The sequence below is a fragment of the Gavia stellata genome, chromosome 7, assembly GCF_030936135.1.
Source record: "Gavia stellata isolate bGavSte3 chromosome 7, bGavSte3.hap2, whole genome shotgun sequence".
Classification (NCBI taxonomy): Eukaryota; Metazoa; Chordata; class Aves; order Gaviiformes; family Gaviidae; genus Gavia; species Gavia stellata.
The window spans coordinates 27207025-27346523 of record NC_082600.1 but is presented as its reverse complement, the minus strand read 5'-3'; the positions used below and the strand labels follow the sequence as shown (position 1 = coordinate 27346523).

The 139499-nt window shown below is 53.6% G+C and overlaps 4 protein-coding genes across 4 annotated transcripts; 1 reads left to right on the top strand and 3 right to left on the bottom strand.

Annotated features, from left to right (window-relative positions):
* Positions 1–3396: 3396 nt before the first annotated feature.
* On the bottom strand, positions 3397–7020 carry SYNDIG1L (synapse differentiation inducing 1 like). The gene is made up of 3 exons (XM_009818395.2): positions 6592–7020; positions 5195–5332; positions 3397–3555 (listed from the first exon to the last, which is right to left on the bottom strand). Exons 1-3 carry the CDS (start codon positions 7018–7020, stop codon positions 3397–3399), a joined length of 726 nt encoding a protein of 241 aa, XP_009816697.1.
* Positions 7021–55286: 48266 nt separating this feature from the next.
* Positions 55287–56731, bottom strand: ISCA2 (iron-sulfur cluster assembly 2). The gene is made up of 4 exons (XM_059819864.1): positions 56673–56731; positions 56298–56466; positions 56040–56155; positions 55287–55850 (listed from the first exon to the last, which is right to left on the bottom strand). Exons 1-4 carry the CDS (start codon positions 56729–56731, stop codon positions 55676–55678), a joined length of 519 nt encoding a protein of 172 aa, XP_059675847.1. The 3' UTR covers positions 55287–55675.
* Positions 56732–61308: 4577 nt separating this feature from the next.
* Positions 61309–63437, top strand: NPC2 (NPC intracellular cholesterol transporter 2). The gene is made up of 4 exons (XM_059819816.1): positions 61309–61393; positions 61474–61581; positions 61835–62007; positions 62652–63437. Exons 1-4 carry the CDS (start codon positions 61309–61311, stop codon positions 62736–62738), a joined length of 453 nt encoding a protein of 150 aa, XP_059675799.1. The 3' UTR covers positions 62739–63437.
* Positions 63438–64141: 704 nt separating this feature from the next.
* Positions 64142–137408, bottom strand: LTBP2 (latent transforming growth factor beta binding protein 2). Its single transcript, XM_059819375.1, has 35 exons — positions 136951–137408; positions 128700–128770; positions 122646–122889; positions 103839–104020; positions 102357–102527; positions 100533–100733; positions 99891–100159; positions 98191–98293; positions 89158–89232; positions 85003–85125; positions 84346–84510; positions 83281–83511; positions 82688–82710; positions 81239–81278; positions 80729–80824; positions 79553–79678; positions 79230–79358; positions 78708–78827; positions 77641–77760; positions 77313–77435; positions 76989–77114; positions 75082–75204; positions 74643–74768; positions 74423–74545; positions 74062–74193; positions 72762–72887; positions 71835–71978; positions 71369–71560; positions 71166–71246; positions 70409–70537; positions 70047–70187; positions 69638–69805; positions 68818–69093; positions 68439–68588; positions 64142–65056 (listed from the first exon to the last, which is right to left on the bottom strand). The coding sequence occupies exons 1-35, from the start codon at positions 137403–137405 to the stop codon at positions 64890–64892; spliced, it is 5271 nt and encodes a 1756-aa protein (XP_059675358.1). The 5' UTR covers positions 137406–137408; the 3' UTR covers positions 64142–64889.
* Between the last annotated feature and the right edge of the window lie 2091 nt (positions 137409–139499).

Here is a 139499-nt window from a genome sequence, read left to right as displayed (position 1 = left end):
ATGGAGAAGCGGGGGCTTGTTCTGATGTATTATGGGACTCTTCAGCACTCTTGTGATTCTTTTTTAGAAAGCTCTGGGGTGTGGGGAAGAACAGCAGGTCACGGTGTACACTTTTGTAGGACATCACTATTTAACCAACACCCCTCCACCCCCAGCTCAGAGAACCCTAAATTCTCCCTCGCCAGCCACCAGGAATCCCACTCCACCACCACCCCTCTGCACGGGCACAGACTGTCTCTGCACTCCCTGCCCTTTGCATCACCTCCCACAGCTGCGACCTGCCGGGCTCCCCACGCTCCCTTCTTTTTGGGCTCAAAATGTTGCCAGATCAGAAGTCGAGGCTATTCCTCCTTCATCCCAAATTTCTGAGTATTCCCTGTGGGATCAGGACCATTACAGAGCTCTGCCGTGGGGCTGGGGGTCCCGGGTGGGAGAGGGACTCCTTCCCTGGGAGGACAGGAGGGAGTGTGCAAAAAGGCACCTCTTCCACACCCACTGGTAGAGGTTAGTTTAACATTTTTTTTTTCTTTTAAGCTCAATCAAATTTCCGGAGCTTGTGTCTTCCCCGACTGCTGTGCCTTGTTGCCTTTTTGCTTCCTTCCCTTCTGCTCCAGTGGCTGCAGCAGATGCTGTGGGTCTGTAATAAGTTATTCAGCAGCAGTCTCCATGCTGGTCCTCAGATTTCAATTTCCACATGTTTCCCTTCAGGCTGTTTCCAACTAATTTCTCCATTTGCATAATGCCCCCCCTTAGGGATGCTCTGGCACAGCCCCTTCCCGCCACCTTTGACAAGATCATCAGAGATTCAGGCTATTAGCGGAAAACACTTTAATTCTGTTGGCCTTTTAGCCCAGTCCTTCCCTGTGCATCTCCAATTAAAAAAAGACAAAGATGTGGGTTGGGGTGCAGGGGGTTGGGGTACCTACAGGGAATGGGCTGGGGGCCGCTGGCCCCCCACCCATGGCAGCCCCTGGAGGGAACCAGCCAGCAGAATTACAAATTCAGAGGCAAACGCAGTTTCTCATTGCTGATTCTGGTCCAACAGCCCGGACGGTTTTGTCTAGACCAGAACTGACAGGGAGACCCCCACCCCTGCCCCAGCAGCCAGCCGCCCCCCGGCTGGGGGTGCTCGAGGGGGAGAGGCGGGGAGGGCTTTAGCTGGGATGGCAGTGAGCTGGGGTGACGGTGGGTCTGGTTGCCCCTGCTGCATGGGCAGCCACGGATGTCCCCTCTCCTGAAACAGTGCTCCTGTCCTGCTTGGTTATTTGGAGGGACAGATGCCGAGGAAGGCTGAGCACGTGGAGAAGAGAGGAATGAAAATCATCCCTTGGCTGCTGGACGAGAGTGAATATCATCTCTCCTCTATAAGCCACCTCATCTCTTCTGGACACCCCAGTCCTTCCCTAGGAAGGAGAAGGAGAAATTCAATCTCTCTTCTGTCTACCATCAGAAGCAAGACCTGCTTATTCCTGCCTGATGTTCGTATTCTTCTGCCCCTCTTCAAGCACATTTTATTTTACGCTTCTACTACACACAGAGCAGCGTGAACACACACGATGCTCCAGTCTCTCTCTCTCTCTAATTTTTGTCCATCCACACATGGAAAAAAGCCCACATCACCATCCCGCTCCCAGTGCTAGCTGCTCACTGTGATCTACATGGCAGTACATCTCCCTCCGAGTTGCCTAAACACCAGCTGGATTGTAGCTTCCTTCGGGAACTGCATAAACACCTCCAGGTTTAAGTGAGCTCAGCACTCCTGCAAAGCTCACCTCTTCCCTAGCCAGCTCCATGTCCTTATAAACAGAGTCTTTTTCCTGCTTTTTTTTATTAGCTCTTCCATGTTATAAAACGTAATGGGAACTTTCAGACCAGCTTCTGAACAGGTCTCTGATGTGCTTCTCTCTTTTATGGCTCAAGTACAACAGCAATCGCAGACATTAACATGCTTCTTTAGGATGAAATGTACATTTGAATGGCACCCAGCTGGAGGAACATGCTGTGCCTCTTGCAGAGCTGGCTGCAGCCTGCCCAGAAACCCGGGGAAGAGGGTGATGTGTGCCCAGAGTCTGCCTGCAGCCCCCTGCACATGGGGGAAGGAGGCGGCAGGGGAGCCATGGCCAGGGCGAGGGAGGGTCAAGGTGGGTGCTGGGGAGGGGGGCGAGGCAGGGCCTTTAAACGTCAGCCTTTTGGAGCAGTCGTTGCCTTCACACCCACCTCTGAAGCACTTGATGTGTTGCTGACAATGTATGAATTAGTGAAAGAAAGATGTAAGCGGGGATGCGTGGGATTTCCTTGTCAGCAGAGCCTTTGGATGGACAGCGATACCCCTCTCCAAGGCATGGGAAGAAGTTTGCTGGGGTCACCCCTGTGTCTCAGGCTCCTTCCAAGTCTTCCCCCCTCTGGATCTCGTCCCCTTGCAAACAGCACTTCCACCCTGGGCTCTGTGTGTCATGTCGGCCTTTTCTTTCCACCCCTCTTTGTGTGCAAGGCCCTGATCTAGTGCCAGGAGTGGAGTCCTTCAGGCCCCCACTCCTCCCAGGTCGCTTCTTGGGTAGAAATTGCCATTACAAGCCTTTTCAGGCCCCAGCACTGTGGGACACCAACATTATGGGGGCTCCAACTTACAATTATCATGACAGTCATTACTAACGTGCAGAAAACCTTGCTGTCATTGCCAGCTTGCTCCAGCGATGGGAGTGATGGTGTGCAACCACCAGCCTGCCTTCCTCCTTGTTTCTTTCCTGGGATAAGTCAGTGACTGGGATGTCCCCTGGATCAGGGGTCTGCCTGCAGAGGGATGTGGAGAGCATGCCCTTCGGTCATGTCCATGCTGTGTCCTCCTACTTCGCTGCAGCTGAGGGGCCAGGTGCTACCCCGTGGCACTGAAATGAGAATGTTGTCCCCATCACACGAGTCTGGAGATCCCACCAGGACCCCAGCTTCCCAGAAGAAAGACTGGTCATTCCCCAGCGCTGTATCCCCTCTCCTCCCTGCCTGCCCCCGTCATGGGCCAAGCCTGGGCACGAGCGGTGGATGTCCCAACTGCAGGACTGGGAGGGGAAGCCATGGCCCCAGAGCAGGGGTGGTGGCACCAGCCCAGCAGCAGCATGCACTGTCTCTCCTGCATGTCTTCCGTGAGGCAAATGTGCTGCTCCTGGTCCCAGCAGCCAGGCCGGTGCCCAATTCCCTGCTGTTGGATGGTGGCATCCCGCAGCCTTGGGGAGAATGTGGGTCTACTGTTTGTCTGAAAGGGGAAAGAGCCTGTGCAGGGCATCCACGCTGGGGTCCTGCCGTGCAAGCAGCCCTTGCAGGCACTGGCGCCCTGTGCTCCACAGGAAACCTTGGTCCCAGGAGGGCCGACAGCTAGGGACGGCGCTGATGTGCGTGTGGCAGCTATACGTGGCCCCCTTTGGAGAGATAAGCGATCAGCGCTACCACCACTCCGACGTACACTCCTGTGCCGATGGTTATGGAGAGCGCAGCGAGGAAGAGAGCTCGACGGGAAGCTGAACTGGCCAGATGGAAATCTCCTTTGGAGACAGCCTTGCTGGTCTGGAAGGAGAAGAAATGCTCATTGCTCACAGCTGTACTAACCTGGCCTCTTAGCCTGCGTGCAGTCGTTTCACTACTGAATCAGCCTCCCTTCCCTGGCCACTGCATCCCACGAAGGCTGGGGACGGACAGCAAGGCGTCCGTCCGTCCAGGAGGGCTCAGCACAGCAGTGCCACCTACACACATTTCCCTGCATATTTTTCCTCCAAGGAAAGCGTGGGCTTTGGCTGCTTGTCTGAAAGCCCCAGCCATCTGGGTGCTCAGCCAAAGCTGTGAGCAGGCAGCTGGACCCTCGTAAGCCCAGGCAAACGGTCGGTGCGTGGGGTGATGGCTGTGTGGTACCGACCAGATACCAATATACCCTATACAGACATATAACGAGTGCTGCCTAGTCTCAGGGAGCTGACTCCAGACAGCATGGCCTTTTGGTCTGGCTGTGCTGCCACTTGATTTTGCCTGCATGGGGCTTTCAGTTGAAGCCTGTTTACCGTAGAAGGGCTGATGGAGCCAGTGATGGAGGCAAATGTGGGTGTTGGGTCTCTGGGCTAGCAACTTCTAGCCTCCCTGAGTGGTCAGGGCACATTCAGAGCTGCTCTTGGTATTACCTACTATTTGTGTTTGAGTTGCCATCTGGAAATCAGGGCATCCACTGTGCACAGACACCGAATAAAGAGATGGTCCTTGCCTCAGTGAGTGAATGAAAGTGGTAGTTATAGCAAATGGAGCTAAATTTAAAGTACATCATCACGTGCAGAGTGCACTGTGCTACCCTGCACCACATGGAAAAATGTGAAATCAGCCACTCCTCCGGGTCCTAATCAGTTAAAGCTTCCTCTGCCTCTCACCACCTCTGTGCCAGGTACTCATGTTATATACTTTTGCATTTCTGTTTCTGTCCTCTTGATTTAACTTCTTAATGCCTCCCCCCCATCTATTCTTGGTACAGCAGCATCCGTTCAAACGTAGAGTAAATCCTCTGGCTCTGCATGAATTATTCTGGGTCAACAGTGATGTAAGTGAGCCCAGGCTCTGGGCTAAGCCCTCAAGAAGGCAGGAGCTCCTGTGAGCTGCTGCAGCCCAAGGGCCACCACCCTCTCCAGCCTCTGCCAGCCTGCTGTTGGCTCACAGAGCTTAAGCAATGCGTGTCAGAAACAAGTGCAATGGAGGAGCTCTAGTGTAAAATGGAGACCAGGCTCCCCTTTGCATCCAGTCTCCAGAGCAGCCTGACTCCCGGGCTATGAGCTACCTCGGATTGGGTCATGGTGTAGGAGCTCCGCACTACTGGAGAATGGAAGGGCAGGTGGGAAAATGCCATTTTCCTGAGCCTGGCTGGATGGTGAGAGCCTGCGCAAGGGGCCAAGGGGAGCCCCAGTTCCCTAAATAACACACGAAAGACTCAAAGGAAAAGCCTGACTTCCAGTAACCCACACAAGAGCTGGAGGGCCTGCAACCCCACAGCAGTGGTGGAGACATCCAGGAGCCAGGAGCGCCCCTTGCCTTAGCTCTCAGGGGTCTGGGAATGGCACAGAGATGAGCCTCAGAGCCAGAAAGGTGCCTGGTCCCCTCCAAGGGCTGCTGTGCCTTGCATGGCCCTTGCTCCAGCACTCAGTGCACACAGGCAAGCAAAGGGATCTCTTACCCCTTGGGAGAAGTAGAAAGCAGCAATCCCCAGGGGCCAGAAGCAGCACAGCATGGAGAAAAGGGCCAAGCCCAGGTGGTCCCGGGGGGGAAGCATCAGGAAATGATCCTCACTTTCGCTGTCACTGGAGGAGTCGCTCTGCAAAACCAGATGGATTCAGCACATGCCCACCTCCCCGCGCCACCCTGCAGTCTGTGTCTCAGCCCCGCTCCTCCCAGCTCCCGCTCTCTCCTGGCCCCATCACATATTCTCACACGTTTCCCACCTACAAATTCAAGGAGTGAGTTTCAAAAATATTTTAGCCTCCTCAGCCCAGTTTGATGAGAAGAAATGTACCTCAGCAAATTCAGGAGCGGAGTGGATTCTTGTCTCCCTGCCAGAGCAAATGAGGAACTCGCTTGCTGGGGGTCTGGGATTTCCCTGGGAGATAGATAGTCTTAAACTGAAATATCTTGAGCTTTGGCAGAGCTGGCTGTTTGTCAGCTTAAACAAACTTAAACAAAGTGCCTTATCCCCATTAGGGACTAGGAGATCGATATCCTGCTAAACTAATTTAGTAAGTGAGGGAAAGCGGTTGAATTGGAGCCTCCATCACAGGGGCATTGTGTCCTGTCCCCTTAGCGAGCACATTGCTCAGAGTGGCTGCGGTCAGCCCTCCTGCCTTTGGGCACTGCTCGGCCAGCCGCAGACCGGCCTGGAAGTGATGTGTCTTGGTGGGGAAGGCATGCGGACATATGGACACCCCTGCTGCCCTCTGAAAAGGTCCCACCACCAGCACCGAAAGCAGCAGAGCTGTGCTGGGTCATCAGGCATCAGCTCCAGCAGGCTCCGGGGACCCACTCCCACCTCTCAAGGTCCTGGATGATGTTCCCAACCTCTGCACCACCACTCAAGCTGTGGTGGGGCACAGAGCGCAGCATGAGGCTGCTTTGCCAGCTCTCATTCTTCCTTTGCAAGATTCATCCTGTCTTTATATATTAAGCTTTCTCTTGGCTGCTGCCGTCAGGCATGTGAATTTTGCTGTTATGCAAGGATTGCTATTTCCCATTAGCTTGGGTGCCACAGCACCAGCACGCTGCCCTTGTCAAAGGGTCCCCGTATCCTAAGGGTCCTGCAGAGACGACCCCACCTCCCCTTCGCTCCCAGCGGGCATGCAGCCAGGCTGCCCTCAGGGAAGCTGATCTCCTTCTGGGGTCTGCGGAGAGGAAAAGGGAGCAGGAATTATAAGGAGGAAGAAGAAATACTGGGTGCCCAGGGAGAAGCTGGTGAGGCAGGACATGGCAGGGTCTGGGGGGAGGCTCTGAGGAAAGAAGGGAGAATAAATGACCAAGAATTTGGGCCGATGGTCAGAGTTACTAGAGGAAGAGTTTGGTGCCACCCCACCTGGCAAAGCTCACCTCGTATTCCTGGAGCTCCTCTTCCTCCACCTCGTAGGACACAGTTTGGATGCGGATGTCACTCTCTACCAGGCAGGACCCTTGCGCTTCGTGCCCGTTGGGACCTTCAGATTGACCCTCTTTGCTTTCCGTAAAAGTGGTCTCGCAGCTTTCCATCTTGCTGTCCTTGGCCTTGAGAGCGGTCTCATCCTTCACAAGGATGAAATTCGGGCCGTACAAGGCTTCAACGGCCAGCTGCAGGGAACTGGCATCCAGCAGCTGGTGAGTCCTGGCACTGCCAGTGTTTTGGAAGATGTAGGAATACAGTTTCCCTTGGCAGCGATGAGTGGGGTAGTCCTGGCTGTGATGCTGGTGGTAAGAATAGCTGCCTCGAAGGTGCCCGCTGGCCTTGGCCAAGAGCGGGTTTTGGAGCTCACGCATGCTCTCCATGCTGCCGGCGCTGAGGGAGAAGCGATCCTGCAGGAGCAGAGAGAGTGGGAGGGAGGAGGCTGTTATTTCAGCAAGGCAAGGGAGCAGAAAAGCCTCTTGCCGATGTGGAACCGATGTCAAGACGAGGCTCGTAGGAACAGAAAGATTTGGCAATGCTGTAGAAAACAAAAGCCCTCCCCGCCTCTCCATGGCTTGAATGCTATCTCGGCAAACTGAGCATCTCTTCATCCCTCCCCAGCTGGTAGTAAGATAAGGATGCAGCCCTGCAACAAGATGATCTGATTCAGGCTGGATTAAGATGAGGATTTGCTGTATGTATAATGCATCTTGAGATGGCCACGTGTAGCCTGACAGGAAAGGACCTACCGCATCTTTTCTGCTGGTTCATAATGTGTGCTGCGACAAAGCCTAACAGACAGCACAGAAGTAGATAAGATGCTGACAGCCACTTGAGAGACCTCCCTGTCTTCCCAAAGCGGAGGGATGCATGGTGAATTACAGCCCCCCGAGCATTACACATGCACCTAACTGGCTTCCAGGTACCCAGAAGTTTTTCTAGAGCTCTTTCAAGGCTGAGCTGGGGCTGGGGCGAGAGTAGCTAGGCATCGAGGGAAGCCAGGAGGCTGCTGTGAGGACACGGAGGTGGTGTTTAGGCTGGGGTGGAGAGTGTCGGATGCTCAGCCAGCTGTGCAGAGGAATGGAGGGATGCAGAGGTTAAAGGGGAGACACCACGGGGCTTGGTCCGCATTGAAATTACAACAATTTAAGTAAATGACCGGTCACATCAGACCTCTGTTTAAACCAGCTCCACCCCTGGGTACAGCTGGCAGCCAAGCAGCCCTGGCTCTGGGCCACCGGCTTCAGAAAATGCCGAGTCCAAACGGGATCCTCAGATTCAAATGTCAACGTGAGTTTATTCCTCAGGAAAATTCACCCCCCTCCCCCTTCCTCCATTTCAGAGTGCTGAAACCTTGTGCTACTTTTTTTTTTGCATTAAAATTTCTGAGATGAAATATTTCAACCCCTTTTCTTCGGAGGAGCATTTGCTATTTTGGCTTTCCAACCCACCTTGGCACAAAGATAACGTGTAGTGAAATATCAGCGTTCCCCAGGAGAGAGAAACAATTACTTTGCACCCTTCAGTACCCGAGCCCCATGTTTTACAGCTGCACATTGCCAGCTCCTAGACCGTGCCACCTTATTGCCTTGCAATCCCAAATGTTCCTGTCCTCCTTAGAGACCTCTGTCACTGCCTCCTCTGCACGGTGCTGTGTAACAGAGACACGCTTCCACCTGCTATAGGGCTCCCCAAGGTGCACTAGGCTTTCTGATAGAAAGCACATCACCTTGACTTTAGATCTGTCCTCAAGAAGAAAATATAAATAAAGAAGTTGGAGTTGAAGACTCCAGAGAGTGAAAAGCCCAAGTGGTCCCATCCCCTTGGCCAAACTCTGCCATACCGCACAGGTTTGAGTGCCATATCCAGTTTTAAATGGCCCTGTCGATGGGCTTTGTTCTGGCAGCGGTCGTCACATTTTGGAAAGCCGCTCAGGAAAATGGAGCCATTCAAAAGCACTCCCGCGCTGCTAAAACTCTGAATGTTTTGGTGAATGCCCTCTACTTCTCCCTCCCCAAAACCATTCTCTGCTTTCTGCAGTCTCCCACCTTACTAATAAAGCCTGTAATGGCTCGTGCAGCAGATGGCTGTTAAGTATTTTCAAAATATTTAAGGGAGATGCATATTTGTAGCACAGACGGTTTTATTTCCCATACAGACCCAGAGAAGCAAAAAGCTTCATTCCGGTAAGGAATTCAGGCAAGGAAAGCACGAACCTCTTCTTTGCTCACCTCAACATGCAAATTAGATTTCCAGTAAAATATCTTGCTTTTTCATGAAACATTAAGGAGAGACGAGTCACTGAGTGTCATTTGGGAGCAGCAGCCCAAGCGGGAGCAGAAGCCCAGCTCTAGCAAGAGGAAGTTGACAGTTTCGGTAGGGCATCCATGCCTCATCTCAAGAAGTGTTTCTGGCAGCAAGCTAGGGTAGGGAGGGATGGAATCTTGCTGGGAGCTGCCGGAGGGAGCCGGCTCCAAATGTGCTGAGAAACGGGGTGAGGTCAGGCTGCCGGCCGCCGGGCAGGGAGTGCTGCCTGCATGGAGGTTGCTGCTCTGCTCACTTCAGGTCTTCAGCAGTGGGTTAGAGGAGGGGGAGAGCTGTGTGGCAAAGCCGTATGTTCACAGCAGTGAGCACTGGGAAAGACTCAGAGCATGGCGGAGGGAAAGAAGGGAAAGGAGCCAGGAGAAACTGTAAACCTAAAAGGCAGCTTGGGAGGCGGCAGGTATCACAGACCAGGGTGGGAAGAGTGCGTCTATGCAGCTGGACTGCTGCTGGATGCAGATTCTGCTGACTTTGGGCATCCCGAAGGATGCTAAAGCATCTGGCTGGTGGGAGATGGCTGGCTGGCCTGGACTGGGGGGAAGAGGCAGGGAGAGCTTGCAGGTAGCAAATATCCCAGGGTGAACACACCTTGGAAGAGTAACAGTGTGGGTAGCAAAAGAAACAGCAGGCAAATACTGCTGAAGCATGGGGAAATCTATGTGCATGTGGGCTGGGCAGAGCTGAAGGCTTCGCACTGGGGGAGCAGGGAGAGCCCAAACCTCTCTCATCCCTCAAACTGCCCTGGAGCTGTCCCTAGAGCAGGGCCAGGACCTCGGAGGCTGCTGCACTGCACAAAGCATGAAGAGGGCAAGGCTACAGCTGGAAGATTTTAGTCCATGCTAGTCTTGTACACTGTGGGACTATAAAAGATTTACCTGTACTAAACTCTCTTTACCTTGCTGCCTTCTACTCTCGGGAGTTGGGGACGATGCTCTCCCTAGGAGCAGGATGGGGCAATAACAGGGCTGCAGGGACAAGGGGAAAGTTGCAGAAGGAGATCTCACTGTGCTTCTCATAAATAGGCAAAGGGACCACAAAGTGAAGGCCTAGCACCCAGTCCTGGCATTTGTCGGCAGTGGGGAGGGGACGTTGAAGGCCAGCATCACAGCGTGCCTACGGCAGTGTGCTCATCCCTGCTGGAAAGCAGCCAGGCTGAGACCTCCTCTCTGTGAGCTGATGTGAAGAGTCCCACTGCTGGAGGGGTTAGAGATGCTTCCCACTCCTTAGTCACGAAGATCATCGCATCGCATAGAGACCGTGCCTGTGCACGCAAGCACGCGTGCTTGTGTGCACCAAACGGTCTGGGTTTGCAGGTGGAGACGAGGGCCATCAAACCGCTGGAGATGGGATTAGAGAAGGAATGGCAGGGAGAGTGAGGACCAGCCCCGCATGCACATGCGCAGGGAAGGACAGAGCCAAACCAGCCCTGCTGTCATCCCCAAACCCCATTTGGATTATCTGGAGCCACACAGGGGCTTAATAAAGTAAGCCTAGTAATAAAGTAAGCTTGGTATAAACCAGGCTTGGGGGAAGAGGAATGAAGCCAGCAGATGAAAGCAAGGAAGCTGTAAAAGACAAAATTGGTGAAGAGTGACCATTCTCCATCCTCATTACCAGCGTGACTGGATAGCGTGCATGTTCATCAGCCCCATGGGGCTAGTCTGGGCACTACCGGCAGCAGGTAACGGTGGTGAGACGCTATTAGGTGCACAGGGAGGACGCACACATACAAGCATACATGCACAGTGTGAGCCCAGGGGTAGGACACACCTGGGAGAAGGCAGACTCCAGTGCCGATTGAGCTGGAGTATTGCTGCAGCCCTACTGCCGAGACTAACAGCTGCTGGCTCCCTAATGAACTGCGGCCCCCGCTGCACAGCTGCTCCCCTAACCACCCAGCGGGGCAGGGCCCCCCCCACTCCCCAGGCCAGTTGCAGTGGTTCCCAGCAGAGTGGGAAATACACAACTGCGTTGTGTACTCTCAGCTTCTCAAGGTGGATAAAAGGAGCCAAAATAAGGCATGAAAATAAAGAGGTAGCAAATTTAGCTTTGTGCTTCACGGATCTCACCTCCACACCACATCCCCTGGCGCAGCCCAGGTCCCCTCAGGAGCATCCTGAGTGTTTTCCCTCCACGAGAGGTGCTCTGGTCACTGGCCGCCTCCGCCAGCAGCAGCGCAGCCCTCAGAGGGACCCTCAGCACAGACGCCAGCTATGATAAGCCCAGTAATGATGAATTAAGTAGCTGCTCCAGGAATCGATCATAATTTAATTGCCTGTCAAGCCAACACTGTGCCTTGCTTCCCGGGCTCCTTAGCAGGTTGCGACTGCGTTGCATGTTCCCAGACTCCCAAGTGAGAAGGTTAGCCCATCCTGGCCAAAGGCCTTCCCCTTCAGGACAGCACCCAGGGAGGCAGGTGCACTTGGGGAGCGGAGCCCCGCTGCGCTGCCATGCCCTGGCCGGTCCAAGAGCAGGAGACGATGCGAACGCCTGTTCCTGACCCAGCTGATGGAAAGCAGCATCACAGCCAGGTACAGCTGCCATAGCCCCAGGACAGAGGTGGGCCCACTCCTGATGGAGCAGGAAAGTGCAGGAGATGTGACTAGCACTCTTCCCAGAGCCCAGGCCTTCCTGGAAGCTCTCAGGAGATGCTTTGGGGCTTCTAGGCAGAGGCCCGAGTCCTGCCAGGACACAGTACCTCTGCCTCTGGGCATCCAAGCTTGCAATTCTGCCCAAGAGAAAACCAGCTGTCAAAGGCTGCTGGGAAGCTAAGGCAGGGCATCACAGGGAGGGAAGTTGGCATTTTGGAGGGGTAATACGGGGATGTGAGGGCTCGTGGACAATGTGTTTGGCAGGGGCAGACCAAGCCCTCTCTCAGCCCTAGGAGCCCACACAGCAGTGTGGATACCTGCCACGTCCCAGCCCTGAGCCCCACAGGGTGAAGTGCAGCTCAAGGGGAGAAGGAAGTGCTTTCATCAGCCCCACGGACACGGCTGCAGAAAGCGGTTGTGCTCCGGCCGACACGCAAGCCCTCCTGCAAGTGCTCGTCTCCACACCGCTGCTCCTGCCTTGGGCGCAGCACCAGTGTGCAGAGTGGGGGGCTGTTCATCCCTGGGGTGTAACAAAGCCTTCACTGGTCCTGGGAAAGGTTGCTGTGGCAGGAGGATCAGGTGAGGAGGTGGCCGGGGGGTGGAAGGGGCGGGGGGGGGGATGTGGGGGAGGCAGCTCTCGGCATGTGGCAGGAGGGGAGGGTGGTGGGGCATGACAGCCCCCATGGGGCTGGCACAGGTGGTACCCAGAGAAGCAAAGGGGCACAGCAGGGGCAGCAGTGGGAAGGGAAATGGTGGGCAAGAGGCACGGGGCAGGGGAAGCAAAGTGACATCTGAGCTAGGCAGAGAGCTGGGCCCTGGCCACTGGGATGGAGAAGAAAGGGACTGTGGAGCTGCTGGAGGGGAAAGAGTTGGTGAGGACCGGGAGGGAAGGAAGAAGGTGACACAGAGCCCGTGGACATGGATTAGAGGGAGGATAGCTGAGGCGTTCGTGATGTAGAGCATCTAATTCACAACTTTGATGTAGCTGGTTTGATAGAGCTGGGAAGGAGTGAATAAAGCGCTCGTTCTGATCTCCTGACAGGTAGAGAGTCAGTGCCTTGGCAATGGGCTCCCAGCTCCAACAGAGACTAAATTGCTCTGAGAATTGGGATGCGATGGGCTGGTTTTCAAGGTTCGCAAGTCAAATTGGGCAATTTCCAGGTGGAAATCGAGTCTTTATTCTCCCTGAGAAAAATGTTTTTCTGCAGCAGTGTTTTGACCCAGCTGTGCTCAGAGCTAAGGCGTTGCTCCTAATGGTAAGAAACAGTAAATCCATTCCAGGGGCTGACAGGGAAGAGCCGGGCTGCTTCTGGAGGAGCCGTGCCAGGGGCTCTGCAGGGCTGTGGGCTCCCCCACCGCCCCGTCCCCAGCCTCCGTGCCGGCAAGCCAGACGCGCTGCCCGTGAGCATCAGCAGGGGAGCGGCGTGAGCTCCATCGCCTCCAAACACTGGAAAGACATGCTCGGAACGCTCGACCTCAAACCGGGAGTGCCTGCGAACAGCCTGCGCCCTGCCGCTGTGGCACCGGGGCCCGCGGGGCTGGCAGGGCGCTTGTGGCCCGCTGCCACCGTGTTCCCCCTCCCCGGCCGGGCACCCCCAGCCCGGCACCCAGCCCCGGCGGGGGCCGGCACCCGGAGAGGTGGCCGCTAGATGTCCCAGGCACTCCGCGCAGCGCAGCGCAGCGCAGCCCGCCGCACCGCCCCGGGGCCGCGCAGCGCGGGGGGCCCCGGCCGCCCCCCCCGGCCCCCGCCTGCCTCTCCCGGCCGAGCGTCCCACAGCGCCGCGGGGCCGCGACTGCGCCTGCATGCACAGCCTGGGCCCAGCGCCTGACTGTCCAACTCGTGGGGCGCGGCTGCGCCGCCTCAGCACCCCGCGGCTGGCCTTGGCCCGGCTGGTGCGAGCCCAGCGCCTCCCCGGAGCGGAGCTCGCTGGCACGGATGCGGCCACGGGACGTGCCCCGCTGGGATGCACCCCTCCGTGTGCCCCTCGTGCAAGGAACGGGCTCACCGAGCTAGCAAGGGGGAAGGAGGACGCATGGAGGATGATGGTAATAAAACACATGGTTGTGTGGGTGGCTAGGTGTATAATTAGCAGGTTTGGACTTTCGTAGCATCCTTTTTTTATCTGGAGGTGCAAACAAGTAAAAAAGGTGGCTGTCGGGATTTTCCGCAGGCTGTCCTGGGCGTGGGTCTCCTGGGCGCGTGGGATGAGGGAGGAGAGGGGGCAACAGAGCAGGCCATGGGGCTGCCAGCTGAGGCGGAGCAGAGCGGTTTGCCTGGCTGACATCATTGTGCCGAGGAAGTGGGCCAGGACAGGGTTAGGGATGGACAAGTTCTGGAGGTGCCAACAGCCATGCTGGGGCAGTCCTCTCAGCCTCGGGGTGCTCCTGCTGGGTTTGCACCCAAACAACCTTCAGCCCTGCAGCACCCTCAACAGCAAGTCCCAGTGAAGGGCTTTAAAGAGGCATGTAATGCCAACCAAAGCTGACTGATAGCTCCCACTGGAGGCTTCTTCACATTCCTGTTTGGTGACCCAGCAAGGTTGCTCGGAGGCAGTGGAGGTCAAGGTGATGACTCCCATGTGGGGAGGCTGCTGGGGCTGTTGTTCAGTGTCTCCAGCCCTTCGAGGCATCAGTCAGGGAGGACAGCTTGGGAGGCTGTTGGGCTCTGACTGCTCATCTCAGCCACAAAATGCCAGCCCAGGGTCAGGGGAGGGTGAATTCTCCTGCCTGCTGCAGCATCCGAATCACTGGCCTGAAGAAACGTGAGCTCAGACTGGGTCCAGGCTTAAATCGCCTCTTCCTCAGCTCAGGATGACCTTAAGGCTGCTGTCTGGAGAGAGGGGCATTGGCACCCTACCTTCAGTGTAGAAAGCCTACTAGAAACATCCATGCCTGTAAAGCTACTGGGAGCCAAACTCACTGACCCCTGGGCTCCGGGAAGCATGAATGCTTCCAGCACGGAGGCAGCCCCGTCCCTTGCCGAGACCAGGCTTCCTGCTCAGGGTGCCCGAAGGGACACCAGGCATCCCACAGGAGAGTTCACAGAGGTCCCCCAAGATATGTTTATTACCAGGATGTTCTCACTGTTGCTGGAAGATGCACAGAAGCTCGTGCTTGCGAATTGCCATTTTGCTCATGGCTGATTTTCCTATGCTAATGGTTACAGTCCTCAATTTCACATCAGGTTTTCTCTGTCGCTATTTATACCCGGTATTGAACTGAACACGGTGGGTATCCTAGACGGCTCCACAGCCTTCTCCCAGCTTGCCCTATTTCACCCATAACCTTTGCTCCAGTCCCATCATCTCCACTTCAAGGCTCTTCTCCTGCCCGTGAAGTCCCACAGGCCATTGCCCCTTCATGGCTGCTGCTGCCCCAGGACCCTGCATCCCACCCTCCCCACAGACCACTCTGGGCTGCCTGATCCTGTGGCACAGGGTGAGCATCATCCTCAGGGAGCAGCAATACCCTGTGCTAGAGCAGACCTGTGCCTTGTGTCCCCGTCCAGGACCAGCCCTGCTCCCCTCAGCCCTCCAGCCCAGCCTGCCCCAGGGCCGTGCCCAGGGTCCGCACCCCGGGGATGCTCTCCCTCCCACGGCCTGTCACCCAGCACGGAAGTGATCTGGCAGGACCTGGCTTTCTTCCAGGTGAGAGACCCACACTGGCCGAGACCAAGATGGGGACGGGGACATAGAACGCAGCTGGCAGCAGGTGTCGAGGGGGCAGAGAGTTGTCCTCCCCTTCGCAGCTGCGGTTTGCTGATAGAGCAGCTTAGCTGCAGCACCTAACTCCATCCTCGCATCTCTCTGCAAATCCCCTTCCTGTCAGTTGAAGCTGCAATGTAAAACGGCTGTTCAGGACTGCTCATTTGTCTCTGTTTAAAACATATCAGTACTCAAATGATTCATAACTACCCTGAAGGCTAGCGCATGCCAGCACCCTCTTTTTCCCACCGTCCTGTTTATTTTATCCAGTCTGCCTGCCTTCAGCTCAGGGCTATTTCCACTTTGCTTACCGTGGCCTGATTCTCCTGGGGATTCACAAGGCTCCTCTACAGTTCAGATGTTTAATTCATTTGCCAATGATCTGCTGTCTCTTTAAAAATGAACTTATGCTGTGGAGCTGACACCTTTCTAGCTTACTTTTCCAAACCCTAAGTTTCCAAACACAGCCTGCATTTATCAGCAGTAAGCTGATCTGGTCCAGCGAATAACTGGATCGCTCTCTTCCCTCTCTGGCCAACGTCTGCAGACTCAGACAAACTTCAAGGTGTTAAATTATTACCCAGGTCAATAGGTGCAATCCAAACCAAATGTTGAGCCTCTCTTTCCTATTTGTTATTGCCAAAGAAAGTGAATCCTTGGGAGGAGAATTCAACCTCCGCCCAGCTCAGGAGCAGCACCAGTGTGGCTGCTGTATGTGGCATCGCATCTCCGAGCTGGTGCACACACGCCCCGGGTCAATTTTTCATGCCAACAGTTGAGTTTCCAGACACAGAGCTTGGGGACAAATCCTGTGAGCGGCTCTGGTTTTCAAAAGATACCTGAAGTGCTTCACTCCAAAAGGGAGCTGGTTTAAGTGATGCACCCAAAAAATGCTAGGGATCAGTGGAGCCTTCCCTTCCAGACTGGGCAAAGCATTTGGGCTGCTTTGCTGCTTTCTTCACTTGACAGAGAAGCAGCAACAGAAAGACAATTTGGAGGAGATCTATAATGGGCTATTTTTTCCCCTCTCTAATGATGTGGCTTGGCCCTTCAGCCAGAAAAGTCAAGCATTTGCCCATCTCTAATTCTACAGATAAAGAAATACTGGCTGAAGACCTTGCCTGAAATTACCCCCTGAAAGCACCAGTAGAGCGGTGTCCTGCAAGCAGTGCCTGGCATTCCCAGGCTCGGGTACAGGGCTTTAGAAAATAGGCAGAAAAGAGGCAAAATCTGACTGATTCAGAGACCATGCTTGGAAGGGAGCTAGAAAACAATTCCAAGCATGGATATTAAATGGGAGGGAGGGTGATGAAGGGGTAAGAAACTTGGGGAAGGGGCACAGCATACCAGTGTCTGGGGTCTAATGCTGATGGGGACTGGGTGGCACCAGGGGCACCCAGTGGGGAGAGCGGGGGGCAGGAAGGGCAGAGCTTCAGGCTGCCCGTTGAGGTCGAGGATGCTCCTGGGAAGCTGCGACCACATCTCATCCCACGCAGAGAGGCTGTGAAGGGGGCAGCTGAGCCACGAGGACCTGAAGTGCCCACGCCCATGCTGGGGGACCATTCCCTAGAGCCCACAGGCTGCTCTGCCGCAGGCTGCCAGGCAGGGCAGGACTGGCCCCTTTGGGGCTTGCTCCGCTGAGCTTGGAGGTGGCAGAGGGGGATTTTAATGGGCAAGTTTTGGCCGAGTGCTTGGTGACCTCTCCGCAAGCGATGGAGACGTCTGCAGGCTCTGATGAGGGTAGGGAGGGGTTGGGTACCACTCAAAAGGAGGGATCTGCTGTACAAATTCACCGTGCCGGAGCTGCAGCAAATTACTCATTCTTTAATAATGGTGTTTATTATCTGCCTCTGATGGTGGTTCAGGGAGCCGAAGTGAAGTGGATTCAGCTCCCCAAAGCTTTAATCTCTGCCAGCCATTTTCATGACACAAGAAACTTTTGCCGGAGAAATGCAGTCACTACATTTTGGCTTGGGTAATTCCTTCTCCTGACAGCCTACAAAGTAGTCCGCTATTACCCCCCCGAGACCAAGGCTTTTTTTTCTTTGTGCGTTGCAGGCAGGCTCATACCCTGCTCCTCTGGTTATCCCTGGTATTTACATAGCACTGCCTTCCTCCTGGGAAAAAGGTTTCTACTGGTGGCAGATCCCAAGCTCATGAAAAGGGAATTTATTTTTTTCAGAAGCAAAGCAGGCAGCCCAGTAAAGTGGGTTTGGGGAGAGCAGCACAGCTTTTGTGAAACCCGCAGCAGCTTCAGAGAAGGAATTATAAACAGGTGCTGGGCAGAGACAGAAAGCGCTTCCCTTCGAAACTCCTGAATGTGTGGCTATTCCCCCAGACACAAGCGGGAAGGCGTCCGCAGGGCTCCAGGGAGATGGTGGCGTTCAGCAGAGTCGTTTCCTTGGCACAATTCATGGCACTGGCAATAACCCTCCTGAGTGAGGTCCCCGGACCGTTCCTCTGCCCAGTTGCATCCCAGGGATGTGCATCCCAGGGATGTGCACCCGGGGTGGCTGGCGGCGGGGTGACTCCCGCCGGCTGCTGAAGCTCCTCAGCAGAAGGAAAACAACCCCCAAACTTCAGCCGGTGGCTGAACTGCCTCCCGGGGAGGGACCCCCGATGTCTGTCTGGGTCCAAGGTGCCACTGCAGTTGCTCTGACATATCTGGCCTCCAAAACTTTTGCCGAAATCCTTACATTGCACTCACCCCAGAGCCTCTGATGATGTAATTTTGTCCTGGTTTCTCCAGGTTGCAGCCTTTCATCTTTACAGCCCCCAACACATCTTCCGACCCCGCCGGGGCCAACCTGAGCTTGGCGCCAGGCTGCCTTTCCCTGGGGACCCACTGCCACCCCACGGGAACGGCCAGGGGATGCTGGGGACAAGTGCGCAGACCCCCCCGGGAAAGCCACCCGCCCGCCTGCGAGCGGGGATGCGCCCATCCGGGAGCGCTGCGCGGGTCCTTACCTGCGTGTCGAGGACGGGCTCACCCGCCAAGTTGGAGCGTTGGCAGCAGAAGTGCAGCGACGGCGGCAGGCATGACCGCGGCCGGCAGCGGCTCGGCGGCGGGGACGCCGCGGCCTGTCGCCCGGGGGGGCGCCCGGCGGCCCTGCGGCAGGCCCGGCCGTGGGCTGGCGGGGAGCGGCGGGGAGCGGCGGGGAGCGGCGGGGAGCGGCGCGGCGGAGCCCCAGCCGGTGGTGGGGTGTGCGGCAGGGCAGCGCGCACCGCGCGGGGCTGTGCGGCCGCAGCAGCGAAGCCCTCTAGCTGCAGCAAACCCGTACTTCACCTGCGTGTCCAGGGACCCCGCGCTCGCTTGCTGACTTGCTCGCTCTCGCACGTTGGCTGTGGTATCACCTAAGGCTCGCGAATGAGAGCTGTGCATCGCCACCACTCCTCTTCTCCCGACGTGATTTCTTCTCCTGCTGCTTTAGGTAACAAGGCAGAAACTCTCTCCTTTCTCTTCTGCTCGTCGCGTTTTCCAGCGCACAGCCTTTCCCACCCCCCTAGCAAGGGAAAGACCCAGTGCCAGCAGGCAGAGTTTAAAGGAAAAGGATACATGAGATTTCTCACTGCCGGAGTCGGTGCTGAGGGGTCAGGCAGCCTGGCCTGGGGGCTGCGTACCAGGGGCAGGCAGCTCGTTTGCTGGCTCAGCCAGGTATTTTTCTGCCCTGCTCTGCAAAGACCCGGGTGGCAGGTTGATTTGCCTCACACACACCTGGGCATCACTCCAGTTAGTGGAGTTAATCCAGATTTACACCAGCACAGCTGGAGTCGACATTGCAGCCCCCACAGCCCATCCTTCCTGCACACACACCCCCCCCCAGCCCAGGAAATGCCCTGGGGAGCCCGTGCTGCACTCCCATGCTCCAACAGCTCCCCGAGCCCTGCACTGTCCCTCCACTTGCTCCTAACCTCCCCGAGTGCCCTCCCAGTGGCTCCCGCCAGCTCAGGAGCACCCAGCCCTGGGACGACTGCTAGCAGATACACATGCAGCTGAAGCCTGGTCCAGCTGGGCAGACCTGCTTGAGCGTGGGCAGAGACCTGCCTGCCCTCACCCATCCCCAGTGCTGCTCTGCCAGGAGCAGACCGTGCCATGCAGACCCAGGTGTGACCCACAGCCACCCATGCCCACCACCCACACTACTTGTCGGTCACCCCTTGCAGCCCACACCAGGGCCCCCTCAGGACCACACTGGCTTCTCAGCAAAGCGTGCCTTTCTGGAGGTCCAGGCTTGTCTCTAACACCTCCCAACTTCTTCCAGCTACCGAACTGATGGGCAGGCGGGTCCCAAGGTCCCATTCTCAGAGGGGCTGGGGCTCTGGCTAGGGAAGGAGATGGCTGGGCAGCCTCCCCTCTGCTCCGGCTACCAGAGAGGTGCCCGTCTTTCCAGCAGCAGCAGCATCAAGATCCTTTTGCAAAACCAAAGGGGCTGGATTACATGGGCTAACGCCAGGACCAAAGTGCCTGTGTTCCCCAAAGAACCAGTGATGGGCAGCCAGCTTTCCCTTCCTGGGGGCAATCTGTGTGTCCTGCTGTCAGCATCCCCCAGCAGGTCTGGGAAGGATGCATGCCAGTCCCAGGCTGGGGGCCTCAGCCAGGAGGCTGTCTTCCAGGATGTCAGCCGGAACGCAGAGCTGCTGCTATGAACAGAGCGATCCCCAGGGAAAAGGTGTCCCTGTTGGCCAGACCTAGGCAGCATAGCTTGAGAGGAGTCTGAGAAGGGAAGAGTCCATCCCCATGCCCCTAGGGAGTGGGACAGACAGGAAAGGGCTTGGGATGCATCAAAGGAGGTTTGGCATCTCCATTATCCGAGATCTGTCAGTCCAGGTTAGACGCATCCATTGGAAATGGCCTCAGCACATGACACTCTGCCTTGGGACAGAGGGACAGGGCAGATGACTTGTAGTGGCCCCTCCAGCTCCGGCAACTCCAACTCAGCCAAACTCCCGGTGGGTGTAAAGCAAAGTCCTGGCCTTGCACGCTCCAGGACGTTGGGGTATTTGCAAGCAGAGCCCAGGTTTCCAGTCCTGCATGGGTGCGGGGTGAGCTGCAGCCCTGTGAGGAAGCAGGGGAGGCAGTGGAACTTGCCATTGCATGGCTGGGAACAAGGAGTTTTGGTAGCAATCTCCTTCCCCGGGTGAAAGTCCCCGTAAGGGTCCTGCTCGTGTCCATGGGGATGTGGTCGGCTGGAGCGCAGCCTGCCACTGGCTGTCCGCTTTCCTGGTCCTGTTGCTTTCCTCAGTTATCAGACCCCATGCAGCCCTGTCCAGCCAGTGTGCGCTAATTAAAGGCAAACAGAGAGGGTCTCATCACACTTGACCAGCCTTTTGGCAAGGCTGGAGGGGCTGTGGAGGTGAAGGGAAGCGAGACGTGGGCTCAAAACCCCTCCTCTCCATGCCATGGGGGAGCCTGAAAGAAAAACTCGGTCGCTAGATGAAGCATCTTCACCCATGGCTTGCCAAGGCCTGGAGAGCTGCCTTGGCTTTACGCCATGCCAAGGTGCCAAGGCACCCAGCAGAAGGTGAGCGGGCAAGTGGGGAGGATGGCTGATGGAGGCATCACTGCCACCGCAGTGTGCATGGTCAGCTCTGCCACAGCTGCCCCTGCATAGTCCCCGCCAGCTGCTTTCATTAGCATGGGGCGTTCACTCTGTCCTTCACCGGGGCCACGCACATCACTGGATTAACACGCAGGGGCTGCGATTGCCTGGTGGAGTGGGGGATTAGCCCTCGCCAACTTTTACAGATACACTTCTTAGTGGCAGAGCTGCAGCACTGTTTCTCCTGCTTTAATGATGATAAGGCGACATTAGCATCCCAAATCAGTCTCTCTGACCTCGTGTGGCTTTGAGAGAAATGTATGCATGCACCGATATTATATGTACATGCTAGTGCTTATGGAGGTATGGCGAAAACAAGCCTAAGCGATGTGGTTTGGGGCTTCGCTTTTATAATCACAGCCATTCAGTCCATATTAGAGAGGGGCAGTGTCCCTGGGAGGTGACACGAGGCAAAAGGGCTGTGTGACCTAGAAGAGTTGGTCAGAGACGAACCACCTCCAGGGCACTGCCAGTCAGAAACTTTCCTTCCCAGAGAAGGAAAAGGGTCAGACTCTGAAGAGAATGCAGCAAAATGCAGAGAGCCTCCCGCTCCGCTGAAACTTCTTGTCGTATTTATGCATCCGCCAGGATGAATGAAAGCAAAGTAGATATTGAAATGGCCCTTTGCTCTCAGCTGCAAGGGAGACCTCTGGCAAGAGCCCATCCAGCAGAAGGAAATGAGATCTCATTACATTAAATATTAGCTGACGTGCTATCACATTGGACTTGTTATACCAGCTAAATGATGCCCCTCTTCAAAAAATAATTAGAAAAAATGTTGCCATAGACATAAAATACATGAGGAAAAGGCTGCGCTTGTGTTTCAGGGCTGCCTGCACGGGAAGGTGGGGTTTTGTTTTTGATTATATTCTCTCAAACATTGAAAACCTCCCTGCCAATATGTCCTGAGCTTCACATGCTTCATCTAACTACAGACATAGCAACAGATAAATATGCCATGGCAAATTTGGTAACATTACTTTATTGACAGCCAAAAAAAACCCAGATCACTCAAGACTGAAAGCCTGAACTCCTGCCAAACAGTCACAAGCAGAGAGCTGAGATGAAAGATTTTGCACTAGAAAGGGACAGAAACTACTAAAATCCCCAATAACTGGAAGGCCTCCGTGAAGGTGGGGACTCAGCTGCAGAGTTGTCCTCAAAGCAGGAGAAACAGAGAGCGGAGACACAATGAAAGGGAAACAAATCACGCTCAAGATGACTGGATGTTGCTGCTCGGGCAGGTGCATTGGCAGGACCAGAGGACATCAGGCAGGACCCACTCGTCAGAGGCACTCGGCACCCCTTGCGCCAGCAGAATAAGTGGGGGCATCTGAAGTACCTAGTTATGATTATTGGGGGGAGCACTGAACAGATTAAAGTTATATTTACAGCTATTAAAAATGGTAGGTTAGTGGAATCTAGAGATGAGAGAGGAGCTTCAGAGGGATCAGCCAAAGCTAATTAATTGGGCAGCATGATGGGAGAAGAAATTAAGCGTGGACAAGGAGAAGGTAAAGCATATTGGAAGGAACAACTTCAACTCTTCATAATCACTAGTGATTTCTAAATTAACTGGAAGCATGAAGGGAAAAAAAAGATGTGGGAGTATCTGTGGACAATAGAGTGAAAACCATCTGGTTAATGTACAGTGGTGAGGAAAAAAACCCCAACATGCTGTCAGATTGCTTTCATAGAGGGATACAGAAAATAATAAAAATATTACAGTACCATGTTGGTAGTGACTCAGCTGTTACGGATAAGTTGAGGTTTTTCAATTAGAAGACAGATTCAGATAATTTATTGTGAAAAATAGAGTTAAAAAAAATGAAGTCTTCTGTAAAAGTGAAGCACTGAGCCCTAAACTGCAGAATGAAGTGTCTGAGCATTTACGAGGAAATCTGGCTGTTTAGGAGGCAGCAGTAAGCAAGGCGTAAGCTGCAGGTCCCTTATGAAACATAGCACTCAGCATCAGATTTTGTCACGCCTCTGATACGATTAGCACCTGATAACACAGATGTCTCCAACTTCCCGTGTAGTTAAAGCTCCCGAGAAGCCCATGTCTGCGATATATTTGAATAGGATCCTTCTGGGATTAGTATAATTTTCCTCCTTTTCAGTAAGCATCGGCGTCTGAGGAGGCTGAAGACTAAAATGCTTCAGCAAAGAGAAATCCATGGGGAAGTCCCCCAGGGCTCAGTTTTGGGGCCGGTCTTGTTTACTATATTTATCGACGATCTGGATGAGGGGATCAAGTGTCCTGGTGCTGCAGCGTGTCCAGAGAAGGGCAATGAAGCTGGTGAGGGGTCTGGAGCACAAGTCTTATGAGGAGCGGCTGAGGGAACTGGGGTTGTTCAGTCTGGAGAAGAGGAGGCTGAGGGGAGACCTCATCACTCTCTACAATTACCTGAAAGGGGGTTGCAGAGAGGTGGGTGTTGGTCTCTTCTCCCAAGTGACGAGTGACAGGACAAGAGGAAATGGCCTCAAGTTGCACTGGGGGGGGTTAGACTGGATATTAGGAAAAAATTCTTTACTGAGAGAGTGGTGAAGCACTGGACCAGGCTGCCCAGGGAAGTGGTGGAGTCACCCTCACTGGAGGTGTTCAAGGAACATGTGGACGTGGCATTGCGGGACATGGTTTAGTGGGCATGGTGGTGTTGGGTTGATGGTTGGACTTGATGATCTTACAGGTCTTTTGCAACCTTAATGATTCTGTGATTCTTACCTCCTCTTTGTCCCCCATTGCCCGCAGCCCCGACAGTGTCTCATGGAGCCATTTCAGAGCGGGACTTTCTTCTTCCTACCCCTTGTCAGCGGTGCTGGCGCAGTATTTAGGCTGCCTAGTGCTGGGCATTTTTCTTCGGCAGATGATGGATGGGGGAAAGCAAGTACCTTTGGAAAGCTATTCAGAGTACCTGAATTCTGCAGTAATTAAGCTCTCAATTAACATGCTGTGAATAGCCATTCAGTGGTACCTTTTCCTCAGCTCACCTAGGGAGCCTTGTTGAATGCTTAATGTGTGTGGCAGCATCTCTAGCTCCTCATGGTGTGGGAAACTCCCATCCTCCTGGAGAGTCGCTTGGACGCCCATCCCACTTGGGACAACAGGACACAGAGGTCATTATGGAAAAGGGCAAGTCCTCATGAGGGCAAGAGACCTCCATGAATTCCAAACATCCTCTTCACAGCTGGTGCTCCTGGACCACAACCAGCTGAGGTGTAGGCTGGGAGAGCAGGGGAACAGTGCGGAATGTACAAGGTTGTGAAGGGGGGCGAGGAGGGTGGAAGGAGGTGGGGTGTGTGTAAGGGTGCATGCACATCATGTAGGCGATGTGTTCAGGCAAATAGTGGACATCTGGAGGATAAGCGGGATAGGGAAGGGAACCCTGTGTGCTGTCTAGCTGCTTTGCATTGCTCTGGCAAAGCAAAGCAGCTATAAGCCCAGAATAGCTGGTCCATATGCTTTGGCTGCTTTCGCCCACAGCCAAAGCCTTGTGGTATATCTGGCCATGAAATATAACAGTCTCATAAAAAAACAAAAGCTGAGCTGGGGCTACCTGCCTGCCATGGGTGACCTCGGTAATGTCCTTCGAGCATGATGCGCTGTGATTCTGCAACCATGTGGTGTTTGAATGGTGTCACTGAATGGCACAGCTGAGATTGCTGTGAAGGTGAAACTCAGAGTTATGAAGCAAATTAAGGGGAAAAACCCACACAACCCCAAGCCTGTAGTCCCATGTAGCTTGTACCAAAAAAGCTCAGTGGCCTTCAGCTGTAAAAACTGTAGATGTTTGGGCCAGGGCAGAGTTAAGGCTATTTGAGACCTGTCTGTGCACTTATACATCTTATTAAGTTGAATTTAGGGCACAAACTGAAGACTTCACTTTGACATAATTCTTCCCAAGAATAGAAACCCGTGACACATGCTTCCCTGGCAAACATTGTCCAGCTCAGATCAGGATGGAAGTGAGGTCAATGGCTGACAGTCATGACATGATTCAGCCTTCCTGCTACCAGGGCTGGTTCTGCTGCTGGTACAGACTGCTGCCGCTAGTCCCCAGGGGCTTGGAGAGCAAGAAGAAAATAGCAGGATTGAGCTGTGTTTTGAGAGGAGAAGACAGAGATCAAACTCCCCATGTCCCACAGCTGGCTTTGAGCCAACAGGGTTAAATCCTGTAATCCCACAAGGTCCTGATCTGTGATGCTTCATTTCCTCAAAGGTTCATCTACTTTTTTTCTGTTCCTTCTCATTTTTCAGAGTTGTCCTACTCTGCCTAAAAAGGTCGTGTTGAGCGAGGACAGGTCCCAACCTGTGCATGTGGGGCACGGGCAGCCACAGCGGCTGGGGGCTCTCACGCTGCCTCTGTGCTGCAGTACGACTGACGAGGGTTTAAGTCCAACCCCAGCAAAGACAGTGACTACCTGCGGTGACAGTCACCTGCTTGAAAGCAGGTCCCCACTGACTGATTGGTGAATAAAGCATCTTTAGAGACTGGCAGACTGAGCCCTGGGGAGCTCCTCACTCAGCTATTGGCAGGAGGCACGAAGCTGTACAACACTGCCGAAGCCCGAGATGAAAGGCAGGCAGCAGGGTGAGGGAGAAGATATCAAGGAGCAGCTGTGTAAGCACCACAGGGACCTTCCCCATTTGTGCTCAGTCCCTTGCTGGCTCAGAAGAGGGGAAGCGGTGGGCTGCATCCCTGTCTGCAGGATCCCGCAGCCTCCTGCAGATCCTCCAGCAAGGGCTCTTGCAAGGGCTTGTGCTCGGCTCACGGGCAGCTGGCTGCATGGGGCAACCTCCACTTCATGGCTGGGGTGGGGAGCAGACTTTGTGCCAGGAGAGCTTCCCATTGCAAACCTCTGTGCACGCAGACCTGCCGATCTTGGGGCTTCTCCTTTTTTCCTCTTTCCTGGTATCAAGCCTCTGGGGAAACCGGCTGTGAGCATTTTAAGGAAATTCAGCTCGGCAAACAGGAACAGAAGGGCTTTGCCCCCCAAAACACTTAAAAAATATTGAAATTCACTTGAATAAGCAAAAAAATGGCTGAACTGTCACGCATGAGGCACATGAATCATCTTTGGGGAGGAAAGCAATCCTGGCGATGTCTGGGCTTGAAGTAACAGTAGTTAACATTATAATGACTCATACCACATATGCGTCACATCTTTTTTCATTAAGAGCAGCATTCCGGTGTCCTGTGCCTAACTGGAAGCTGCAGTCGTGGTCCTAAAGTCTGGGGCCAGGGATTTGTCTGGCCTGTATGCTCTGGCTGAGTGCCAAAGGTATTATCAGCTGTCAAATATTAAATAATAATCATAATAATAATAATTCTCAGATCAAACACTTAACTCCTATGACAAAATGAGATGGGCTTTGGAGCTGCTGTCCCCAGGGAGTGCCATGGTTTTAATAGGGAGAAAACGGATAAACTGAGGGCAGGCACCTCCAGAGAGGCCCTTCTTCTGCTCTCAGCCCATTAATGTCAAACGCGGCTCTTCAGCCCATTTCTGATCTTCAGACAAGGTCAAAATTTCCATTTTTGTCTCTCCACAGAAAGACCTTGGATTCCTTTTCAATAACGCTATGGCCCCCTCAGCACCCTCCCAACAAATCTTTTGATCCGTATAAATCCCCGCTAGCAAGCCACGGACGCCAGCTCCTGCAGCCCAGGCCACTCAACGAGCCTCACCCAGATCAGCCGGTGCCCCACCAAGCCTCTTGGTTTGCCCGTACTTGCCATGGACCGAAGGTAGCACTGACCCTGCACCCTGCAAAACGGGGGCCTGGAGGCTGGAGGAGATTGGGGTGACAAGAGGTCGAGGGGAAACGGCGGCAAGAGATGCAATAGAAAGATGGACGAGTCAGGGAGGGAGAAAGGCGGGGGGAGTCAGGGAATGAATTAGTGGCAACTAATTAAGGACAACCTCAATTTTTTGAGGGCAGCAGCTGCAGCTCTTGTGGGCTCAGACCATTGCTCCTGGTCAGCCTTCTCCAGCATCTAAGCTTTGCTGCTGCCTCGTGAGCTGGGTCAGGCTACTTTGGGGTTTGCTTTCAGTCTGCTGGGGGTGGGGCTGGAGGGCAGCAAGCCCACCCAAGGCTGTGCTCATGGGCTATTGCCTCTGCTCCCATGGCAAAATGCTTAGATTATATGGAAAATTGATGAGCAGCAGGAGGAAATCACCAGGACACAGGAGGTGAAGGTGAGGACACCCCCAGGAACAACCTGTCATAAGGACAAATGTGAGAGATGCAGCTCTGGGATATGAGCCAAGATGCGCTGAGCTGCCAGGGGGATGGTTTCAGGCTTCTGCGCCACAGCTGTGGTTTGTGGTAGTGTAACTCCACCTCCCAAAGGACCACCATGGCCTTTGACGTGCAACCGATGTCACTTGTTGGCCATGGTTGCCTTATTTCAGTGCAGGTAAAGCTACTTCACCCATTCAGGACTGGAGCCCTTCCTGGGGAATTGCAGTGAGCAGTCCCTAAAGCGGGTGGTAGGTGGGATGGCTTGCTACAGATAGTGCTGGAGCCTGCAGAAGGTCACAGGCTGGGTACCGCAAGAGGTTGTGCAAACATCTCTGTGTGGCTGGGAAACACCCCTCCTGTTCAGACCTGCCTCGTGATAAGGCTCTGGAGGGCTCGGCCCATGAGATGGGTGGGAAGCCCTGGTGCAGAGCAGCAGCACATACACTTATAGCAAGAGTGACTTCCTATGGGCATCCAAGGAGTCTCATGTTCTCAGGGCAACGGCTTCTCCAGGCTCTGGGCTCTGCTAAAGCTTGTGCCATCAGGTTAAAACCGCTCTTCGTAACCAAATTGTCCTCCAGCATAATGACAGTGTTGGACCTGGGTGCGAGCAGAGCAGCTGAGGGATATGCTGGAGTTACCGTATCAAACTGCAGGAAGAGAAAAAACACAACTTGGAAGATACCCATAGTGCTAAAACCACTTTACCCCCCACCTTTCTGAATAACACAGACCAGTCAAATAGACTTTTATCAAACTTTACAAAATATACCACCTATGGGCTGAAGGAAGCAAGAGAAAATGCATCTCAGAGGGTACTATTTGTATGGGAAGTGATGAACTATCAAAAATAAGTGCTTATAATTGAAGCTCCCTCTCAGTTATTGCAGCAGGCAAGGACAGTGCTCTCCCTGCTGAAGAGCAAGCACTATCAAGGGTAGCACTGATGCATCATCTGAAATCCATAGCAGGCCAATAATCATTCACACCAGCTGCTGAAATACCTTGTAGGGGCTAGACTAACAGGAAGAAGAGTCTAACAAACCTTGGGAGGTGAGATTGCCTGGAGGTAGAGACAAAAATACAGTAGCAATGGGGTTCAGAGGAAAACAGTGTTCGTATAAATTGCCCATTCAACTTTGCCTCTTCAACCCCAGAACAATCCCCTAGCTGGACCTGTGACAAGGACAGCATCTGCAACCATTTTGGTACCACGCTGACTCAGACTAGCTCTGAGGTACTTTCACAGGCAGGCAGGCCAGCCGTGGTGGGGAGCTTTAATCTAAGGAGAAGTAGCCGATATAGTTGTTTTCTTGTGGATACTTGGCTGTAACAGCCAAATGTGCATGAAGTCTGTGCAGCTGCTTGTTTTTCATTTGAGTCCCTTCTCAGGGTTGTAGATTTAGCTGTACCAATAACTGCCTCAACCCCAGACTAGAGATCATTTATAAACAGGAAAGTATTTCAGTTGTTGAGTGTGCCAGGCTATGACATAAACGGTAATAGTTTGGAGGGACTCTGCCATAATCAATTGACTTGAGATACTGTTATCTGAGAGACATTTAAAGATGCAAACTCAAAAGCTCATTTCTAAAAGGTGAGAATACAAAATAAAAACGTTTTACAAGCCCCTCTGGCTCTTCGAAAGCCATCGATGCGTTTCTAACGCCGCATGCCAAACCCATCAGCACAAAGAGCATCACGGCTGTCCTGAAGGGGCCTGCCTGACTGCTTGCCCTTTTCCTCCACCAACCGGGAAGGATCCATGTGCCCAGCCCTGTCTGCAGGGCAGACGGGAGGTTTTGGGATGTGGAGGAGGCAGGTTTCATGTGCTGGCTGTGGAGACTTCCAGAGCAGGGCAGAGAGGGACAACAGAGGGAAGTGCCTAGGTCTCCCCACGGTTTAGGGTGCAGGAGGTAACACCTGGTCCATGATGTACCATCACTGAGCATGCTGTCCTCATCCACAACCCGTGAGACCACAGAAACTCAGCTCTGGGCCTGAGCAGGTAAGGTCTGAAGACCAAAATAACTACATAGCTTCTGGATTGAGCTGTCCCTGCCAGGGTCACCTCACAGCAGCACGTCCAGGACATGTGGCCAGACATCGTTCCCAACCTTAGCATCTCACAGCTGTCTGAAGGTCCTGTATTTTTAAAAGCAACCCCCTGCTCCAGACCGAGATGCCAACGTTGCAAAGTTGCTCCGATCAGGCTCTTCACAGCTTGGTATCGCTCCCCTGCTCTGCATGCCACACCAGTATGCTTTTGAAGCATGGGGTCCTGCAGCAGCTCTGCCGGCCCTGGAAACCGTGGAGGTGGGGTACCAAAGAGTATTCTGTTTTTTTCCCCCCAGTTGCACAATTTCACAGGCTTTACCCTGATTTACTGCATCCCCTGATGACCTTGCAAGAGCAGTAAACACCCACATGGCCATTTGGTTCAATTATTGTAATTCCCTCTCCACAGGACTTCTCCATCGTGCCTTGCAGGTTGTTCTGGAAGCAGCAGCACGCTGGCTTGCTGGCTGGAGCTGCATTGATCATATCATCTTCGCTTCTGCTGCCTTTAAAGCAGTGGATTGACTGACTTGGCTTTACCAGTCCTTAAAGCTTTTGCCAATGTTTATTGTGGATGCCCTAAAGTCCTGTTCTCCATCTGCACAGGAACTGCCAGCCAAATCTTCTTGTCAAACCTCTGTCCTCACCTTAGTCTACTCTGTTCCTTCAGCAGTGCTACTATAGAGCAAGAAGGTCTGGGCCTGGAAGATGCTGCACAGTTGGTATTATTCTTGTGTCTCACCTGGCCTCATTGTGGACTTCAGTAAATACCATTTTCAAACACATAGAGGTGCCAGTGACAGGCAATATGGTGGTAGCAGGTACTGCATAGACACAAAAGAGGGAAATGTGGGGTGCATATCTGGGATGCTGCACATAATGGCACAAAGCCAGCTGCAGAAGAAGTGCCTTCAGGAATGCTCAGAGCTAAAGCAGTCAGGAGATCAGGAAGGGCAATCAGAAGCTAAACAGAAAAGAGAGGAAGGATAAAGTTGGGGAGGTGAGGATGAGAAGTTTAAACCTGATTCAAGAAGAAGGCAATGGAGAGAGAGTTATCGATGCCATGTCGTGGTGACAGAAGAGGTGCCATTGGGCATGGGCTGCAGGAAGCAGAGATAAAGGAGCATGGCTAGGGGCTGTAGAGCAGGGGCTGTCAAGACATGACTTTGACCAGTACCCAGGTTAGAGCTAGGGTTGTCCATGCAGTGGAGCAAGCCAGACCCTAGGGAAGCCAGGCACAACAGATTGGTAACTCTTGGACATGGGCTGGGTGTGCAGGGCAAGCGATGGAGGCTGGATGAAGGTGCTCACACTGGCTTCAAGCTTGGGATGCAGGGAGAGGAGCATCATAGGACCCACTGGTACAGTAGGTTTTTAGCATTCTCTTTGCCATCCCATTTTTCCCTCCCGCTCTGCACCAACCTCCTTTAATTTGGTCATTAAAGGGAGCTGGGTTATTACAACAAATTGTGGCATTTTCTCTTTAAACCTGTGAAAAAGCTAGACCCCTGAAATTGCCCGGAATGCTAATGGGTACAAACCTGGCTCGAGCAAGTTATTGGCAAGCTTCTCACTGACTCCTGCGGAGCCAAGATTTCACCTCAGACACAGGCTATCTTTCAATTAAAGGTATTACTCTTAATACTCATTAAAATTCTGTTTAATCCAGGCTCTACAAGGGACAAAACCTGAAATTCATTAACAGTTGTATAAAAAGCCAGCGGGAAGGACCACAGTCAGGAAAAGTGCCTCGTTGCAGAGGCTGAGGAACGCCACCAATTTAAGGCCAGGTCCGAGAGTGGGACAACCTGGTGCTGGAGCCCACCAGGAACATGAGCTCCCAGGGTGTGAGGGGCTGTGGAGCTGGTGGGGCCCCCTCCAGCTCCCCATGGCTTCACTCCTTTGTCCTTTCCAAGGGTCCCAGTGCTGAGGCAGAGGAGGGCAGGCGAGGGAGGCAGCATGGAGCTACAGCTGCTGCGAAGTGCCCAGCTAATGCCCTTGCTTCACCCTCTCTCCTTCCTTCAGCCTCCTTCACGTACCCATTCAGACACGGGCTTGCTCCTGTCTGCAGGTGCTTCTCCCGTCTGCCATCCCCAGCAGCTCAGCCCACAGCCGTGCCACGGTTGCAGGGCAGTCTTGTCCCGATGTCCCCACAGGGCTCGTCCCTGCCATTGCAGCCTGTTTCATGTCCATCTGCCATCCCCTGAAGCCTCTCCCCAGGAAAGCCTCAGAGCAGCACAGCCATGAGTGGACAGCTGCTGCCTGTCCTGCACAGGGGGAGAAGCCAACAGCTCCTCTCAGCCAAAGGTCCAGTGGTGGTCATCTGCCCTTCCCTGCTTTTGGAGGCTGGGGGTGAAAAGGAGAAAGCACCATGTGCATGTGAACGAGCTACTCCAGCTCCTTACCAGGTGTGGGGGCTGTCACAGGTGACCCTCCCGAGGACCTCAGCTGCATCCCTGACACCAGGATATTGCAGCATCTGCCTGGGGAGCAGGGCTGGTACTTGGGTTCCCAAGACCCCTCTGGGCTGGAGGCATCCTGGAGACTGGATCCAGCCCACAGCTGCTGGCAGACCTTGCTGCCTGCAAGATAGGAGGATAAGGGCAGCAGGTGAATGTGGGAGCCATCCTGGGCAGCTGCTGCCCACCCTCCTCCAGCACGCTGTCTGACTTCGGACCAGAATGCTAAGTAGCCATGTGCAACTCCATCCACTTCACAGCACTTTGGCCTCTGCTCGTGTGGCAGGAGGGCACCCAAGATGCCACGAGTCACCCAGCAGCCACCCTATTCCTGAAGAAAGCCAGCCCCGGTTCTGCACTTCACCCAGCGAGACCCACTGTCCCCGCCACAGCCTGCACTTCGTTGCACACTTGTGCAAAGCCCTATGGGCTGCTTGTGACTTACCGCTGGCATCTGATGGCACTTTGGGCTTCAAAATTCACTGAGCCATTGAAAGAACACCCTGAGAAGTTGCCCAAGGGGTTGCAGTTACCTGCCTGGAGACGCAGCCCCTTCTGGCAGCGAGCAGGCAGCTGGCAGGGAGAGCCAGTGCTCGCAGCACTGATGTTAGCGGCTGGTATAAAAAGCCTGCGGGTTGTTGAAAGTAGAAAATGGCTCGAAGGCTGGAAGACAGAGAAATGAAATGGAAGAAGCTGGCCAGGTGAACTCTGCGATGACCACACCATACCGCAGCGGGAGAGCAGGCCAAGGGCTGGGATCAAGTCACAGGATTAGATACACTTGGCCAAAAAGCTAACAAATCGCCTCAGTCAGGGCGCTGAACCCCAGATACCATAGTGTTTTCTGACCCCCTAAATGTGAACCAAAGTGCCTTGGGTCTGTCTTTTAGGTCACTTTAATTTCAGTGTGGGCATCTTAAATTCTCTGCCTGTATTTGCGGATGCTGTGATTTTGTATGCATTTTCATGAGGCTTATATAAATAAAAAATACTTCTTCATCAAATAAGCATCAGTGCATTTTTCACAGGCTGAAGCTTTAGGTGGTTGCTCGACCTCTGTGAGAAGCCCTGCTCTGCACATGTTAGACAAACGATTTTTCTCTGTCCCTTGTGCTTCTCTGCATCTGTTAATTCCTTTATTTTTATTTCTAAAAGCCATCCCATCAGGCTGGATGACTCCTAAACCCCTGTCCTCTCTGCCTGCATTCTGCAACCCAGATTTAACCCTACGAGCACTGCTGCCACCTGAAGCCAGAAGGCAGGCTGCCAACTGTCCCCACTCCCTCTCCTCCCAAACATCATCTGTCTTTCCCAGCTGTGAAATATTGCTGGATGAAATACATTAGGTTCCCTCAATCAATAATCCATCACTACTCCTGAGTGCCAGGGAAGCAGCCAGCTTCCGTCTCTTCCAGCTAATTATTGGACAACTGTTCTCTCTCCCCCATGCCCTCCCAGATCCTGTCTCTCCATCCCTCCCTTTCCCCTCTGTTGTTTCCGAAGTCTGGCACTGTTCTTCCTTGTGCTTGTTGTTTTAGTTCCCTAAACCGCACCCATATTTCTCTTACTTCTTGCTCTCTACCGCTTCTCGCTTTCTTCTTCCAGCCTCTCCCCTCTGCTTCCTCCTTAATTCTATCGCTCGGTAAATTGTATACTGTCTTTTACAACTGTAATGATGATGAAAGACCCGAGATGTGGAAATAGCAGGCACTGGTTCCCTCCCTGCCCCTTCCCTCCTCCCCTCACACCCCAGGCATATTTCATTTTTCCTGCTCTCCTGCAGTCAGAGCAGCAGAGCTCCAGCGTGCCTGGGGAGCATCAGCGTCATGCCAGCAGATGCAGAAGTGATGAAGGATGGCAGAAAGGGCCAGCTCCCCCAGCTAAGCTCCTTCAGGGAGCTGATGATACAGCTGGAGCAAGGTGAGGGCTGGTTCTTGAGTGCTTTCCACTCAGCCATCGCCAAGTGGTCTGCAGTGATAGGCAAATCGCTTTATCTCTGTGACACAGATGGAGAAGCTGAAACAAATCATGGGGCTCTGTAATGAGTGAGAGGGACACAAGCAGAGTGCCCCCCACCTTATGATTTGCAGAAAAATATCATGGAAGGGGACTGCCCCCAGGGACCAACCATAGTTGAGCTTGACTCTCCCGGTGGGAGCAGTAACAAACCTTTTCACTGCAGATCCGGAGTCTGCGATGTAAAATTCAGCCCAAAGTTTGACATTCCTCTACCTCCAGTCTGCTGTTGAGGTGGCAGGGGACTGACTCGCTGGAAGCGTACACAGAAACTGGACCTCGGCTGCAGCACACAGTGGGGGAAGTCCAAGGGGAACAGCCCTTTAACGGGGAAGCCACCGGAGCGTAGCTGCAAATGCGCTCAGAAGAACACGGTGATGGATACGACCGTGGCATGGCAAAGGCTATGAAAGACAGACATAGCTCACATAGCCCTGCACAGGAACTCCCACCTTCACCTTCACCCACACCCCAGAGAGCAGGTACGTTTATTGGAAGTTGATCCAAGCAGCCTCTGGGCAAACCCAGCCCAGCATCTCACCTTGGCCATGGCTACAGGCCAGGCCCCACAGAGCCACCAGCTCTGCTCCTGCTCATTCTTTTTGTCCTCGCTTTAAAGGAGTGGTTTTTACTTGCTTCTCCTCTTGAAATGGTTTTTACCTGTCTCGCCTCTTGAAATACCTGTGCCTGTTCCTATATCGCATGTGACATTCTTGATGATCTCAGTAAATCAAAAGAGGTAGCCAACTGTTGGCTGAACATTAGCCGTTCAGGAGATGCTTTTCCAGTGGTATAAGCTGTTTCGATAAGATAATGAGAAATTAGTCAAGCGTTCACGAACAGATGCTCTTCCTTCTGAAGAACACAGGGCTCGCTTCATTGTTTGAACAAATTTTTCTGCTAAGCTGCTGCTAGCTGCTAAGGTGTTGATTTGATGTGACATGTACCATTCGTCTTCATAACAGTTTCTAAGTTGGGTGCTACAAACTGAGGTCTGCTGTCACCCATGGGCTGTTTTGGCCGAGTCAGACGCACCTCCCAGAGTGTGCCTTCAGTGGATGGAAAGGAAACTTCTTCAGCTGGTCCAGGAGGCCACCGCACCGTCCTCGTTTCAATGCCTCCCCACCACTCCTCCTGCAATGCCACTGGGCATCTGGCCACTGTGCGTAAGTCCCACAAAGCCAGTGGTTGCTGTCGCGTTGGCTCTGAGGAGTACGTAGGACAGTCCACTGTTTTCTTTCCTCTCTGGAAAGCACGCGCAGCTCTCTGCAAGGATGCAGTGTGACATGCATACGGCAGGTCATCTTCAGGGCAGGTAATCTTCATGGCAGTGGCCCAAGGGTGTGGAGACCCTATCAAGGACAGACACATAGAACCAACATCTCCGTCCATCTCCAGTAATGCAGTATAGTTTCGGCGAGCCTTGTCATGATCTTCATAGGGAGGAATGGAGTAGCGGAAAACTTCCAAGACTTTTTTTTGTATTTCAGGAATCCCTGTGAAAAAAGAGCGTATTCCAAAATTACTTGCATTTCTGGAATGAGAGCAAACACTGGATTTTGGAGGCTCAGTGGCTTCATTCATATGGATCAAATTCTCTATAAAAAGTTGATAAATTGATACTTGTCCTTGCAAATATGAAAGCTATAGCTTTTTACATGGGGTCTGGCTGCACCCAGGCTCTCAGGATCCTTATTTTATATATAACAGGCTCTAGTGGTTTATTAACACATTTACTCTTGCCCAGCCTCTTGCTCAAAGCTTTATACATGAAGAACACCACCACCACCACAGCACAGACCCATGCTGCTGGCTCCCTGGGCTCTTGTTCCTAGGCTTAGCACAGCTCTGTGCTGCTGAAATCCTGGCCGCTTGCAGAGAAGTAGAGAGCACCAATATATAAAAAAAGAGGTTATTCTCCTGGATTTACAGTCTCTCCAAAATATGTACAGCTCTTACACCATCTCATTTTTTTTTTGGTACAAGCATGCAGAATAAGCACTGCTCATTCACTGTATGAAGCTATAACCCAACCCATTCTTCTTCAAGGTTGCACACCCAAAGCTCTAGTTATTTAGCCCCATTTCTCTTCCTGGGATGCTGTATTTATTCCTGGTTGTCTTCTGACTATCAAAACAAATTCGGATGTGAACTCAGTGATGGACATCATGGGGCACAGGAAACAATTATAAGGAGCAGAAATAGCCTATGTACACAGCGGGAACAGCTCTCTGATTCAGAGCCCTTATTATAGATCAGAGCCCATGAGATTCAAAGTCCATATAGACCATCAGAGACTGTGTAGTCTCTGGATTTCTTCTGAAACATGCTTTGGCAAGTAGAAAAGGACATGTCTGTCATATGAACCAATTTATTTAACCCTTGCCAGTCTGGGGTGGACCAGTGTAGTAGAAAGAGGGGTGTCTAAAGCTAGGGCCAGGTTAAAGCAGGGCACAGGGATTTTTACATCGGGATTCTGCAGTGGAAACAGATGACTTGATTAGGATTGGTAGTGGAGCTCCGGGTCTGGTTGGACTAATTAGTCTTGGCCCTGAAAATGCACCCTCAGCTATTTCCAGAAAATGAGTTGTCCAGTTCTCTGTCCAAGGGAATTCTCTGATTTCCCTTCTACACTGGTGAAATAGCCTTAATAGGCAAAGGGGTTCATCACAACATACTCTGAAAGTTGTTTCTGATCAAAGTTGTTGCCCTTCCAAAAGCAGAATTACCCTGAATCCTTGGGAAGCCTCTGATGGCCTGAAAATGTATATGACCAGGTTGCTTTTTGCTGTACTGATTCCTCCCTGGCTTTGCGGTGCAGGAGGCAGGGGGGTGATTTCTTCACCTACTTTCCTGATTCTGCCTCTATCCCCAGTGCAGGAGCCATCCTTTCCCGAGAACACTTTCTTGGCACATGCAGGTGCATTACCTGAATCTGCTTTCCAATACATGGTTTGCACTAAACCCAGAGTTTCTCAACCAGCCGTCATGGTAACTGAAGAGACAGTCCCTCCTCTGCACACCCGTTAGAGGACGTTGATGTTTGTTGTTTCCTCTCTGCTTTTTGCCGTCAGAGATTTGCACACCTCACTGCCCCAGCCCAGCAACTCATCAATGCCATGGTACGTTTGTGAGGCCCATCAAAGCCGTGGGATTAGAGCCTTCACAAGCCACCAGCTTTCTGCTGAATGCGCCCCCGACTTCGCCGACAAATCTGCAGCAGCAACGACCCAATTTCGTCTCTCTCCGCCACTCAACCTTAGACAAAAGCGTTGGATTTATTATGCTGGGACATGTGCTCCTAAGCGTGAGGACGTTGCTGTTATCAGCAGTTGACAGGCCATCAAGAAAACTTTGCTGTCAAAGTGACAAGCCAGTGGTTAGCATTCCCCCGAACCCCTCTTTGTCTGCGAACAGCAGGAGGAGTGCAGCTCCCGCTCACAGAAATGGGCTCTCCAGGGCGTGGGGGGAATCACTGTCCCCCTGCCCAGGACAGGGTGTGGGTGCCAGCCCCGCAGCATCGCTGCCGGAGGATGAGCAGCTTCTGAGATGGCTGCTGTGCCCTGCCGCAGGCGGGATGCAGCCCCGGCCATCTTGCCAAAGACTTTTTTGGCTGGTGAGGGGCAAAGATAGTCAGTGTGGTGTGACTGTCCACCATGTCTGGACCCTCTTTTTGGAAGAATGTGTATTAGACTTGAATAACTTCTAAGCACGGCAGGAGAGGACTCAGCATGGAGCATTATGCCCATGGGCTCCCTGCTCTGGGTGTTACCTGGGAGTGGCTCCTAGCCAGAGGTCACATCCTTTTTTATTATTATTAAAGGAAATTCTTTCTCATTAAACCTTTTTCAAAATTTAGCACCACAGTTCTTGGCACGCTGTTTTCCTCAACAATGCAGACGCTCTTACACCGTGGCCCCGATTCCTTCAGATGAGGATGCCCCTGCCAGCAACAGCCAAGGGGCCATCACACACGCGGCGCTGCCAGGCTGACAAACGGGAGGTCACCGCAGTTATTTTGCGAAGCAACCCACATGCATTTTTTAGAGCGAAGCCCAGACTGACGCCTCCCTTGTGTGCTCTTGAGCCTGGCTGGTCTAAAATGCAATTGTTTGAAATGTCAAGTCAGGAGGACCTTTACCAGCAAGTCCTGTGTGCAAAAAAGAGATGTTTTAGCAACACATGTGTGTTTCAGCTCTTTTTAGGGGCTGGTCTCTCAGGGGAATAGACTGTCTCCCTCCCTTTGTGTCTGTTTTCCGCTGGCCAAGCCTGTTCATACCTGTTCAGTTACTTTTGATAATGTATATGGGGTTTCTGTCTGAAATGAAACCAGTACATGGGATATTTCCCTTAGCATTTAAAGTGGTCTTCCACCAAAGGACTGGCCTAAGGTTTCAAAGCGTTGAATTGTTCCCTTTCGTTCACAGGTATTTTTGCTCTAATAACGTGTCACAAAGTAACAAAAAAAAAAAAGAGGGGGGGGAAAAATGCTTAAGTCCATCTTGTGACTCAGATGTTAAAGACAGGTTTTAGCACCTCATTCCTTCCTCCCAGAACATCCTTCCTCCCTGCGAGGTGCTTTGGTAAAGTGCCCAGAGGTATTAAAGGTCAAGGGATGCTGCATAACCCTGGGTCCAAATGAGCCCCCCAGGCTGGAATTTGATCACAGAAAATCAGGAGCTGCCTATTCCTGAAAATCAGATTTTCTGTAGCCCGTTGTTTCCATCCAGGCAGTGTCGGCAGCATTAGGCAGGACACGGCGTAAGCTCGGCTCAGCCACAGGCAGGCTGGGGATGAGCAGAAGCCTGCCTCTTTAACGGGGAAGAAAACCCAATTAATCCCGTTCAGACTCAAAGACTACCGTCAGAGAAAGGCTGAGAGGTCAGCGGAGAACTCTTCTACATAGCTACATTTTTATTGCATTAATTTCCCCACTGCTCAGTCAGACGACTCAAGAGCAAATCCATTTTTCAGCTAACGTTTAAATAGAGAAAACCTTTTAGAAAATGTTGGGAACAACCTCGAAGAAAGTTTGCATCACCCAGCTTTGCTTTACCCAGGAGCAAGGCTGCCTTTCCAGAGTGGTCTGCTGGTGCTCACGCGCCTGGTCCCTGAGTCTGACAGGTATTTAATTGAGGTTTTCCTGCTGGGGCCAGCTCAGGGTAAGTGCTGAGCATCCCACCAGAGCTGCCTGTCTGGGGCAGAGTTCCTACCCTCCTGCCTTATGTCAGAGAGCAAAGATACTGGGTTTTCCCCAAAAACCTTTCACACAAACTCAGTCAGAAAGGAAAGACTCCATATTTCACTCAAAGCTGGGAATTCATAAGATTGGAGAAAAAAACTGTCAATCGCTATTTCTATCAATTAGATCAAGATCAACTTTTTCTGCCCTAAATGAATAGGCTTCTCTTTCTTCCCCTGCTAACGCAGAAGCTTGCAAACCCCTCCCTGAAAACGGTTTCCCAATTAACTGGTGACTGTATGCACGTTAACCGCTGAAGTGCATTGAATTATTTTGCACTTTTTATTGGCATTATTAAAAGGTTGGAGGAAAAAAAAATATAGCTGTCATCTCATGAAGCTGAGGCTTGGCTTCTACGTTCCCAGTGTTTTGGCTATTCTCAGGCAAACTGCAGGGTCCCTGTGAAGGCGGCACAGAGCCCAATGGCTCGGGGAGGGCATCAGGGCTAGCAGGGGCTGTTTCCCGCACTCCACCTGAAGATCCTATTTTTGCCGCTGGTGTGTCGGCCTGTGAAGATGCTTGTTGTAGGAGCTGCTGTCGCAGGGGAGGTCCCTGGTTTCCAGCCCGCTGCAGCCTCCACCATCACCTCCTTGGAAACGCAGAGTTTAGCAGTAAAATCCGTAACTGGTGCCTGCTCCCCCTGCCAAGAGCGGGGCTTCAGTTCCCATTTGAACTGTTTGGGCCCAGCGAGGTGCTGGGAAGGATCCAGGAGACTGCAGGGAGGACTGGCACCCTTCACCTGCTGCCTGGGATGCACGGGGCACTGCACAGCATGCCGTCCCTGCAGGGTGACCCCGCAAGGGCTAGAGAAGCTGGGGACTGGCACCCAGGAGCAGCTTTGTCAGAGCCACTGGGATGGGGGAGCCCTGGCTGGGGGAGCAGGGGAGAGATGCAGGGGATTTGTGGGAACAGGGGGGTGCTGGGGGAACACGGCAGTGAGTGAAAAGCGAGGTGTGAGGGGAGGAGAAGCAAAATCTGATCAGGGCCGCTCTGAGCACCTAAGGAGCACCCAAGTCCCTGGTGGCTGATGGCACTGTCCCCAACTCTGTCTTTAGCCCCGCCACTGCGGGAGCCCAAGCTGCAAGCACCCCTCCTGGGGATCTTGCTCAGCCGGCAGAGCTGTGCCAAAGCAAGGGGGCCTTACCCCCTCCTGGCCAGTGCCCTGGGGTGTAGGGATGGCTACAGGGGTAATAGTGGGGGGCTGCAGCCATTGCAGCACCTGGTAAATCGACGTCAGGGCTTCTCCCCAGCGTGACTGCGAGCAGGATGATGCAGGGAGAACACTTCTGGGATGAGTTCATTTGTCTCATTTTTCTATCTCCTTTGCTACCTTGCCCTGTCACTTCTCCTTCAAGAGCTCTTCCTCTGGCTCATGTCCCTTTTCCCCTTCCTGCAGGACTCCTGTGTCCTTTCTCCCACCTTCTGGTCCCATCTTTATTCCTCCTCCTCTGGCAGCTCCCTTGCATCTATGCCCCCATCCCCATCTAGAACTTCCAGATGCCCACACATCAACGCCGCATGCAGCCAGGCCAGCTTCTCTGATCCTCCCTTACACTTAGCCACGCCATCGCTGACTTCCAAGTAGCAAGGAAGAGAGGATGTGGGTTGCTGTCTTGCTGGGAATGGAGAAAGGCTGGAGCTTGGTGATCCAGTTATCGGATGCTGTGGGACAGGGCTCAATTCTGACCAGGGACAGGAAAGCCGCTTCATAGCCATCAGCTTTTTCTGCCTCTGTTGGGTTAGATCCTGTGGTCTCAACTGAGCGCTCACTAGAGATGGTCCCCAGGCTCTGGGGCTGAGCACAGACCCCCCTCTTGGAGGTGAATGGGTCTCCTCTGGTGACAGCTGTGCTGGCTTTGAAGACAAACTGGTGTTTGATGGTGAACCTGTTATCTCTGCTCTGCGAGTACGGAGCAGAGCGCCTGCAGCACAGGGTGCCCCCAGTCTGGGCTAAAGTGAGGGACAGGTCTGTGGCCATGCTGGGGGGATTTCTGGACGTGTCCTTGGTAGGCAACAAGCTGCAAAGGTCCTGCCTGTCAGCCTGACACCCTTAGCTCCCCACCCCAGACCCCTTTCTGGGTCGTGCTAGCCAGGAGAGCACGTGCTTTGATGTGTTTCTGGCTGGTCCTGTGTGGGGCACTGGGTTGAGATGCCCGCCGGGGCAGGGCCACCCTGCCACCAGCACACTGCTGACTGTATGAGTTCCCGAGGCTGGCCCCGCCAGCCCCCTCACTCATGCTTATTGGAAAAAATAATTGGATGGATTGAAGTGCAGCACCGTTTTACTTAACAGATAAGAAATTTCATATCTGCCCTGATTAGGGGCCAAGAGATACGAGCTCGCTCCAGAGCCAGCAGCAGAGGCAATTTCATTTCACTTCTGCTGACGGGGGAAGAAGTTTGAGGGGTTGAGCACCGCTGCGGTTCCCTGCATTAATGTCCTGCCTCTTGCTGCAGGGGGGACCTGCCTGCTCCTGGCAGGCATGGAGATGCTCTGAGGAGCTCAGCAAGGGAGGCATCAATGCTGCCAAAGAGCCCCATGCAGTGCCCAAGCACAGCTGGCTGGCATCTGGTGGCGAGCATAGCATGGGGGCTCAGGGCAGGTGCAAGATGGTCATCCTCCTGCTCAGCACCTGGAGGATAGGGGGGTCCCGAGCCCTTGCTGCCTGCGTCGGGAGTGCCTGGCACTCCACCACTTCTGCTCCTTCATCAAGAGTGCAAAACACCCAGACTGGTAAAGAAATCAGGGTCAAGCTGAAGCCATCATGGCACATGGGTCTGTTTAAGCTGGCAACAGCTTGGCTGTCACCCTGTGTCAGGTGTAACACTGCTGTGATGTCTTTGGTGCCTCATCTTGGCGCAACGAAAGGTCTTCACTAGAGGTATTGCCTAAATGCCCCAGGACCGAGGTCCCCACCAGTCCCCCTACTTTCTGACTGTCTTGCTGCCACGGGGCCATGCGAAACAGGCTGTGTCACAGCACAGCCAGCTCTCGCAGACAGGCCAGGCCACGAACCCATGTCACAGCAGGGACACGTGCGCTTGAGCATCTCTGTCGGAGGTACCGAATAAGCCATTGTACTTACCAAGGGAGGTTTGTGGTAGGCTGGATGCCCCTCGTCTCCCAAAGAATCTGGCTGGTGAGTAAAGTGGAGGTCCCAGCAGTCCTGGCAGCCGATGGGGCAAAGCTCAAATGGGGAAAATTTGGGCAGCTCTCCAACTCTGCAACCAAAGCTGGAGCAGGTTAGTGTGCAGGTATGAAGAGGAGGCATGAAGAGGAGGGCCTTTGTGCTTAGACTGAAACCAGTAAAGTTATTAATTGCCATCAGCACGATGAGCCAGAGCGGGATGCTACACTGTGCTGGGGGGAAATGGCATCTGAGGTCAAGGCAGCAAAGTCAGGAGGAGGTATAAATGATGGTGGGTGTGAAGTTGCTCCTTGAACACAGGGTCCTCAGTGTGTAAAAAGCCAGGGAGCAGGGAGGAGGAGACCCGTGGGGCACTGAGGACCGGGCCACTGGTTCCCTGATGGCACAAACACTTGGCACGCAGACAATGCAGTCAGCCCTTACGACTTCATTACAAAAAATGGAACAGATTGAAAATCTTCTGCATACTGGGAGGCTTTTGGGGGGTAGGGCTGAGATGAACTGGGGATGGAGGGCGGTGCAGTGATAAACATCCTCCTGCCATCAGCCAGGACCAGGTGCTCATGTTCACGGGAGGAAGCCGGGGAGATTTCACCTCTCTTGCAAAACTGATGTTCAGTTTTTAAATCAATAGCTTCACCTTCTAAAATGTTCCAGAAGAGCCTGTAATGATTTTTAATCTATTCTAAATGTCAGAACAGACAGCGTTTTCTTCTGAAAGGCTTTGCAGACAGGGGCGCTGGGAGCCAGGCGGGCAGTGAGAGCAGCTGTTCTGCCTCTCCACCCCTCTGCTCCGGGTTACACAGCTGCCACAGCGGCCACCGTGCACCCAGCCGTGGTCCTTGGCTGCTGCGAGGAGCCTTGGCCCAGGCTGCGGGCAGGAGCCAGATTTATTTCTTGAGCTATTTTCTATTAAAGCAGGAATAACTACAGAGAGAAGACCTCTGCCCTGGGGTGAAGCTTTATCACTATCTCTTGCTGTTACATATGGCTTAGTTTGGAGCAGCCAGGCCCTGGGGATGTTTCAGCCCCCCAGAAGGGAAGTATGTTTACCCTGAAGCCTGCTTTGACTTAAGGAAAAGGTCGCTGGCAGCTGTCAGGGCTGAGAGGTCCTCAGGGCACGCGTCGTGCTCCCACTGCCTTCCAGCAGCCACTGGTTTGGGAGTGCTGGTGTCAAGCCTGTTGCAGCGAGACAAGGCATTCCCGGGAGCGAGCTGCTTCAGAGGAGGCGCTTTCAGCAGTCCTCTGGTCCCTCTGGGGATTTGCAGACAGCTCGAGTCACATCTGCTGCTTGCTTTTTTCTCTCTTACCTTTGCAGATGCATTTTCCTCACACTTCCTCAGCCAAGCCCCTCCTTCCCTCCTCTGGGCTGCGGGAGCAGAAGTGGTGAAGATGGGAAAATGCCGAATTCATGGAAATAGGTCAGAGACTCTCAGGTCTCCCAGTGTGCCAGAACAGGCTATTGAGATGGGTGAGCATTAAGCTCTTTAAACCATGAAATGATGCAGAGTCCTGCCTGGCACTGGCTTTGGTCACCCTCCCACCTCAAAGGCATACCTTGTAAAGATCTGCTTTATCAAGCTGAAAACAAGCCCAGACAGCCCAGCCCTGCCTGGTGCAGGCAATTGTGAAATCCCCCCCGACACATGCCCTAAGCTTCTCTAAGGTACCAGGGGCCTGAGGTGGGAATGGGGGAGAGGGGTGTCGGTGGCCAAAGCCTTACTGCAGCTGGTGCCCAGAGCAGAGGTGCCACCTGAGACCAGAGGTCTCAGTGTACACTGGTACCCTGCCATTGTAAATGGCAATTTCCCCTTGACATCTAATAGCACTACTGAAAAACATGTACACTTGTCAATAGGTCAGGCAGGGATACAGTATTTTGTGCCAGTGCCTGCTCCTATATCTCCCATCAGGAAATCAGGCACGCGGGTTCTCCAAGAGTCCCCTTTCAAGAATGTGATTATGCCAGAAACCTCCGTGTTTCTCTTCCCCACACTGCACGAGCCATTGAAGGATGGCTCTGGCTTATTTATAGTTCCTTTCCCCACCATCATCTGCTAAAAATGATCAGGGACCCAGTTTTCACCTCTGCAGCAGAGCTGTGGCTTGAGCCAAAGGCAGGAGCAGGCACATTGACCCATGGGTACCTGAGCCATCCTTCCCACTGCAGGCACAGAGGTGCTGGCAGGAGCCAGGTCAGGGTGAAACCCTAAGGCAGCCAGGTGGAACTGCCCTGGGCACAGCCGGGACCTGCCCAGCCTGTGCCGAGCATCCCTGGGCAGCTCTGCTCCCCAGGCAGCTCTCAGGGCTCTGCCCGGCACCGCCGTGCTTCAGATACCTGGGTTGTGCCCAGGAGTGTATGAAATAGGTTTGGCACGTGCCAGGCTTGCCTCAAAATGCAGTTTTCAGGATGCCAAACTTTTCAGTCACATTTGTTAGCAAGTTTTGCCTGAAAATGTACGGGATAATTTTTTCCTGAAAATGTCAAAACATTTTGTTTAGACATTTTCTAAATGAAGTAGCTTGGCTTTCTTTCAACATGACAGTTCCATCTCAAAGCTGACCTATCTTTTAAATTTCTCTTTTTTTAGATGCTAAATAATATGAAACATTTGGGGTTTGAACTGACATTTTTATTTTATTTTCTGAAAGTCCCCCCCAGGTTTTCCATTTGGTTCGAATGGGCAGGTCTCCCCTTTCCTCCTGTCTGTGTGGGGAGGGGTGGGCATGGTTAGCAGATGATGAAATCCACTCTCCCCGTGGTGCCAAGGGTACAGGGAGCTCTCCCAGGACACTCCTTCCCTTCTTGCCGGCGTGCTGCCTTGGATACCCATACTCCCCTCCATCAACTGACCCCTCTTCCCTCCGTGGGGTTTTACTCCAGTGGCCCATTCCCCCATCCTGGGAATAAAAATGCTGCTTTCAAGGCTGCCTGTGCCTCTCCGGCTCCCACACCATGTTTTCCATTAAAGCCAAAGATTAATTTCTGACTTCATTGACTGACAATGTGCCAAGGGGGGAAAAATGGACCAGGCTGTGGGGGAAAGAGATGCAGGCTGCAGGAGAAGGGGACACAAAATCAGGGGTGGTATCTGTTCGGTATCAGTAGCCCCCAGAGGGTGCCCTGGCAGGGCAGGGAGTGTGTGAGGCTGGCTCTGGGGTGCATGCAGTCCCCCAAAACCTGCCCTGCAGAGCCCCTGGGGGCTACACACTCACATCGCACCCTCGTGCCCTGGCCTGGCTGGGGGTGAGCTAGGGCAGCACAGGTGCTGCTACCCCCACTGGGAGCATCAAGATGCTTCTCTTCTCCTCCCACCCCACTGCTGGCCCAGGATGGGGAGAAACCTTCGTCTCCCTCCATCAGCTTCCCCATGCAGCTGACACCACCAATTGCTATGGAAACCCAGGGGATGCGGAGCAGGAGGACTCTGCCCAGCTGGGAGGCTCCCACCACCCCCAGGAAGGGGTCTCCCATGAGGAGGGGTGATGTGGTGAGGCTGGGTGCCTCTGCTGGGGTGAGCCCAGGGCCAAGCCCCTGTGCGGAGGCAAAAGACAAGTGCCAGCTCGCCCTCCCCATCCCACTGAAACCCCAGTCGGTTTGAGGTGCTAGTTATTGCCTACAGAGGATCCTGTGCTTTTCCTCTCTCTGTCTCTGCATCAATCGTGACAAGACCTTGCGGCAGAAAAGCACCTCCCTCACCAGCTGGGGACTGTTGCCAGATTTTGGCTCCACCAGCCTTTCTTCCCCCAGCAATATACAGAGGTTTGTTCTTATACATGCAGCTCAAAGGCTCTTCTGTTTCACTTTCTTGTAAGGACTATCAAAGCCCTCACAGATTTTTCTTTTTTCTTTTTTTTTTAATGTTTAGCAGCTTTTAAGAGGGGTCCCAGCACAGGGGAGAGGCTCTCATCAGGCACCAGTTCTGCCTCCCCCTCTGAGCAGCAGAAAGGCTGCAGAGAGAGAAAGTCCCTTAATTAGTGAGCCGGTGCCCCGCTTGCTTTCTCTCCCTGCCCAGACCCCAGCGAAAGGCCAGGAGCATCCATCTGGGGCACCAAAATCAGCTTCTGATGACAGTACCTCCCTTGGCTAGGCACACACATCTCCTGGCAGCCCTGTGAAACTTTGAGAAAAACATACAACTTTCTTCTGCAAAGAGACCAAATCATCTTTATCTACCCTAGGTATGTTCATAGCCCTCTTTCCTCTTAGTATCGCTTAGTTGTTAATGCGGACAGCCTCCTGCTGTGGCAAGCACTCTTATCTCGATATTATAGGTCATGAAGTGACATGAGCAAAGGTTGTGAGCAAGCCAGTGATGTTAAGACGAGGTTATCTGTGTAGGCAGTCTCTGAAACAGGGCAATAGCACGGCCTGTACTGGGATCATCAGCCAGAAACATATTGGAGAGGCACACGCATAGGGAGTATTAGGCTTTTAAGGTTGTCCAGGTTATGTTTCCTCCCTCTCTTCCCCCACTCTCTTTCCTCTGGGGTAAATTCATACAAAGAAAACACTTTCCAGTGCTGCTGGTTCTGCCTGTGATGCACACGTGAGGCTGCTTGTAACTGAAATACCCAGCTCTGCGGTGACTCTGCTAATAAAACAGACCCCTGGGGAACCTGCCATCCCGAGGTCCTGGCCGGGCTGCACAGACCTGAGCCGGGGAGAGGAGGCTGGTGCTCAGATCAGACCAGAGAGGCTTTAGTAAGGCAGCAGCTGATTCACCATGCTGCCTGAGGCAGGGAAGAGGCAAGAGCAAGCCCAAGGGACAGAAAAGTGCTGTCTGCAGCCCTCACCGGGGAGAGGTGCAGTGCCCCTCATCCAGTCTGGGAGAGGAGGGAGCCAGAAAGGGACCTGCTCCCTGGCTCTCGGCATCCCATTTTTATTCAAAAAGGTGGGTGTCGTTTCCACTCATCCCTGAATCCTGTCTTTGATGTGACAACCTGTGCAGGGAGGTACAAAAGAAAGGAGGGAGATGTAGAAAATGCTTCTTCCCTGCGCCGGGGTTTAGTTAGACTCCTATAATTAACGACTGCGGCTCTCCTAAGAAAGATCCCAGCTGCTTTGCTCTGCAGCCTGCTCTATCAATTTTTCTCTCACGCAACCGACACGCACCAAAACTCATTCCTGTGGGGAAGGGAATGAGTATGTATAAATCAAATGCATCTGGCAAACATGAGCAGGAGGGGAGGGGGCAAAGGGAGCACAGACTCCAAAGCAAGCGACACAAAACAGCATCCCTGGAGGGTGTGATCAGGTTCCCCTGCACCACAAGAAGCTTGCAGGGACAAGGGTAGCAAGCCCCTCACACCTAAGCATTAGGTGAGGAGCTCAGGCAGTGAGTGAGACCTCTCTGTGCCCAGCATAGTGTATGCTGTGCAAGGTGTGCCTTCATTTTGTCTTGGGAGAAACAACTCTCTCAATAAGCTGTCCTTCTGCTGAACTACTTTGTGTTTGGACCAGCCTCAGGGGAGCTAGGACCCCTCTTTTCACCCCCAAGCCCCAGTCTTTAGGAAGCCCTCCCAACCTGACACTTCTAGTGGTCTCATCTGCCCTGTAAAATTATCACATCCAGCACGGATCGAGATGACATCAACCGGCAATGCCCAGCACATTGTAGAACAGGGCATCCTCAAGCAGCAGAAGTCTGTTCCTCAACTCCTTACAACAGGAGCCTTTACTTGTTTGGAGAACTAGCACATGCTCCTAAGCATGTAACACATTTGTGCACCCTTGCTTTTCAGATCTGCTGCCTTTTCTCCAGGCCAACGGGGCCCACTCCTTGAAAAGCAGGTAATTTTCCAGTCCTTTGGCAGGTCTGGTTTTCATCTCTGAAACTTTCTGTTTGCTGAGAGTCCTTCCCCACAGGCTGTCGCCATCCAAAGTTCAACCAGCGCAAAGCAGAGCAGGTCAGTGGCTTCATGGATCTGGCACCCCCAAGGCTGTATCTTGGGGGGATGGCTACCCAGCAGGCACGGCCACAGGCATGTACTCTGCTCAGCCCCTGAACCCCCTTGGTCTGGCTGCCCATTCCCTGTTCCTCCATCCTCTTCACTTTTCTCTACATGACCTACACCCCATCCCTTCACCAATTCTTGTCTTCTCAGTGGCTCCCAGGTCTCACCAGGTTCTTTTGCCTCTTACAATACCTGGACAGCTGTAAGTGCCCTCCCACCTTCTGAGAGCCGCATCCATCCACAAACGTGTGCTTCTGCAGCAGAGCTGGGGGAGGCTCAGCAGATACCTCCTGTTGCCTTCCACCTCTGAGCATCTCTCTGGGATATTCCCCCTTCTCCCATACCAGCCCATTTTGTCTTCGCTCTCTCACAGTGCTGGAGCTCCATTTGATTTGCAGACACAATTTTTTTCCATGTAATTCAGCTCTCCCTTGTGAATTGGCTCTTCACTGATACGTTTTCGCTTAGCTCGAAGAGGATTAAGGAACTTATTTCACCACGGCAGTCCTATTTCTGGCCTGTGCCTGTTATCTGGGAACATAGGATAGCAGCAGCAGGGGGAAGTGTTTTATTAAGAGGCCGAGGGATCTGCCATGCAGTCCCACGGCTTCCCTGCTCCCCACTAAGCTCTTGCAGGCACTGGTAGATAAAGTTCTGCTAACAATAGCATTGCCCCGTTATTTCTGCCTTTGTCACCAAAGGCAGCTACTGAATTCTCTTTTCCAAATGCTATTAGCTCTTCCCCGAAAAGTTTCTATATTTAACATGAATCTTGCAGGTCTGAAGTTTGTGACAAGCATGCATGGGTAGGCAGGGAGTCGAGGGGAAGCGTGCCACGCAGCCCGCTGGACACACCGGCCAGAGCACGGCCACCCTTGCCTACAGGCAGCACAGGATGCCGGCAAGGAGAATTGACCCTTTGTGCCAAGGACAGGTTGAACGAGGGGCTGTGTCGCTCCCTCGGTCAACACCTGCTCAGCCGCTATGGACATGAGGGGAAGAGCCTAAAGCCACCCCGGCTGTCCAACTCTGTGAGCCACAGCAGCAGGGCTACAACTGAGACTGCAGGCAACCCTCCTTATGGTTCTAGCCCGCGGCACAAGCCCGCCAGCCTGCAGTGGTCCTCAGCAGGAGGAGCCCAGGCTGTCCCTGCTCTCAGGCTGCTGTGCAGCAGGTCAATGGGGCACGCTGCTCCCCACAGCAGCCGAAGGGCTGCCACCGCTTCACACATGGAGCACATACAGCAAACCTTCCTCTGTACTCTCCGCCATGGCACCTCACAGAGCCAAGCCAGCACAGTCTGGCACCAGGAGCACATCCTCCCGCAACCTTCTGCCCACGCAAACCATGCAGAGTTTGTCCCAGTGCTCAGCACTTCAGCTCAGGAACAAGGGCCCCACATCTCAGAGACCACTCTCAGTGTGTCTTCCAAGTGATAGCTCCCAACCAAACCCTGGCAGTGTGTCCAGGCAGTAATTCTTCCAGAGCAAAATCATGAAAGTTCAGCAATGTACAGTGCTCTCTGGTCTTTGTACTCCCCTTGATGAGACAACAGACACCCAGGCTGACTGTGACAGCTGTCATGTACAAGCAGCGCTGTGGTAGACCGCAGCAAGGAAAAGAGTTGTACCTGAGCAGCACCTGCCTCACCTGTTCTGAAGACTACATCTGCCTCCATGCTAACTCCTGAGCAGACAGAGCTTTATTTTCTTCTGCTTCACCACCTGTGAAAGGCTAGTGGGGCAGATGTGGAAGGAGAGCTCTACCACATCCTGTCCACGGATGACTCTATTGCATCAGGCTAGAACAGTGCAAGACACAAGCTTCTTCCCCTCAGTAACCAAGATTAGACCGTGAATAAAAGGAATTTGCTAAAGGTCAAGCCAGCTAGAGCAAAAATAATGAACATGAGCTTAAGGAACAGCTGTGTGCAATTGCTCAAAGTACAGCAGATTCTGTCCTTTTTTTGACTCAGTGGCTGGGGGAGGCAGAGATATTAGCAGTGGCCAAGAGCACTTCTGGCTGGGGGGCTGCAAGACCCATCATACAGCAAACACCTAGTTTCTCTGCCCTGCATCCCCTCAGTTGCACATTAAATGGATAAGCATCACCTTTGATCCCTAACTCTCTGATGGACAAGACCTCCTGGAGCAGTCCATGCTGTCCCCCTTGCAAGAAGGTCCCTTGCTCCTGAGGTTAACGTGACTTGCCCTGGTGCCTCCAGTCCCAGCGGACAAAGGCTTCTCCTCAGAGTCTTAGACCCCGTAATTAACCCTTGGCCCTTCGGACCAAAAGGAACTGGGACATGTTGACCTTTGGAACCCATTTGAAAGTTCAATTAACTTCAAGGGCTTTTTCTGGGAGCGTTAGTTGAGGAAACAAAGAGCTCAGAGAAGTGCTGGAACACTGTCATCAAATTGTTCTGAATGTCTCTATTTTTAGAAGGGTGAAGGAGAGAAGGGGCTGAAGACAATACCTCGGAGCCCCAGAGCATGGGGTAGGTGGAACTAGTCACGGGCCTCTCTTGACCCCAAGCCTGAGCCAGAGGAGGAAAGTGGGTGGTGGTGATGGTGGTGGTAGCATCTTTCTTTTCCCTTTTTTTTTTTTAAATTTTGTATTTTTTTAAGAGATGAAGTTCCATTTTCACCACCCCACCCCCATGGTCAGAAAATGAGACCCACAGATAGAGCTGAAGATAATGGCAGGTTGCCATGGAAATGTGCATTTAGTCTCACTGTTTCCATGGCAACTGAAAGACATACCATTCTGTTCCTCTGAAGGATGCCAAAGGTAAATGAGCACTGATTAAAACAGGGGCACAAACTTGGGCTCTAATCAACCACAAAGACTAAGACCATAAACTCTTATTGCTCAAGCAGGAAATATTAAGAGCCGTACAAGTGCTGGGAAGGCCAGAGGCAGGAAGCACTGCACAGAAACTGCTCCCCACAGGGTGAGGAATCACAGCCTTGGAGTAATGGCCCATCTCGCTGTCATGAATAGCTTCATTTCTGTCCACAGCTGGATGCTAAACCCACCCCAAGTCCATGATCTACTGAGCTGTCTCCTGGGCAGATATCTGCCAGTTGCAGCCTAATCCTGGAAACCACGCTGAGCAAGCATATTTCTCAGAACCCAGCAAGATCCAAACTGCACTATTAATCCTGCACCTAGCCCCTAATGGCATTTGGTTCAAGGATTCATCCTCTTTAAAAAAAAAAAAGGCAATAAAAAGATTACCCAAATGGAAGAGTTTGATACAATACAGGTGGCTGCAGTTTATTCTTGCCAATGCTCTGTCTCCTTGAATTGCAGTTCTTTTCCAGGCTGGCTGACAGTCGTTATCAAACACACTATTACACAAGGTTATCCCTTTCTCTGCTGCCAGTCTCTCTGGCAGCTACGTTCCGTTCCAGAGGAGCATGGTGAATGCTGGGTGAGCGCTTCAGCTGGTGTGCGTGAAAACAGGCAAAGAGAATGAAGCATCGAAATTGTGCACATCCTATCACACCCTCTGCTAACGAACTCCACTGTTGCATTTGCTAGTGGAGAGAGCATGAGGTTCCATCCTCAAGCATGTGCTGTAGCAGCTCATCCTGGAAATATAGCATGCTTGCTCTGAATTCAATAAACTCCTCTGGCCAGTCTCAGCTGAGGATGTGAATAGTGGGGTTTATACTACTCTGTTTTTCACTTCCAGCTGCCAGTGGATGTTCAAAAGGCTTGCAAGGCTGAAGACAGTCTTGATATAAAAGCAGTTGCCTTCACAGTGTAGGACACAGACAAGAGAAGCCTTCTTTTATGAACTTCTGCCTTCCTGTTATTGCCTCCTCCACCATTCAGTGATTCCTCCCCCAGGTGCTGGATTCAGGCAAGCCCTAAGAAGGCAGGAAATTATACTGCTGTGTGGGGGCAGCAGAAGCCCCAGTGGGTGTCACTAGGAGGGAGTACTGGCTCCTCACCCCTAGCTGTCTTCCTGACTCACCCAACAGCTCTGTACAGACACAGAATTTCACAATGGAGAGGACTGACCTCAGCAAAATTTTGCAGATGAAAATTTTGGGGTGAGAGGGCCAGTTGTTCCCCTAACATCCACCCTATGCTGGCCCTCAGTCTTACAGGAGCCACTCACCCGCAAATGCTCTTTGTAGCAAGTAATACCTCACAGAAGCCCACCAAGGTGAACATGGTATTCCCATACATATCCCTAAATCATGAGAAAAGGGCATGACAAATCTGCCTTTTCTCTACCACGGCCTGGGTTGAAGCTTGGAAGAGGCACCCACAGTTAACAGGCGATGGTGGATACCTAATTTGAAGAACAGAGCCAGAGTCACAGGCTGAGGATGTGCTGGTTGTCTACTAACAAATCCCTGCAGACCTCCAACAAGCCCTCACCGAAGCGAGGATTTCTATTACATACTCTTCTACCCGCCTGTCAGTGACACTGATGATTTGTGCCCTTTTCCCTTGAAGTTGCACCTTACCGTAGGTTTCCATAAATACCTTTCTTGATCATTCATTCCTTGTCAGGTGGGTGAACTGAGAGAATCCTCCTTCTTCATGTGGGAGCAGAGAAAGATTTTCCACTGCAGTTTCTCATTTGCAATGAAGCAAAGGCAGCACCTCCAGCTCTGTACTCCTGCTTTTTCTCAGTGGTTCAGTACAAGGGCTTCCATCTACTCCACACTGTAGCCATCTCACAGGCGTGCCTTGGCAGTCCCTCACAGCCCAGGCAGAAGCAAATCCCCCATCTAATCCTCTGCACCCTTCTCTTGGCAACGCTGGTCTTGCCCCACAGTCTACTGTGTGGTGCCACCTATGGCCCCTAAGGCTATTCAGTGTACAAACCTTGCAGATTGTTTTTTTTCCTTCCATAGGAGCCAGGATCTAGCCTTTTCTGCCTACACAGCCAAAATTCACCAAGGTCACCTTCACCCCCCTTTGTTGACTTCATGGACAAGGACAGTTTTCAATTTCTGATGTACTGACAGGCTTTTTTAAGAGTCAGGAGGACTCTGGAGGTGACAGACAGCCCTTTGCACCCATTCCCTATTGGGAGCTGGCCAGTAGATTATAGCCATTCCCAGGAAGCAGGGCTAGGAGGCCAAGAGAAATGTGTTGTACAGCTGGAACCTCTCCAGCTCCTAGCAGTTTCTCTGATCTAGAGACCACACTGCTGCAATACGAGATGAACTCAGCTCCAGCCTGCCTCCAAATCAGGCAGCTGCAAAGAAACTTTTGCTCTTGCCTAGGTCCTGCATGGAACAGATCTAACCTCACCCCAGATAGAAGTCGAAATGCCCGTACATGTCCAGCGGAGCAACTCCCAAGGAGTAAGGGGTCCACCTAGTGCAGTTAGAGCAGTACTACCAGAACCGCAGGCAGAGCAAGCCAGACATGCAAGCTTCTTCCCCGGTCAGCACAGCAACCCTGCTGGTGACACTGGTGGGGACCCAAAGTCTCATCCTCTGTACAGTCCCTGGGAGGGAAGAGGCAGATTCTCCGAAAAGGGCGGCACTCCACATGGACAGCACTTGCTTGACTTACTTCATCAGTGCAGAGTGAGTGAAGGCAGCTGGAGTCTGGCTAGGTTGAACAGACATGGCACATCTACATTTAGTAAGAACAGTAATCCAAGATGAAGGCTGCATGCTTACAGGGGCTGAAGGCAGGCTTTAGTTTTTGGAAAAAAGCCTTGGTAGCAACTGGTTTGATACCCCCCCAGCACTACTGCTACACTTTTTATTTCCCACAAAAGATCCCAAAAGAGACTTGACCAGGTCAGACTGTGTGAAATAGATCAAGAACAGATCTGTACTTCCTGGTTCAGAAAGCAATTCCTCCAGCCAACTTTCATTGCTCAGTTATCTCATCTGAAAGAAACTGAGTTTATCTAATGTCTTCTACCTACACAAGCTTTTAGGTCTTACACTTTTCAAAGGCAGTTCTGGCTGACATCACATTCAAAACCTGGGAGCATAAGGGAAGGGCCAAAATATCCTGCAGGAGTTTAGATAAGTCTCTTAATCACATCCTTTTACTCCCTTTTACAAAATGGGACAGTGCTACACGCAGCTCCCTCTGATAGTGAGATAACTAGGCAGAACTTTTTGACTGTAGGAAACAGAAATAGAAAAGGGCTAAACCAAAAGAGCTGCTGCTTCAAATCCCATCCATATTCCCCACGTGACAAAGTCAGAGCAGATCACACATGAACTCTTGTAACAGTTACAGATGAAACTGAAACTAGCTGGCTATCAACTCTGAGTGCTAGAAATCAATAGCCAAATCAGTGCTGTACGTATGCACTGCTGATTAGTTTAGAAAGGCACTCGGGAAGCTCAACAACAAAAATGCCTGTGGCACGGAGTTTTAAAAATCTCATGGTCTGCCATAAGCAGTTTCCTTGAGACCAAAGTCATACAGTGCTCCCACACTCACGTGAAAGACTCGAGTCTTAGACAATTTGCTTATGATCAGATAAAACATGAGAGGGAACAAAAATAGCTTCCCCATCTCTCCTTTCACCCAGATGCAGGTGAAACACTTTGATTTAAAAGACATCTAGGGGCAGATAAAAAAAAAATACAGAAAACAACTAATCAAAAGGATGTTATTCCAGAAACCTCTAGATTTCCCAGTCCATGGAAGTTTCAGAAAGGAAAGGAGCTATTTCATTCTTTCATCAAACCAGGCACAAGTTAGACAGAGATTAAATACTGAAGCAAGTTATGGAACAGATTTTCAGACAACTAAGTCAAAAGGACTTGAGGACCCTTAAGTAGTACTCCAGATCCTCCTCTGCCTGTGTCACCTGAACCTCCCTTTCTGCTGGCAAGGGAAGGCAGCAGACACTCTAGGAAACCTGAGAGTTTGTATGACCTAAAATTCCAAGTCAGGTTTAGGAACAGTCTAAAATAGCACTGGGGGATGGAGGACTGTATATTTTCTTTTTATACATATACAAGCTTTTTCTTTTTTTAAATAAAAGAAATAAGCTATTAATTCTTCCCACCTCAATTTTTTAGCATCACTTACTCTGAACAAGTGAGAACGTTAATCCCAGGGACTGACAGCAAAACCACTGTAGGTTCCTGGGACCGAGAGAAGCCTGCTGGGTAAGACAACAGCAAAGTATCTGGAAAAGCCCACTATGAGTTGGGGAGTGGAGAGCCAGCAACACTGGGAGGTGTATGGGAGAGAGACTCTGAGTCCCATTCAGCTGGAAGACAAGGGATAAGCAACAGTAGCCTGAAAGAACCCGGATTCTACCCACGTGGGAATGCACGAGCAATACCAATCAATCTCAAAGACTTTTTTTTAGTAAGAACTTTCACTAAACACACACACACACATATATATATACAGCCATCTCTTGCAGAGACAAGCAGTTAAGTGGTTCCACGTTCAGGACAGGGTAGGCAAGTCACCACCACCTGGCCAGTGGTTCACAAGGCGCTGAAAATGCTCCCGTGTGCGTGCTCACAGCTACTTCATGTTTCTGAAAGGAAGGCCAACAAGTCTTGGAGACAGGCTCAGTGCAGACACACACACAGCTGGAGTCATGTGTAACAGCTATGTTACAGGGTAAGGGAGATGAGAGGGAGCAGCTGGGAACAGAACAAGCAAAAAACCTCCGAAGACTGCCAGGAAGTGTCTTCAGACAGTGTCCAACCATGGGAAGTCCAGTCAGAATTTGACAGAGAAGGAAGTCCCACAGGAGCAACCCTTCTCTGCCTGGGGGTTGCTCACCACCTGGAAGGAGCTGCGAATCAGCTCCTGGCTGAAGTCCACCATGGCACCTTTCACGAAGGCCAGGCTGTCCACATCCACGACCACACGGGCACCACCTTGTTCAAACACCCTGCAGAAAAGCAGCATGTTTAACCATTAACTGTGCTGTATACATGACAGAGATACACAGCCTGAGCACCCTCCTTATCTCACAGGCTCTTCCCTTCAATTCAAGATACTATCATGTCACGTGCACCCTTCTTATTACCTTTGCAAAGATCAATCACGCATGACCACCACTACACCCCTTTGTCCTTGCCTGTCATCAGGATTGATAACTGTGTCCAAGGAGAACTTGTACTGGAATCCAGAGCAGCCACCTCCTTCCACCTGCAGCCTGAGAAACTCTGAGCTGTCTGTGATCTCCAGCAGCCTCTGCAAAGAAAAAAGGAAGAGGGTTAAAAGACCTACTCAACAAACTGGTGAACACTCAAACGCCTCTCCCATGTGCCCAGGGCAGGCCAGGCAGCCTGGAATCCCTCCCACAGGCACCTGAGCTGCCTCCCAGGCTCCCTACCTTCACGCAGCTCTCGCTGAGGAAAACCTGTCCCTCGCTGGGGTCGCTCTCCGTCGGGCCCGGCTGGGAGAAGGACGATGCCCACCGCAGCGGGAAGCCAACTGCACAGGCAGGACCCGGCGGAGGCCTGGGCAGCGCTCGTCCTCGGCACAGCGGAGCGGGACACCAGCTGCCTCAGGGAGAGAGGAGGAAAGGGGGAGCCTCAGAGGGATCCCCGTCGAGGGCAGCCGGCCCGACCCCCCGCAGGGGAGCGCGCTCAGGCCCCACCCCCACGGTCGCGACCCCCTGCCGCAGAGCGGCGACACACGGCGACACTCGACAACACCCGACGGGCCAAGGGGACCGAGCGCGCCCGCCGCCACCGCAGAGCGGTACCTCGTCCGGCCTCCCAGCGCCAACCTCCACCAGCGCCTCAACGCCCGGGGCGCCGCCATGCTGCCCCCTCGCCCGCCTCAGCGCCCCGCCCCCGCCCGCCCATTGGCTGCCTGCCGCCCCCGCTTCCGGCGACGGCCGCCATGGCGCCTGCCGAGGCGGAAGTATTGAGCCGGCGGGGGTTGCTTAGGCAACGCGCTGCCCGCCCCACCGGGCCGCGGTGACGCCTCCAGCGTGCGGGCGGAGCCAGCCGGGCGGCGCGGCGCGTCCCCGGAGGCAGCGTCCCTCCGCGGGCAGAGCTCAGCGGCTGGCTCGGTAAAGCCAGCAAAGCCGCTGGAGCTTTGCACAGAGGCACGAAGCCGCCGTTCGTCCTTGGGGGTGTTTGCTCCCGCAAGTGGCGACACTCATGGAGGGAAACAAACAGCAATAAAACAATAAAGAGTAATAAAATAAATAACGCAGCGCTCTCTAGCAGAGCGTGTTTGCCCTGGAATTAGCTGCGAGAGTTGCTTATTCTGAGCAGTACCCAGAGACCCTGAGAGGGATGAAGACGCTGTCGCAGGGGGAGTTAGGCAAGCAGAGGAGCAAACGCAGGGCCTGGGCCGAAGGGGTTTTTAGTGTTGTCCCCTGATCCTGCCTTCTCGGGTTTGCTCTCCTTGATCAGGTGCGGGCTCAGCTCAGAAATCCCTGCAGAGGCTGGTTTTCCTCCCAGTGGGTGCTTACGGCCCTGGTGCCGTGGACATATATACGCTCAGCCTCCCGTGAGCACCCACCGTCCCTCCACGCGGCTCCTCGCTTCCCTCCTGCCAGAGCGGGCCCCGTGGCACCAGGCAGGCCCACCGCCCTCCCCTGTAGCTGCCTGAGGCACGTTCCCTCCACCGTTTTACCTCCTCCTCCTCATCTGACATGTGACAGCAGTCTGGCCGGTAGCTCACAGACTGCCCGCAGTTAAGAGAGTCTTTATCTCTTTCTTTCTTCCTCATGTGTTTCCGGGGGAGGAATCCTGTTCCTCACCCCTGGCCAGGCTTGTGGAGAGTCACACAGTGGGATGGTGGAGGAAAACCAGTCATCCCAGCTGGAGGGATGATTTAATATCAGGGGACCTCAGGACACTGTGACGGCTTGCTGTCTCACCCTCCCGCTCCAAGCAAGGCAATGCTTTGCAACCACGTGCTTTTGCTTATTTGTCCCACCCTGCGCATATAAATAAAGACTGGTTTGAGCTGTTCACTTTTGCTTGCTCTTGGGTTAACTCTAACGAGTTAGGATAAAGCCAGGAAAGTATCACAGGCAGGGTCCCAGGGGGGCTGGTATTAATGCAGGTACCTGCAAGGGCTGATGAATCCTCAATCAGGCATATTGGAACACTTAATGTTTTTAAAAAACATACTGGGGTGTTTCTGCAGTTATTATCAATGTGGTATCCCAACAGCAGATGACTTTGGAGGAGCGAATCAGGAACTCCTGGGAGAAAAGTTGGAGAATCATGCCTGCTTTCGGTATCGCACCAGCTTTGCTGCTCTCTCTTGCAGGGTGTATTAGACCCATCCCACTGCATTTCCTCATGTTGTGACTGCATTCACTGTGAACACCTTTTGGAGAACGGATATAGCCCCAAAAAATAGACACTCGTGCTTTCTAATAGCCTTCATTTTTACCAGTGTTAAGTGTCAGAAGTGTGATAAGCACCTTCAAGGCACTTCAGGAAGTTGCCCAGATGGTTACTGCAGACCGAAAGAATGAGAAAGAGGCCAGTCAGCCTCACTCAGAGTTAATTTGATCTAATTAATAATCCACTACGCTGAGGAGTGACTCAGGTGCTGGGGGAAATTTTTTGAGTGGCTAGGAGAGCTGGGTGTAACCAAGAAGAACAGCTACTTCTTTGCACCTCCTTCGTATCACTGGCTGTTTTTTCCTTCTGGAAGCTATGTGGTATGGTGGTGTTTTTCTCTCACCCAGAGTTATGATCTAGGTTTTCTTCTTTCCTGGGCTGTGATTTTGTTAGTCATCTTGTTCCTGATAGCTTGATGTGATCTTTTTTTTAGGTTTGGTTGTGTTTTCTTTTCCCCTTCTTAGTCTGGTCTGTAGTATCTGGGTTTGGGGAGTTCCTTTAGCTCTCTTTAAGCACACTGTATGGAAGAGATTTGTCTGTGAGTTGAATTCTCTAGGTATTTTGCTCTATTCTCCTCTGCAGTGTGTATGCTTAAACCATCTTGTATCTGTTTTGGTGGAAAACTGAGCTTGTTTTAGTGATTCAGAAACTGGTGATAATAAAACCTGTGGCGTGGCATTGAACGTGAGAGCAGCTTGCAATGCATTTCAATATGAATTCTGATGATCTGTAGCAAAAGGAGCATGTTCTGGCTGAAAGAATAATAAAAATGATTAGCCTCTGTATGTGGATTTTCCTGAGAACCTGAGTTCTGTATTCAGTGCTGCTGTAGTGCCTGCAGGTGCATCTGTTTACCAACTTGCAAGTGCAATGCTGTTAGAGGGATTTGGATTCATTGGGTGTAGCTAGCTCATAAAGTGGAATCGTAGACTTCTTCCTCATGTAATAGAGTTGGTTGGATTACAGAAATTAAGAACCCAAGTATCAGTCTTACTGGAAAGAATTTATATGTTGGCTTTCTTAGCCTTTTCTCCTGGTGTTTTTGCACTTTAACACAAGCTCCCCATGATGTCAGTAATCTAGGAGGAGTTCTGTCTGCAAAATAATTAGACCAGCCTAAAGTTGCATTGACTATTTCTGAAGTATTTTGGTGAAATGTTGCACTCCAAGGTGACCTGGAGGCCCACATCTTCTATCAGATGTCAAAAGGGGCATTTGCCTAAAAGCAAGGTCTGTCAGGCTGATGATGGTTATGCTGCCCTGGGGAATTTAGGCTTTAGTGCTGTTACTGCAAAACTGGCATGATGGTAATGTGTGATACCAGCTAAAAACCTTGGGCAGAAGGTTTCTGCTTCTTTCTTGTGTAAAGGCCTTGGCTGTAGTTTCACAAACTTAGGCTTATTAGACTTTTTATTAACCCAGTTCTGGGAGGGATAGACATGTTAATTCTAATCCTAGATTCAACAATTTTTAGTTCAAAGCCTTTTGAAATACGTGTAGCCTTGTATATAAGTAGTTGCTGCTATTGCGCAAAAGCGTCTGCAAAGCAAAGGCACCTGGAGAGCCATCTCACAGGGCAGCATCCTGATTTAATGCACTGTGGAATTTGCTCGCAAGCATGACACTGCTTATCCTGTGAAATGTGTGACGGTAGTTTATGGTGTTGCTCTGACCTGACCTCACTTCTGTTCCTGGCAGTCAGGTAGGCAGCTTTGTTTATCATCTAAGACTTGAAGGATGGGGAGAAGGAAAGCCTTTCTAAGGGCATGAGCTCCTATGTGCAAGGAAAAGACTTTATGTGGGTCAGTTATGAAGAGTGTTACGTGGGCTGAAATATATGGCTTAGTCTCAGCGGGGTCTTTTGGGGTTTGGTGGTTTTTTTTTGATAGGGCTGCTGTAAGCACCCTGGTCTGCTTGCTTGAGGCCTCTGCAAACTGAATGCTTATTCAGAATCTTAAAAAAAAAAAATTATATATATAAAAGCCCCATTCTCCTTTCTGGAGGAAGGGATTCTTTTTTTTTTTTTCTGAGGAGCTGAAGTGCTGAGCAGAGAGATGCACAAGAGCAAGTCCTGCTAACACCTCTGGGGTTTCTGGCGTGACACCCTCTGTGGAAAGCCTGAGCATAAGCGTGGGGGTTTTGCCTCTGAGTCACTTGGCAGCACAGCTGAAGCTGAGTCGGCAGACACCCTACTGGGACAGAGGTCTGAAGGGGGGAAGCTGTGTCAGCTCTGCTGCGTTCCTACCAAATCAGTGCTCATGTGCCTTTATCTCCATTATGTTCCTGACGTGACCCCGTTAAAGGTAACGCTACCACGTGAAACTGGTGGGCAGCTGTAAACTTTAGCTTGGGTCAAACACTTGCTGAAGCATCTTAAACGTCCTCTGGTTTGTCTTAGCATCCACAGCACAAAGCCGGGGGTCTCCGGCGTTTCACGGGTTTGAGAAACGGGATTAACTTCCACGTGCTGTGAAAGGCACCAGCCGCAGGAATTACTGAATAGAGGTAACTCTCGGCACTCGGGTTACACAGCCAGCTTTCAACATGCAAAACATCAGGTACAGAGTAAGTAATGAATAAGGCTACAGGCCAGTCTACTACGCTAGCCTCTTGGTTTTTGGTTTTTTCCCCTTTCAGTAGAGGCACTGCAAGAGCTTCCCAGCCCACCGCTCTGGCGGTAGGTGAGCGTGCCCTTAGCGCTGAACGCGCAGCCCAGGAGCGGGCGCTGCCAGGAGCAGCGCTGTCGGGGAGCGGTCCGCCTGCCTGCCCGAGCGCTGTAGCTCCAGCGCCGCCCTCCCCCTGCCCCGCTGTCCTGTCCGCTCCTGTACCGGAGGAGTCACGGTGGCCCCGCTGCCCTTCTCCAGGCTGCAGCCCGGCACTACGGAACCCCCCCGGCGGAGCCCCCGCTCCCGCCCACGGCCCGGCCCCGCGGGCGGGGCGCGCCCCGGCTGGCCGGCGGGCGGGGCCGCCGCGCTCATGTGACGGCGCGGAGGGGCTGCCGCCGCCGTTGCTGCTCCTGCTGCCGCCATGGTGCCGTCTCCGCTCGCCCTGCTCCTGGCGCTGGGCGCCGCCGCCACCGCCCTGGGCGAGCCCCTCCGCTTCGTCGACTGTGGTGAGTGACTCGCGGCGGCGGGGGGTGGGCGGGGGGTCAGCAGGCGGCGAAGGCCCGGTGAGCCCGGCTCTTCCTTGCAGGTTCCAAAGACGGCAGCATCCAGGAGGTGAACGTGAGCCCCTGCCCCACGCAGCCCTGCCAGCTCCACAAGGGGACATCCTACAGCATCAACGTCACCTTCGCCAGCAGTAAGCGTCGCTTCCCCCGCTGGGGTGCCGGGGGGTGGGCAGGGGGGAGGTGATCGCCTCTGTGTCCCGCTGCTTGGAGAGGTGGGGGGGGGGTGGCTGGAGCGGGGTCTGGGTGGGAAGAAGTGGCCGAGGAGGAAGAGCGTCGCTTAGCTGTGTTCCCACAGCCTCTAGGGTACATCGGGGGTGTGTGTGTGTAAGGTAGAAACATGTTCCCTGCTCCGGTGCTGTGCTCACACTTCGCCGTGCTCTGCAGAGATCGAGAGTCAGGGCAGCAAAGCGAGGGTGTACGGCGAGATGCTGCACGTGGACATACCCTTTCCCATTCCTGAGCCTGATGGATGCAAGTCCGGGATCCAGTGCCCCATTCAGAAGGGCCATTCCTACAGCTACCTGAATAAACTCCCTGTGAAGAGCGAGTACCCCAGTGTAAGTAAGCAGGCAGCTGGTCTGCTCCTCAGAATCTGCATCCTTCCTGGGACAGTCCCACCACCTGCCTTTTAAGGAAGGACACCTTGTCCCGTGGTGGTGGGGAAGAGGTTAGAAGACTCCTCGGACTGTCTGGTGGCACATCTGCTGTACGATTCTGTCTCAAGTTCCCACTTTGGGACAGACCCGGTAGAGGAAGCAGCCTGGCTCCAGCTGTTGAGAAGTGGCTTCAGCTGCCCAAGTATCTGGCTGTTCTGTACTATGCTCGTATGTAGCCTCCCTGCAGAGCACGGTGCATTCAGCCAAATGCTCCCAAACTGGGGGTGCTCGGCTCCAGGGTGCAGTTCAGCTGGGAGGCTGCAGGGTGTTTCCACTCTCTGCTTATTCAGAGAGTGGGGAGCCAAGTGCAGTGTGTGGAGGTCTCCTGTATCATGCAGCAGAACCCTCCATCCATGTAAGATACTCCAGGAGCCACCACATGAGTGTGGCTCACCTGCTGCAGCAGGGGCAGTGCCCCAGCTCAGTCCTCTTTGCGCAGAGCTCCCAGGACCTTCTTGCTCCACACAAGTAGCAGCTCCTGCTGTGTCTTTACCTTGCGGTTTCTTGAACACTCTTGTTTCCCTCTGCTCTTCTCTCTCTTTCAGATTAAACTGATTGTGAAGTGGGAGCTGGTGGATGACCAGGACCAGATGTTGTTCTGCTGGAAAATACCAGTTCAGATCACGAGCTGAGGAGCCCTGCTAGTAGTAGGGCTTGGGGAGGAGAAGAACAGAAGACAACACAGGCCAAATTCTTTTATATAATATGCATTTCTTACTGCTTCCTTCAGAGCTCTGCAGCCTCTGAGCAGCCAGTATTGTGTTCCTGCAAGGTCAGCTGCGGGCAGAGGGCTTTTACCCCATTTAGAGCCCCCTGGGCTCACAGCAGCTCAAGGGGGAGCAGTGTCTGCTGCAGGAGTGACTGAGCATTGTCCTCCAGCTTCTCTGCAGAGGCACTTTAGTTGTTTGAAATAGAGCTGTCTGCCCTCACAAAAGAATTTCTTTGCAATGAACCTGGCTAATGTTTGAGCTGCTACCTGGTAACCCTTCAGTGCCTCTTCTAGAACACCAGCTGCATCCATCCTCACTTCTTCTGCTCATCCCGTGACCGGGACGCCCCGGTACCTGCTTTTGCCAACCATGCGGCTGAAGGGGAGAGGGAAGGAGAGGAGGCTTTCCCCGAGCTGGTAGCCTGCTCTGTCCCGGGCCCCTGCTCGAGCTGGTAGGACTGCACCTGGGAAAACTTCCTTTTTGTGGATGCAAAGCCAAATGGCGTTTGATGTCTCTGCAGGGATGATTCTTTCTCTAACCAATGGTTTGCACTACTACTAACTCGGAGCTGCTGGGAGCTCCTGAATCTCTTTTTATAACTTTCCTTTTAATAAAGGCTAGACAAAATCTGTTGGTGTTGTCTTCTGTGAGTGGAGAGGAGCAGGAGGAAAAGCACAGTGGCTGGGCATTTTCTAGTTGGGGTTGGGCTGGTCTTACTTCTCAGCTGAAGGCAGGGATGGAGGTGGCATGCTGGCCTGACTGTGGGTTCCTTCTGAACAGCTGGGAATCTCTGCTGCTGGCTGCTGGGGTGTCCAGCTGGCAATACCTGGCTGTGCTGCTGCCTTGCTGGTCCTGTGCTGGCCTGAAACTGTGCAAAGGATCCGTGAGCAGGTGGTAGTGGTGTAGAACATGGCCTTGCTTGCTGCAGCATAGGTAAAGCCCTTTTCTAATGAGGGCTCTGGACCTGGAAAAGCAGCTCCCGGACCTGCCCAAGGGCTCTTGCAAACTGTAGAAGCCTGCATGCTCTCATGCTCAAACTGCAGCCCCCTTGTGTGTGAACAAGGCAGGGTGTGAGCGGCCACAACCGCTGTGCTGTCTGGGGGGGCTGAAGTTGGCTCCTGTGGCTGATGCTGGGCTGGGGAGATAAGCAACTATTTGGCCTGGCAAGGGTTTCTTGCTGTGGTGCAGGAGCAGGCTGGGTGCCAGTGTGAGAGGGGTAAGAATTGGCTTATGAGAGTGGGGTAGCCTTGCCAGGTTGGACCCACAGGGAGGATGTGGCTCTGGTACTCCTTGGCAGAGGCAAGACAAGCAGAGTTCTGACCAGCCCCAGTGTCTTGAGCCACAGAGGCCCAAAATAAATGTTTTATTTAACAACATGAGAGAAGTTTCCAGCAGACTCCATTAAAAAAACAACAAAAAAGTCACCAACAACTTTACAGAATGGAAGCTGGACCTGCCCTCGCCATCCACCCGCCCAGCCAGCGCGGGTCACAAAGGCAAAGTGCGGGGCTAAGGGATGCGCCTGGGCTGGTCGCAGGGAGAGCTGGCCCTGGGGCCCCTCAAGCCTCTTCACCACACCCCAAGGTTAGGCAGCAGCTTTAGAAAGCTGAGGTTGACCCCCTCTCAAAGCTCTGGCCTGGGGGCTGGATGCTTCATGAGGAGCGGGGCCAGCACCTGTGGCGTGGGTGAGGCTTGTCGCTAGGTCAGTGCAGCAGTGGCGGGTAGATGAACCCCCTCTCTCGGCAGGGCGAGGCGGGGAGGCTGGGGCTGCGTGGCAGGGAAAGACGTTCTGTGAGCCTCCACGGCACAGGGTGATGCGATGGGTGCTGGGGGCTGGGATGGGCTCTGCTGTGGCAGGAGCAGGGGCTGGCAGGGCAGAGGAGGTTGCAGAGGCTGGGAGCTCAGCCCTGGCCTGTAGAGAGATGTGGCAGGGAAGTTGTGCGCTTCAGAGGGGAAGGAGCGAAGAGCCTTGAAGCACCCACAGCCCCAGGGTGGCCTTTCTCCATGCTCCTAGGTCCCGGGTGCCACAGCCACGTGCTGGAGGGGAGCACCCTCACCCCCGCTCCCCTAGAGCTATGCTGCTGCTAGGCTCTGGGCTGTCTGGGGCACGCAATGATGGGTCCGGGCCAGGGCCACGTAGCCTGGTGAGCAGTGGCAGCGGTAGGAGCCCTCCGTGTTCTCGCAGGTGCCACCCTGGCACAGGGGCTCAGGGCTGCCCACCTTCTCGCACTCATTGATGTCTGCAAGGAGGAGAAGGACGGGGGTGAGCTGGTGGCACAGTGAGCAGTCCCAGCCCACAGCCAACATCTCCTTGTGCCCCTGCCAGCCCCCTGCCCTCCCCCACACATGCCCCATGCCCCACCACCCCCCAGCACCTCTAGGATGCCCACTGTGACCCCACCAGCCTCCCACACCCCTCAGCACATCCGCAGAGCCCCCCCAGTCCCCAAGGGTGACATCCCCAGCATTTGGCATCCCCCAGCACAGGAGGGAGCACACACCACCTCCCACCACCCCCCCCGCCCAGCAATGCACAGATAAGGGCCCCCCCCATACTCTGCAGCTGGTGACACCCCTGGGTTAGGTTAGCAGCTTCCTGCTAATAAGTTGTGCTAGCGTAAGATCTGGGAGAAAGGCCACCTCCAGCCTTGGAAAACACCCTTTCCCAATCTGACAAGGCCAAGAAGGCAGATGATGGTGGCCCTGAGAGGCCGATTATCACCTCCAGGACCAGAACACAGAGGGACCTCGTACTGTGCAAACAAGGGTTTGTTTTATTAACCTGCAAACTGTGCCAAAGAGCTCGCTTGGCTGGCTCGCTGCTGGGCTAGAGCGTGCACGCGAGCCCTGCAGCAGCTGCCCTGCTGCGATGGGTCTGCTCTGCTAAATACACTTCCCTGGACACCCTGTCTGCGCTACCCCAACTTGTGGTGGAGGCACCAGCTGGGCAGAGCATCCCTGTGCACCCCAGAGCCCTTGATTGAACCCACAGGACCTCCAGAGCCCAAATCCTCACCTGCCAAGGCAGGTCCGAGCTCTCTGACCACAAACTCCAGTCTCACCCCCCCGCAGATCGGCAGGGAGCAGGAGTGGGGAGCAGCTGAGGGGTTCAGCCAGCCACCCAAGGGAGAGCAAAGGCCCCGGCAGTGACCGATGGACCCCAGGAGCACTGAAGAGCTCTGCCACCCTGGGGACCTCGGGTCATCCCTAGCACAAGTGGAGGGGACATCTGGCAAAGAAAGGGAAGTGCAATGCCAGGGAGGGAGGCTGGAAGCAAAATGTCCAGGTGCAGTTGGAGGAAGCATAGCAGTTATGAGAGGAAAAAGGAGGGGAAATGTGAGATGAGGGAGCTTGAGGAACAAGGCAGCCTTCGTATGCAGACAAAGCAATGGTTGAACAGGCACTGCAGACTTGGGCTAAACCTTAGGACCAGCACATCGCCATGGACAGGACGGGCTTTCTCAGAAGCCCCATGAGATGTTAGGCAGCACATCAAGGGAGATGATGTGCTCTGCAGCCTGGGAATTGGAGGGAGACAGCCTTGCTGGGGGGGGTCCAGGAAAGGTAAAAGGGGGGAGAACAGGCAAACTGGGCTGGCTGTGGACCACCAAATCAAGAGGAGAAGTAAAATAAGGCTACTTTAGCCCAGAGGTGCCCAAAAAACAGAGGCAGTAGAGTTGCACTAACAGTGCACACCAAGCTCTGGAGCCTGCCCATGCAGGCAGGGGTGGGGGCAGACAGCCTGTCCTGCGGGGCGAGGGCAAGCTATCCCCATAGGGAGATGAGAGGGGAAGCACTGCAGCAGCCGCAGGAATACACTAAAGGCCTGAAGGCAGCAAGGTAAAAACACGGGGATGACTAAACACCATGTAGGAGAACTGAAGCGAAAAAAACGAGACAGGCTCCAGTGTAAAATGAGTGCTACTTAGTCTAGGACACGAAAGGCAATAAGCAAAGGCTCCATAAATACGTTAGCAGAAAACAATGGGGAATGTCGGTCTGGTCCTTATCGGTGGAGGAAACAAAAGCCAGCCAAGCTGGCTGGAGCAGCTAATGCGGGCTTTGTTCCAGACATCATAAAAATGCTTGTAGTGACCAGACAGGGCGCAGACCATGTTTGAAGTGTTTAAACGAGGGTGCAAGAGCACAGGGAGGGAAAGAACATACTGTGATGGAGCTGTTCGACAATCGGATAGATAAAGCAGTTACATCCATATTGCTAAAGGCTTGCTGCAACTCATCTTCACATGCTTAATGCACTTGCAGTCCCTAAAAAGTTGGCAGTTGTCTCCGAGATGGAGGGTAAAGGAGGTCTCAGAGACCCGAGGAAGGGTAAATCCGCTAACTATCTTCAAAAACAGTGAAGGGAGAATCCAGAATTACAGACTGCTCACCCCCATTCCCTTAAGCAGACCAGGTTTCTGAGTGATTAGGTCACAACTCTCCAAAGGATGTCAGGGTCATTAAATAGCTGGTGCAAATCTGTTAAGGCCTGATTATGTTAAGCCAATCTGGTTCCCTCCGCTGACCTGATAACTGGTATGTCAGACAAGGGAGAAGCAGTGGATATGATGTGCCTTGGCCATGGTGAGAATTTCAACACGCTCTCACATGACACACTCAAGCACACTGAGAAAATATGGTCTACATGAAACCGTGACAATTGCACAACGGGCTGCAAAGCTCCACTCCAAAGATAATTAGCAATAGTGGGCTGTTACAATAAAAGCCATTTAAAGCATAGCCTGCAGGGATCTGTCCTGACCCCTAGTCCATTCAATGTTATTATTAAGGTGGACGAAGGAAGAATGCCCATGATTATGAAATGTATGTAGGTGATGCCAGAACTCTGGGGGGGGGTCCTGGGGTTCAGACTCATTCTGATCAAGCAGAGAAGCAGTCCAAAATCAACCAGACAAAATTCACTGAAGACAAGTGCAAAGCACTGCAGCCAAGGAAAGGGAAATACAGTGCACAAATGCAGAAGGGACAGTAACAGCTCAGGCAGCCATTCTGCCCAGCAGCATTTGGGGAGGCAGAGACCACAGGTTCTGTATGAAGAAGCTGCATGATCGTATCGTGCAAAAAGGATGCTGGGACCTGGAGTTAAGTGCTGTGCCTAAGGAAAAAGAGGGTCCTGATCTGCTCTGTTGAGTGCCCAGGGCCTCAGCTGGCTTGGGGAGCTGCACTGTGAAAAGGATGGAGACATGGCATAGGGATGTAGAGGAGATGCAGAGAGAAGCTTTAGAGACCGTGTCTCATAGGACAGGGTGGAAAGTGAGGAATTTCACCAGGTCAGTGGTGAACGTAGAGGAAAATAAGCAGGGATAGAGTAACAGTGGCTGGTGACGTACAAGACTGTAAAGCGAAGAAGGGAGCGATCAGCTGCTCCCCGCGATGCCCTGATTTAGCTGCCAGCAGAAAGTGGCCGGTGAACCTCCAGGACAGTCCTCCCACCTCTCTGGGACGGAAGCACCAGGGAGAGCTGGGACTCCTCCGGCAGCTCTCCCGGCCAGCACCGCCAGAGAGCAGCAGCCTCCCAGGGATGCCGGGACCAGGCTGCCCGCACAGCCCCGGCTGCAGCCCCCGGCAGCCCCTGGGCTGGCCCCGGCCGCCACTCACCAAGGCAGGCCATGTGGGTCATGTCCAGCTGGAAGCCATCAAAGCAGTCGCATGTGTAGCCCTCCCGGACACGCACGCAGCGCCCATTCTCGCAGCCGTTGAGGATCCCGCACTCCTCAGCCTGCAGCCCCTCGAAGCCCTCGTAGAGACCTGGAAGGTGGCAAGACTGTGTCAGAGCAGGGTGACCCTCCACACAGCCATGGAGGGGACACTGGACGCGTGGTAAGACGGTGCTGGTGGGGCCAGGACCAACTCAGAGCAGCCAGGAGCAGAGCTTGCTCCAAGTCTGGAGCATCCTGGCAGGGGTGGGAGCTGCCAGGCATTTCCCATGGACACAGGCTGGGTGTGAAGGCTCATCTCTGTGACTCTCAGTACTCACCAATTTGGCTGGGCAGGTAGCGGGGCGGGGACCGCCCTGGGCCATGATGGAGAGGACTGCCACGGAACTCACTGTTGGGTTCCCTCCGAGGGAAACCAGCATCGGGGTTTCCATACTCAGACTCCAGGTAGTTGTAGTAGGGGCCCATATCTCGGCTGGGAAGGCCATAGTGGGGGTCTTCCAAGCCCGGTCCATACTCATACCTAGGTCTTTCTCGGAGCTCAGCCCCTCTCTCACTGTCTTCACTGGCCCCATTACACAGGAAAGCAAAATCAGCTGGAAGTGGTGAGACAAAAGGAAGGGTCAGTGCAGCCTGGCTCAAGAGAGGTAGGTCTGCTACAGCCAGAGAGAGGGTGCGTCCACACTGGGTCAGTTGAGCCAGGCCTGCGTTCAATGGCCTCCAAAGCTGCAGCTCTGTAGTTTGCTGATGGCACCCCATCTTCGAGAAGACCAGCTCCTGTCTGGGGCCAGCAAGTCCTTGAGCAGTGAGAACCCCAATTCCCAGCGTGCTCCCATCCCAGGCAGCCACTGCCTCGCCTCTCCTAAGCTAAGCAGCAGCAGCAGGATGCACAAAGCAACTCTCCCCTCAGACACCTCGGATTCATGGCAAACCAGTTTCGGGTACGTCCTACCCACTGGTGCTGGTCAGCCCTGGAGACGTGGGGCGTTCACCCACTCCTTGGGCTGGCTTCAGCAATGCAGACAACAAGAGGACCCCTCACTGCAGCCATATGTGGCCAACCCTGTCCGGCACGACTGGCAGCAGCCCAGCCCATCCCCACCTCTGCTGGGTGATGCTTTCCCATGCCGCCCCGCTCACCGGAGGACCTGTGTGGACAGAGTGCGCAGTTCTGGCCCCAGGCTTCTCCAAGCCGGCAGCAGCACTCAGTGTACGTGGTCTGCTCGCCCTGCAGCAGGTCTTGGCAGATGTAGTCAGCAACGGTCTGCCAGCAGACATCCAGGTGGATTTCGTACTCCTCCAAGGCATCTGTGCGTGCCATGAGCAAAGGATGCCATAAAAATCATCCAGAAGAGTGCCTCCCTCCTTGTCCTGAGAGGGACAACAGTGTGCCCCAGCTCCTGCCCCCCTGCCCTGGCTGCACACTGTGCTGGCACTGGCCCCCCTCAGCCCAGCACTGAGCCCCCACCCGCTGCTCCCTCCCGGGAGACCCAACTGCAGGGCGGGATGTGTGGGGCGAAGGTGTGCTGTGGCGGGGGCTCGGGCTCACCTGCCCTGCTGGAGAGGTTCACACACCGGTTGCCAGTGGCATCCAGCACGAGAGGGAGGCTGCAGAAGCAGTGGTAGGAGCCGTCTGTGTTCAGACACTCGCCATTGATGCAGTACACTTCATTCTGACACTCGTCCTGGTCTGCCAATGCACAAGGACAGAGCAATGTTTCAGGCTGGCAGACATGGGCAATGCGACCCTTTCCCTGCCACCTCCTCTTCCATTCCCTGGGAGGGTCCCAGGAAGCCTGTCACCCAGAGCTGGCCCTGTAACGCGGGCAGCAGGGACAACTCTGGGTGCAGCAGCACAGTTGTCCTTCTGCGCGCAGTGGGTGCCCCTGCTGCTCTTTGAGGCCATCTTACCAACACACTCGAGCCTGCTGGAGTCATAGAAGTACCCTGTTCGGCAGAAGCACTTGTAGCCTGGCACTGTGTTCAAACACTGTCCGTTGCGGCAGAACTCAGAGCCAAATATCTCACACTCGTCCATGTCTGAGAGAGGGATGGAGGGAGAGAGAGAGTGTCTCAGGGAGCAGAGCTGTGGAAGCAGGGCGGACTGGGTACTGTGCCCACAGAAAACCAGCATGGGACCTTGGCGTGAATCAACGGCAGGTCCCTGAGTGAGCCCCCAACCTCTCCCACCAGCCACATGCCTGGGAGTGGTGGGGGAAGCACCCACAGGCAAAGCAGGAGGAGGGATGATGGTGAATGGGATACCTTCACAAATAGGAAATTCATGTGTGTTTCTGGAAGGCCAAGAACACAACCCTCTGGAGGTGAAGTGCCAAAGACTGAGCCAGCCAGCCACTGGGAGATCTATCAGTAACTGGAAGGGTTGTGTCTTACTGGACCCCATCCCTGGTTCGAAATGGCCATGGGAGGTTTGCACCGAGAAAAGAGTCACTGCTAGCAGTGAGGCATGACTGGAGGAAGGGTCACTTCCAGCTCGGTGACACTGTCAATCTGGGATTTCTTTGGATGGAGGGAAGCAGCAGCAGGATGTTAGCATCCCCCACCACAGCCCCGGGGAGCTATTTCTGTGGATGCATCTCCATGCAGGGCTTTGCACAGCGCCCTCTCTCTTCCCCCTGGAAGAAATGAGAGGAAATGGTGCTAGTACCTGTGAAAGAGACTTTTCCTGAGAGCAGATCTTCCTGGGGAATATAGCCCTTCCCGAGAGGGCAGATCTCTTGGTACTCCACTGGCCAGGAGGCAGATGTCAAGGGGAGATGTGAAGAAAAGAAAGAGCTCGTTAGTGCAACCAAGGTGGAGCTGGTGGGCAGAGCACTGGCCTTGCCTGGTGTGGTGGGGCCACAGTCCTACCTGTGCCTGGGATGGGGCAGGGGTAAGTCTCACAGTTGTCACCCCAGGCTGCCCCCACAGTACAGCAGCACTCCTCCTTGGTGATGTTCTTGGCCAGGACGCTGTCACACAGGCGAACGTCGCTGATGTGGTAGTAGCACTGCTTGCGCTCTGCGCTGTCAGAGAGGTGGGCTGCATGTATCTCGGGGCCCTCTAGAAGACAGCAGAGCAGGCACAGGATGGGGTCCTTGGCACCCCAACGCAGCATCCCACACCTAGGAGGTCCCAGAGCACACCCATCACCGGCAGCGTGGCCTTCCCAGGTCCGCACTTTCAGGCTTCTCAGCTCTCCCCAGACGAAAGCTTGCCCATGCTTGCGTGGGCTTGTACAGCCCTGGCAGCCCCTCAGCTTTACCCCACCCCAGCCAGGGTTACCACGCTCCTGCTCTAGCTGCCACCCATGCTTCTGTCCTAGCTGCCTACTCACCCATGGCTGCGCGGGGCTGGCACTGCCCTGCCTCTGTGTTGTACTCCTCGTGGTCACTGGGGCAGAGGCAGAGGAAGGATCCCTCCACATTCTCACAGAGCGCAGTCCCGCACACAGCGACCATCAGCTCGCACTCATTCACATCTGCAAAGCAAGGGGCAGCAGTGGCTGCTGGAGCCCCAGCTCTGCATGGGCAGTCTGTGCATGGTCTGCAGCATGGGGTTATCCTTCAGCAGGCAGATGGAAGCTCCTGGGGATGAGCTGAGAGCTCTGTTCACACCACGGCTCAACACAAGTCTGGCAAGAGATTCCTGCTCTGCTCTCAGTGGATTCAAGGAGCCTGAAGTCCAGCTTGCAGTGAGTCACTGGATCACAGGATCATCCAGGTCTGAAGGGACCGCTGGAGGTCTCTAGTCCAACCCGCTGCTCAAAGCAGAGTCAGTTATGGGATCCCACCAGGCTGCTCAGGGCTTTGTCCTGTTGGGTCTTTAAAAGCTCCAGGGATGGCAATTGCACAGCCATCTTGGGCATCTGTTCCACTGCCTGCCTGTATTCATGGTGAAAATGTTTTTCCTTATATTACACCCTGCCTGTTCTCTCCAGGCACCCATTAAAGTACCTCTCTAGCACCTTCAGTGCCTCCAGCCCCCCAAGCACCTCCTTTCCACCTGCACAGAGAAGGGCTCCATGTTCACTGGGAGCTGCTTGCTTTTTCATAGAGACCTGCTCCTTTGCAGTCCCAAGGATCTGCTGTGCTAAGGGAAGGGGTTTTGCCTCCATGAGCTGCCCTGTCCATGTCTGGGATTCTCCATGTGCGGATGCAGTCCCTGTCCGTGCCCCAGGAGCAGTCACACAGCTGGGACACCAGCCTGGCATCTGCCGATGGCTCTCCCTCACTGACTGGCAGAGCGATCAAAGGAGACTCACCAACACAGTAGTGCCCGGAGGGTGAGCTCTCATAGCCACGGTCGCAGAGGCAGCGGAAGGAGCCGTCTGAGTTCTCACAGAAGCCATGGCTCCCGCACAGCGTCTCATTGGCGCACTCATCTATGTCTGCAGCAGAGCAGAGAGCAGGAATTGCCCCAGACCCCACCTCTCCCCCTGGACCTCCCCTGCCCAGACCCTTCTGCTCTGATCCCAAGAGCTGGGGATGGGGCAGGCATTCCCTTGATGTGAGGGACCGGGTCTAGCTGCCCCACTCACTCCCCTGCTATGAGTGTGCATGTTAACAGAAGCTTCCTGCAACATCCAGAGCTGCAGAGAGGCTACGTGGATAGAGCAACAGGAGCAGGGTGGGAATGGGAAATGGATGGAAAGCATGGGAGGTGGCTGGCAGGGGCGACTGAGGGTAGCGCAGGTCCCTGCGGAGGCATGAAGGGACACAGAGCCCACAGGCTCACATTGGCGGGAGATACAAGGGTGCAACTGAAGTGGGTGGGGCAAGCGCAGACAGATCTAGGATGATACCCTTCTACCCCGTTCTTGACCTGGTGCTTCTCCAACTGCTGCAGTGCCAGGGAGTGATCTCTGCCTTGCCCCAGCCCGGTGGGGTTGGACAGTCACAACCGGGTCCTCTGCCTACAGAGGGCAGGTTTACAGCCCTGCTGGCTGCATCCCACTCCCCACCGGGTGGATTTCCCTGGAGCAGGCAGACCAGCTGCGTGCCCACAGCCCACTGCTCCCAAGGTCAGGAGCCGCTCCACATGCTAAGTCTGAGCCCAGCGGCTGGCAGCAGCTCCTCCTTGCTGCAGCCTTCCCTGAGCCAGGGGGAGCCTCAAAAACTGCAGGAACCCCTTTGCTCTTTCCTGTTTGCTGGAGCTTGAACGCCAAACCCAGTCCCCCCAGCCTAGCACACAGTGGTACCAGCAGCCTTTCCCCTCACCCAGCCCTGCCAGGCAGGTGACTGGCATAGGCAGCAGCCCCAGCAAGCAGAGTTTACAGGGAGCTGTGGTCCAGCCCCAAGCCTGGAATGGCTTTAACCTGCCCAGGACTCTCCCTGAGCGGAAAGCAGCACAATGCGGTGTCTGTTCCAGATGCCAGGAAGAGAGAAGTCTAGACACAAGCAGGCAGCTCAGCCAAGAAAACAAACTCTCAGCATTATCTGCCTCTCCACCAGCCACACACTTCCTCCTCCTCCTCCTTCTCCCCCGTGCCCCTGGCAGAGATGTCCCATAGCCACCCTGTCCCTGCCAGGAGGAGGGACAGGGACACCCGGGGCTGTACTCACCGATGCAGTCACCCAAGGGGGTCCAGTGGAAGCCGGGCTGGCAGCCCATGATACAACGGTAGGAGCCCAGGCTGTTCTGGCACCGCCATGTGCCGCAGATGGCATCCCCGTACTCTTTACACTCATCCACGTCTGCAGGAAGGAGGGCAAGGGGATGAGAATGGTCAGATGGGGACCCTGCTTGCTCACTGCAGCACCTGGGTCAAGTTCAGTTGGCCAGAGGTCCTGAGCCATTGCTAGTCCTCCTTACAAGTCACCAGCAACTTTGGGTGCTGGGAGCAGAACTGCCCTCCCCCCTGCACTGGCTGCATTCATTCCCCCAAATCCCAGGGCGCTGATGTCCCCAGCGATGAGCTCTCACCCACGCAGTCATCAGTCTCCTGGGAGTGTTTGAACCCATTTTCACACAGACATCTGTAGGAGCCTTCTGTATTCAGGCACTGGCCTTGTGAGCACCGGGACTTGTCTGCACATTCATCCACATCTGCAAAATCAGGCCAAAATGGTCAACCTGGATCTCACAGCAGGGGAGGGAGCAGAGGGCAGGACCTGAGGTATGGCCCTGCCATCTTCCAGCTCACCTTGGCAGCTGACTCCGCCAGCCATGTTTGAGAAGCCAGGAGCACAAATGCAGAAGTAGGATCCGTGACTGTTGAGACATTCGCCATTGGGGCTGCAGATCTCGCTGTTCAGGCACTCGTTCACATCTGCAGAGGGAGCAGAGTCAGGGCCGTACACCCAGCTCTGGGGGACATCCTTCACCTAAGCCACATGGATTCCCTCTCCCCAGTCTCTTACAGGCAGCCCTCGCAGAGCTCGTGACCCCTGGTTTTCTCGCCATGGAGACAGAGATCTTCCCTGTCCATGGAGATCCTGCATTTGGCTACAACCTTATGGATGTGCCATGCATGGTGGCATCACCTGCCTTGGCACTGACATCCTTCCTATCGAGAAAGAAGGGAGATCTACAGGGAGGCTGTATGTCCTGGACCCAGAGGGCTGCAGGGATGAGGTTTGTACCTTCGCACACGGTGCTGTTGATGAGCTTGAAGCCAGCCTGGCAGTGGCACTCGAAGGAGCCTGGGGTGTTCCTGCACTCTCCCCCCAGGCACTGAACAGCAGGGTCCTCACACTCATCCATATCTGCCAAGCAGAAGGTCACAGCGCAGAGTGAGGACTCAGCTCTTGCCGTCACTGGAGAAGATCTCCACCCAGAGAAGCCATCACCCAGCTGTTGGCCTGCAAGGTGGGTTTGAGCTGCCCTCCCAGACAAACCGTCACAATGAGATGAGGGCAGAGCCTTCCTGTTACTGGGGTATGAGGAGTCAGCCGAGACCCTTCACTCCCCTCCATCATAGGGACCAGGACAAACTGGATCCCAGCACCAAGTCAGTGGTGCCCAGTGACAGAACCAGAAGCAATGGGCACAAACTCAAACACAGGAGGTCCCAACTGAACATCAGGAAACACTTTTTTACTGTGAAGGTTACTGAGCACTGGCACAGATTGCCCGAAGAGGTTGTGGAGTCTCCCTCCTTGGAGATATTCAAAAGCCCTCTGGACATGGTCCCGGGCAACCAGCTCTAGGTGGCCCTGCTTGAGCAGGGGCGTTGGACAAGATGATCTCCAGAGGTCCCTTCCAATCTCAGCCACTCTGTGATTCTGTGAGCACAGGGATATTCCTAAGCCCTGTGTCCACCTCAAGCAGAGCTCTGCACTGGGTACCACAACCACCAAGAGGCCATCACCAAGCCACAGTTGCTGACAAACCCTCTCTTCAGCCAACCGCACAAGAGTGAACATCAGGAAAGTAACTCAGCACCATCCATACCTTCTGTGGCTCTGCTTTCCTACCTGCCAGACTTGCCTACAATGTCCTTCTCTTGGCAAAGCTGGCCAGGGTCCTACATCAGCTCTTACCCAACTGCAGAACTCCCCACAAACCCTCTCCCACCCAACTCCCCCAGGCCTTGGCCGGAGCCTGGTGTCACTCTGAGGGTTTTGCTCACAGCAGAGGTGAGAGGGGAGCCTTCCCTCTAACGGAGGGCTGCGACATGCCAGCAGACTGCCGTTGCCTGCAGCCCCATGAGGCAGGGGGAAGCATTGGAAGATGCTGCTTATCAGATGGATGGGCTGGTATGCAGGCAGCCAAATACATGCTAGTGGGGAAGGTCCTGCTGTACTCTTGTCCCCTGCCAGAAGCTAAAGCCCTGAGACTGGCAGCTCCTGAGGGCAGGGCAGGGACCTTCTCTTCCCCTTCACAGAGCACTGAGCATGCCAGAGGCATAAATGAACATCGCTCCCTATCACCTTGGGGCAGGATTCCCAGCTGTTCAGTCTCAAAGGGTTTTGAGTAGCAATATTCTTGAATCCTTCTGGAGATGAACCATAACCTAGTTTATTTATCACACTACTATCACAAAACCCCTATCATTTTTCAAATATGAAACCCAGATCCACAGACAAGGCCACCAGCCAAGGCAGAGAAGAACGTGTCATCCTGCCATTGGGTCAGTGTGACCCAAACAGTATCAAACCCTGATAAGGTGCCCTCATGACATGGGGCACATGCTTCCAGGCACACTGTTCTGAACTGAACCACACACAGCTCCTCTCTGCCCACATTTCCAGGCCTCCTGTACTCCTCTGGCCTTTGTCAGCATGTCCCAGGTCACCATTAGTCTAGGAGTCTCATCAATGAGTCCTTGCCCCCCATCCCTCTCCGGGGTGAGGAAGATCACCTTGCTGCTCTAGGTGACATCTGCTTGCAGCCCCCCACCTTGCTATCTGCTGATCAGAGAGCTAAAGAGCTGGAGAAGGATCCTGAGGCTAAAGAAGTTCCCGGCCCCACCAATAACCCAGCTATGGCAATGTCTCTTCCCTCATTCCCTCCAGCCCCGACTCCTCCATCTCTGGGAAAGGGATACCTTCACACGTGCTGCCGTCTCTGGACACGGTGTAGCCAGTGTCACAAGCCATGCAGGAGTAGGAGCCCTCAGTGTTGAGGCAGAGTGCAGAGGGACAGGCAGCCTGGGCAGTGCACTCGTCGATATCTGCATAAGCACACAAGGGAGGGCAGGATGAGTGGGAAGGATGTGGAAGAGCTATGACCAGGGGCAGACGTGTTGAGGGAACCAGCCAACACGGTGGCCAGGACTCGGGCAGAGCCAACTGCTCAGGAAGAGCCCAAGAAAACCTCTGGACTGGGTGTGTGACACTTCAGAGGATCAGGACTCATGGCTCCTTGGTACCTTGGCAGCTCTTCCCGTCAGGTGCCACCTCGTAGCCCCGGTAGCAGGAACAGCGGAAGGAGCCGTCCAGGTTGACACACCGCCCATGAGCACAGGTCCCCTCCACAAGACACTCATCCACATCTGTGTGACACAGCAGAGAGCAATACGGAATGGGAGGGTGCTCAGGGCCATCCCTGCCACCCAAATTGTGAGGGCGCTGTGCCCTGCCCACGCAGGCTGGCTGCCACGGGAGAAGTGTGCCCGTGCCCCTGCTCCTTTTGAGGCTTGCAGGGAGCACTGCCAAGGGGCGCAAGGGTGCTGCCCAGAGACAGCCCACATTCCTCACCAACACATCTCCCATTCCTGGGCCGGTAGCCATCCCCACAGCTGACACACTTGTAGGAGCCTAGCGTATTGACACACTTCCCGTGGGGGCAAGGGCTGGGATCCACGCACTCGTTGATATCTGCCAAGAAACACACTCCTTTCAGGCTCCCAAAGGCAAACAGTGCAGCCTTTTCCAGGATGCCCCCCCTTCAGCTGGATCCTCAGAGTCCCCCTCCAGGAAACAGTGATGCCCAAGAGGAGGTGAGACAAGTTTGCCAGGGCTTGGGCAACACTTCTTATAGTCCCACTTACCACTCAGGATCCTACACTCACATCTGAGGGCTGACATAATCCAGCAGCACAACCCGCTGCCTCAGGACATTGCCTAGGCCAGGAATGTGCATGGGCAGAGAAAGGGATCAGAGAACATCTGTGCAGGGCTGTTTCATCAGGGACTTTCGTAACTATGATTAGGATGCAGCCTCCAGCTCAGGAAGTCTTTAAGGCAAGTGCTTTCTGGAGGCCATGCGGGAGGAGCAGCATTCTGTGCATGCCCTGTTTCCCATACTGCCTCCTAAAATAGTCTCCCACTCTCTGTTGGAGAAGAGCTACTGAGAAAGGGGGATCTTTGATCAGGCACATCGTATGTTCACAAGGTCGAATGCTCTGAAGGGCCCAGGTTGTGCCACATGAGTGGGATGCTGTGGGGACAGGTGGCCTGAGTCTCTGCAGCCTGCTCTCCCTGCAGTCCACTTTCCAGCACGAGGGTCTGGTGACAGAGTCAAGCTGGCACAAAAATGCATGGGCATCTCCTCCCAGAATAGGAAGCCAGCATGGGCTGGTCAAGGGGAATCTCCCTGGGGAGGAGGGAGAGGATCTCAGGAGAACTCCCCTCTCCCAGCCCAGGAAAGCCTGTCCCTCCTGTAGGCAGAGGGAGAGGACAGGCAGCCCTCAGGAGGGACACAGGACAGACAAACATGGGGGGGGTCCTTCCTCCCTTCCAGGAGACGACATGGAGTGGTGAGAAACGGAGGTGTTCAGCCCTGCACAGGGTAGGGCAGGGGAACAGGGATCAGCAACCTTCACCTTCGCACTGTCCTCTGGGGCCCATGGCAAAGCCCTCCTCGCACTCGCAGCGGTAGGAGCCGAGGGTGTTGATGCATCGCTGTCCCCGGCAGGTAGAGGGCTGCTCACATTCATCTCGATCTGGCAACACACACAGGGAGACAGTCCTGAAGTCTTCCCCCTCCAACGTGGGGAAGGCTGAGTGGGGAGCTGCTTCACCTGCAGCAGGCTCTGCCCAGGGGACGCATGCTGGGGCTCTCCTCCATCCCCCATCTGTCCTTGCACCCCCCTTGCCATGAAACAGTGATCAGGGATGGCATCACAGGCTCCTGCCCAGATAGATCTCCATGGGCAGGGTCCTGTCCCTGAGCAAGCAGAAGAGGTGATCCCCATCGATCAGGCTATCCATGGGCATGCCGGCAAGGAGGGAGGGTGTGCAGGTGTGCATGTGTGTGTGCACTGTGTGCATGAGAGAGCGCAAGGCTGGGAGACTGGGGAGACCCTGGGGAGGTGGCAGCCCTGTGCTAGGCAGACACCACTTACCCTGACAGCTCTGTTTGCCCTCTGAGACAGCCAGGGTGTACCCAGAGTAGCAGAGGCACAAATAGGAGCCCACGCTGTTGATGCAGCGACCTTTTCCAGCACAAGGATCTTTCAGACACTCATCTTCATCTGTGCTCAGGCAAGGAAGGAAGACAGGCAGTCACCACAGCAGCTGCCTGCCAGCCCCCTACCAGCCTCCTGCCAGCCCCGTGGTGCAGTGGATGGGCACGGACTCAGCAGAGCTGCCAGAAAACCTGCCCCCAGGAGCCTGAAGGACCTAATGGTCCGTCAAGGCCCGGCAGGCAGAGGAAGTGCCAACCTACCAATGCAGCGGAGACGGCTGGGGTCCAATGTGTAGCCGGGGTGGCACAAGCAGCTATATCCCTCGGGGGTGAGCACGCAAGCGCCGGCTCCACAGGAGAGGGGTGAAGAGGTGCAGCTGCTGACCCCTGGGAGGAGAGAGCACAGGGTTGGGGGCAGCAGTCCAGGGTCTGCCTTGTGTCCGCAGCACCACGCCGGGGAAGCTGCTTTTTCCCTTCTTGGAGAAACATGGAGCAGTCTCAGCTTGTTCCCCTATGTCTTCAGGCAGCTGGTGCCTGTAGGGCTGCAGGGAGGACACGGCAGACCCTGCCACCTCCTCTGGCCTGAGCCCAGCTGGGACGCCCCAGTCCCCTGCACTGCTCACCTGTGCCCTGGCCCCACAAAACAGCAGTGAGGAAGCTGACCAGCCCCACACCTCGGAGAAGGGCTGTCAGCAGAGCCTGTCAGGGGGGCTCTTTTTTGGTGACAGCAGGGCTCCCCCCCAGCCTGGCTAAGCGAGGCGCTGGAGGTATTGGGGAGGCAGCGCGGCTTCACACTCCCCTCGGAACTGAGCCGGCCAGGGGTGGGGGGGCAGCCCAACCCCAAACAAAAGGCTATTGAGGAAGATGCATTCCTCAGCAAGGTGCCTCTGCCAGGCCTGCTCCCCAAGGTGCTCCAGCCCCAGGCGGAGGGCAGGGGCCGCGCTCCCAGACACTTGAGCAACCCTGGAACAACAGCGCCCTTGTTTCCGGCACAGTAAACAAGCCGCCCCGGGAGCCACATGCCTCCCCTCGCACTCCCCCTTCCCGATGAGTCAGCTCGCGCTGCGGGGGAACAGGGCCAAAGCCACCAGAGCAGGCGCGTGATCCCCCTCGCCCAGCAGCCACTGCCGCACCGGGCAAGTGAGCTGCAGGCGGGGAAGGACCCAGAAAGCCAAACACTTTGCTCCCTGTATGGGATCACTCTCATGCCTCCCCACCACCAGCTGGCTTTCCCTGGCTGGCAGCAGCAGGGAACAGGCTGGGACAACACCCCAGGGTGGCAGGGCAGGGACTTCTCTTTGGGAAGTCAAGCGGGGCACGTGGGAAGACAAGCAGGCTGGGAAAGGGAGAGAGCTCCTGGGCAGAGCTTAGAGCATAATTTCCCCATAGCACCAGGCAGAGACAGGAGGGAAATCCCTGAGAGCAGTAAACACACACCCGATCCCTGTGCTGGCATCTGTGTTGGAGCAGTAGCATCCCAGGTGGTGGTGGGCCCAAGCTGAGGAGGACCATGCCAGGCCTCCTCTTCCTCTGCTAAGGAAGAAGAAGAGAAGTGAGGTCCAGCCCGGGATCCCAGGCAGAGGTGCAGACCCAAGGTTTACCTGTGCTGGGTGCCCCTGCACTCACAGCCCCATGTGCTGTCTGCACATGGGAAGGGGCTGCAGGGTGGGTGCAGCAACCTCATCATCTCGTTATTTAACACAGCCTCCTCCACCTCGCTGGAGACACACCACCTCCCCACATCCCTACAGCCCCACATCAGCCACCGCACTGTGGCGAGGGTCCCCCGTGCCACCCTGCAGCCAGCTCAGCTGGGAGCCCATCCTGCCCAGTGCTGGGGGCTGCCATGCAGAGGAGGCAGCTCCCAGCCTTCCCGCTCTCCTCCCTCCTCGCTGCCCTGTCCTCTTCCCCACGGCTGCCCTGACCTCCTACCAGCCAGGCGCTCACCTCTGCGTGTGGCAGGCTCTGCGGTGGCATCAGCAGCACCCTGAGGGACAGAAACATAGGACTGCCTCTATCCATGTGCATGTAGCTGGGATGCAGGGTCCCGGAGACATTTTCCCACCCACCTCCCGTCTCCTCTTCCTCCCTGAGACACTGTGCTGGGAGGAGAAGCTGCCATGGCTGGGTGCAGCTGGTAGGGCCACTCTGTCCTGAGCACATTGTCCTGACCAAAACACAGCTCCTGGCCATGCCCAGGGGGCTACTGCAGAGGAGTTGTGCCAGCACACCACGCGGGTGAGACCCAGGGCACTGCCACGGGGCAGGTGTCTCTCAAGGTGGCCAGGAAGAGCACTCGGGCACAGTAAATACTGCCACTGTCACTGGCGGCTCTGGAGGGCTGAGGAGAGCCACTGCTTTGACCTACTTGAGCGCTACCTACTAGAAGGGTGCTTGGTGCTCAACGCTCTTTCTCAGCATCCCCTCCTGGCAAAGCCATGGCTGCCAAAGGAGACGTCGAAGCACAACCTGGGTCTCCGCTCTGAGGAACCTTCCTCAGCGGATGAAGAAAACAGGCAGCTGAGCAACACAAGTCCCAGCCTAGCTTTGCTTCAAATCTGGAAGCTTTGGTTCAAATTTCTGCCGTCTTGAGATTTCTTACATGTCCTTGGGCAAGTCACTTCATGTCTATGAAGCAGTGACAATGGCAGTGCTGTCCCCTCTCTGAGAGGGCTGGGCTGCTATAGCAAGGGGGGCACAGAGATGATCAGGAGAGATATGGCCCAGCCTCTACTAACAGCAGGGATCAAGAGACACATATTTTTCAAGTGAGACTCATAATAAAGAAACCCAGCCCCGGGAGAGCCTGGCAGAGAATCGGTCCCCAGGCTGCTCCTGTCAGACAGGGTGAATTCACACAGCCAGTGTGGGAGACCCTCACCCCAACTGCTCCAGCGGGATTTCTGCTGCGCCCACACCAACATAGAGAGACCTACCTGTGAACTGGGCTTAAACATGACATGGGGCTCTGCAAGAGGAGTGCTCCTCGAGCTGCCTGCAGCAGTTCCTCTTCCCTGCTGCCCGCCCAGCCCCGCAGCCAGGCCAGGCTGACAGCAGCCTGGGCTCCTACCCCAGCCCCAGCAAATGCCAGCTGGAGTCAGCACTGACCATGAACTAGTGCAGCAAAGCTCCCAGCTCCTGTTGGTTTGAGCTAACGGCCTCTTAGCAAGGGCTGAGCAGGCACGTGGCACAGTGCCTTCAGCCAAGGCAACTCAGCCAGGGTGGTAGGGTTTGCAGTTCATACACTGTTCCCTCCAGCAGCAGCTACTTGCTCTCTTTCACGCCCTGTCTGACCACATTTCACACCTCCCTGTCACCTATTTGTATGACATCCTCCTTCCTGCCCATCAAGCTACCATGGATGCACCCAGATGTAGCAAGACAAACCTTACTCACGTGCGCAGCAGGAGAAACTTCACCTGGAAAGTGAAACAGTGCATGGTGAGTAAAGACAAGGCAGGCAGGCACTCTCCTCAAACCCTGGCTGCCCTAACTTCACCCCAACTCTAAGATACTGCCACTCAGTCCCTCACGCTCCTCCACAAGAGCTTGTTCCCAAAGCCAACACACCCGGACTCCTCGCCTGGCACTGCGCAGACCCCAGGAGCTTACACTCCAGCAGGTGCTGGCACAAGCAGTCAATCACACTTCCCTCCGGCTGGGCTGGATAAAAGCCCAAAGACTGCAGTGCCAGGGCTGCTGCACAGACCTGAGGTCCCACTGGAGGCAGCCTGGCCAGCCAGCACCAACTGCAAAGACGCAGTCACAAGAGCCTGAAACACTCAACCTCCTCTCCAAAGGTTTGAAGAAGTGGTGTCTCATGCCCCAGGAACACTAGCAGGGCTGAAGAACACCTTGCGTATTCATACCGATGTAGAAAGCCCTTATCAGCTAGAAGTCCATCCATGCAGCATGGCAGGACCTGGAAATTCGCCCACCCTTGATAGGGGCCCAGATGGAGCAGCTTTAAGCAGTGGACCCCACACTACCCTCTCCTGCCGAGGTGCCAGGGTGGGGACGTGACTCCAGGACGCTCCCACGCAGGCTGTCCTGCAGTTGCTGTCTCCTTGCTGCCCAGTTCAACGTCCAGTTGCTGCTCTCCCCTTGCTCTTCCAAGCTGAGGGGCAGTTCTTCTGCCTCTGCCTTCCTCATCGACAGGCGGATATCAGAGCTGGAGTAGGTGTAGCCATGTCCTGCTGGGCAAATCTCCTTGAAGGCTTCTGTGAGGGAGAATCAAATCAAAGCTTTAGAGGGCAGAGATTGGAAGGAAGAAGCTGGTGCAGGGATCACCTGGCTTACCACACCCAGACATGATGGTGGGACAAGATGGAAGAAAGAAGGCATGTATGTGAATGCAGGTACGAGTTTCTCCCACCCTATCATTTTCTGGAGATTTCTAAGGGCTAAATCCTTACAGAAACACATCTGGGCTGCAGTGGGTGGATGCTTCCAGCAGAAGGAATCTGCTCACAGGGCAGGGTGGGTTTCTAACAGGCACTGGCTGGTACTCCCAGACACCAAAAACTAAATGCCTCCCCTGCGTCAGTACTGCTAGGAAGGGTTCATGCCATAGGAAGGTCCAAGCTGAGCAAGGGAGCAGATAAAAGTGAACCCCTGGTTCCTCGGCACTGAGTGCTTTGCACATCAGTCAGGATGCTCTGCACAGATCACCTGAAGATTTTTCCCAGCCCTGAGGATTTTGGTGATTTCCCCTCCACCCTACCCCATGCTGAGATATGCCAAACTCATCCTCACCTGACTTTCATCCCTGCAGAAGATGTACAAGAGACAAAAGAGACAAAAGGGCTGTCAAGCAAAGCCAGGCACAGACATGGCTGTGCTCTCCCTCTGGTACAGAGTGGTTTCCCATCGGGGATTTCTCTATCTTCCCAGTATTATTCAGGTCTGCTCCCTGGGTTGCTGTACCCATCTCACAGGCCAGCATTTGCATCGCTCTGCTCTGGGTCCTGGAGTTGTCTGCGTGGCAGCAAGTTCAGGCAAGCCCAAGCCCCAGTCTAACCAGAGCAGGCAAAGCCGAAGCGGGCACGTCTCACCTGAGCCGGGCACGGGGCACTCCTTGCAGTTCTTCCCCCAGCCCTTGCCAACGCGACTGCAGCAGCAGATCTGCTGGGTGATGTGGTGGGAGAGGGGGAAGGAGCACACGCCTCTGGCTGCCGAGCGGTAACACAGCCCCTGCTCCATCGACACCGCTTTGTCCGCTGAAACACAACGGCAGGGTCAGTGCTGGAGGTCGAGGTCTACTCTCACCAGAGAGAGAAGCTTCTCCCCCTTGGGCCTTTCTTTGCCTATGCCTCCCAGCCTGTCGCAAGGGCTGCCCCATCCTCTCCCCAGAACAGCCCCCAGCCTTCAGCTATTGGGCCATGCCCCCAGCAGCACCAGCCCCAAGCAAATCCAGCTCCTGTGGGAGCTCTCTCAACCCGGGAGGCTGCGTCCTCTGCAGCTGCACTGCAGGCACGTTGCCTCTGGGCTCTGCAGTGAACAGCAGCAGGGGCCATGAGATGTCTATGGAGATGAATGATGGATGAAGGGGGCCTGAGTCATGGGGTCCTATCCTGTACACAAGCGCAGGACAGCATAGCAGGCACTCAGCCGCACTTGCAAGAGGCAGAAAGCACACTACAGCCTCCGCTCAGCTGTGGGGTCCTGCTCAAGCCCCTTTCCCAAACTGAGGGGTTCCCTGGAGCACTTACAGATGCAATGGCTACGGGATGGGTCCAGCATGGTGCCAGGCTTGCAGGTGCAGCGGAAGCTGCCGCGGGTGTTCACACATTCGGCATCTTTGCACAGGCCCTGCATCAAGCACTCGTTGATATCTGTGGGGAGAAGAGGGCCCGGTGAGATCTGGGCAAGCTGAGGGTGAACTGAACCCCCTACCCAGTGCCTCCCATTCAGGTGCCACAGACCAAGGGGGTCTTAGCCGGGCTGGTGTCTGAGGCAGCCTCTGCACGGAGCTGCGCAGTGGGGACCTCCGTGGTGACAGCAGTCTTACATCTGTGGCGCAGAGTTCGCTTGCTGCAGCTGCAAGGATGGCTTGTGAATGTCTGGTCTGCTCTGCGGTCCTCATGGAAAACAGGTGGCCCCTCCAGCGAGCCGCCCCAGCAGGGTCACTCTTACAGCCATCATGGTCATTGTTTGCAAGCCTGGACTGGCGAGTCCCATCCTCTCACCTGACCCCTGGTCCTGCTCATAAGGAGCCGTCATCCACAGAGGATCCTTGCTGAGAAACTCAGTGCCAGCACACAGGGAGGGCAGTGACTGATCCCTGCACACAGAGCCCAGTGCCAAGCAGAGGGATGGTGGGCACAGCTCTGGCTCGACGCTGTAGTGTCTTCTTCTGGGAACTGGTTGAGCAAGCAGGAAGATGCCAAGCTCAAGCCCTGCCTCGAGCTCTGCCTCTGCTCCGACTCAGCACACAACATCAGATGCAGTCTTTGGGAAGGGAGCTGGGCTTATCCCAGAAAAACACCGTCAGCCTCATCCATTTGGCCTGCAGCACCTGTCTTTCCTACAGCACCATGCAGGAATGTATGAGCTAAGCAAAAAGTGCGTAAGGGGGAGCTGAGGGCAGCTTTCACAGTGGAGAGTGAGGAGGAAGCCCTCCTCACGAATTGATGTACCTTTATGTCTTCACTAGATAGCTTAGCACCAGAAAAGTAAGTGTGCTGATGAAATGTGCTGTGTCAGGAGGCACAAGTAGTGCAGGAAGAGCTGGATGGGAGCACAGTGCGGCAGGAGTGGGATGAACCTCAGCACCACCCCAGGACAAGTCACAGGAACATATACTACAAGCTAAGAGGTGGAAGCAGGCAGTGAGAGGGACCTGGGCGCACTCGTTGCTCACAGGACAGCTGCCAGCTGTCAAGACCAAGAAATGCCAGTGTGATGCTAGGCAGCATCATGCCAAACATGTTCCAGAGACGCAGGGCAGTCCTAATGCCTAATGCCCTGGTGAGACCTCAGGTGCCTTGAGAGCACCCAGTGTTGCCCTAGAGACTGTCTCAAGGTGGAAGGGGTGCAGAGGCGGGCTGCTGGGACACTTGGAAAAATGGAGACACTTGAAGAGCCTGAGTGAGAGTAGCTAGGCTCAGGAACAGCTTTCCCAGCACCACCTTATTCCTTGGAGCTGAAGCATCACTGCTTGATGGAAGTGGGGGTATCGCACAGCCAGCTATGACAGCTGGAGTTCAGACTTAATGACCTGAGAGGTCCTCCGAGTCTTGTGCTCTTAAACTTCTCCGTTCATCCCACTGGCTGCTCCATACATGGTTGAGACACACAGGGGCCATCAAGACCAGGCCATGATGTTCAGTCAATTGGAAGCACCAATGCTACAAGGACGTGCAGCAGGCCAGGAAGGAGTAGTGTTTGGCTGCATCGTGTAATGGTTTCCTGCTCCGTACCAAGCACAGGACAGTTCAGGAGAAAAACCAGTGGCCAGACCCCAAATGTGCTGGGAGCCCCACTCAGAGAAGAGGCTTGGGCTCTCGGGAGGAGCCTCGGGGCTCATCCCTGTCCCTCCCTGGCATGGTCAGAGTGCTGTGTCATTCCAATGCACCAACTGGATGAAGTGTTTGGCCTCCGCATAAGCAAAGGGATTAAAGGGATTAGAGTAATGAGAGCACAAAACAAACAAGCACCAAGGGCTGGGCTTTATGTGCTTAATATAAAACAGGGCCATGTCCTGGCCTCAGTCCAGACCCCTCTATTCCACTGGCAGCAGAGGACCCACCCGCAGTGGAAATCCCATAGGGAACAGAAGCAGGCAGGCGCACTCAGGGCCATGCACTCCTACCCCCTGCAGCGTGCCAGGGGCAGGGCTGGCCCACAAGAAGAGGCCTCACGGACTGCAAACTGAGATCTGTAAATTGTCTCAGCTGCTTCCTCCCGTCCCACACAAGCCTGCCAGTGCTCCTCAGAAACAGCCACACTGGGTCAGGCAGCCTGTGATGGAAAAGTGCAGGCTGGTTTACACTGGTGCTTGGTGAGCAGAAAGGACCTGAGTCAGCAACGGACACCAAGGATATAGGGACACCAAGGATATAGGGACACCAGCGTGCCGGTGTGTGTCCTGTGCAGTGACCCTTGTGCAGGCACACCTCCCTACCATGGTCTCCAGGCACCCCAGCCTGCAGCCTCCAAGACAATCTTTGCCTCATGTCTAGCAATCACATTACCCCTTCCAGTGCCATCCTTCTTGCTGGTCCCAGCAGCACTGGGAGTTTTCCTGACTGGGTCTGCCAGGCACTCTCAACACAGACTCATTGCAGCCTTGTTCCTGGTCAATGGGATGCAGGAAGGAAAGGAAGGAGGATCTTGCAGAGATAAGCCATTTGTTCCTCTGCTGGAAAGTACCAGAGACAACCCTTTCTGCCCATACAAAACAGAGGAAAATGGGCTTTTGCCAGGGCCCTCCCCCAGTCACTCATCTGTGCTTTGATGACAGCCTGCAAAGCCAGAGCTCAGCTTCTTCCCAGCTCAGCTACTTGCCTACAGCCAATGACCTCAGGAGCCATCAGCTGCTGTCCAGCCCCTTGGCTCCCCTCCTACCTGGGCTAGCAAGAGAAGGCCCTGTGTAGCCTCTCCCACAGTTTGTATCAGCCAAATTGCTCACTCTGGACCCTGAGTGAGGCACTGGGCTTCCTGACACACATCCTGCTGCAACAGCAGAGATGGGAAAAGCACCTCAAGGCAGCAGACTGTCTGCAGAACAGTACTTCTCCAGCCTGGCTTACGAAGGAGCGCGCAGAGGCACAAATCTCTGGTTCATGGTTCGTGTGCAAAAACATCTTCCTAGCCAACTCCACATTGCCATCTCCCTCTGCTCCTCAGAGTGCTGAGCCTCTCCCGCTCCTGAGGGGACACAAACCCAGAGCAGGTGCCGCAGGTCTCTGCTTGCTGACATGTGTCCCTCAGCTGCTCTGCTCCTCCGACTCCTATTCGATGTCTTGGGGTAGCTCTTCATACCCACAGCACTGTCTGTGGCCACATAAGGGATGAGATCTGAGCACCAAGGAGAATAGAAGCTGTTGCCTTGTTGAAAGTTCTCCCCCAGGACAACATGGGGAGGTTGAATCATTAATTAAGTAAGCATGATGGAAAGTCCCAGATAAAAGAGATGAGTCATTGGATTGCCAGCCCTGGGTTTGCATGGCCGGGGCCGGTATCCCTGCTGCATCTTCAAGATGACACCTCTCAGCTTATCACGAATCACAAGAAGGGAACCATAAAATTCCACTTCAGTCAGAGCACAGAAAAACACAAGCCCTGTGGGTCAAGCGATGACAAATAAACATAAACCGGAGAGAAAAGCAGAGAGATAGCACCTTCCTCATACAGAGCTGAGAGACCCTGGGAGTGAGAAATGGATAGACCCCAGCAGCATGGGGCAGGCAAGACAGCCTGGCAGCATGGGCAAGCAACATACTTGGAACAGAAGGACTCGCTTTTATGGCACTCTCCCACTTGAAAATGAACAACTGAACAAGCCGACAACCTTCCCAAATGTTTTCAGGCAACAGAATTTCTGTTGCTTCAGATGACGGGAGAGGTGGTTTTACACTCACGTGTAGCAGAGCAGCAACATAGGCCCTTACTGTGTCAGGACGACTTAGTAGGTGAGTTTTCTTGTGCTGGCTCAACTATGTGCTTACTATGCTTATCAGCTCAGTCATGTAGTTCAGTGTTACCTGCTTTTTCTCATGCTTGATGAAAGCACAGGGATTTTTACAAGTCACGGTCTTTGTAGATCTGTATCAGGGAGTTAGATAACTGTATTTTACTTGTGTAGATAATTACAGCTCTGTGGATGTGGGAAGGAGAGAGAGACATGAAAGCAGCATCCTTACCTTGGCAGTGGCTCTGGTTCAGCCTCTTGTATCCTTGGGGACACTCCACCTGCCCATTCTCAATCACAGGGTGTGCTGGGAAGAAAGCAAACAGTGTGGGACACTGGCAGTAGAGCCAGCCGCCAGCATCCTACCTTCTCTCTGCCCTCCCTGCAGAGGGGAAAGGGTCTCTAGGTCTGCTTTGGAGGGGCCTCTGATGTCTCCCAGGGCAGAGGGAAAGGTGGGAGCAGCCACATTTCTCAAGCGGTGTCTTCTGCTGCTTGGCAAGTGCCAAAATGGTGACCCAGAGGTGCTGCCTGTGCTTCATATCTATCACTGTGTCACTTCACCTCCTTCCAGGCCAGCTTGGATAGCCAGGTGGCACATGACAAGGGGGATCAGAGTGAAAGGAACGACAGAGGTCCTTGACAAGATGCTGAAATAACAGCCCAGGGCCTGTTTATTACATTTTCCCCCTTTTTTACTGTATGTGATTTCCTGCCCTGATCACTCTCATCAAAGAAAATTTCAAATTGCTGCTTAAAATAGTTTCAAAATGGGTTTCAAAATGACCTATAACCTGCACAATTAAATTTCTCAAAATTTTTTAAAGGCAAGTAAAATGTGGCCCATAAATTCCAAGGAGGTCAAATTTAGGCACCGTATTTTGGAGCAAGGGAAAGGGAATCCGGGAGGTGATGTGTTGGGAAGTGAGTAAGCGTGGGGTGGGGCAGGAAGAAGGGTGCTTTGCCTAAGGATGGGATTTTCCCAGGGTGGGGATTCTTTTTAATTTTCTGGACCGTACACTTGGAAACAAGAAGTGTGTGTAACAGCTAAGTGACTGTCCAGCTGTATTCCCACCACTAGAATTCCTCCTGCCTGGCATCAGTAGCTCACACCCTGGTGTCATACGTGGAAAGCCCTCCATGACAATAGCCATAGAGGACCTGGCAGATTCCTAATGCATTGCAGCTTTTGAGAAACAGGGACAAACTGAGACCATCCTTGTGGCAGGAGATGGTCGGAAAGAGCCTGCAAAGGTTAAGAACACAAACAGTGCGCTGGGGGCAGAGAACAGGTGTGTCCATAACTCTTTGTCCTGGACACTTTGACCCTATAATGCAGTTTAAAGACATTCTAGGACATTTCTTGAAAGGGAAAAGTTAGGGACCAGCCTCCTAGGATAATGGCACTTGGGAAATAAAAGATGGGAGAACAAGAAGCTGTTCACCAGCCTGTGCCAGGAAGGAGAATAGAAAGCCTGGTTTCCCCAGGTATATTAAATGAAGCTACAAGGTTTTCCAGGTGCAGAGAGATCCTCAGCGGCTGGATAAATTACTAAGATGAAAAATCTATTCACCTCCTTCAACAGTTCAGTCATGAATTGTAAGCAGGAGGTGCTTGCAAATACCTGGATGTTAGGGGTGAGGAGGTTGCTGGTGATACTGGGAATCACTGGGTACCCTTCCAACTTTCTGGAAAGGGAAAAACAACCTCTGGCTCATGGGCTCCAGGCTCAGCACTCCGCTGGGATTCCAGGTCCTCCCACACCACAGCCTGTGGGCTTGGGGCTGCCGACAGGCATTAACTGTGCTTGGAAGCATCTGTCAGCCTCAGCATGATGTGATAACAGACGCTCAAATGAAGCAGCATCGTTATGTGTGAGCCTTCTGACGGGGAGCCAAGCATGCCAGAGATCAAACAGCAATGACATGTGTCAGAGCCCCGCTCCCTCTCCAAAAAGCCTTTGCGGAGAAACAGATCCTGCAGGACCCCTCCGCCAGATGCTGCTGGGGAGAGGGCAAGGCAGAAAATACCAGTGATGGGGGGTGAGCGTGCAGGTCTCGTGCCACCTCAGCACTCGTACAACTCCAGTTTGCAGAAACCTGTGGCTCGTTACTGCAGCAAATCACTCATGAGGCTGCGGACAAATGTCTTAATTTTGCAAAGAAACTCGTGTTCCCTGGCAAGAATAACTGTAATGTAATGTGAGCAGATCTCTCTGTACCAAGGGGAACCCAGACAGTTTCTGAAGTACTGGATGGAGGCTGCTCTCTTTCTGCCAGGACCTGGCCACAAGGGAAGACAGTGTGTGGCTGCAGGAGGATGTAAGCTATTAACTCTCAGCTTTGTACTTGGTTACTCGAGCAGAGGACCATTTCCTTCCATGAGCTCTGATGTTGCCGAACTACAGCAGAGATGGCCAAAAACCCCTGAAAAACCAGCCTAGGACACCTGAGTTTCCTGCAAAGGGGATCAGCATCCACCCCTCTCCCATGCAGCTGGTAGGAGTGGGAGGCCATTTCTCTGGAACCCAGCAAAGGGCAACACCTGGGAAAAAGCCGATCTGATGATCAGAGAGGGCAGAAATCTGTCAGCACCCACAGCCAGAGAAGTCCCAGCCTCTTGTGTCTGTCTGTCTGTCTACACTCTCTCCAGGAAGGGGTGCTCCCGGAGTCTGAGGCTGGGGACAGAACAGCTGAGCTGCATCTGTCAGGCAGAGGGATTTCAGGCTTGCTGAGGGTGTGATTTCGGAGCCTCACCTCCTGGGTACTTCAGCCCCGTGGGTGCTGCACCAAAGCGATGTGCTCACCAGGTACCTGCACACCAGGACTCCCCCTCAGCTCTCCTCATCACTTCCTCCAGTTCTGCTTCATCCCACCGCATGGTGCTGCTTTCTGCAAGCTCTGCAGGCACCAGGCATCCCCAACGGGGCCGGGATCTCACAGGGGCACACATGTATGCAATACGCTCACAGGTCCAGAAAGAAGGAGGTGAGCGTGAAGCAGCCACAGCCCAGGACTCCTACCAGCACCTTTGTCCCCAGCTAGAACAATACTCAAGCACAGCAGAATGAGAAGGGAAATGAATGCACAGAAATCATCAGGCAGAGGAGTTTTGCAGCCTAGCAGGACGATCTTTAAGCAGCCAGGCACGCTTCAGAAGTTGTCCATCACTTCCCAGGAGAAGAGGCGTTACCTAAGGGCTGTGGCTCCCCAAATGCTGTCTGAAGACGGGATGAAGAAGCTCAGGCTGATGGTGAAGTGGAAAGAAACCATTTCTAGTGGTGGTAGCCACAAGGACCTGAGCGAGGCAAGGTTTGTAGGGTGAGATAATACATTGCCTTAGGTCAGCCAATATCACTGTGTTAAAAGGGAAGAGGCAAGCCTGCGGTCGGATGAGAAGTGAGGAAATGCTTGGCTGCTGAAAGCTAGCCCATTTCTTTCAACTCTTTCCATTTATCATACAAAAGGCATTATCTCTCTGAGAAACCTTGCCTTGCTGAACTTCTTTGCCACTTTCAGGACTCACAGACATTTCTGGAGACCCGGGACTGCTCCAAAGAAGAACCCCGGCCCCAGCTGGACCTCGGGCATCTCCCTGTGCCTACAGTGGGCACAGAGCATGCAGTTGTGAGGGTGGCTGTGGTGCCTCTGCTTCCTCTGGGTTTTCCAGTACGTGGAAGATGAAAGGAACCAGAGTGCATGGTCTTGTGGCATCTGGAATGGTGGAGGTGGTGGACTTGGTCAAACCTCAGCTTTGTTAAGTGTGGAAGCAGAGAAGATCAGCCTCCACCGCAGAGAGGACCTCAGCCGCTGAACTTGCTGGCAGAAGAGCAGAGCAGCTCTGACCCCACAGCAGCCTCCAGAGAGAAAACATATTGAAGACGCCAGACCAAGACATAGGCAGGGCTGTGGCTGTAGGGATAAGCTAGGTTCCCAGGCAGAATGGACAAGAAGGAAAGGACACGAATCCTTCAGTCCAGATCTGTCATGACCACTCTCCTCTACTCCAGGTGGTCTGTGGTAGGCAGGCTCCCACAAGACTTTCTCCATTGCCCCAACAAAGGCTACAGTAGCAGGGGTGAGGAGGGCATGCACCAGTGCTGATGTGCGGTACGGAACTAAGCCCTCTGCTCTACTCATGGTCAATACAGATCTTAAAGGTGAAAAAGATGCTTGAAGGAAAAAAAGACTCTGGTAATTACTATTGGCTTTTGGCGTCATTTCAACAGAGAGAACCTCACTCTGCTCCCACAGTGGCTTCCAGATGGGACAAGATACCTCTGTACCTAAAAAACCCCACTTTTGCAACACTGTGCTGCTGTGTGCTGAGACCACGATGCTGCACATGAATGATGGGCAAAACAAGCACTGTGCAGAACAAGGCAGACCTGAAAATGCTGTGCTTCCCCAGGTATTGCTCTCTGTGGTACTGCCACAATCTTGCAGAGGTTTCAGCTTCTTTCCCCACCTCCAGCCCTTCTGTACTGTCTTGGACAGACTCCCTGTGGCACATGGTGTAGCAGTGGCAGAACCAGCCTCCTCCATAGCCTCCTTCCCATATTTCCGGGGTTTTTTTCCCTGTATCCTCCCTGATCTGATCACAGCAAGAGCAGACCAGGGGGGCTGATTTTCAAGGGGCTTCCTGTGGCTCTTTCAATGCCTGCAGGCACAGCACAGGGGAGCGTGCGGCTTGTGGAGCTGCTCGGCGTTTCTGATGACGACGGCTCCATGGGTGAGCTGCCACCCGTCTCACGGTGGGAGGTCTGTTTGGGGAATGCTGCAGACGCCAAACCAGACATTACAAGATCCAACTTTCCAGTGAAATTCAGACTTTTCTCTAGGTCAAAAAACTTGAAAAAACACGGGGAGTGGGAATAAAAACAAAACAATAGCCTTCAAAGACTTGTTTCTTAATGCAGTTAAAACCCATAGGCAGGAGGAGAGAAAGCAGCCCAGGAAGATCTGCAGTGAGCACAACCGGTGGGTATTCAGCCCAACCCACGCTCAGGCTGACTGCAGGGACAGCGGGCAGTGAAAAACCAGGACCTGGAAGACACAGGTTTACTGCTGCAGCCAGGAAGTCCCCCATTCCCCTGCAGAAAGGTGAGACTTGTAGCTCCTGCACAGCAGAGGAGACGGTGTCCATCACTGGTATGGGCTTCTCCTGGAGCGCTGCTGGTTGCAGAGCTGTGTGGTCTCAAGGACAGGGCAGGGCGGAGGTGGAAGAGGAGGGCTGTGACCCCCTCTGGGCAGATTGCCTTGTCTTGCCCTCAGAAAAAACTCCCCACTACCAGCTCCTTTATCCCCAAGTGCCTGAGGAGGGTCAAGGCTTCAGGGAAACGAGCGTCCAAATCCACACCCTCCCTGGGGTCTGTGTCAACCTGTAGCTTGCTTTTTGTTGGGTTTAGTTTCCACGGACCATCTCTTGACCTTGTTCCAGCATGTTCTTCTCCACAGACCACTGTATACCCCAAAATAGTATATGGTCTGGCAGGTCAGCAGGAGTAGCTCTGCCCAGCAGTGTGGCTGCTACTAGCCCTGCATCCTGAGCTTGCCACAGGACAGTACATTGCTTCAGTGCAGCTTCCTCACCAGCAGTGCTCAAATACCCTGCTGGTCCTTGGGCCTTCTCCCAGGCACGTCCAAGTGTCTCTACATCAGCTGCTTCCTCAGCCTCCAATTCCCTTTTCCCTCTATCAGTCTTCTTCGAGTTTTACCTTCCAGCTCCCATATCCTCCTACCTCTCTGTTCTAGCCTTTCACCGTGTGCTCCAGCACCTCCTCCGAGTATAAAGACTCAGGAGGGTCATTGGATATCTCCATCTGATTTATCCTATCTTGCAGTGCAGCACATTTCATCCAGCCATCTCCAGTTGGAGCTGAAGGACTGCAGCTGCAGGACAACATGCAGGTGTCCTGCCACTCTCCAGGGCCCTGCCTCTGACTCATCTCTTTCTTTCACAGGTGGGTGACAGCCTTTGCCCCAACAGCTCACGGACCAAGGTCTCGGGTCTCCCCTTTCTCCCAGGGCTGTCTCTGACATATTCTGGGGATCCCATCTTCAGCTCTCACTCACACGAGCAACAGCAAACTCCCAGGGACTTCTACTATAGCCTGCTTGAATACCCATCTCTGTGCCGACTTCTCTGATGGGGTCTAACAATATACACCCTCCCAGCAGCAAACAAGACAGCCAAAACCCTGAGCAGAGCCTAAGGTAAACTCTGAGACTAATGTAACACCCGCTACAGAGAGTCCTGGCCAGGTCAACCCCACCTCTACCTTAATTCTGAACTCAGCTTTTAACATAGTCTCCTTAGGATGCAGACAAAGCATTCAAGTGCCTTGGCTTTTCTGATGCTGGGCAAAACAAAAAATAGCAGGGATTGGTCATGGCAGGTTCGCTCAGACAGATGCCTGCCTCCGATTCTTCTTCTTCTCTGATGTCTTTCCGCACACAAACACGTACCAAACATGAAAGCTGCAGTCGACGGAGACATCCGGACGTATCCAGACTCTACTAACAATCAGTGTCTCGGGCAGACAGTCAATCCAAACAAGTTCTCCATTTGTCTAGCTCTTGCCTGGCTGCACTTCTGTACATTTGTAAGTGTTTACACTGAACTAGCTTCTGCCATTTCTGTCTCTGGTTGCTGGAATTAAATTCCCAGTGCTGTCAAGTCTGCTCTGGTGTACGCCTCCCTGGGACACACAAGCTCAAGGAGAAGTTCTCTCCAAAGACCACAGTGCCAAGAAGAAAGCTGGAAAAATCCACTGGACATGTTATCTCTGTGCACGAGACACCAGGTCACTGAACTACAGCCCAGAGACTTTGAGTGAGCACAACACAGGCCAGCAAGACCAGGAGACAGAAGGGTTGTGAGTGTGGGATGTGGTCTACAGGCAGGAACGACGCAGAGTGATGCCTTCACACTGCACAGGCATGGACCTGGGAGCCCTGGCAGAGGAGGCACAGGGAGGTCACAGTGCTCGGTGGCTGCGTTAGAGCAGTAAGATCATGGAGAAAGGACTGTTTCCCTGGTTCCGCTCTGGGGTGAGATCTCTTGTCTGTGAAGACAGCACACCAGAGAAAAGCATGCCAGCTGCCTGCGCTTCTCATTTCACAACAGCCGGGCTCTCTTAGGCTGCCTCCATTGAGTGTCTGCCTTACAGCTCCCTTCACTTGCACTGTGTGGTCTCCTGCATGTGGGGCTGGTTATGGGGCAGTCAATCAGAGGTAGCCAAAGCAGGAAGATACTTGCACATGATTAAAGAGGATGAAAACAGCCCCTTCAACTAGCCTGAATTCCTCCCAAAAGCAACAAGAGCCATTTGGTCTCCAAGGGGGAACTTTATCACCCAAAGCCAGAGGAACTGAGAATGGGATTTTCTTGTGGCACAGGAATACCTAAGACCCATGGGGATACATTTTTCATATCCTCATGGAATTAATCTGAAAAAAAGCCAGACAAGCATCTGTCCACTCGATGAAGACCAGCAGTGACAACCTCCCTTGCGTTTCAGCTGCTGCTGGGACACAGGGCATGTGCTGAGCTGTGGCAGTGGGACCTGCTGGCAGCTAGGAGGCATTTCTTAAGTGCATTTGCTCTACTGGCTGGCTGACTGCAAGGAGCACCTGGGGGTATTTCATGCCTGTTTTCATGTCTTGGAAGTCTGTGATTAGAGGCACATTTTGAAGCCTGAAGATCTAAGTCCAGCAGAGCAACCACTGCTGCAGCTCTGGCCACTGAGTCATACCTAGCATCCTGGAATGGAGAAAGAGAAAGGGGGTGCAGAGATTTTGCAGCCATCTGCAGCCCAACCGAAGTGTTAAGCAGCTCCCCTGCTGCTAATGCGGGGATCACAGAAAGACAGAGCAAGTAATGGGGGGACTACTGTGAGATGGGGAGGAGAAAGCTGTGACTGGGGATGTGAAGGTTGGGGACAAAGAGGAGGGGGCTGAGGCCCATGTGGGCCATTTTCTTGTTTGTGCTGAACCTGGAGACCCTGCGGTCACTCACAAACTGCATGTGCCCAAGGCTCCCTTGGGTCTGGCACATGGATGAGGGCAGGCAAGCAGCAGCATGGCCTGGGGCCACAGCAGAGCCATGCAGAGCGGGAAGATGACAGCAATCAGAGCTCCCCAGATCTGCGCTGGGTTCCAGGATGCTGACAACCTCGTCTGTGATTGCGAGGAATTTGGCTCCAGCTGGCCCTACCCCTGGCTGAGGAGGAACCGAATTGAGGGAGGACAACGAGACGCAAACAGCTCTTGGAAGCGTGTGTGTGAACGAGCGGGACAGCCTCTGGGCAGAGCTAGAAGGCAGAAACACCACACTTGCTTACACAAAACCTGCCGCCTTGGGCACCTCCGCTCTCCTCAGGGGTCAACGTCTCTGGACCATGGGGTCTGTCTACTTTAGTCCTTCAATCCAGTGAAGGCATGTGAACAAGCAGCCAGCCAGTGATGAACAGGGGCAGGCAGGCAGGCAGGGGAGAGGTGAGCAGCAAACTGCCCGTGTTGCATTGGACATGTGCACCTTGCCCTGCAATGGACCTGGTCAGGACCGGCTGCCCGTGGGGCTCTCTCCTTCCAGCCAGGAGTCCTTCAGCACAGCCTCTCCACTGCAACATGGGGGGGGCGCTGCGGCACAAGGGGCTATGACTGTCACGGAGCACCCCGAAAGAAGCGGACGAGGAATCCCCGTCTCCCACTGGATCAGCCCATCCGGCTCCTGAGCGCAGCAGAAACAGGGCTGGACGCCCGTGCCCCTGGAACGGACCCTGGGTGTGCTCCTGCCAATTGTTTGATGTAGTGTTATTTCCAGAGCCCCTGCCAAGCCTGTGTCGGGCCCAGAGCAAGCCCGTAACTCTATAGGGCCAAGTCTGCAGCCTCCTCCACTGGTCTAGGACTGCACCTCCTAAAACCACGGCCGCTCTTTTCCTCTTTCTCCCTCCGAGCAGGGCTGGCATGGGAACCACTGGCTGCACCAGGGTTTTGCAGGGGCAGTTTTGGGAGAAAGCACTGAGCCTGGGGCCAGCACCCAAACCAGAGCACTCCTCAGGGCAGCAGCGGAGCAGGCATGGCCCCACATGCTGCCCTGGACGTGCTGCCCATCCCCAAGGGCCTTGGGCAAAGGAGAGCCACACAGCAGGGGACCCATGGGTCTGCTCCATGCCTCCTTGCCCGTGTGAGGCAGCCCGACCGTTTTTGCTTGCCGAGGGTGCGGGCCGTACCTTGCGCCGTTCCCGGTGGCAGCAGCACTCACCTGGCCGGGGGGGGCAGGCCAGGCACTGGTCTGCACCCCAGAAGAGCCCCACGCTGCCGCAGCAGTCCTCCAGCTTGGTCAGCCCTGGCAGGGGGTTGGTGCACTGTAGAAAGAGGACCAAAGGATCAGGATTCTGTGGGACAGGGAGGGGATGCGCGCCCGTCTGCTGCGTCTGGCTGGCACGGTGGCAGCAGAGGGGGATGACAGTTTGGGGTCAGAGGCTGGCACAGCCCTCCTGGCACAGCTCCCCACCGGGATGCAGTGGGACAAGGGCTGCAGTTTAAGATGGTAAACAGTTGTGCAGACAGAAAAAGAGGAGGCTCCCTCGACTGCACCCCTTGGAGGGGAAGGGGACATGAAACGGAGCAGGAGATGAACCAGAGATGATATCACCGGGCAAAGCCCTTGGATCAGCCCCATGCCTGGCTGATTAGCCAGCGAAATGGGTGCACCACTCCATCCCGGCGGGGAGCTTGTGGTCAGGCACTTTCCTCTGCTTAATGAGTCTCTCTTTCCCGCCCCATTCGCCGCCCCCCCAGCAAGGCCCTCTGGATTACAGGCTTCCCCATTAGAGCGGAGTCGCCACGGCCCACAGACCGGAGCTGGCGCCCGTCCAGGTGCGCGTGGCCGCCTGCCCAGCGCTCGCATACTGATCGGCTCGGCTGCGGCTGAGTGGGGAGAGGCAAGTGCTCCCCACCAGGCTCCTTGCCCTGTCCCGGGCACAGCATCACCCCGCCTGGATGAGGTGTGAGCGCAGCAAGGGTACTCCCCGCCACCTGGCTCGCCCCCACAGAGCATCCCCCGCAGCCTCTCTGGGCACCCACGAGCATCTCAGTGCATCATCATTTGCTCCCAGGTGCAGAAAGCCGCCATCTCCCCACGGAGGAGTGGGGCTTTTCCAGCCCCAAAGTCTGATCTCATTTATTTTTGCTCTAGGAAATGGCTGAGAATGCATCCCGCTAGGAACGGCTTGGATGGGAGCGACTAAAGGGTGGCATGGGAACCAGAAGCAGCCCCCCAGAAAGGGCTGGGGAGCAGTGGAGAGGGGGCCGAGTCCCAGGCTGCCCAGCCGGGGGGGTCTTGCTGAGTCCGAGCTGCTCCGGGGGAGCTCACAGGTGTTCCTGTGGGTGCCAAAAACCTCCAATGCTTTTCCAGTGACGCAAGAGAAACATATGGGGAAAGACAAAATAAGAAATTACGATGACTGCGGGACAGGGGTAAGAAAGCCCCTCACGTGCATTTGCTTCCCAAGCCCTGACTGAGCTGCCCAGGAAGGCGTCGTTCCATGGAAATCAGACTTTCGTTTATCGTCTGAGAGGGAAAGGAATTTTCCTATGTTTTATACGTTTCCTCCAATAATCGCAGAGCGTGGCTGTAAATGTTGCTATAAATAGGGCACCCTTTTTAAACGAGACTGTGTGTGAAAGCCATCAAGTCTGGGCTGTGCTGCCCCAGGGCACAGCCTGGTCAGGGCAAGGCAGCAAGGTCTCCCGGTTGGGCCAAAACAAGGGATTTTCTTCCCAAGTACTAAAACATTGCTGCGCGTGCCCACAGCACCTGGGTGATGCCCACGCTGATGCTGAAGAGCTTCACGTAATGAAAGACCGCCCTCCCTGCCCCATAAGCCAATGCACCCGTACCCCAGAACAAGAAACATATCTCCACACACACGCTCCAATGCTTGACGGGTGACCCCTTACCTGCCCATGGAGAGCCTCCCGAAAGCACCTCCCCAGCAGCCCCGGGGCTCTCTGCTTCTGCTGGCCACTCTCCGTGGCAATGCTGTTGCCGTTCCCATGGGCATAGGTGTACCAGGGCACAGCAGCCAGCTGAGGCACCAGGACTGCCTCCACGCTGTTCTCCTCCGACACCTCTGTGTCACCCCGCACCCTGGCCACCTGGTGAATCTGCACGGTGGCTTCTGGAGGGTGCTTGATGTGGACGTTCACCAGGGAAGGGTTTAGGGAAGCTGGAAGATGAGTTTATACCACAGTCGTGACAATCTGGCAACAATTTGGCACTCGAAGAGCATCTTGTCATCAACAAAGTCACAAGGGAGGAGAGGTAGACTGACCCCACCAGGAAATCTAGGGGAAGATTGCATCTAAGAGAAAATACTTCTCTGGCCCAAAACCAGGACAAACCTACCAAAAACTCTCCCCAGCAACCTGAGCCCTTCAGAAACTAAGCGAACCACTTTTCCAACAATCTGGCCTGAAAAGGCAAGCATAAGGAGGTAGTGGCCTCCTCAGGCCTGTTAATGAAGATCTGAGGAGCACCCAAGTAGGAGGACTTAGAAGTTTGAAGGAAATGTGGGATCTGGAGCCCCCAGCCATGCTCACCCAGCTGGTTGGACAAAGGCAGGGTGTAGGTGGATTGCTTCATGGAGCCACCAGCCAGGGTCTTTGGGGCTCTCCCTCCTTGCTTCTTTTCCAGAGAGGGAGCTGGCAGGTGGCAAAACTTCCCCGTGGAGTTGGAGGGGCACCAGCACTCATCCCGGCCCACGCAGCGCCCTCCGTTCAGGCAGGGGATCTGGCAGAAGTCTGCAAGGCAAAGAGAGGTCTGCTTAGCAGAGAAACTGAGCCACTGCCTCTAGCCAAGGGGTGGTTGGGGGAGGCCGGGCAGCTGGATCTGGGCCAGCACTAGCCCCGTGGTGCCCAAGGAGCAGACCCAGCACCAGGCTGGGGTCAGCACTTGCAGCCCGGAGGCAGCCCGGGGGCCCTGCTGTGCACCACCATTCAGCCGGCAGCAGGTGGAGAAGCCGGGTTCCTCCCTGAGCTCTGCTCAGGGTTGGAGTCATCGGTTGAACACAAATGAGCCCTCCCTTGGGCTCTGGGGCCATGGCCAGCCTGGGGCACCCATGCCCTGTGGGGCAACCATCCAGGGTCAAGATGGTGTTGCTGGCACAGCAGAACCTCTCAGAGTGGGGCAGGAGCTACGGCAGCCACATGCGGCCGAGTCAGCACAATTCCTTCTCTTCTGCATCGCCCCCTCCCCACTTGGCAGGGTTTTTACTCCCAGCCCAGAAGGGAGCTCAGTGGGGATGGGAGAGGCAGAAGGAGAGAACGGGCAGAGAGCCATGTCCTCAGCGCCTGTCTCCTGGCCAGCCCTCGCCCTGCCAGCAGCTCAAGTGGGAGAAGCTTGGAGCAGGACAAAAGAATCGGGAGCAATTTGTCTGCACAGGCTTGGAATAAGCATCTACAGATGAAACTGAAGTCATGTCTTTTCTGGCCTCATCGGATGCTTGAAGCAACCCAGAGTGTCTCTCAGTGTGAGTGACACTCGGGCAAGGCATGAGATATCCTGACAGATCATTCTGACTCATTTCAGTGTGAGATGAGGTGCTGCTGCTGCATATCCCAGGATGGCTTGTTAGGTTCATCCCAGGGGATGAGCTCCCACCCTGCTCCAAGTTCATTTGCTTAACCCCAGCAACTGGTTTTGGGGGAGGAGACACATCTTTGGACTGGGATCTAGGCAGAAATTCCCCTCAACCCTGTATCAGTTGGTGTCCACAACAGCCAGACTTTGCACTCTCTCAGTGTCAGAAGAACTTCAGAGTTACAAAGGCTTTCAGAGGACAAGTCCCACTAGGTCCTGCGGGCTGCTCCCACCAACTGGTTCCAAGAGGATGTGCCCAGCTCACAGCTGGGTATCCCAGTGACCTGACGAGAAACCCCAGCAGCTCTGAAAGGCGAGCAGAGGTTTCAGCAGCCCTGTTTATAGGAACAGCTTGCAACCTGCAGCCAGCTCTCCTGCTGCCACGTGAGTGAAAGGAGAGAACAGGAGGAAATTAGGTGATGAAAGTCAGCCCCAAGACTGGATGCCAATGAAAGCAATGAGCTGGCTCTGAGAAGGAGGGGGTGGCGAGGCTTGGCTGCAGGCCTGACTAAAACACACGCGTTCCCCCTACCTGGGGTGGGATGGAAACAGAAGTTGCTTGCCCAGGAAAGAGAGCAATGAGGCAAGGTCTGTCTTCCTCCCCCAGAGGCAGAGATGGAGTAAACCCCAAAGACCCCAGGAGACATCTTCCAAAGCACTGGGAGAGGCCATCTCCTCCCATCCCTATAGCAGCCCAAGCCTTCAGTCTGTAAAGGCAGGAAAGGCAGAATGAGGAGAGTGAGGGAGCAGGCAAGAAGATGGGCTGGGTGCCTCGGGGTGCTCACAGATGCGGAAGCCGGACTTGGGATCGTGGTCATGCCCCCCTTGGCTATAGAGAGTGGTGGTGTCTCCTTTCTCGCAGCTGTTGTAGCAGCGCCCGCTCCGGCATGTCTGTTTGCAGATGGTGGGTGTGAAGACGATTTTTATCTTCCTAATCTTCTCTGTCAGATTGGCCCCTATGAAAGAAAAGGACAGTGCTAAGTGGAAACAGCATCTCCAGGCTAGGGGACTGGTAATCTACAGCTTAAGCTCCAAAGCATTCCCAGAGCAAGGAGAGGTCTGTGTTTCTCTCTGAGGCAGTGCCTCTCCTTGCCCCTTGCTCACTCCAGCCTGTCCTCTGCCCCAGCATCAGTAAGGGTTTGTCAACACATGAAAAAAGGCCAGCAGCATGCTCTGCCTGCCCAGTGGAAGTGGCATAACTCCCTGTGAAGGGACACATATGCACTAACTCCAGTATAAAGAGTGTTTTTCTGCTTTAGACAATATTCCTTCTCAAGCCATGTCAGTAGCCGGGAGACTGGCTGCCCTTAAACCACTGGAAAGCTTCCCACATGAGGAGCCACACTGGTATCCACCAGAGAGGATCAGGGCTTGAGAAAACCAATGTCTTCCTGTAAGCATCCTCTGACCTCCTGCAGTTACCTGCGGTCCCCTCCTGGTCCCTCATCATCCTCACATTAGATACAGGGGGAAATGGCACTCAGAGCTCTTGGGGGTTTGCGGAAAAAGGACAACAGGCATAACTATTGTGTAACCGTGAACCAGCTGGCTTGACACCATAGCCCTCCATAACTGCCCCGTGAGACAGCTGTTTCTGCAGGTGCCCCTCTTGGTGTGCTCACCCCCGACTCTCCCCATTTCAATCCCCACTTTCAGATTACAGCTTCAATCAGGCTCACAGCCCTACTCATAAGGGCTGAGATGCCACATGGTGCCTCCCTGGGGAAGCACAGATTCAGGGGGAGCCAAGTTGCAGAAGACAACTTGCATCTGTCCTAGCTGGGGAGCTGCTGAGGCTCTGCCTCAGCAACCGCATATCCCAGCATCCTGGCCTGATCCCTGCTCATGTCAGAAGGCACCAGGGAGGCAGCCAAACGGAAGAACTAGATGCTGGTTGCACAATCTGACCTCAAGGGTTGCTCGGAGTGAGGAGGAAGTTGGGAGACACCATTCCTACAGACTGAGGTAATCCCCCTTCAGGGCAGCAGTGCTGGGGTGATGTGCAACACTTCTGGGAGGCATCTGTCACATTCCCCTGGTTCCTCTCCCCTGCCATCAGCATTTTGCTTCCCTGATCTGCCCTCCTTCAGTAGGTTCTCTTTCTTCACCAAGCCCAGCAATGCCCATGCTGACCTTCCCTTTCCTTCCCACCCAGCCGCACAGTCCTGGGAGTCCAGGGTTTCTTGGGGATCCCCAGTCACACAATTGCCCTTCCCCAGGACACCCCAACAAAAAGCCCCAAAAGAGTGACAGCCTGGAGGCCTTACCCCTTGCAGACAAGGTGTGCTCCTGGGAAACTGCGTGTGGCCCAGAGCTGCTCTGCTCATGTCCATTCCCGTTGGGGAGTGCATTAGAGGCGAGTTGGCCATTGCTGGCTGGGTAGCGCCGGACAGTCCGTGACGGCCCTGTGTACTGGGGGGAGACAGGAGAGCCAATTCTGCTCTGAGTCCTGTGGAAGAGAAAAAATGAACCGATATTCCTCACGAGTAACTGAGCTGACCCACAGTGCCTGTCCACCAGGATGTCCTGCAGCAACCTTCACTGCTAAGCTGCCTGAGCCACCACCTGGACACTGAGCTCTGCCTACCTGAGCAGGGTCCCACTCCTCACCTGCTTTCAGTCATCACAATGGCACCATTTCACTCTAGGGACTGTGCCCCATGCCCTGAGTCTGGCAGGGCATAGTGCTCACCAAGATACCCTTCCCGTACCAACATGTCAGGCTGCCCCACCACAGGGATGCCCTGGCTGCCTTGCAGCACCTCTGTCTGCCCATCACGCTCAAGGGCTGCTTCTTGCCCCACCACATCCCTCCCCCAGAAAACACAAGCAGCTCCAAATCAGTTCGTTCTTATGGTGGGAGCTTTCTCAGGACCTGCCTTTCCAGCCCCAAACGAGCACTGAAAAACCAGCAAGGCAGTCAGAAGAGAAGCCAGGCAAAGCAAATAAACAAAACTTGGCCCACGAGAGTCACAAACAAGAGAAAATTACCAAAAACTTGCTGCTCTAAGTGCAGTTACAGCTTTCTGCAGTAATTGCATTTATGGGTTTTGGTGTTTTCTGGGGACTAAGCATGGAGAAGCCATCCATCTCACAAGGTCACACTTCTTACACTCTGTGATAAAGCCATGTAGATCACTAGGCAGATCTTTGCATTAAACCTCCAGAACGGCACATCTTGCTCTACTGCACTGGCTCCCATTCCCTTTTACTGACTGGCAGCACTAAGCCTCCAAGAGGGTGCTCTGTGCTTACCAGCAAATGTCTCCCTCACTCTTGCTTGCACCACCTGCAAGGACAAAGGCTTTAGTACACCAGGGGCCAAAATAGGTTGGCTGCCCATATGCCCCTTGAGTTTCTTTGAAAGTCCGTGCCTTGGATTCCTCTGCAACCGAACTTAAGCACTGACAGGTCTTCTGCATACCCTGTCCAACGCTTCCATCTCTGACCGAATGGCTGGGGCAAACTAGCTCTGTCCCGCCAAAGTGCCCAGAGAGGTACATCCCACTTTATGGTTGTCACCATTTTCCCTGTCACAGTTGGCACAGGGGAGGTGTTTCTAAACCCAACAGGACTAGATGATCCAACGAGAGTTGGCTGACAGCAGCTCTGGCTCACTGACATTCCTGGCTTGGATAGCTTGGAATAAGGTAAGATTTGGGGAAATGGAAAGGGAGCTAATGCTGTGCTGGTATTCAAACAGGTCAAGCATGATACACAAGGTAACTGTTGGCCAGCAAGCCCAAAACCAGTCCTGAACAACAGAATGGAAAAGCTGACAAACAGGTCAATTAATTGAGAACTAAAGGGAAGGAATATAGAAGTGAGGTCAAGTCAACGGGGTCTATGGAGAACTGTTCTTGTCAAAGGAGTCCATTTTCATCATTCTCTAGAATTACATATACACACACCGACAGGCTGAGAGCCCATGGTATTCCAATAAAAAAATAAACAGGGCAGTACGATGTCAATCAGGCACATGTGAAATGAATAACAAACTGGCTGTGTGACAGAACACAAGAAGCAGTTGTCACTGGGGAGGGAATTAGATGGGTTCCAGAGTGATCAGTACAAGGCCTGGCACGATTCAAGGGTTTCATCTGGAAATAAATATTTTTATTTCGAAATAAACATACGATCGACATTGATAACGTGTGCTGCTGACACAAAAATTTGCAATGTGGTGTATTGTGATGAGAACAGAGCAATCACACAGAGCAGTTTGGATGACTGTGGAGGGCAAATCCATCCAAACAATATGGGATTTCAATAGAGCCAAATGTAGAATTACACTTCTAGGAAGAAGGAATGCAGGCAGCAGCTGCAGATAGAAGGAGACAATCCTGGAAACCAGCAATTCTGAAAAGATTTCAGGGGTAATGACAAGCAATTAAATATGAACTGTCAGTTCAATGCCCTGACATCAGGGCAGTGAAACACTGCAGGAACAGGGATGTATTTTTTCCTCCCTACACATCCTCATCACAGCAGGAAGTATGTATGCTAAAATATCACATCTAGTTCTGATGTGAAATATGTCACATCTTCTAAGGGATGTTGAAAAACTGGAAGGGATACAAGAAAAAACATGACAAAAGTAATTTGAGGGCTGGTGAAAATGCCTTTCTGTAAGAAACCTAAAGTATTCAATCTCTTCAATTTAGCAAAAAGAAGATGAAGAGGTGCTCTGATTACAGGGCACGGGTTTCTCCAAAGGAACAAAACTCCAGGTGTAAAGAGCCTTGTAATCTAACCAAGAAAGGCAAACCATGAAACATCTGCAAACCAAAGCCAAATGATTCCCTATTAGAAATCACACCCACACGCAGCAGTAAAGCTGTTTTCCTTCTGCAAAAAACACCCCAGTAGTGGATTCACCAACTCCCGATACCATCGCTTCAGCAAAGTGTGCTGCTGGGAGATGAGATATCACTGGAACAGTGCAAATATAACTAAATAAAGATGCATAATCTGTGCTGTCCTGGAGGTGATTTTATATTATTTAGTGATCGTTTCCGGCCTTGAGCTGTAGGAATCCAAGAAGGAATGGTTTTATCCCAGAGACAGAAGTTCCCGGTGCGGATACTCATTACCTAATTGTTTCTAATGCAGGAAAACCTTGAAAATGAGTGGCTGAGCTGCTGGGAGGAGGCATGAACAGGAGTCCTGAGAAGAAGCAGAGCAGGTAACCCGTCCTGCTGGGCAGACACCCAGCTTTGCAGGCTGAAGGTTCATACGCTCTTTAGAGTGGAGTCTGGGTACAGGTCATTCAGGGATGGAGACAGAGCAAGTGCGATTGGTCAAAGAGCACAGATGGATAATGAAATTATTACCTGCTGATAAAAATATTTGTTGTCTTGTTAAAATCAAGATCTAAACTGAGATGAGGAGAGCAAACAGTGCCTGTTTTTCAATAATCAGCAAGGCTAACCAGAATAATTGCAGAGAAGTAAACTTTATTTCAGTCCTACCTCAGCCCCTATCAGCCTCTTTCAGAAGCTCTCATGAGATTCTGCAGAGTACCACCTATCCCTGATGGCCGTGGGGGTCAGGCATGACCTGCCCACACCTTTCTGAGCTACTAATCCAGCCCTGCTGCCAGCGAAGGAACTTCTGGTGCCTGTTACTTACTGCTTTGTTACCTGGTGTGCTACTGCTGGTTTTGTTAGTGACAAAGGAAAAGCTGTATGGAGCTCTAGGAAGGCTAGGTGAGAGCTACCAAGCTCTGGAAGCTCAGGCACATTTGTTCTCTGATCTCTGGTGAGAGATCCCAAGCATAGTCCTATAGGTGAACATGGCTGGGGTTCCAAGGTCTTTTACTACATAGATGGAAGCACCCCAAGGCAAAGAGGCGAGAGTTCCCCAGCCCAGCAACGCTCATTGTCCTAGTGCTGGTCACTTGAGGGCAACGGCAGCCTGGAGTTTTGAAGGGTAGCTGGGTGAAGGTGACTGGTGGCATAAGACAGGGAAATATCAGCTCTTGTGCTTGAAAATACTCACATCATATCTATTCTTGAGGAAGGGAGCATGCTATGTGCAAGTTGAAGGGCTTGGCTGGGCCCTACGCATTGCCTGCCTGAAGGAATTTCACCCCTTGGCTTTACGGACAACTGTCATTCTCACAATCATCAGATGTTGTAAAAAAACACAAACAAAAAAACAACGTATGAAGGGCTTTAAATAAAATAATCATTAGCATTTCAGTTACAAAGAAAAGTGGACCATATGTGCTTAATGCAAGGGGCAGTGCCAACTTCACAAAGGAAAAACAGAGGAGGAACGTTACTCCATGGCTTGCAACACTTGAGGAAAAGCCATCCTACTGGGATCCTGTTGGCAAAGCACTCCAGTGTGTGTTGCAGCAGGGGGAGGCAGATTTGTTTTGAATTAATTTGTTTATTTGGTTCTGTTCTAGGCAGATGAGCTCTGGGATTTGTAGACTGAGTTGAGTAACACCATCCTACCCCAGGTCACAGAAATCAATGGCAAAGGGCATCCTTCCATCTCAGTTTGTCAGTCCCAATCCATCCCCAAATCATGCCAAGCGGCTGGCTCCTGATCAGGGAATACAAAACAGAGCTTCTTCCATCCAAACCTTCAGAGTCAGTCCACGCTGGGCAGAGGGGGACTAGCTTGCTTGAAGGGTCTCAGGGAACGGACCTGAGCTCACCACATCGGTACAGACTTGGCCAGAAGGCATTAGCAACCCCTAACCATCTGGTGGATCTTAATATATATGGCAGGAGCTTGTCCACTTCCCAGGGACCTGCATTGCCATAAGTTCTCTCCCTGGTGTGGCTGTCCTAAAGGTAAGAGCAATGATGGAAAACAGATGGGGCAGCTTCAGATCAGCAGAGTGGGCAGCTTGTGCTACCACATTCCATGCCTCCACTGGCTCAGGGAAGAGGCCTTGAAGAGGCAGAGGAGGTTGAGACCTCAAGGACTACATTCTGGGACATTTAAAGTCCCAGGGCTTCACATTCATTCAGTCTTACAGCCTCCCTCCGTGTGGTATTACTCACTTCCACTCTTCCAGCCAGGCACATGGCCAGCACAGATCTCTGCAATGAGGCAGTGGTCTCTTCCTTTAGAGGCAACCGCCTGCCAAGCAGCTTGTTTCCCTGCTCTTCATCCGTCAGAGCTGCTGACAGCTTTCTCCGTGTCAGGCACAGCCTGTGGGGCAGAAACAGTATGCAGACTCCTAGGACACTGTTCCTTCTGCGATGTCCTGGGGTGCCCACCTCTGTGGTGTCCAGCTAACAGCAGCAGCGGTCCAGGGGAAACACGAGTCAAGGAAGGAAGGTAGAGGGAGCAGCGTTTTCCTTCCAGGAGCATGGATATGTGTGCTCCTGCTGATGTCTACCAGGCTGACAGCTGAAAGGTCACTGGCTGAGAGACCTCAGTCACCAGCACATGGAAAGTTTCACTCCTATAGATATTAGGTGCTACTGAAAAAAGAGATTCGGGATGGAAGGGAGCTGGGCAGGCAGAGTGACCTACATCTATAACAGTTCAAAACTAACCAACAAGTACTTGTAGCTGCCCTCTTCTGAGGTGTGGGTCAAAGACCTGGACTCCCCATAAACCCCTGAGGACACATGCCAGAAGTCAGGAGAACCAAGGGAGACCTGGTCCCTTACATTCCAGTGCTACACATCCCTGTAGCATCCAAATGACACCTGTATGACATCCAGCAAGGGAACTGCACATCTACCACTGCACCTTTGTCTGTGTATAAATGGTTTATTTTAAATAGGTTTTGTTACCGGTTACACTCTGCTCTATATTTACTTTAGATACACCAGGCTAGAGAAGGTACCAAAATATTGTATTCCCTGGAAACGATGGCTCTCCTGCCCAGTCCCAGATGAACCTGCAAGGTGCTTGTGCCCTGCCCAGAGGAGGTGAGTGGTATCTCTCATCCCACTAAGGACAGCAAGCAGAAGACTGAGCTGGCAGGCTCCTGACAGCCACACAGATGAACATGATGACCACTGTTTTCTGAATCAACCACAGGTTTTTTTTAAAAGCCTACAATTTCAAGACTAGGTACACAGAATCACAATATCCAAGTCTAAATCACCGAGACCACAGGGTCCAGAAAACAATACTGGTTTTCTAGCCCACTGTATATAGAAAGCGTTTTTCAAATCTCTGATCACTTTCAATGATCATGATTCTCTGGGTAAGCAAAAGCCACAGGGAATCCAGGTGGGTATACAGCTGTGTCTTCTCTTAGTGACCCAAGGCCAGGCATCCTCCTTGGGGCTGGAGGCAAAGGTGGCAAATTCTTCAAAGCACTTCCCACTCCCCAGCAGCAACACCTCAGTCTTTCCTGGATTTAGCTTCTCTCGGTTGCTCTTCATCCAACTGTTGACTTTGGCCAGATCGCTAGCAAGCTGGGAAATGGTGGTTTTTGCATTTGCATAAAGGACATGCAGAACCAAGTGCCACAGGAGTATTACTGTTTTTTCATCCAGCCTGCCTCACCCTCTCCCCAGTCAAAGCCTGACTGACCATAGCAGGGTGGATGGCCCGAGGCACTGTGGAGAGAGTGAATCCTGGACAGTGCAGTCAGCAGGGAGGAGTGCTAACCCCAGACAAGGAAAGGGCTGGCCAGATGAGGATATGAAAGTCACTATTCCAGCTGGAAACAAATCTGCACCCTGCTGAGCATCAGGGAGAGGTGACAGACCATAGAGATCTAAGGAGCAATTCCCAGGAGGGCAACAACAGCGTGGGACAGCACTGGCCAAAACAAAACTGAAGATAAGAGACCCTCAGAGATGCGACCGTCTTCCCAGACTCCATGAAACCCCATCCCAGGGTCCAAGCTCAACAAGCTCCATGTCTCCAACTACAACCAGCCTGCTGCCTGGGATGCAACTGCTGCCTCCAGCCACCTGGAGAGGCAGCGTGCTGCCTGTGGGGCTGGGAGCAGGGTCCCATGGAGGGGAGCCGCTGCAGCACTGCTAAGTCCACCCCAGCTCCTCCAGCCCACAGCCTGTGTGCGCGGCTCCAAGGCGAGAAGGCTCAGCCAGGACGGGGGCTGAGTCATGCTCAGCCCCTGATAACCTGCCAGGACAACAGGCGGGTTCTCCCCTGGTTTTTAAACGCCAAACAATATACTCGGTGTCTGTCTTGTCCGTCCGCCTGTCCCTTTGGCTAGATGCCCTTCCCGCGCAGGGCCATGGGGACCAAAATCAGTGATTCACTTCCCCCTTTGTAATGCTCGGCAGTTGCTGATTTTCCACTAAAGCATCGCAGAAGAATGGGCAGCCTCAACACCAGCGTCTGCGTCTATGGAGGGAGAAAGAAGCAGCCAGCCTTGGAAAGCAGCAAATTGACCGCAGACCAGAAACTTCCCCTTTCTTGGACTCTGAACAGGTTCCTCAGCAGGCAGACGGAATTCATGGCTCAGGCTCTAGGCCCTGGAGCACAGGGGAGGCATTGCTTAGAGAGCGCTCAAGTTTATTATCAATTAGCTCACAAACATGCTGACAAGGGAGACAGCTCTGTTAGGACTTGGGGAGCAGGGGGAAAACCACACCGTACAAGGCACCTGACTTTAAGCCCACCCACATTATGTCCATAAATTTTGGCTCAGTTTATTATCCCCACGAGCAGCAGAGATGATAGCTCTGAAACCCACCCGCTTCAGGCTTCCCACTGTCCCTGCTGCGGCTGCCTTCAGCCCTGGTACCCCCAGTGCAAGTGAGGGAGACGCTGAATCCAGAAGCCCCCTGCTCCCCAGGGTTTGGTGGAAGGCAAGGGAAGTTGTCCTGGCCAGAAGAAGCAGCCACAAGCCTCCTCTAAGCAGGACACCTTCCCGGCTGAGCCAAGCAGGACCTGTGTACCATGAAGGCCAGAGGAATGACTATCTGGGTGCCTCCATACCCAATTCACAGTCACCTGCAGCCAGATCTCTTGCCAGACGGCACACCAGACATAGGCACCTGGACTGTCACAGGGACATCAAGGAGAGTGGCAACACAATTGCTTACCACAACAGATCTCAGCACACAGATCTGTCCTGTGGGCAGAGGTGCCACTGACAACACCCTTTGCCTTGGGCACAAAGAGCACTGCCAAAGTGGGGCTGCACAGTCAGGAATGAGGGTCAGGCTCCCTTCCACACATGCATGCTCAATGCTGCTGGCACATGCCCAGGAGTCACGTCAGTCCAGCACACAGATGCCATCACTATCGCTCACCATGGCTAGCAAGGGGCTGTCACAGAGCCCACATGGCTCTTGTTTTGGGCTCTCTCCTGTGCCATCTTGCAGTGGTAACTCCAGATCCCTTCTCCACTTGACATATGTGCCAGTGGCTGGCCGAGATTTCTCTGGATCTCTCACTACAAAACGCAGCAACAGATGTGCAAGTCCATGGGAGAGCAAAGGCAGCAGGTGTCTGCTCCATGCCACCAAGCTCAGTTCCTCCACCACCGCCACCCTGGCATCTTCCATCCTCTGGGCCCCAAAGCAGTGCCAGTGCTGTAGGGCCACCTGAGCTGGCTCCCAGCCCACTGTGTAGTGCATGAGAACAAAGAGGGAAAAGGAGGTGGGCTGTGAAGGCTATTTTTATCTGCCTACAAGTTGCCAGACACTGCATAAGTGAACCTCTATAAGCACATAGGCAGTGAAAAGTTTCTCTTTAACCAGTCTCTGGGGGTCTAATTTGCTCCTTAGCCGAAGAGGCTGCTCACATGTCTCTGCACAGCTCTCTGCTGACATTAAACGCCCTTCCCTTGCCACACGTGCCACCTGCCACTCTGTGAGTGCTTTGCTCTTCTTTGCTCTCATGTATTAGGGAGTGAGCAACTGACTCCCTGGAAGCAGTCCAGCTCTCCAAGCATGGGAACAGCACCTGCCTGGCCCAGCGAGGCTGCAGAAACATGCTCTGTGCAAGAGCACGGCACCGGGCAGTCACCGGGAGCAGCAGATCATGCTCCTGGTTAGATCCATCAGACCTTAGTGCTGACCCATAAAGTGGCCAGAACCATGATTTCCAAACACCAAGCATGATGAAGAGCTGTTTGCAATCTGCCTGTCTCCAGAGCTGAAGTGTGGGCCAATGCCTCCCATAAAAATCAAAATGCAGCCTGCAACCGCTCTGAGCTTCAAGTGTAGCCAGCAGAGGAACCGGGCCAGGCTATTCAATTACAAATGCCACATCTGGGCCAAACCTTGCACACCCTGCAGACTAAAAGCGGGATTTAGAGGGAAAGGGAGGCCAGGTGAGCTACCACCCCTCTGGCAGAGCCGCCCAGGCTGGCCTGCGGCCAGTGAGGCCAGTTGTGCAGTGAGTGGCAGGCAAGACTGGGCAGCTGCGCAGCCCTCCTCTCCCCAGCTCGGCCGCATGCTCCTTTGGGCTGAAGCAGTGAGAAAGCTGCTCCAGTTGGCTTCCCTGCCTGCATGCAGGGGCTGGTGTTCAGCAGCACGAGCAACGGGCACAGCACTGCTGCCAGACGCAGTCACACAGCCACTCTCACGCCTTGGTGAGAAGAGGCCCATCCAGAAGTGTCCTAATAGCTGCTGTCACATGAAGGTCTCCATCAGTGCCACCATCTTACTGCAGACATCACTCCACGGCCACAGCTTTTGTACCACTACAAAACCGGGCGTAAGGTGCTGGCACAGTTGGAGAGCTGGGTTGTCCGACGTGCAACGTGACCACCCCACAGAGGATTCAGCCACCACCACCGGCCATGGCAATGCCTCCACCGCCCCTCTCCTCCTCCCTGTGCCCCCAGTACAGTGAGCAGCAGGGTCCTGCCTGGCAGGGGAAAGACCTGTATTTAGGGCAGAGGCATGCAAGAGGAGAGGACAACGTATCAGCCTGCCCTTGTGCCCACAAGCACACTGAGATCTCCAGCCCAAAGGGCCCTCTGTCTCCACAAGACACAACAGCTGCAAGCTGAGGAACCAGCCCCTGTCTAATGAAACCTGCTGCAGAGGCGTTCGCCAGAAAAAAGCTCACCGCCGGCTGCAGGGAGGTCACTTGTCTCCCCCGTATAGCAGAGAGAAAACAAGCACTCTTGAGTTTCATTTCCATCTTGTTGACTAGCAACACTCACCCCCTCCACCAGGCTGCCAACTTCAAAGTCCTGAAAAAACACTTTAGCCTATTCATTCTCGCGCCTACACACACCCCAGGGAGTGGGGGGAGCCAGCTGCCTGCCCCTCACTTTACATGGGACACAGAAAGGGTAAGCAAAGCCTCTCTCAACCCCAGCGTGCGAGTGGGGTGAAGAGCTTGCAGCTGCATAGACACATAGAGGGCATGAGAGCAACAGGGTGGAGAGGAGATATGTATAGTCCTCTCATCTGGAGAAGGGGAGGCTCTTCATCTACAGCAGGAGGTACTGGGAAGTCTCCCACTCATCCTGGGAACGCTGTGGATCTAAGACATATTTTAATCTAAAATAATGGTTGAACGAACACCCGGCAGGATGCCTTTGGATCTACTAGCTCAATGTAGTTAGGTGTCCTCACATCTCTCCATCCCCTGCCACACATAGGATTCCCTCACCTGCAGCACTCCAGCCATGAGAGTTTTGTTGGTATGTGACACTTTGCTGCCCACTCTTGAAGTTTCAGCCCTGCCAGGGATCAGGGAACAAGCATCCTGGTGATTTTATTCCGTACTGTTCTGCACTGGCTCCATCCCTCCAGTTGCTCAGTAGACAGAAGACTAGAGCCTCGTTGGGGACCAGGAGCACTCCTCGCCACGTATGCCTGATGCCTGGTGGCAAAGCCAGTGCTTCCAGGGGTACTGTGACCAAAAATCTGCTCTCACATCTCTCCCACGTGGCCTTCAATATCCACCCCAAGCAGGGAGGAGCAGGTGTCACGGCATCCCTGGTGGGAAGGGCTCCAGAGCAGGCAGAAAGGCTGTGCCTGCCTTGGCAGCGCCTGGGCTCCATCTCCTCAGCAGAGCAGCTCCAAAGCAATGGAGAAGGCAGAGCTCCAGTGTCGTTATCAACCTGTCATTACATCCCTGGAAAAGTTTGGCACTTTGTTGTTGTAGAAAGCCTCATAGCTGAAAAATTAGCACGGCCACCCTGCCAAGGCCACCGGCAACCTAATACACCCTGTCTGCCCTCTCCAGATAGCCTCAGCCTCCGAGTATGTTCCCCATCCTCCAAGGCCAGCTTTTGGCTCAGTTTTGCAGATGTGGGTCTGTTAACCATTCCCCTCGGCTCCCTCCCTCCCTCCCTCTTTTTGTAGTTCTCAGAATTCATTCCAATTTGTCAAGATCTTTTCTGGCAATAAAGAATACCTTGACTCAGTGCAGGACCCCAGGGTGCACAGGAAAAAAGTCCATGCGACTCGGGTCTTTTGCCTCCAAAGTCCTAAGCACCGCCGGTCTCTCATACATGGCCACACTGCATTACTCTCTGCTGCCTAATTCGTTGTTCACTCCTACCCTGCAAAATCTCAGCCTCTCCTTCTTCCAGATTTCTTCCTCCCATGGAGGATTTTTTTCCTTCAGCAGTAACAGATAATATTTTTCCAGCCTGAATGTCTTCTTAGTTCCTGCCTATATGCTTAGTTTCTGCATGTCCCTGAAGAGAGCCTCCATGCAAGTGAGACAAAAATGCGTTGGTGCGGAGAGCTAGGTACCAATCCCATCCAGCACCAGGCACTCAGGGCAGCACTTGTCAGGGTGCTTCTGAAAGGAGAGGAAAACGAGCATATTTTACATGGAGACCTCTGCATCTCCATTTCAACTCCTCCTTTTATTGAATCAGCTTCAATTCATCCCTTGTGTCCTGCCAGCACTTGGTGATTTATGGAAAACACTCGAAATCAAAGAGAACAGCTTCGATTTTGCTTAAGTACCAGCTTAAACCAAATAAGGCAGCAGATGATCAGGTATGAGAAACTGCAGCGTAATCCATATGCACAGGGGGAGCTGAAAGCAAGCTGGACAACAATCCTAATTCAGGCATTAGGGAAAAACTCTCCAGCGTTTAATCATGTGGCCTTAGTGCTCTTCTAACATCTTTCTTTTTCATACAACTGCTATATAAATTGTGTTGTCATAAATGTCCCAAATGATATATGTATAGTATATAAAATAGGCTATAAACTGGATTTTCTGTACTACCTCACCTAGCACATGTACAATGTATTTGCCCTGCACCCTGCTCTCTTGTGTGTAGTCTCAGACTAAGTTGACAGTAGCAGCATTTTTCTTTCAGTCAGAAGGAAAAGTGCATTTGAACATTTTCTCCCAAAGCCTAGAGGCTGAATTAAGCTATAGGAATGGATCCCGAGGAGGTGCAGAAGAACCAGGCCTAATGCAAAGACCATATTTGGAGTTTAAAAGCAGCCTGAAAAGCCAGGTATCCTCCTGCTGCTCTGAAGCATATGCAACCCCCTAGAAAGTAAATACATAAAACACATAAACCAGAATGGTGCTGACAGCTTTAAAACACTAGAAAGTAGAGCAACTGTATCTGGTGCCAGGCTAGAGAAGGTATATCATGTAATTTAAAAATAGAAGTATTTTTATATAAGAAAAATTACATTTACACTCCTCTTGGGTAGCTTGAGTTTCTCCTTTAGGCTTCCCAGCCAGCTTGCCAAGGGCTTTCAACTATGTCAAAGCAGGAGCGGGGCTGAGATCTGGAGCTTATGGAGATCTCATTGCCCTGAGTGGAATCTCTTTTCACATATTCTCACACAGACTGGCACTGGCTTTTTAGTTTCAATTTTTTAACAAGGTCTCAGATATCTGCTAAAGTTGGCTCTGGATCAAGGAACGTAAATGCTTGGCCACCTTGTGAAAACTATATTGCCAAAGGGAAGTACCTTAGAAAGATGCGATTAGGGCTTATCTGCACTGGGAAAATATGCATAAACATGCTGCAGTGGCGGAAGGCAAGGTTGGCACTAGAGTTTTACCCCAGGAATTCAATGTCACATGCTATGGAACTCCTGGGCTGGTCGCATCCCAAGCAAAGTAGGAAACCTGCCATAGCCCATGCCATGGGAATGCACTTACACAGAGGGGTTTCTCAGCCAGGGTCAGCTTTTATTTTCTCTGCTATTTGGGTATTAATAAATTGTAACACTCATAAAGTGAGTGACAGTCATAAGTGAGCAGAAGAGCAGGAGGTGTGATCACCAAATGTGTGGCTAGTACAGACCTCCTCCTAGCACTATACGTATCATGGACAAACAGTCCTGGACAGTCAGCAGCAACCCAAGTAAGGCAGTAAGAAGGCTCCCCTTTTCCTCATAAATGTGCGAAGTTCAAAGCTGGCAAGACAGGAGGCTCCAGATTCTACTTTAACAATTAAGACAAATCTGTCTCTGTTTGGAGCAGCATCTTTAAAAAGCAAGTGATCTTGCAATGAACTTTTGTTTTATCTGCTAGTCCTCAATGACAACAAGCTAATCAAGCTGATTTTGCCAAGCCACCGTTCTCAATGTCATGTTTCGAGTGGCCACTCCAGGGTGGAGACCTTACATCCATGCATGGGCTCCACTTTCCTCTGCAAAAGACCATGCTAGATATTTGCCATGAGAACGGGAGCTGGTTTCAGCCAATTTTCAAAAGGGGGGAAGATATACTTTCTCCATCCAGCAACCTCTGCTGCACACCCAAGATCCTGCCTTCTGCGGGGTCCCTGCTGTTCGCATCATTTGCTTCCAGGAGAGAGAATAGAGATTTTGGCAGACCGTCCCTGCTGGCACCAGGTTCCTCGTATCCCCAGGCCAGAAGCACTTGCCACAACTCCTCAAGGGCTGCATATAGCCCTTCCTCTCATCAGGAAGGGAGGAGATGTCTCCTCCAGGGTGCTGGAGAGGAGGGTCTGAGATCAGGAGTCAGGGGGGTGGGCATGTCGCAACTCAGCCTTCTTCCTTTTCCATCCTGAAAACACCAGGCAACTCCCAGCAACTGCCTTGCCTAAACAGAGCCCTCTCAGAGGAAGCTCCCTGCCCTCAAGAGCTTAGCCACATTAAGCTGTCTGCACAATGTCTCAGCACCTTATACCACAGCTACGTCCTTTTCCCTTGCCTGGGTTGCTGGGAAAATGCTTTGCAGGTCCCAGTCATCTCTTCTTTTCTGTGAAGAGGAAGGATGCCTTGCTTCCCAAGCAGCCCTTGTCCAGCACACACATCCCACCTGGGCAGCACGGCTCCCTTGGGTAGATGCTGGTTACAGATTTATGCCCGGCAGTCCCGCAGGGGGGACCTTCTCGGGTGGCAGCTGCAGGACCCTCCTCGCACACTTCCCGGAGTCAGAGGCAGCTGGCTGTCCATCTTGACGGCAAGGGCCAGGGGCGCAAGCCCTTTCCACTCCCTGCTAAATAAACAGGAATTCTGCTGATACTCCAGCCTTAGGAAAACAAAGCTGTTTCCATTTAGCTCGGCTTCTGGACTGAGGTGCAGTTCCACCCGCACAATCATCAGTCGGGGCTTTGCTTCTCCGGGCAGAGATTCAGGCTGAGATCAAGAAGAGGGAGGATTTGCAGCTAGTCCATGCTGGGAGGGCCTCTAACCCCCCCAGGATTTTGCTCTCCAGAGCACTCCCTGTTCCAAGCAGCACAGCACCGGGGCCTCCCGGCTTCTGTGGCAGCTAACAAGTCCCCACAGGCTCCCTCAGATGCCCAGCTCTAAACCTCTGCTGAGCCACGGCCTGCTGGAGGGACTTGGGAAGTGGTACTCATTTCTCAGCCTCTCTTTTAAGGGATGAAAACTTGAGCATCACCAGCTCTGGTGTCAGCAAAGTAAATCCAGAGCTGCCCTTCTCCTAGCCATATCGTCCCCTGGGCAAGTGCTGAGCTCAGATAAGGCTGGATATGTCTTCTTTAGTCCCAGGAAGAAGAGGTAACGTGCACCATATGGGCAAGCCAAGGATGCAGTGATTCTTGCCTGCTCCCTCTCCAAATAGAGGCACCAATGGCTACGTGTAACACAGCAGAACTGACACCTGTGCTTAGCACAATGCTTAGGCTGATGTCCATGTCCCCATCTTCCCAGGACTGCCAGAATGCCCAGAAATGGATCTATGACAGCTACACTAGGAACGCCCACAGATCCATTTGCTAACCTTCACATCTGCCAGGTGCAAGTACAAACCAACCAGTACAACCAGTTGTGTGTGACCAGTACAACTCTGTTGGTCAAGGAGCTGCTACTTCTCACCAAGGCTGAGGGCAGAAGACAGACAGTAACTTATCGTGTCCTGCTGTCACAGTCGTGCTTCCTGGGCTCTCCTGGCAGGGAAGCCGCAGAAGGCATCGCTGCTTCTGCTTCCAGGCATGAACTCTGGAGAGCCTGAGCACATCTGTCAGAAACAGGGCCATGAAAACAGGCAGCTGCCTCGTCATGCTTTTCACCAAGGTTTTATAGGCTCCTCCAGACTCCCAGAGACTTCCTACCTCCAGAGCAGGCTGCTCTCCACAGTGAAGCGGCAGTCATCATAAGCAGCAAGTTCAACTAGCTGAGGATAAGAAATGATTTTAAAGTAGCCCCACCACTCAGACAAGTGGGGAATATTTTGGTCTAGGCAGTTCCTGAATAACCTAGGAAGCTGCTCTCTAAATTCTCTCTGAAAACTCGCTTCAGAACACACTGAAATCAAAATCAAGCCCATCTCTGCTAAACAAGCAGGTCTCTGTGGAGGATTCATGGGTTTTTTTGCATGCTTATACAGCATTTAATACAGCATTGTTCTAGTGCATGACTTCAGAGCTTCTGATTGCTACCTCTGTACAAACAAACACAAATAAAGCCAATATACACACAAATAAACTAAAGGAGAAAGCAAATTCACTCATGTGGGGATTGATTTCCTGTCTTGGCACAGCAAGATGAGGCTTAGAGGTCTATAAGCTCCCACTCTTGCGCAACTCCTCCTTGTTAGCAATGCGAATCTGCAGAGAGGTTGGGGACTGGTCGTTTGTCCTGGATCTCAGTCTTCTCACAACCACTGACCTGGAACCACCAGTGTCCTCTGTCCACTGAGAAACTCAAGAGCTTCTTCTAGCTCTTCCTTACCAGAAAATCAGGCAAGCAAGCCAGCTGCTGTGGGAGCATGGCAGGCTCACTACAAAAACTCAGTGTCCCACCAGCACAACCTATCCTAACCCAGGAGGAGACCAAGGACTGAAAAACCCAAGCTGTTCCTCTCAGACTTGACAGTGAACTGAACTCCAGTGAAGGTGACCCCGAGTTTGCAGTGCCTAAGAACCGACCCTCATACTTGCAAATATGAGCAAGATCTACCTAATTCCGTGAAGGCCAGTATGCTTGCTTTTGCTGCTACAGCGCAATTGTATGGAGAAAGCCTGACGCAGAAGCACAGAAATTACTTTAATGGTAGCACAGAAATAGATGAGATGTTGTAACTGCAAGAAGCAGACTCCAAGTTCAGACAAGTCTGAGAGCATGGTTTCATGAGACAAATGACCAACCTAATAAGTGGCTTCCACCAAAAGGGGAGTTGACCCCTCTCCTCCTCCCGCAATGCTAGCCTTGCAATTCTGTCCAATCCTTCTGGTCCTCATGTAATCTTTCAATAAGTCAATTTAGCCCACTGAAGTGGAAGAAAATTATCCTTACTTTTGCTGTGTTAGCTTTTTGTTGAGCCAACTTACCCAGGGGCCAGATGAGCACCAACAACCAGTGCAAGGGAAGCAGTGGAAGGGCACAGTTGGGTGCAACAGCAGCAGAGGTGAACCTTCAGCTGCAGACACTCATTCTTACAGGCTCCACAGCTAGCCCAGAAGTTGGCAGGCTGAAGGGGACACTCAAAAATATTTGGGAAACAACCCACCTAACAGCAGCAAGACCTTTAGGTCATGCCAGTTGTCTGCTATATGTTATATGGTCCACAGACAAAACCCAAGCAACTGAATCGTATGGGAAACCACCCAGGGGCTGAAGTGAGGTGTTTCAATGCAGACCGATGCCAAGGTGCAGACAGCCCCACACCTGCCTGCAGAGCACCACTACGCATTGCAAGCACAGGACAGGACGGCTCCAGAAGGCAGTCAGTGATGGCTGTGTCCCAGGGCCCTACCTGCGGCCATCACTAAGGACAAACATCAAATACTCTTATTGAATCTTGTCGGATAAGGTGACGTCCTATGGCCGCCGTGGGGAGGGAAGGAGGAAAGGCATGGCACAGTCCTTAACGGAGTCCTATTTCCTTGGGACAGCGCCAAAGGATTTAAGGTACGCCAGGCAGCTGGGCATTCAGCAATCCCAGCTCTTTGATCGCTAGGCACTGTGTCTGACTGGCTGGACAGGAATGCTCTGCCAGTGCCTGCACAGCCCCCTCTGTGCAGAGCCTGAGGTCATGTTCCTTACTGGGAAAGCCTTCAACAGGTGCTGTATCTCCAAGGGCACTGCTTTCCCTCCCCTCCAGTCCTTATGCACAGAGCAGTGGCACGGAGAGGTAGGCGGAGGTCATTGCTGGGGAGGAACTTGTCAGCAATGACCAGGATTGCAGGCACGTGCTCGGGCTACGTGCTCGCTCAGGCACCGAGCCTCTCTCAGGGCAGTGATGACAGGGGCTTGGCCACCTCTCCCTGCCAGCATCACCTCTGCCTTGCCTGTATTTGGTTCCCATCAGATAGCCTTTCATTTGGGCACCAAGATATGCCAGCTTCAGTGAACTACTTCGTGTCAGTCAATTTCTCATCAGTCATTTGAGCCTCTCCAAAACTGTGGATGGTCAAGAGTCAGTGTCTAGAAATGTCTCCAGCCCATGCACTGCCTCTGCTTCAGAAAAGACAGAAAGGCAACAGCTACTTTAAGTGCAACAGACACTTTAAAAACAACCTGCAGAAATACAGAAAAATGAAGGCTGATCTGCCCTTTCCTCGGGCAGCTCTAAATGATGCTGACAGAGGAAGTCAAAACAGCTCAGAGAAGAAAAGGAGAAACTGAAGTTACCTCCTGGTTTGGCACCTGTAATTTGCTGTAATTTCTTCCTGACTACAACTGAGGGACTTCTGCTGGAAGCCACGTGCAAGTTCTCTGCTGTGGTGGCTACCTACAAAACCAGTCTTTCTGGCCCAGCAACTGGGTGAGTAGCAGCCAGAACATGGGCCTTTAGGGGTGGTGCAGTCTAACACTTTGGTCCCATGTCCATGGACTCTTACAGAAAAGCAGAGGTGATTTTTTTAAAAAAACAAATGTGTGGGTTGTTGTATAGCAAGCAGGCACCATTCTCACCTTTCCATCCCCACTGAGCTGCCAGCAGCACAGAGGTGCTTGTCAGGGAAAGGCACCTTTCCCACCTTTACTGCCTCCTTCAACAGAAACCCCACAGCTCCAGAGTGACTTCACAAAACACAAAGCGTGGAGGAGTTGCAGCTCGGGTACAAGAGCACCTAAGCACTGACCTGAGGCAGGTGGGCTGAAGCTGTAAGCTCTTCCTCACCCAAAAGGACCAGACGATGCCACAGTTGTCATTCTGAGCTTAACACACTCCTCACAGAGTCTCTCCTGCATGGACCTCTGTGAGCTCCAACAGCTGCATCTTTGCTTCGGTACCCAATTACAGGCACCTGCCTGGGTACCAAAATGACCCACACCACAGCAGGGTGACACAGAAATATGGAACAAATGGCTCAATAATGGCTAGAGTCTGCTAGGAGACATCGCTGAGTATCATCACTTGGCTCACACTGGCATTTAATAGCACACCTCCACAGGACATATTGCTCTAAACACATCCTCTTGGGAAAGAGATTTAACCCCCACTCCTCTGTCCACGCTGCTGCTACCACTAATGCTGCTCATCAACTGGACAATGGCAAACTGCTGAGCTTCACAGTCCTCCTTCACCATGGGATCGCCACTAGCCTGTCCTATCACTGCAAGTGCCTGGGGACCGTAACACAGTGCTGGGGCAAAACTGAGTCCCTTGGAGGGACAGCAGGGCCTGACCCCCTTCTGTCAGCTCCCACAGCCCAGGCACGAGCCTCCGCTGGGAGACAAGCTGCCCAGTCTCATGAAGCAGAGGCTGTGGCCCAACTGAGTGTGGCATAAGCTGCCTGTGGGTTTGGGGGAGCATCCTGCTGGGAACCGGGTTTGACTTACACAGCCGGGACGTGCCGTGGGACGGGCATGTGAGCCCCTCGCAGGGAGGCATCCTGCCCTGCTGTGCTGGTCCTCCTCCGGAGGGAGCTTGTGGGGGGCTGGAAGGCTGCGGCGGCACCAGGCGGGTGGTACTCCTGCTCTGGAACGACTTCTTCGCACCGGGAACCCTGGAAGCCCGAGCGACAGGTACAGACCTGGGGACGGCTGCAGGAGCCCTTGTTCTGGCACGGTGGGTCACAGACAGCTGGGGAGACACAAAAAGGTGGTTAGTGGACACGGGGCTCCCGGCAGCATGCTCAGCCCCATGGTAGTGGCAGCCAGCTGGGGCAGCGCAACCGGAGCGGCCCCATCTCTTCTCTGCAGGCAGATGGCCTTCAAAGTCTCAGTGTTACTGCTGCTGTGGGTCCCTAACACAAGGTCACTGCCATCAGAGACTTGTTTCTGTTCCCACTTCTCCCCACTGGTCTCTGCAGAGCTCTTCTCCAGCAATACTCACTTCACAAAGCTCAAAAATGAGCAGCATGGTCCACAGAGAGCATATAGCCTCCAGTACTGCTCATAGCTCTCCAAGCAGGAATAGGTCCTCAGTCCCAGAGCAAGGGCAGGCAACAACTGCCAGACAAGAAGACAGACAACCATGCACTATCGCAGCCTCTTGGGAGTAGTTTGCATGTTACCTTCCTGCTTTAATCTGTTTTGGGGTCTGATTTGCATGTTCCCCCCGGCTGTCCCCTCCAGAGCTTTCCAGCTCTCCTTCTGCAGCTTATTTTGGAGTCACTGCGCTCAAATTCCTCCACAGCTATGGGGACTTACAGTTCATTGACTTCATGCCCAAATCACCCTCTGAGCCTGTGTGCGTTCCTAATTACAGTACATCAGCTTCAGTTTGCGCCCCAGGAGGAAAGTGCTATTAATTATACGCCAGACCCTAACACTTCCCAAGTCAACAGATGCCAAATTGGGTTTTTAGCCCAGCCAGCAAGAACCAGGAAAGCACAGCTCGCTCAGGTAGGACCAGGCTCATTGTTCTGAGAAAGAGTAATTGAAAAGGCACTGGAAAACAGTGTCCTCCCTCAAAGAAGGAAAGGGACGGCTGGCTGAAGGGTAATGAAACTTCGTCGGACAACGCAAGGTGGACATTAACCTCCAGCTGCATGGGAACCCTGTGGATGGGTTGAAATATGCAGCCACCGCTAGTGCTGAGGGCCCCTTCCCCAGGACTGCCCCAGGGAGGCTGCAGGAGCGTCTGACATCCCACCACCTTTGCACATAGCTGCTTGGGTTTCATAAGCACATCCCTCCCGCTCTGGCTGTGCTCTCCATCCCCGTGAGATCCAAGCACACCTGCGAGAAATGCTGCTTCTGGGCAACAAACATACAGACAGCTCTAGCCTCGTGTGCCATCCACACGTCATCCCGCTGTTGCCAAGTGAGGGAAGTCCTGGTACAGGCTCTGAGCTCCTTTCACAGCCCCCACAACCCTTCCCCCACCCCAAAACTGGACTGCCATCAGCTTTTCCTAACTAGATCAGGGATGTGTTGGTTGGAATGCTTCATTTGACCTTTATTACCATGTTAACGCTCTGAAAGAGAGGGAGATCACAAGCAAAGGGAGAACCCAAGTCACGTAGGGCTGTATAGGTTAAAGCCAGAGGTTTTGATGAAATCCCCCAGTAAAATAAATCAGCCACCACTGCAGATTCTGGAACAGGGACAGGGTCCTAGTCAAGCAGGAATTAATCGTCTCTGGGAAGTCTGGCACTCCGAAAGTTGATGTAATTTATAATATAAAACTCAGCTGTGATTTAAATAGGCTGCCAGTCCCTACCGTTATCTCCCAATAAATGCCTGTTTTAACAAACGCCATTAGACCAGGAAGCCTGCCATTGAAAACAACCGCTTCACGTGCTGAAATACTGCAGAGCCACGATGCTGGGACCTGGGATCACAGTGGTTCTCACAACCTCTCCCACTAACAATGTTCATAGTCACTTTAGACTGTGCCCTTCAGCAGGAAAGCAGTGATAAGTGACCAGGCACTCTAAAAAGCCCCTAAGGCAGCTGATACAGAGAAGAGGAAGAAGGGAATGGGATTAGTCTTCTGGTCCCTTCACACAGGATGGGTGGGGAGCTGCCCTAGCTGAAATGTTCCAGCTCTAGGATTAATCCCCTTCCTGGTTGCCTTTGCAGACTCAGGAAGAACTTGAAAGAGCTTTAAAAAGTCACTGGTTTTCACTCAGCACAACTATGCGATTTAGGGAGAGCAGATCATTCAGCAGAAGTACTGCCAATGCCAAGAGTGTGAAATCACGAGTCAGGCCCCCAAAACCATAACATTGACAGAAGCGGTTAAAACTATGTATATATTTGGTATCTTTCTCTTTGCTTTCTGGTTTCTGAGCCCAGGGGTTACTCTGAGATGTCTCTCCCCAGCTGTGGGGGCTGTAAACAGTTTCTGTTAAGATGATAGCCACTCATTTCTTTTCACTGTAGTCTCGTGTAATCACGTGCTCCAGGAGCTGGGGCTTTAGGGAAAGCAAAAACAGTCATCTCAAAACTCTTATAAAAGGATGAGATTTTGAGCACTGCTGAAGTAGCATTAGTAGTAATGCTAGTTTGTTCAAGAGCATCTAGCAGTGCCCTCACAGATCAAGTCTGCTGCTGTCTGCTCTTCAGTGCATGAGGTAAGTCCTCCCTGCAAGGTCACACTGCAGGGACAACTGCGGTGTGACTCTGACCACCCACCCAGGCCAGGCAGGCAGGACCATCAGAGGGAAAGGTCACCAAGTCCAACCTCCCATCGCTTTGCAGGCACACCCGGCCCAGGATTGAGAAATGACATTGCAAGGTGACATTCAATTACTGTGTCCCGGCTGCTCTGCACGTGCTCTAGGTATAGGAGAGTGGTGTAGATCTTCACTGTAAGCAGCTCCTGCTCAGTTCCATTTAAATGTGGGGGAACCTGTCCACCCAGCTAGGCATCCGCAGGAAAACTGGGAAGATGCTGAAGGACTTGTACCACTGGGGTGATTTAGTCCACTTTCTCATTGGAAAAGTTTGCTTATTGATGCAGAGCAATATGTAATCTCAGTTCTAACTTAGAGCTCTGACTGTGTTAGCAAAGTCAGAAGGGATGGACAGTTTAACACAAGTGAGAGATCTATGCGGGCTGACAGGCAGGGAGATCAACAGCAGTAACAGAGAGGGAAAACAGAACTTCAGTGAAAAACAGTCTGGGCTCAAAAAACCCTACAGTCACTGTACAGAAGAGAGACAAAAGGAGAGAGCATGTGAATGTCATCTCCATTTTGCAGATGTGGAGAAGCCCCAGGTGTTAATGTGGCTGTCTGAAGACCCACTGTGAGACCACAGCAGAGCCAGCAATTCATCCTGGAATCCCTGTGCCTTCATTCAGTATCTTAACCGCAAGACCATCTGTACGAGATAGAAAGTGCATGAATTTATTTAGTTCTTCCCAACATGCTGATTAAAAATGTTTCTTTTAAGCTTTAAAATATCCATGTCAGGAAAAAAACCTCACCCTGCATTACCAGCCCAGCCCAGGCTGCTATCTTGGGAAGCAGCAGAGAACCATAGTAAATAATGCTGATGAAAGTGGAGGTTGTTGGGAGGTTGAGCAAGAGGATTCCCCTGCTCTGAAGCAGAGGGGAAGGATGATGAGCTAACAGACAGCAGCTAAATTATTGACAAATTATGCATGCTGCAGCCCCTGCAGCCCCTGAAATATGGGCAGTGCAGGGGGGCTTCTGGCCATCTTATGTGTACAGGTTTCTTCTCCACCGAACCCAGGGCACAAAGCCCTGAGTCTCACCCTAGGATGAAGTTAAACAGGCAGGAGATTGGATGAACTCTTCGGGCCCAAGTTCAGATGTAGCTCATTATCCCTAATGTCCCCTCCTGTGGGAAGACCTCTGGAACCCCACAGGATGTCCTGTATGCAGTTCGGTGTGGTGACCTGGCAGCGTGTGGGTAGAAACCAAGCCCATTGCAAGGGGGCGAGATCTTCCTCCTAAACTCCCTTATCTCACTTCCACTTTCCCAGGAAACATCGGTGTCCTGAAGAGAGAGATTTCTCTTTTTCATCTTCCCAGTCATTGACTCTCTCTCTGAAAACTTCCTGAGTCCTCACTGCACTTTGGTCCTCGAAGCTGGAACAAACCAAAAGGCTAGAGAAATCTGCCCATGGCTTGAATTCAGTCATATTCAGAGATATTGCAAGAGGAAAGTCCCTGGAAAAGCATGGGTGGAGAAGGAAGAAATCACCATGCACAGTAGGTGATAGGGAATAGATGAAGTCAACAATCTGGCCTATCGTTTCTCCTGCACCCAGGCTCAGACCCATCAAAACCAAGGTCCTGCCCAAGACGCAAATGCCAACTTCTTCCCTGCTTCATCACGCTAAGAGGTTCCCTCTGGCTGCATTCCCCTGATATGCCCCATATCAAAGACCATGGGATCAGACATTAAACAGTATTACAGCGCAGAAACTAACTGTGATGGGCTGTCCAGCTTGCCTTGGCAGCCTTAAAAACAGCCGAACGTCCCCAGCAGCTCGAACTCCAGCAGAAAAGCCCAGAGAGGGAGGTAGCTGGGAATGAAATAATGTTTACACATCACCGGTCTCCACCTAAGACCTGCCTGAGATTTACCATCCCTGGCTGGGGGGGACCCTGTCAGGCCTCATCACGTTGACAGTGTCCTTTTAATGAATCCTTGGGAACAAGGGCCCAGCACCTGAGCAATCGCTAGACAGCCTGTGTGGCTGTGAGCCCAGAACTGCTGCTCCTACGAAACTCCCTAATGAGAGAAAGATGCTGCCATCGCTGGCCCCACGCTCTGTTTACAGACGCTGTCTGGCAGCACAGCACGCTCTCTACTGTTTGGCTTCTGTTGGCGGGGGGGAGAGGGAGAAGGGAGGTGAGTCAGCCCTTGGCCCCTTGCTCCCAAACAGCTATCACTAACGCAATTATCCCAGCGCGGCCAAAGTGCCGTGAGATCCCGCAGCAAACAAAGCGGAGCCTCTTTCCCTGCTAAACATCTGGGCAGCTGCTGCCACTCAAGTGAAGGCAGATGCTCTTGGCTATTCTGGGCAGGGCATTCCCGTGCCCAGGCGCTGTGGGCAGCCCCCTGCCTCCTTGGGACCGGGCAGGTGCATGGGGCAGGCAGTCCCCCGGGAAGGTCCTGGGCTGGGTGGTGTAACCCCGTTGTTTAGGGACAGGGATCGCGGCAGGGGCTGGGCTATGGTTGCGGAGCTATTGGGGCTGGAGACGACAGTGCACCTGCCTCTGGCTCTGGCGTGCATCCTTCTGGTACCTGCCCAAATCCCTTCCCTTCCAGTGCTGTGTCAGGGAGTGCAAAATGCTCTCAGCCCCGGGGGTTGTGGCAGGGCCATCCAGAGGAGCAGAGCCCTTATTAACCCCACTGTGGGCAGGCAGGAGGGCCCTGGCCAGGCAGTTTCCACACTGCAGAACCACCCTGCAGGCCGCCACCGTTTTGTACGTCCCACGTGCTGCACCGCGCTCCAGCCCCACTTGTCCCAGCTGTTATGCCAACTCCATTAATTGCTCTCCTTAATGGCACTCAGATAATCTGGAGCCCTGATTTCCCCCTCAGCGTCAGCAACGCTTGCCCATGTGAGCACAGCCCCACTCTGGCGGTTCCCACCTGCTGCGACTTTCACAGACCTGCCTTTCGCTCCAAGCAGGATGATGAGAGCCCAGTGCTTGAAACTCACCCATAAACGTGCCGTTGCAACGCTCTGCCCCAACAAGACCCTGCTCAGGATGGACACTAATAGCAATAATAAAGTAAAGCCATAATTATTCAGTGTGCTCAGTGTTTGCCAGCACGTGGGGAGAGCCGACCCACAGCCTGGCAGACACACGGGGAGGCTGCGGTGCTGCCTCCGAGGACCCCACACTCCATCTCCCACCCTGGCACAGTGCAGGGGATGTGTGCGGGGTCACAGCAGTACTCGAATGCTTTTTAGGGGTGCATCGTGAAACCTGTGCCAGCTGAGACTGTCATACTCACGTTTGATGCAGTGGTTTGTGCCGGGAGCTGTGGTCCATCCTGGGCAACACTGTCGGCCGCAGACGTTTGGCCTAAGCAGAGAGACAAAGCAGTGCAGTTAGAAGGGAAGCCATGGTCTCTCCGCAGCCAGCACCTCTGAGTCACCCATAAAATTATTTCCTGCAGCATCTGATATTTCCTTCCAGATGGACCAGCAGCTGAGATCAAAACCAATGGGACAAGGGCTGAGTTGTTTAAGTGCTTGGAAAAGAAACCCCCAAGGACTATGTGAATGCTGCAGTGTGAGCGAACCCTCAGGGAGTATCTCCCTTTTGAACTGGCATTATGCTGGGTTCCTGGCACAGCGCTCAGAGGAACCAATGTCCTCCTGAGAGCAATTGGAGGCCGGTGGCCTGCAATCATTAAAGATCTCACGGCACTTTGTGGTATTGGGGTGTAAACTAGGCCTGATTCCAGCTTTGGTCATAGCGTCTCGCCTCCGCAAGCGTCCCGAGCTGCTTCGGCCGAAGACAACGCTTCATTCTCCGCCTAACTGCTGCCGCCTGTTGCTACTCATTGCTCAACCCCACCCGCGGAGGGATGCATGCCAGCAGCCGCGTTGGCCACTCCCTGCCTTGCTCTCCCTTCGCGAGCACGCCAGTCCCACATTTCTTATCTGACTCTGGCGCAGCAACCCCAGGGACTGGGGACTCTCCGGTGTTATGAAATTTGTGCCTGCTTGACATGCACAGCGCTAGACTAACTCCAGGATGCTCACATCATTTCCATGGTGGTTAATTCCAGCACTTCGCTGCAACAACTTTTTGACTGCCTTTGCATAAACGACATCCTCTCCACCTCTCCATTATTATGTGTTTTCAGGTAGTGATCCCTGCCAACACACAGCTGTAAGAGACAGTGCTGTGCCTCCAAGAGGTGCTCTGCAATGTGCAAGCAGGCAGCTAATCCTGCTTCCTCTGGTCACATCTCATATTTACACATCTATAATGAGAAGCAATAACAAGTTGCAGGTTGCTCTCCAAGCATATTTATTCATCATGGAGAGAATGTTTTGGGAATATGTAACTTTTGCATGTCTAGGTAGATGGGAGAGTACAGTCATCAAAAGATAAAAAGTTAGAAATAGGCAGCCTGAAAGCTCTGGACAGCCTCTGGAAATGAAGTGAGGAGCATGGTTTATTTCTAACGCTGGACAAGGCAGTCGGAGCTGCTGACAGAATTTACAGGAACCACGGAAACATGCACATTTGTCTTCTGGATTGACTTTCACATGAACACAGCAGGGTCAGAGATGATCCTGCTCTGAACCGGCATCCTCGTGACTCCTGCATCCACATGGCATGAGATGATACTCCAGAAGCGCCAGAGCTCAAGCTGTGGGGCTCACGTTTTAGGAGAGCCAAAGACGGTGGGCAGCAGGCGTGCCAAGGATTGTTCTGGTGTTCATGAATGAAGCTGCCTGTAGAGATACAATCACTTCATGTGGGAAGGGGAAGTGGTCTGAGAAGCCACATCATTTGTAAAGCGTTATCCAGCCCTTCAGGATCAACATTTTATTAACCTGGGTAGATTTTTACAGGGAGAAAGCACTTAAATTCTCTTGGTGTGACTTCCTGCAAACAGAACAAGCCAAAGTAATTCTTGCATCCACTCGCATCTGCTCTGGCTGGGCTAGAGCACCAATTTCCAGCTTTTTGTCTGTCTACCCAAAGAGATCTGTGGGTCTTTTCTTTAAGACATCCACAGAAAGTATCCAAGGAAAGCAAACTTTCCTTTAGTTACTGCATAAGAGCCCACGGAAGGCCTTAAACTTTTTGAAGATGTCCAGATCAGTAAAGAGAGAAAACCACTGAGCTGGAGCCGGTCTTTAGGTAATTAAGGTCTGCTGAGGGACTCCACTCCAAGCAGCCGCATAAGCATCCTTGCTTACACTGTCTCAGCTCCCATTCTTCCCTTGGCACGGCTGAAACACACCTTGCAAGTCATACTCAGCTGGTCCGTTCAAAGAGCAAAGCCCTTGCCCTTTCCCACCTCAACTTATTGACATAATCAGAGGTTGTTTCTTGTAGGCAAAATAACTACCTTCTCCAGAGAAGCTCTTTTGGCCTTGAATCACACTGTTAGTTCTTCATAGGATTAAAGTTCAAGTTTTATCTACATCTCCCACATGCATGCTGGAGGGAGCATGCTGCTAGCTGCTTTCAATGCCAACAGCAAGCCAGAGGTTGTAGGAAGAAAGGTATGAGACTAAAGCACAGAGGGGCCCAAGCCTGAGCAGACAAGATCACTCCTGAAGACATAAAACCCCTGTTGGGTTCAGCACAAACCTCTCATTAACAGAGTCACTCTGTGCCACTGCCAACTCCAGACATAAGTTGCCAGCCCCGGGTGAAGGGAGATGCTAACACCAGGGCGATGCTCCTCAAGGGAGGACAGCCCAGCATGCGCAGAGGGGAGGAACCTGGCAGGGATGCCCTCAGGAGCAGGGGCAGAGGGAGTACCTGGACAGGAATGTCCCTTCCTTCCATAACCTCCTGGATGAGAGGATGGGCAGAGGTGGAGGCAGGGAGGACCTACAGGACTGGAAGTGAGCACTTGGGAGGAGTAACACATAGGTAGTACTGGAGGGCAGAGAAGGACCACAACTATTTCCTGATGCAAGCCCGGTGAGCAGGACATCACATAGCATGGGTTGTCAGGTGAGCAAGGGCATCAGCAGTGGGAAAACAGCTATGGGGGGCTTTGCCGCATGGTACCCAGTCCCGAGCACATCTGGTTCTACTTAAAGCCTTTAGTTGACATTTGCATGGCTTGAACGCCATGTGGTTTTCACTGCCTTACAAAGAATTCAGAATGAATCCCAGGAGGTTTAAGGAGCACGGCATGTTTACAGCATGGAGGGACGGTGCTCGAGAGACTGGCAGTCCCCAGCTGCGTTTGTCCTGCTGCACGTGCCATCACCAACACTTTGGGCAAAGACACAGCTCAGGAGTGAGCCATCTCCGGGGCACGTCCAGTCCTGGGCCTCTCCATCCAGCACTGCTTCTGGAGAACAAAACAAGTGGCAGGGTCCCTCCAGGTCTGGTGTCACTGTCCCAGGAGTGGCTGCTGGGCAGCTACCTGTACACACTGAGCAGCCCCTGATCACCCCCCATGACACAGGGGACAGGGGCTTCCAAGGCAGCAGACAGAGCTGCCCAGCAAGGGGACCTGCTGGGTGCCATGACGCACCTAGCCCCTGGCAGACCTAACAATGATGTGAGACAAAGCCACACTCGTAATTTTGAAGCACTCAGCTGCCACGCAAGGCTGAGCACCCAGGCTGCCTCCTGCTTACCCACCCTTTGAAACTGGAAGCACGGCAGCAGGGAGATAGGAGCAGGACTCTCGCCCTCATCCTGGGCAGCCTGGGGTGCAGAAGGACCAGAGGGTGGGTGGGCACGTGGAGGGGTCAGCAGCTCTCCCAGGTGGAAAGAAGCTCAGCAAAGCCCCAGATCAGAGCTGCACACAGGTCTCCCAAGCTGAAGTCCCACTGAATGCTCACACTAGGTCACACTGCACAGGGATGCCCTATTCCCAGCCCTGCTGCTGATACCAAAACAAGCCATGGGCAAACTGTCTGTCTTCCCTGTCTCTGTCTCCTTACCAGTGGAACAGGTTAATTAACGTATTTACCTTCCCAAGGGCCAGGTCAGGTAAGCACATGCCTCTCCTAGGAAATGAAACATTGCTGGCGACCACTGGCACTTGATTGCCTGTAACACTGGACTGCTGTAGGGCTCATGGGCCACTTAGCACCTTCCAAAATAGTTCCCAGCCCTGCTCAGACCAGAGCAGACAGAGACCGTTTCCAATAGCCAGTCTCTCCTTTTTGGAGAGAAATGGGGTTGAATCGCTCAGACAGTTGAATAGCCACAGTGCCAGAGAAAGCCCTAAGGCATAGCTCACTAGTGCAGAGAGGGCCTTCGGGTTTGCTTTTCTGGCAAAATGCAGGGTGAGGCACGGGATCCACATCTCAGCCCCTGCCTCAAGCTCCAGGTACGCCCTGTGGTTTCCAAACAGCACAGGCAGCAGTAAGCAACTGCAAACCAAGCTTGCTCCTCATTCCACAGCTAGCATGCACCATCCGTGCCCGGCACATTGCGAGAGCTCGGTGCACAGGAGGTGTCAGGTACTACTCACTGGCCTGCTCCTTTTCTGGGACAGGCATCTCCCTGACACCCCTCACGGAGCTGAAGCCAGTGCCATGAAGGCTCCCTACATCCGGAAGTACCGTTCATGGCCCTGACGGGATACACTGGCACAACCTGCAACTTGGGCAAAGGAGCTGCAGCGAGCCAGTCCTTCATCACCTGCTTTGCTGCAGCAACCAGAGGCCACCGCCAGGATCAGGCCCCTGCTGTGCAAAGTGGCACCCGGGATGATACCAGCCTGCAAGGTCTTGCAGTGTTACATGAAACCAGAGCCAAGGAACTGTAACAAGCACTAGGGGGAAGGAAAACAAAACAGTAGTAAGAACATGGCTTCACATAGTTTCAGCATGTGCACAGCCTCAGCGATGATCACATACTGTTTCTGAAGCATTCATTAGAACCATTTTTTTCACCATTTATTTTAACAGCAATCTGTGCATCATCTTTCAATTTCATGCAGCACTCTGTGCTGCCAGATATGCTGACTCCATTCAAGCCATTTACAGCATCCTCACAGAAGGCCAGTGGGACCATTAGATCATCAGGTCTGCCTTTCTACTGCAGGACAGTGAACTTCATCCAACTGCATATGAAATATTTGCAGTCAGACCCAATGAAGAACATTAGCAAAAGGTTGCTGGCATCGATGAGCCACTGAAAATCCTCTGCCAAGTCCACATCAGCATTAACTGCCTCCACTCCTGAGCAGTCCTATACACACACTGCAGCGAGAACCTATATCCCACAAAGTCTGGGTAAAGCAGGACTACATAGCCACAGACAGTGTCTACAACAACTATTAAACAAGAACTGGGGTGCAGAATGCACAAAAAGAAAGTGGGAGGGAGAAGGAGAGAGTGTGGACTCTCAGCCTGTTACCTGGGGAGCCTCACGTGCCCCCGAAAATTGTCCGGGAAGGTACCAGAAGTGGAGGCTTCCTCAGACTACTCCCCTGTTACCCACCTTCCTCTGATTTTGTGTACCTCACCTGAGGATCATCACTGGGACCCACCCTCCCAGGCACGGGGCAGAGGAACGAGGTGGGTCACATCAAGGGGGACACAAATTAGGGATGCATCCAGCACACGAGTACAGCCATAGCTGGCATGCGTCAGGGCTTGGGAGCACCCTACCCCACAACATTCGGGAGGAAAATCTTTCCATGGACCAGAAGCTGCGTCGATAAACCTATAAACACTTTAAACGTCAGACTGAACACACTGGACTGGGAAGTCACCTGCTCCATGGCACGGGGTAGGAAGAGCTCATCTGCAGCAGCGGGCACTGGTGTGTGTCTGCAAACCAGTCAGGAGGGCTGGGGAAACAGGCAGGTTAAGCAGAGCACAGCAAAGCAGACGGAGGATGGATTGTTTTCCTCACTCAGTGTTAGGAGACAGTAATTTTCTGTGATATTTGCTGTGGTGTCAAAAGTCACCTCACAATGAGCCACCAGGAGAAAACACTAAAACCCAGCAATTGCAAGACTTGCAGTTGGACACACTCATGGAAGGGTGTGAGCAGGTCCCACCTGCAGCAAGGTCAGACATGAGCAGGGTGGCAGACACATCCAAACAGTCCCCAAGAAAAAACCTCAATTTTGGGTATGCTGCTATCAAACAAAGCGAGAAAATAATTATCCAGAAAAGGATGTAGCGCTAACAAATGAGTTTTTCAACCACAGGACTGTGCGAGGCCCCTGGAGGTACCAGCAGAAAATTCTGACTGGGGAATCAGGAAAGGCAACCCACGCAGGAGCTGAGGTTTTAAGCCAAAATAACTGTATAAATAAATAGTGCCGGGTTTTAATGCAGCCTGAAAAGCTACCTGAGTAAGGGAATATGAAGATCATCATACTAGAGAGTAGTAGGAGTTCAGTGTAAATAGAGGAACAGAAAATATCCCACCTGGCAAAAAAATGAAATATCATGAAATGAAGTTTTTTAGGGGCCCTGAGTTTCCTGGATGGAAACGTGTCCGGTGCAGCAAGCGACGTAAGAGGATGAATGAGGTGGAAGGACAGAGTCTCACCAAATGGCTGGAGGCAGCAGCAGCTAGCTTTCCATGAGGAGTAACGCCATGGGGTTACTCTCGGACAATTATTTCAGCTAGGCTTTCTCATAAGCTCCGAAGACAGTAGATCATAGAGAATTTTAAAAAGTGCTGATTTGGACTCCAGAAGAGATGGAAAGCTACTGATGACAAGCCCTTATATGCACATTCCAGAGTTCAAGTTCTTGGGGATCAGAGCAAGCTCCACATCCCCAGCCCTCGTCTTCCAAGCCACAGCAGAGGGAGAAAGCACAGCACAGCCTGCATGGGGAACACAGCACCAAAGCACAGCTCTTCCTTCCTCTAAGCTTGGAGGCAACAGCGCTCTCCATACCCCAGGAAGCCAAATCCAGCTGATAACAAGTCAACAGGGTAGTCACTGAAAAGAAACGGGCTACACCTCAGATGACTCAAATCCAATTGAACCGCCCCATGATCCCAAAGCAATGCTGACAACGTTCCGACTGCAGAAAGGGTAAAATCCTCCTGAGCCCAAAAAAGCCCAAACCTGACTGAGCAGGACTGGATCTTCCCAAGACTCTCCCTCTGGGCGGCTGACAAACCAAGGCTTATGGATTGGGTAAACCGAAAACTGCTCAAGACATACCTGCCATTGGCTAGCTACTAGCGATAAATACTTTGCGTATCAAACATAATGGGAAGAAGAACAAGTTTGGGTTTACTGCTTCTGCAGATTTGTTGTAGGAAACTACACAGAGGGGACATCTCTGTCTTTAAATTTTGCAGAGGCAAGTATGGGAGAGAGAAATATCAGGGATTAAGCTGCCTTTTGTCTCCTAGTGAAGCTCCCCACCTGATGTTAGCAGAAAAAGTTTCTGCCCATGTCAGAGGGCAGCAAGCCCAGAGCCTGCCCTCTGCATCCCCCCGGCACGGAGAGTGGGCACACTCTGCCACATGGGTCGGTCAAACTGTCCACACGACAGCTTCGGTAGCCCTTCCCAGCTGGCAGAGGAGATCATCACGAGAGGCATCAGCCACGGGGCAGCAGAGAGGGAACCGCAGAGGAGGGAGCTGGGGGCCAAAGGGTACGGCGGCGCTGCGCCAGACGTCCCGCTCGCAGGCTCCCCTCGCAGTGGAGCAGCTGGCCTTGCCATATGATCTCCCCTCCACCTCCACAGGGCTGTAGCCAGAGACTGGAGCTAGAAGCAGCCCTGCCAGGCAAGTCATAGGAAGCCTCCCCCGGCTGAGCCAGCTGAAGCCATGGGAAGCTGCCGCGCAGAGTGCTTACAAGGGGCCCATTATGGGAGGAAGGAGCCAAGAGGCCAGGTACCTGCAGCAAGAGCGGCAGCAGCCAGGCTCCATCCTGCAGAGCTAAGCGAGCCCCTCCAGCCTCTCCCGCCACCCGCGTACCATGGCCACGCTGCCCCTCACCCCCTGGCAGCCCCCCCCGCACGCTTTCTGGGACGGCCGTCGGCGGTCCGGGAGAGCAGCAGACCAACAGCCCCCGCCCGCCGCGCAGCGCAGTGCCTGACCTGCCGAAGCCCGATGCGTCAGCAGAAGGGCGTCGCATCCAGCGCCCTTGCGAACCACACAGCCCCATGCGACGGGCAGCCGGCAGCACGGCGTCCCGCCCGCCTGGCACTCACACACACGTGCGTGCACACGGGCACACACGCACGCCGATCGCGTGGGCGAGAGCCGCGCAATCCGCCGCCGCACGTGCGGGAGAGACGCGCGGCACGAGAGCGAGCACGGAGCGGGCTCCTGCTCCGCTCCGGGCCCGGGCCCGGTGCCCGAGCCAGCCGAGGGGCAGCACGGCCCAAGGCCCCCGCACATCAGCCCCATGACTGCCCCGGGCACAGGCAGCGGGGCGTCCGGCAGGGGACGGGGCAGCGCCCGGAGCGCCCGCGGGGCTGGAGCGGGGCGCCGGGATGCAGCACGAGGCTCGAGACGGGACCCGGCCCCTCCGCCTGGGGCTCCCCGGCGCCGGGACCACCGGGGCTCGCGCTACGCACCCCCAGCAGGGTCCCCCCGGCCGCAGCACTTACCCCGCCATCCTCCCTCTGCCGCCTGGCTCCTTCGCTCGGGGCACGACCCGGGCTTTCAGCCCGCTGCCCTGCCGCTGGCGGGAGGGGTCCAGCCTGTTCTTCTGCCCCGGGCCGGGACCGAGCCCGGCATCGCCCGCCTGGCCCCGGGACGCGGACAGCCCGCGGTCGGGACGCTGCCTCCGGCCGTCGCCGCCGCTCGGGCTCCCCGCGGCAGCCGCGGAGCCGCGGTCCACGTGGAGGGCGGCGGGGAGGGGCCGTGCCGGCGGAGGGGGTCCGGGCGCCGGGGACAGGCTGTGCGCCGTGCCCGCCGTCCCCAGGGCAGCCCCGCGGCCCCGCGGCCGCGCCGCCCCCCGGCTCCCCGGCTCCAGCCTGGCCGCGGAGTCCGGCCGGCAGTCGGCGAAGCCCAGGAGGACGGCAAAGGTGAGCGGGACGAGGCTGGCGGCGGCGCCCCGCATGGTGTCAGCCGGTGACGGGGGGAAACGGGCGGCGCGGAGCGCTCAGCGCCCGGCTGGCATCCTCCGGCGGGCGTGGGGCAGCGGGGACCGCCGGCTCTCCGCCCTCCGCTCACCGCCCCATCCCGCTCCGGGGCTCCGCCGGGACCTGCCGCCCACCAGGGCCGGGGGCGCAGACAGCAGGGCCGAGGCAGGGGCGCGGGCTGCCGAGCGGCCCCCGCAGGAGGAGGAAGAGGGGGAGGAAGGCGGCCGGCCCCGCTCGCCGGGCTGCCAGCGAGCTCCCGCACTCCGCAGGCGGCTGCGAGCACCTTCGCGCCTGCCTCTGGCACTGGCAGCGCCTGGAGGGGATGGAGGGTTTTATTTTTGGAAACCTCCCCCTTTTGTGTCTTTTTGATGCTGACATCCCCCCTCTCCAGAGGACACGGCTCGGCCCCCCTCCTTAGGAGAGGAGACATTCCAGCAACACCCACTTTGGCAAAGGGAAACAAACTACAACAGAGAAGCCTTAACCCCTGCCTGGCCGGGGAGACGCGTCCGCCGCCTGCCCGGGAGCCGGCGTGCAGCCCCCGGAGCCCTCCCAGCCGGCCGGCCCGCAGCGAGCCGCCGACTCCCGCCACAGCTGGAAGCGCCCGGGGAAGGTGGAGCGGCGCGGCTCTGGGGTGCACGGAGCAGGAGAGACGGATGCCAGAGGAATACACCCGCCACCCCAGCAGCTGCGGACTTCTGGAGCTGCATCGGCAGCATCAGCCCTCTTGCTGCTCTTGATCGCATCTCCCAGGCGAAAGGCATGGCAATGGGAAGAGCCTTATTGGACATCCCACCCTTGCCTACAGAGCTCTCAGATCCCCTCAAACCCAACTCAGGGCTTTATACTCTTACTTGTACGGGTCCAGGCTAGAAAAGGACCCACCTAAAAGCCCCGGGTCCTTCAGCTAACAGAGATCTTCCAGGAGACATATCCCACCAGCTTAGAGTAGATGTCCATCCCTCCCCCATCTGTCTCTGTGTGGGCACCTGGAGGTCAAGGGATGGCTTGAAATGACTGCTTTATATGTGCTGAGGGAAGAGTAGGAGGAAGGGGAAGGGGGACAGAAATCCCCTTTTAGCCACACACATCAGCTTGGCTTTGTCCTCTGCCACATCTCTGCTGCTCTCTGCTGCTCTTGGCCATCTCAGGCAGGGAGCAAATCCTCCCAGAGGAGTGCAGGCAGGCACTGTCCCAGCCCAGTAACGTGGTACATTTGGGGTGGGCTCATTCTGGCGCACAGTGGTGGCTGTGAGCTTGGTGGGTGGCTAAAGACTTCTCACTGCATCTCTGTGCACAAGGAGGCAGAGAAGGGCACTGCATGTGCTCACAGGAAGGAGATGCTCACCGGCATGTGTCCCTGCAGTGGGTCCTGTGGCCAGTAACACTTATCAACCTGGTTTCATCACGCCAAACTCAGGCAGATGAAAGATGTACCTCACTCGGCACCCTGACCCTAAGCGCAGCAGCTGGATGCCTGCGAGAGAACATGAGATAGTCTGCACGTGCACAGAGTGATCCTTTGGTTGTACCCTCACGCCTTCCAGCAGCCCGCCGGGTAGGTGCTCCTTCAGCCAGATGCTGCAGCTTGGCCTCTGGGTTTAAAAGGCAAATTGTCATATCAGCCCATGAATTTATCTAATCTCTTTTGGCCCTTTTGATGTGTGGAGTGGCTGCCACATAGACCACCAGCTCTCCTCCTGTGCCCACTGCTCCCCCAGCTCCTTAAGGACCCCGTTCCACTGACAATCCTCTCCTTCCAGCCTCTCCCATTGCAGGTGCTGCGTCCCCAGGCCCTCACCAAGCCATCTGCTTCCCAAAAGCTTCGTGGCAGAGGGGTCCAGCTCCCCCAGTGCCTCCTCTCCAGCCTTCAGCAGTTGTGCTCCTAACATCTCTCCCACTTGAAAGTAGTGGCTCCAGCTCCCTTCTTCCCACTGCCCCTTGCCTTTTAGGTCTCCTCAGGCCACAGACATCCCTTCCCTGGGATGGGAGCACTGCTGCCTGCCCTCTGGGGTGTGGAGGAGCCAGGAAAGGGGTGGAAGCACAGGGAATGAATCCCCCCAAAAGCGCAC

Excerpts from the sequence above, each read along its gene's own strand:
- SYNDIG1L (XM_009818395.2), bottom strand. The coding sequence starts at position 7,020 with ATGGAGAGCATGCGTGAGCTCCAAAACCCGCTCTTGGCCAAGGCCAGC. Across the intron at positions 5,333-6,591 it reads AGGAGCTCCAGGAATACGAG|AGCGACTCCTCCAGTGACAG; the intron begins GTGAGCTTTGCC and ends CTGGTTTTGCAG. Across the intron at positions 3,556-5,194 it reads CTTTCTACTTCTCCCAAGGG|ACCAGCAAGGCTGTCTCCAA; the intron begins GTAAGAGATCCC and ends TTCTCCTTCCAG.
- ISCA2 (XM_059819864.1), bottom strand. The coding sequence starts at position 56,731 with ATGGCGGCGCCCCGGGCGTTGAGGCGCTGGTGGAGGTTGGCGCTGGGA. Across the intron at positions 56,467-56,672 it reads GCGCTGGGAGGCCGGACGAG|CTGGTGTCCCGCTCCGCTGT; the intron begins GTACCGCTCTGC and ends TCCCTGAGGCAG. Across the intron at positions 56,156-56,297 it reads TCAGCGAGAGCTGCGTGAAG|AGGCTGCTGGAGATCACAGA; the intron begins GTAGGGAGCCTG and ends TTTTCTTTGCAG.
- NPC2 (XM_059819816.1), top strand. The coding sequence starts at position 61,309 with ATGGTGCCGTCTCCGCTCGCCCTGCTCCTGGCGCTGGGCGCCGCCGCC. Across the intron at positions 61,394-61,473 it reads CCTCCGCTTCGTCGACTGTG|GTTCCAAAGACGGCAGCATC; the intron begins GTGAGTGACTCG and ends TCTTCCTTGCAG. Across the intron at positions 62,008-62,651 it reads TGAAGAGCGAGTACCCCAGT|ATTAAACTGATTGTGAAGTG; the intron begins GTAAGTAAGCAG and ends TCTCTCTTTCAG.
- LTBP2 (XM_059819375.1), bottom strand. The coding sequence starts at position 137,405 with ATGCGGGGCGCCGCCGCCAGCCTCGTCCCGCTCACCTTTGCCGTCCTC. Across the intron at positions 89,233-98,190 it reads GGCCTGCCCCCCCCGGCCAG|CACACCCTGTGATTGAGAAT; the intron begins GTGAGTGCTGCT and ends CTTTCTTCCCAG. Across the intron at positions 74,546-74,642 it reads TGGCGGAGTCAGCTGCCAAG|ATGTGGATGAATGTGCAGAC; the intron begins GTGAGCTGGAAG and ends CTGATTTTGCAG.